Source organism: Acipenser ruthenus, chromosome 2 (genome assembly GCF_902713425.1).
Source record: "Acipenser ruthenus chromosome 2, fAciRut3.2 maternal haplotype, whole genome shotgun sequence".
NCBI classification, from domain to species: Eukaryota; Metazoa; Chordata; class Actinopteri; order Acipenseriformes; family Acipenseridae; genus Acipenser; species Acipenser ruthenus.
The window spans coordinates 15,156,952-15,290,875 of NC_081190.1; the positions used below are offsets into that span (position 1 = coordinate 15,156,952).

Here is a 133,924-nt window from a genome sequence, read left to right on the forward strand (position 1 = left end):
GGCTAGTCGCTGCACTTTCGATGTCCCGAAGCAGGAACACTTTCCTTTAAGGGTTTTAACTTCTCACAGAAACTGCCATTTGGGGCCCCCTGGCGAGCATGGCAGGGGCATCCGACACTGTGCCCCCCCCCCCCCCGAAATGACGCCCCATGGTGCAGACTATTTTGAATTATTTATAACAGAAAGCGAATACGTGTGTTTCTGACGAGATTCACAAATACTTTTTTTTTTATTCATCAGTCCCAAACAATTGTGTCATAAATTATATATTAAATAAACAGAACATAAAAATTACCACATTTGTTAATCAGATTATTCTGCCTTTAGTTTTATTGCAACTGTGGTGCCATTCAGTACAGCAAAAATTGTTAACCGGTACTTGCGCTGAAACCTCCAGACTGAAGGGGTACAGTTTAAAACAAGGTTGAAAACCACTGATACAGACCATCTGTTTTCTGTTTATAAATGACCAATCAAGGTCATGGAGCAAGAGATCCTCTTGGGGGGATTTTAATAGTGTTTTGAAAAGGGTAGAAGAGTATCTGCCAACATTTTTTTTTATTACAATGCAATGTTTTTTTTAAAAGATGAATATAAAATACATTTACTGGCATTTTTATATTTAAAATAACCTAACCCTAACTCAATGAAAAAGTTCACATTATTTAGAGCCAGAAATAAAACAAATTAAATGCTAATGCTTTATAGTTAGTACCCCTCTTTAAGCAATTATTATTACTGAAGTTAGGATACCAATATCTAAGCTTAGACTCCATGTACACTAGGACAGTTTGGGCTGGTCTACACTTACCAGAATGCATTGGGGTATGATTTGAAAAGTACTGTTCCAAACTGTCCTAGTGCACATGGACATGATACAATAACCCTACCAATACACAAACAGCTGTCTAGTAGTCAATCTCTTATTCTAACCTTCCAAACCATAGCAGCCAACAGCAAAGGCACCACAACTGATTACAAAAAATCCCATTCCCAGTACTTGTTTTGCAGCTTCATGTCTTCATGAGGATATTAACAGTTTGAACAATCCTATAATATCATCTTTAATCCATTATTGTGGTGTAGTTACATCTGTTCATAAGATCCAGTTCAGTTTTGACAGATGGGAGTTCAAACAAGCCTTCCTCTTTGACGTATTGCTATTGGCTTAGGACACACAATTTAGTGTTATCAACATAAATGTTATTTTTACAAAGACAAGTTCCAGAAACTTGATGAAAAACATTTTCTAGATAACATTTACACATTCTCAACCCCTGGACGACCCCTGGTGTCTGGAATTGTTCAAATGTCACTTCTCGTAAACGAGATGAATTTGCTTCATATTATTACAGTTGCCAATAAACTGAAGCGTGCCCTTTTACCAGAGTTACAGAACTTTGTGAAAATGAAATAATGCACAACGCGGTGCATGTGCTGTCAAGGGTTGACAAGCTTGTGCAATAAATGTCAGTGAGTGGCAGACTCCCTCTCCAGCCGTTTCAGAAGGTGCTGCCGTGACTCAGAGCCGTTTCAGAAGGTGCTGCCGTGACTCAGAGCCGTTTCAGAAGGTGCTGCCGTGACTCAGAGCCGTTTCAGAAGGTGCTGCCGTGACTCAGAGCCGTTTCAGAAGGTGCTGCCGTGACTCAGAGCAGTTTCAGAAGGTGCTGCAGTGACTCAGAGCCGTTTCAGAAGGTGTTGCAGTGACTCAGAGCCGTTTCAGAAGGTGTTGCAGTGACTCAGAGCCGTTTCAGAAGGTGCTGCCGTGACTCAGAGCCGTTTCAGAAGGTGCTGCCGTGACACAGAGCCGTTTCTTCACAATGAAGGTAAGATTGTTTTATTGTTCTCTGTTCTGGCCTCCAGCAAAATGTTCACAGGCTATCATCCAGGTCATATGTGAGATTACCTGATTTTATTCTGAAATGGATCCAGCTGTTGTCAGTCTGTTCAGAATTGAAGTTTTTTGCTCCAGTGTAAAATGTCTCCGTGTCTTTTTCACAAAACCAGAAAGAAATAACAATTGCATTATTTGGTGTATTTACCGTATTGTTTTATTAAAAGTGTAATACATTTAATAGTGTCTCTCTTGTCTCTCTTAGAAAAAACTAGGGCATTGTACAATGGAGCAAAATCTTCTGTGATGTGATTCAGAGCAACAGTTGGGATTTAATATTAAGACTTGCCTTTGGAAATGCTAAGAGCAGGGAGTAGCTGTTAAAGTTTTTTTACACATTATTTCATGAACTTTTGGTTAGAGTTGGATAATAAAAACAAGGTGCTTATCATGAATATTCTATAGAGCACGGAATATCAGATGTAAATAGTCAGATAAAACCAAATATTTTCAAAGTTCAAATACATATGAATATCAGTATCCTCGAACCTCAATATTGAAACCTGCCATTGTAGAACCAAATTAAACCAAGTCAGTGAAATACTGTATTAAAAAAATCAAAGCTTAAATACCAGCTGTGAATCCCATCACAGAAGATTTCTTCTTGTACAATGCCCGTTGAATGTCATGTAATACCAAGTATAATTTTTTTTTTAATACAAGTTAACTTGAGAACATAGCCATATATATCTTAGACAGATCTTCACATTAAGCTGTAGTCAAAGTTAACCTGACCCGTCCAGGGGATCAGAACATGTGTGGCACAAAAACGAATCAAACCCTCATCCTGCACAGCATGCATTATTATTATTATTATTATTATTATTATTATTAGTAGTAGTAGTAGTAGTAGTAGTTGTAGTAGTAGTAGTAGTCGTAGTAGTATTACTATATTTAGTACAGTTCTATCAGGTGTCAATTGCTAAGCAATCCAAAAGGGAAAACTTAAACAAATTCCAGGTTTACCTGTACCTTGCTTTCTGTGTTTGTCTTTTGCAGGTCATGGTGACATTAGTTCTGTATGGCCTGGCTGGACTTCTTCATCTTATTTATGAAGTTGGGTAAGTTCTTTTTTTTTTTTTTTTTTAAGGTACTTCAAAGATTTGGGATGCTGATTGGTTAGGTCTGTACAAGAATTCACAGCCATTGCTACAGTATGCCTGAGCTTACATTTACTCTATAGGAGACGCTATAGGAAATGTTTATTTAATTAAGATCTGGTAATGATGTGTCCTCCATGAGACTGTTGTATTAAAATGAATTTAAAAGGCTGCAGTCTTTTTTTTTTGTTAGCAGCTTACTTGTACATTTACAGAATTGTAGATATTGCGAGTGTTCTGCAGTGTGGTTACAGAGGACGACACATCCAGCTAGATTCAAATGTAATAGCAGGACTTACATGGGGTACACAGACTTTGGTGTATTTTGAAACACTAGCTTGTTTATTTACAGCTGTGTAAGTCCTGTGAATTGCCAGTGGACTTCATACAGTGACTGGTCAGAATGTGATGGTTGCACAAAGACTCAGGTAAGGTAACAAAGCTTAAGTATTGACAACAAATATTAGTAATTCAAGCAAAGGAACCCTGATGGGATTACTATCTCTAGTTGACCAATGTGCAATGCACAATAATAATAATAATATTAATAATAATAATAATAATAATAATAAATTGTTGTGATTAGAAACTGGAAAACAGTGCCTGTTGCTATTTTAGTCATAGAAGTCTTTAAAGTACATGTTTAAGCTTTTCTTCAGTTTGAATATTTGTAAAGCCAGATATTGCAACTAAACCTGCTGTGTGGAGCTTTATGATTGGTGGATGGAAGTTTAGAGGTTAAAGGAGATAACCCAAGTTGTTACCAAATGGGCTGTTTTGCAAGCCAATTCACACACATATACATACTAGGGATCGCTCACAAAGTCTGTCTCAATGTATCTTTCATTCGTTTGTTTGAAAGGCTTTGAGAGAAGTCTTGTTTATAAAAGCAGACAGCAATTACAGATAAGAAAAGATTCCAGATCCTCACATAAATGGGATGACCTGAGAGCATTTCCACAGGCCACGTGTACGTTTTGCTCACAAGCTCTCGAACTGAGCCCTTATTTATTTCTTTGTGCTATTGGAGAACCTCTTTAATAACAACCCCCAATTGATATCTCGGTTGCCACGGCAATGCCATTCTTGGCCCACTCCAGTAGCCACATTATAGAGATAACAATGTACGAACATGTTCAAAAGTTAAGGAAAGTTAGTCATATGCCTTAAAAATGTTTCCGAGTTTACCTTTCAACATACATTAGCCTTAGAGCGTTTTACTTGACACAGAAGTATTCATCTGTTTTGCTCTGTTACAAAGTATAAATCAGCTTTAAAGTTTTCAGAGCAAATTGTTTTTACAGTATTTTTGTATTTGATTTCATAGACACGCAGACGCACAGTGTTAAACTATGGTCAGTATGGAGGAAGCCCGTGTTCAGGTGAGCCAGTTGAGAGAAGGGCATGTGTGCCCACAAGAGGGTGTCCAATAGAAGATGGTTGTGGAGGCAGGTTCAGGTGTTCCTCAGGTGAGAAGGATTAAAGACACAATCTTTAAGGATTTCTTTAATAAATATAAATGTAACCTCCCTTACTGAATATATGTTAATAAACTTAATACATAAGAACCGTTTAAATATATTTGTGAGTTATTTTCTCTGAAAGGAGAGGAAAAAACACAATGAAGTTTGCAACAATTATACTGTAACTGCAAAAGTAAATCATGTCCGAGTAGTTGGTTTGGTAACTTTTTTTGGGGGGGGGGGGATGTGATGTTCTTTCTGAAAAATGTTTAGATTGCTGGTGAGAATTGCCCTTTCTTCCCTAATGATGATTGTAGCTCCTAGCAGCCAGACCAGTGGAGGTTACCGAAACCCCAGTTCCCCTTATACAAGAATGGATTCATAACCAAATTTACCAATACAACCACCAGATCACCCAGTTTAGTACCTTCCAATTACCAGGTCCCACTACCTGGAACCAATTAACCTTCCCACGCAGATACTTTATCCAGAACAGTAGGCCCCAAGTAGTGGTGACACAACGACAGAACCGCTATTAATGATTTTTATTTCGGTATACAATTTATTATTCTAATTAAAATTCAACACAGTAAAATGAAAATACAAGTTTCAAACATAAAATTCTTACAATACTAGCACAGGTCTATTAAATTAGCAGCACAGTCAGAAGTATAAACAAATAGTTCATGGCAAAGAAATAGTAAAGATTGCAAATGTGTTTCAGTGTAATGACAACATATAAGAAAACACTGAAAAATCAACCAAAACTAAATCACACAAAACGCAGTGCACTTCAGTTATCAAATCAAAGCAAAACAAAAGTGAAACACAGCACACAAACTATAACTTAATATACCAACCGTGAAAGAATTATCCAACGTGCTCAACAACTGTCAATGACTGAAACACGTGTACAATACCGTCCTAATACCTCGAACAGATCTTCAATTACTGTGGCTAAGCCAACTTTAACTATGCAGTTCAAAAGAGCGTAACAAGCTAGAGTTCATTTATACAATCAAACGCTACACGAAAACGGAAAGGAGGTAAAAAGCACTATCTTCTACTGGCCCATTTTACACAACAAAATACAGAACTTAATAACTGAATGAACTAATCCACGGAGCCAAGACTCAGTACGCACCAGACGATACCCAAATAATAACGTTTCTCCGAATTGTTATATCTCCACTCAAATCACACAGTATTGGTTATAGGTTCTGTACTCTGTCTCCGCTTTCTTACACAACGTGTACCCTTATGGAACAAACATATATTTTTAATATATGGTAGAAAAGCATGATCCTTATACTTTTCATATATAGAAATGGGCCCCTTTTTTATATATTTAAAATATATGGGATATATTTAAAATATATTTTAGTCTGTAAGCCATATATTTATTTTATATGGATTACAGACTAATGAAAATATGTGGTGCACCATATATTTCCAACATATAAAATAAATATATGGATTACAGACTAAAATATATTTAAAATATATCCCATATATTTTAAATATATATATATATATATAAAAGAGGCCAATTTCTATATAACGTTGTTAATTTGTCTCTGTGCTTGGCATGTCCATTTTATCCAGCACAGCACAGGGGCAGCTACTCAGTACTAATTGTATTGAACGCTTGCGAGGCGGGGGCGTGTCCCCAATCGACCACTCCTAGATTAATCTCATTTACTTGTAAGAGGGTATAAGTAAAGCAATCATGCAGTTTAGAACAGTACACAACTTTTAAATAACAGAGTGTGACAAAGTGGCTGAGTGGCAACAGATACAGGAGTGATGCAGTGCATGAAAGAAGCAGACAGATAATTGTAATCCGGTTTGGAAATGTTTCTATTGTATTTTCCAGGTCTGGCGACCAAACAATAATTCCCCGGCAATACACACCAATGTGTACAGCATGGGATAATAACACAGGAAAAGACCCAAATAATAAACAATATCTGCCCCACAATAATACAAACACGGTCACCAGTCCTGGGTGCGTGCAGTAGCGCTTGTGGGGGGCGATACAAGTTTATATTTATGACAATGGTGAAGTGTTGTCCGGTTTAGTGCTGGCCCTTGGCGACAGCTCCGGATCTGTGTTAGCCGTCTAGTAAATGCACAAGACAAGATAATTACAAGACAAACAAACAAAACACTCACGGTACTTTCTACGTGCAACAGTGTCTCTCACAGTCCTTCTTAGTTTATTTACGCAAACCAAAGCGAAGGAATAGATTGCTATTCTCCGTCCCCTTTTATGCTATCACACATGACCCCTTGGTAAACGAGTGCAGCTGTCTCTACAATCTGCAGCTGCTACGTCGTTTCCCTTCTGGGTCAATATGGTCCTGCAACGGAGTCTCGCCTTCTTCCAGACTGACCGACTTCCCGACCCTGGGAAAGAACTGTCAGGCTAGCCTGTCCAAAGAACTCTACTTTCGCTGCTTAGCGCCCTCAAAGGACGGGAGGGAGATTTACAACCAAGATTCATTATATTTCTGTTATTATATTCATTATAAGATTCGTTATATTTTCTACCCAAATGAGGGCTTCAATCATAAAATAACGTTTTTTTTTCTTTTCTTTATTTCATCTACCTTTGTTTAATTAATTGTTTTCGTACTCTAGAAAATTTAAACATGTGCAAGTTTCCTGAAACCTCTTTTGTTCTTGCAGGCCAATGCATCAGCCGGTCACTGGTGTGCAATGGGGACCAGGACTGTGAAGAAGATGGTTCTGATGAGCAAAGATGTGAGGAAATGAAGAAGTGTGACAAAGATCAAATCCCCCCCAAGGCTGAACTTTCTGGTGCAGGGTATGGCTATACATTCACCTTTGAACAATAAACAAAAATAATAAAATACAAGAAAATAAAACAACACAGTTGGTTAAATTTATCTTCCAAAATGCCATGGGTCAATATCAGTATAAAACTGTAACCTATTCCTGTTTGCAAATTCGGTTGCTCAAGTGGACTCAAAGTTACTGTCCAACGACAAGCCAGTTGCTAAAAAGATTATTCTCACTTAATGTGTATTTATTTATTTGTTTACTTAACCAGGAAATGTACCGATTGAGACTGGGTTCTCATTTACAAGGGGGTCCTTACTCCTTCCATAAGGCTAGCTTCATATTGCATCCCAAAAGCAAAACTGATGCATTTTCCACAATGGTATATTTGAATATATGGCCACAGGAGGACATAATAAATGAATCATTGATAGCTCACACCAGTCCTGGCTCTCTGCAGATTCATTTAGAAGAGAATATATTCTCTTCAGCTTGTTTCTCCTGCATGATATTTTTGTAATTTGTAATTCTGAACTGTCCCTTTTTCCATTTTTAGATTTGATATTCTAAAGGGTAAGGTCAGGAACAATGTCATTAACACAAAAAGCTTTGGTGGACAGTGCCGGATAGTGTTCAGTGGGGACCACAGATATTTCTACAGACTGACACAGAGTCTCCAGAAATACACATTCCAGGTGGGTTACTGTAGTCCACAAAGCCTCTTCAGTAAATGTATCCATTTAACACAATGAAATTGAAAGGTTACTAGCTTTTTCTCTAAAGGACCACAACTTAGCTGAATATAAAATTCCTTAGATTGCAATTTTCAGATGTGTCGTATGTTGTACCTGAATGGCTTAGCCAGCAACGTAGGGACTGCATTGTCTAACGAGACAACAGACATGCATCAGGGCCCAAAATCACTGAAAACTTTGACACAGTAGAAGACACACCTGCCTCACTGAGGCCAATCTCAAGTGTTTTGACCAGTGTATTTCCAGAGAGGCAAGAGATAATAATAGAGGGAAAATAAAGACATTAGTAGAAGTGACAAATAAGTAAAATGTGTTTTCTGGTGCAGGTAAAAATCAAGAATGATTTCAGCTACGAGTTTTACAACAGCACTTGGTCCTATAACAAGCACACATCAGACATCAAGAGGTCAAGCCATGATGGTAATTACGATCACACGAGTGATATTGCACTGAACAATGAGAAGGTAAGATGCACCACTTCCGAGTCTTTCTATTGTCAAGCCATTTTCCAAAGATGCCATTTTTGTGGTTTTAATTACGATAACCTCATGACACTGGTTCATTTGTGCATTTCAGAGCCATCAGTTGATGATTATCAGGAATGAGGTGGAGGTTGCGCAGTTCATAAACAGCCCACCAGAGTTCCTGACCCTCTCGGAAGTCTTTTGGAAGGACCTGTCTCTCCTCCCAGTTACTTACGAATACGGCGCCTACCGCAAACTCATCGAGAGCTATGGAACTCACTTCATAAAGGAGGGCTCTCTGGGTGGGCTGTATAAACTTGTGTTTTATATGGATTCTGAGAAGATGAATCAGAAAGGTAGACCGTCCATTTCATATAATATGTTACTGTAGCATTCTAGAGGGGGAGGAACTTTGCTAGAAAGAGAGAATAGAGACTGACATGGTCTGGAGCATTTTAACAAACTCCCACAAGCTTTCTTTGTTCGTACTATTTTATGGTGTTTGCAGTCATTCTAAGTGGCCTGGGATATTTTGCTCCAGTCTCATTTTGCTCTGAACCTGCCTTTGAGCTACTTTGAGATTGTCTGGAAAATCCTAAATGCCGGCAAAGCCTTCCCCATTCTATTCAAACCAGGTGGCATTGACTTTTTAACTCTGCCCACCCCTACCTGCTCTACAAATGAGGTCTGAATGTGCATTGAATGAAATGAGGAAGACCGTCAGTGCCTGTGAAAAAAAAATGTGAACAATGTTTTTTAAATATATATGTTATTAATGGTTTAATTACTAGCCGTTGCTTCCAGTTTTTTAACTGTTTTGGTGGAGGTTAATGTTGAGGTTCTGCAACAATGAATGGCAGCATAGATACTGGTTTCACTGGGGATTACAGTACCTTGTCATATACAGGTAAAGCTGTTTATTCCAAAAAGCTACGAACGCCCCCTGTACCACATTAAATCCCCAGAACAATCAGAGTCTGTACTGGCAATATAATTATCCTCAGAGTGTTTATACACTTTATTCCTATTTGTCTGGTGGACTAACTTACTGCTTACTCCATAAATCAGTGTTTTTGGCCACAGTTTAGACAGATGTTCTTGGCAAAAATAGTAATCTGGATAGTACAGATAATTCTCACTCACCACTCTGAGAATCTTAAGCAAAATGGTGCCCAGATCAACTAATCAAACCCAGGAAACAACTCTAGAGGTTCAGTTTTTATTTGTATCTGCATCAGTTCAGTTTTCCAAGCTCCTCCAGAATGACCCTTGGTTTACTGTGTGGAACTCTGAAGACAGTATGTGAATTGGTCAACAACTGTAGGTAGGCCCTTTCATTATTTTGCAATATGATGTAGAAGAAAATGTAAGAACCACAATATAAGTGACACCATAAAAATGTGAAACATCACTATCTGTATATCTGTGATGTACTTAGGGTAGTTTTCACCCAAACAACCGGATTTTCTTTTTTGTTTTTCAATAAAGGTATTTCCAACACAGATGCTGAGAAATGTACATCTTCTAGCTCTAATTTCATTTTTGTAAGTGTGAAACGCTCAGAATGCAACAAACTAATTGAAGCGCTCAAGACTTCTCAAGGTAAGCCGTAGTATAACAGCTGTAGTAATAGTAGTAACAGAAGGAGAATCATACAGTATGTTCGTAAAAAAAACACCCACTGATGTTTCTGAAATAAGTAAGCTGTGTTAAGCTGTTAGAACAGCTGGAGATATGTAAATGTAGACACGCTATTGATAAAGGGACATGACAGAAATGTAGTTGTTCAACCTTATTTTTAAGGGTCCACAAGTTTCTGGGGGGGAGTACTATGTAAATAGCACTGTTCTGGATCTGGTAATGACTAATTTAGCATATTTGTTAAGCTTTGAGTAAACCCATGTGTTTCAAACCCTGTATTTTCAATGAAAGGCACTGAAAACTAGCTTGCCTCTGAGCGAGTCATTGCACCCCTTGGATTCGCTACAGAATTCTAAAGACATGGGGCTAGACTCTCAAAACTTTTGACACCAATTGTCATAAATATTTCAGAATCGAAAAACACACTCACTTGATGACATCTGTATACAGTGCTGTCACTGGGCTTGATTACTTCTACGTGATTTAAAACAAGTTTCCTGAATTCTTTTGTGTATTTCTGTGCTGAAGGGATCTCCCGTGTGTTCATGTGGTCCTATTGAGGGTTCTAAAGATTAGACTTGTTCAGTTCATCTGGCTACTGACATACTGAAGAAATATCTGAAAGACATTTAGCATTGCAAGCTTCACTTTTCTTTTCTCTCAGAGCCATGTTATTTTCTAAATTACAAAACAAAAATAATAATTTAGGAACAGCTTGTTGTATCATGTCTCTTTTTTTTCTTTTCAGGATATGCGTCTCAAAGAATCTCTGGTAACTCATCTACTATTGGAGGGAGTGCTGCTTTTTCATCTGGGCTGAATTTCTTGGATCTGAACAATCCTGCTGGGAACAGTGAACGATATGCCAGCTGGGCTGGCTCTGTGAAAGACAATCCCAGTGTCATCAAGCAGAAGGTCAGACATCTTTACTATTAAGATCACTACCATACACTTTACTGACTGCCCCGAAAGAGCTGTGCTCCTTGGCAGAATGGTTATCATTTATTTCCTGTTGTCACACAGGCTCATCACACCATGAATAGTGGTGAATTATGTAAATTATGATACAAAGAATAATGTATACCTCAACAAGGCTGTAACTGAATCAGAAAGCACATGGGGTTTATTCATGTCACCAGAACCCAGAGAGGCACATTGTAGTATTGCTTGTTTTGAAAAGCTGATGTCAGAGAACTGTTTCCTGTCTTGTCAGCAAGTCTAATTTAATGTGTTAGGCAAACAAACTAATCATTTTGCATTGTGTTTCTTTTTTTCCCCCTGTAGCTGACACCTCTGCATGAGCTGGTGAAAGAGGTGGCATGTGCTTCAGTGAAGAGGTATAACCTGAAACAAGCGATTGAGCAGTATCTGAATGAGAATCACCCGTGTAACTGCAAGCCCTGTCAGAACAATGGCCTTCCTGTGATTAAAAACACCCAGTGCAACTGTGACTGTAAACCAGGCACCAGTGGACTTGCCTGTGAAAAAGGAACTCCTCTGGAAGAGCAGCCAGGTTGACTTACTAAGATTAATTTCTATTGGACCTCTGGTTTACTATATAAATAATAAATGCAGGAGATTAACAGAAGCCTCAAAGTGTTTGTTTTAGTAAACACCTGAAATTAAACCAAATTTAGGAAGAGATAAAAACAAATGTCCAACAATGGAGCTTATATGGTCGCTTTTGGGAGAATTTGTCAGTTCCAAGTAAGTGGGTGTCTATTCAATTACAATAAATTATGGAGGATCTACACACCACTGTTTAGATCATTTAAATATGACCTTCTATGTACTAGGCTTTTGAAAATCAAACATATAACTGTGCATGCGAGTCGTTGACCTATTTTGAACATTAAGCAGTATTTCATTGTTTAGATCAATTGAAAAGACGCTGCAGTCTTTTAAAGGAAATAAAGAAGCCTATTGTAAAGGAGAACTGATGTCTTTTAGGCGTGATTGATGGCAGCTGGAGTTGTTGGTCTTCCTGGAGCTTCTGTAGTAGAGGTCAAAGGTCCAGAGGTCGAAAGTGTGACAACCCCAGTCCCAGTGGGGGTGGAAAGTCCTGCATTGGGGAGCACACAGACTCCAAGCCCTGTGAGGATGAAGAAGTGGAGTATCTACGGTGAGGGCAAAAGAGAAAGTGATAAACAAAACATTAAGAAAACTAGCAATTAACAACATGACTAATTCATGTCTTCCTGTAAAGTATTCCTATTTAGAATAAAATCAAATCAAAGTATGACCTTATAAATTTGTCAAAACTTTGGTACATCACCCTACTGGAAATTTAAGAAGCTTGCTTAACTCAATTGGATCCCACTTTATTGTACTGGTTTCCTGCTGAAAACCCAGCTGATCTATCCAAATACAGCCCATTTACAACAGCTTGTCTCTTCATTATTTTCAGTGTAAAAGAGATCATATTAGATCACTGCAGTAAAACAGTTCTAACGATTCCCTTATTTTTTCCTTTTCAAGTGAAATTGAACCACATTGCTTTGACACAACTCTTGTACCCGTCAAGTCGTGCCAGTCTCCCCCTCCACTCATTAATGGATTTGTTCAGGTATGGGTAACAACACTAGAACCACATAACACAACAATATAATTCAAAGTGTCTTAAGCAGTGACAAAAAAATATATACTCCATATTTACTAAAAAATATCACTGTGGATGTGTTTTATGTGAATGATAATGCTAAACAGCAAAGGCAAAACGTACATTTGAAATTAATACCACTCCATTCAAAAGCCATCTTTGTTTCTGTTGATATGTTATAAAAACCTGTACTGTCACATGTATAGATTTGACTGAATGACTGCCCCTCACCACTGATACCTTTGAAGATATCCATTTGCCTCAAAGGTTTTTATTCTGGAGGTGAAAATTTAAAATATATCAATAAAGAAAGTTAAACAGTGGAGGTTTCATTTGGTTAATTCTGATTGTCTGGGGCCTGAAGATTTCAACTGCTGTTTTCCAAGCTGGGAGGTCTAGAATAAACAGCAGCTGAGACCTCACAATGTTTGGTCAGATCAGATCTTTAAAGGTAAGAGCCACCTCTTCTGTTTTTCTTTTAACCATAGGATCCCAAAGACCTTTACCCAGTCGGCAGTAAAATTGTGTATTCCTGCATAGAAGGATATTACGTTGTGGGGGATCCTGTAGCAAAGTGTGGAGAAGATCTTCATTGGCAGAGATATCCTCTTCATTGCCATAGTAAGTATCGCCGTCATCGTCATTAATTGAACATCAGTGTGAAATCAGACTCTTACCAGCTTACCATTACAGAGGTGCCAATGTTGGGTGAGCTCAAAGAGTGACGCTTTTGCTGAAGAATGTATGTCAGTGCTGAAGGTGCACAGTAAGATGACAAAACCAGGAGAACAACTATTAAACTAAGGAAGAGATAAGGAGAGCCATACTGGACGGCTTCCATACACATGTTGGACATACAGCAAACCCATTTTATAGCTTTTGTTTGTTTGTTGTTGTTGTGCAAAATGATCATGTTTGCCTGTGGTGCTTAAACACCGGGATACCTTCACAATTAAATACTGTTCTTTGTTCTTCACAGGCGTGGTCTGTGGGCCTCCGACTCTGCAATCTGATATCACTGGCACTCCCTGGAAAACAAGCTATGAGATAGGAGAAAAGATTACTTTGTCCTGCCCACCTGCAAAGAAATTGGAAGGGGCTTCAGAAATTATGTGTGACTCCAGTCTAAACTGGTCACCTAAGTTAACAGGCATACAATGCAAAACAGGCAAGAAATCAATTGAAAGAGAACACACTGAACTGCTGATAAAGTATTTTCATACAGTATTCAAGCAATAGAATCATAATTAGAGTGAATTACTGTGTAAGAAAGTCAGCCTCCAAGGTAATGCCCTTATAATTAGGGATTTAAAAAACATTAAACAGTGCTGTTTATTTCTATTTTAAACATTTCAATTCCGGTGCTTCCTGAATGTGGTTATGACAGATATTTACACAAACTGCGTGTCCAAAACATTCTGAACTCCTAGTTTGTGGCATGTTTAGGTTGTGAAGCAGTAGAACACACCTATACAATTAGAACATATCCAGAAGGACTCTTTTGTTAGCCTGTGTGTTGATGAGAGGCAAACCATTGTTTTGTTACACAGTAGTATCAGTCATAGTTCACACAGTATCCCATGACATTTGATTTATTTCAGTGTCAAGTGATAACCAGGAAGCACAAGGAGGCCAGTGCCAACCATGGCAAAAAAAACACAATTCAGAGTGTGTCTGCAAAATGCCCTACGAATGCAAGTAAGTTCTTGTAGAATTATATATATATATATAATATATACCGCTAATCCTATCTCTGTATTCTTAAAGGTTGCATAAAAACAAATAACCGATGAGACACACTGTATTCATGTTAAAGCATTTGCTCTCAAGGTTTATGGTGCATAAGCAGGCTTTACGGGCAGGCATGTTGTACTAAAGAAAGTACAAGGCTTTTAAAAGAAACAAAGTGAAAACATGAAAGTGTGAAAAAAGTGATGAAGCCCCTCTGTTACACAACTTTTCTTACTAAACGTATTTGTTAAAATTCTTAAATTAGCATTGAACGTGCCGAGTAAAAATTATAAACAAATATCTGTAATGAGTAGGAAGAATTTTCCAACTGCGAGCCTTATTGCTTGTTATATATTACTTATTTAGCCCTTCACACAAGCAACGGGTCGTCTGCACACTCCTAGTTTTAATTACTTGCAAAACTATTTTGCCAATAACATTGAGTTTAATGTGATAATTGTCAGGTGTTTTGTATAAGAAATAAATCTCTCTACTTTCATTACTACTTTACTGTATATAAGTCTATACAGTATACCGTGTTCTTAAAAATCTATCATCAGTACACTGATGTGTATAAAACAGATTAGACATTCTTCTGTATGTTACACAATTTTTCAAAATATGAGTCAATCTGTTTTCTGCTATCAACCACACTGACACTTCCTCTCCCCAGGTCCTCTCTGGATATCTGTGTCACAAATGCTAAGACCGGACGAACAGACGCCCTCACAGTTTGTAAGGTCTATGCCCTGGAGTGCCTGGGACGGTCATACACCCCCGCTGACGAGAGTACCTGCAAGCTTCCAGGCTTCCAACCCAAGCCCTGCCCTGCCTGTCAGCTGTGGGAGAAGTGTGATGGTATGTTATAACATGTACAGTAATCACGGCAAAAGGTCTATGGGCTATGTCTGGGAAGCGGATTTGCAAAATAATTATCTTGCATTATTATTTGAAACCAACGGATTAACTGCATTTTCTCTACAAATAACATATATAGCATTCTAGAAAATGTGTTGGACCACCAATGCTGGTTTGTGGTGCCTGGGTGACAGAGCAATTATTGCCTGTTTTAATCCACTAAGACACCTTACTAAGTACCTAGGTATACATGATTAGATAACTGCCCTCTCTTCATAAACAGGATATTAATAATATGTTCTTCCCTCAAAAATGCAGTGAAAACTGCCAAGACTGGTACAGCATTCAATCTGATACCTCTTCTCACTTTCAGAAGTTTGAATTAAAATACAGAACAGATTTTCTGTTCTTTATTAGAATTAATTGGATAACATTTTTGTCCCACTACTTATGTAAGAGAGCTAACTCATTCAAATATTTGCATATATTCAAAGACTGGTAGATTATCTACAATGGTGATTTATACTATTGTTTGCACTGTGTATTATTGGAATTTAGGTACTGAATTGTGGCATTGTGGTGAGAGATTAAAATCCCTATCCTCCCAATACTGTACATTATATATCTGTTCTCAGAGCAAACCAACATATGCGCATGCAGAGGAATTGAAGAATGCAAAGAGAGTGGCAGCAGTATCTGTGTCCTTGCTGGAGAGAACCATTTCAAACAGACAATGTCTGAATGTGAAGCAGGCGCGAGGAGATGCAGAGGAGAAAACATATCTGTTGTCAACATCAGACCATGTGAAGCACAAGAGTAAAGGGTGCCACTATTTACTATTGCCTCTGGTTAGAATGGATTTCCATGTAGTTCACTTAAGGGCCTTTTTCTTCATATTGCATTCCCTCTGATAATAGACCCACTTTTTTGGTTGTCATATACCATAGAATAACCTACACTGTAGATACAACTTTGTTGCAATTATATCTGTTGCTACAGAGAGCTATGTTAGAACCCAGTTTGTCCAGACTGATCCAGGACATTGTATTAAACCATTTTGTATTAGCATAAGATAGCCCTTTAAAGTCTTGCTTGTATAGAACTTGAACTTCTTATTTGCATATCTCCTCCCAAGTAGCAGGTGGAGTCTGAAGTTTTTCATATGATTGATAGCATGGCGAGAGTAGAATTGCCTTCATGTCAGAACTACTTATTGCTGAGCACTGACTGTGAATTCTGTCATAATAGCAGGGTACTTATATCTTACTCTGTGCCTGCAAATTTCTTTGACTCTGTGTCGTAAGAGTTGCATTAAGAATGTCTTGTACTAACTGAAAAGCACCTGAAATAATAATTAAAAATATATATATATTGGACTTTTCCTGTGAGTGTGTGTGTGAGTGTGTGTGTGTGTGTGTGTGTGTGTGTGTGAGTGTGTGTGTGAGTGTGTGTGTGTGTGAGTGTGTGTGTGTGTGAGTGTGTGTGTGTGTGTGTGTGTGTGTGTGAGTGTGTGTGTGTGAGTGTGTGTGTGTGTGTGTGTGTGTGTGTGGTGTTTATTCAACGATGAATATTACACCATATAATCCTTTATAATGTAGTTTATTGACTAGTGGACAATGTTGGAGGACTTGGACACTCCTTCGGTTTGGATACACGTTTATTAGCGTTCATTTCTGAGAGAAATTGTTAAGCAAACACTGTAAATGTATCCTTGTATGAAAAATGTCAACACAGCAAAGGTTGATATAAAAAGCATGTTATTTGGAAGCTATGAAATATTTGATAGTCTTTACATCATTTCTCAACCTCACAGTTTAGAGACACAAGAGGAAATTTGAAGTGCGACAGAAAACAGAAAATACTGATTAGAGGAGAAACCTCAAAATGGAGTGAGGTAACCAGTGGAGTACCACAGGGATCAGTATTAGGTCCTCTGCTATTCCTAATCTACATTAATGACTTAGATTCTGGTATAGTAAGCAAACTTGCTAAATTTGCAGATGACACATAAATAGGAGGAGTGGCAAACACTGTTTCACCAGCAAAGGTCATTCAAAATGATCTAGACAGCATTCAGAACTGGGCAGACACATGGCAAATGACATTTAATAGAGAAAAGTGTAAGGTACTGCACGCAGGCAATAAAAATGTGCATTATAAAATATCTTATGGGAGATACTGAAATTGAAGAAGGAATCTATGAAAATGACCTAGGAGTTTATGTTGAAATGTCTAGACAATGTGGGGAAGCTATAAAAAAGTCCAACAAGATGCTTGGATATATAGAGTGAGAAGTGTTGAATTTATATCAAGGGAAGTAATGTTAAAACTTTACAATGCATTAGTAAGACCTCATCTATACTATTGTGTTCAGTTCTGGTCACCTTGCTACAATAAGAATACTGCTGCTCTAGAAAGAGTGCAAAAAAGAGCGACCAGAATTATTCCAGGTTTAAAAGGCATGTCATATGCAGACAAGCTTAAATAACTGAATCTATTCAGTCTTGAACAAAGAAGACTACGCGGCGATCTGATTCAAACATTCAAAATCCTAAAAGGTATTGACAATGTCGACCCAAGTGACTTTTTCGACCTGAAAAAAGAAACAAGGAGTAGGGGTCACAAATGGAGATTAGATAAAGGGGCATTCAGAACATAAAATAGGAGGCACTTTTTTACACAGAGAATTGTGAGAGTCTGGAACCAACTCTCCGGTAATGTTGTTGAAGCTGTCACCCTGGGTTCCTTCAAGAAGCTGCTTGATGAGATTCTGGGATCAATAAGCTACTAACAACCAAACAGGCAAGATGGGCCAAATGGCCTCCTCTCGTTTGTAAACTTTCTTATGTTCTTATATGTAAGTATGACCAACCTCACTTTATCCCCTTAGCAGGGGATTTCATAAGATTAGTTTGGTTTACAGGTCTGATTGTATGTGATTCTGAAAACCGTAGACAAGAATAAAATACACGATGTATGATCAGGAAAAGATCAAAGATTTTTATTTTAAAATCTGAATGCAAAACAAAACTAGATAACAAAGCACAGTGAAAGTACCCTTCTGCGTTCAGGTATATTATGTTCCAAATACAATATTTTTATTTAAAAATGGTATTTAGTGTGATGACATTCTTTCGATTTGGTTATTAAGCCAATAACTGAATGTTACACCTCAGACCTATATAGAGTAAGTACAGTATAAGTAACCTACTGCTACTATGGCTGAAAAAGCATATTGAGATTAGAGATGGAGATCCAGTGAAGCACGATCCCTGGTATGGTAAAATAATTGCAGACCTTGCAACAAGACAGATCTTGTCCTGCTCCACACATATATCATCAGCATTTCCCATCATGCACAAGTCTCACTTCCAGTTTGGCACATTTCATTGCTCCCACGAAGCACAGATTCAATGACCGTTTATTTTTCGTTGTCCCTGTTTCAACACAGTAGAGTTTTCCGTCCTTGGGGCAGTTGTATGGCAACAGGCACTCACACTTTGAGTCTGGGGGGAAAAAATGGGTATGAGCATTTAAATTGCATGTATGCTGTGTAAAGCATGACAATTCAGTATCTATACAATGAACAGAAGAAATGTCTTATGATGGCGTATACACATTTTCAAACCAATGCAGCAAGACTCTCACCAGGAGTTACAAGCTTGCATAGAAGAAAACGTTCAGGCATCTATATATGAAAAGGTACGAAATCAGTATGCACACTACAAGCTTGCACACATCATGAAAAAAAAACAACCTTTAAAGAGAATAATTTAAAAAATAAAATAATCTTTCAATCCTCATAAAATTAAGAATCGTTACATGTGCATGTTTCCCATTCGTAGCAGGTGTCCAGCCCACAGGACTCGTGCTTCTCACTCTTATCAGCCAAGCCGGCCCTGAATTCAGCCCACTCGAGGGTGGCTCCATCTGGACAAGAACCTTCACTGAGGAACTGCAGCTTCTCTCCCAGACACCTTTCAGCGTGAATGGCACAGGAGGATTTCAGCAAAGAAAGACCCGTTTTTCCATCAAATATGCAGATATCTTCTACAAAGGAGCTAGAAAGAAAGAAATAATGTATGTAAAAAAAATGTAAAAAATAATGTGATATCTTGTAACAATTGTAAGTCGCCCTGGATAAGGGCTAAGAAATAAATAAATAAATAAATAAATAAATAAATAAATAATAATAATAATAGAAAGAGAAAACAGAAAACCAAAAAAAGGTCTGTGTTTATTCCTCTGTATTGCTACAAATGGTTTTACATTCTATCACATATAATAACTGTGATATAAGGTCTGCTATAATGCATTAACTCTTTGGGGGTCAAAGCTATTTTCTGTTGTTAGATTTGCAGGTACATGAATTGAATGCACACACACTAGGCTTCCATAAAAATAAAGTTAAATAGTCTGTGACTCGCTCTGTTTAGTATAGATAATAAAAACCACAGGAAAAGAGAAAAGCTTTTTAGAAAAACCCATTCTTTATTGTTTATAAAATTTCTTTTAGCATGACCAGCTCAAATCGCAAAGTGTACAATCAAACTTCAACATATAGAGAACATGGGAAAAAACTGAATAAATTGGATAACAAATAAAGGAATTATGGCCATATATACAAAAGGGACCAAAAGCAACCAAAAAAAAAATGAACAATTGAAAAATGTGCACCAAAAAAAAACACATTCAAATTATTCATTCCAGGGACCCTGGTCATGTGATGCAAGATGGAGCTATTCACTGTGGCTGAAATAATCGCTTTTACAAAGCTGCTGTCAGCCACAGCTCACACTTCTACAAGTCAGCTTTCTCTTCTTTTTCTCTCTCTAGGTCTTTCTCTCTTCAGCCCTTTCTCTCTTCACTCTGTTCTCCTTCTCTCAGTTGTGTGGGATCCAGCTCTCAGCTAAAAGGAGCTGGGATCCAGCTCTCAGCTCCTTTTATAGGAGAGCTGGAGGGAGGCGGTGCCCGTTCCAGCCAATCCAGAACGGACACCTCACCCTGCTGGAAGGTTCCATAATGACAGCTGTATGGAAATCCCCCCGCCCAGGTGCCTCAGTCTGGGGATCGGAACACTCTAGATGAAAGGGGGCGGGGCCCCAGCCTGGCCACGGGTAACCTTGCTGGATGGAAAGGTACAAGCTGAGTTCTCCCGTTCACTCCAGCGCGCTGACCACGCCTGGACCCACGGGGTGCGCTCTTCCGGGTTGTTAATAAGCAGTCAGTGCGCCGGCCCTGCCCATCTCCCCACCGTTACAATATATTTATCGGAAAATAGGTCCTTGTGCTTTCGATGTCGCCATTTCTCTTGTTTTGTAAGGATTTTGTCTGAAAATGTTTATTTACTGCACCGAGGTAGGTCTGTCTTACAGTAGAGCAGCAACACTGCAACACACTTGCATTCACGGCGCTCTCCTGACGTGGTCCAATACCAGAAATACACAAATAGGACCTCGCTTTGAAGCTTAGAGTCTCCTCTTTCAAATGGTGTCTCTTACAGTGCCTGAGTAAAAATATTTAAAGGGACAGGTCGCCGGAGGGATTTTTAATATTAGGCGTACCCTAAGATTGCGCAGAAAAATAAAAAAAAAAAAAAAATAAATAAATAAATACACTTACCTACAATCTTGTTCAGGTGACATGCATACACAGTTAGAACCATCTCGCTTTTCTCCCAATTTGCATTTGGCATCAGGAACAAATGTTTCTGCTGTAAAATGGAAGAAAAAATGTAGAATGCAATATATATATATATACACACACGTAGATAGATAGATAGATAGATAGATAGATAGATAGATAGTAAATATGGACTGGATAGGAGGTGTATAGTGGGAAACTTTGGCCCCCGAAGGAAAAACTAGTTACCAACAGGGGACTATAATGCCCGAAGCCGCAGGTAACTGTAGTTCTCCCCAAGGGGCTTTTAGTTTCCCACTATGAGCTGAGGTCTGCAGTCCATATTTGTATTATAAATCACTCAAGAAAGTCATGTTTTTGAAGTCCATAGCACATAGTTATTAAAGTTTATTTGGCATAGAACTGTTCATCTGACTTTCTCACTGCGGCATAGAATTCTCGGAGTCCATTGAGTTTGTGATGACTGTATTTATTTACATTGTCGAGTTGGATTTGTTTGATTTTAGGAAGTCAGAAAACACTGAAAGCAAAGTTTTTAGATGATTTTAGTGTTTTCAGCATCTTTGTTTTGTAGTATATTTTCTGTTGTCCGTCATTTTGCTTGGTTGTGTGTAGAGAAGGAGTTTGTAAAAAAACTGTTGACCGTAAGCAGCATCACAGGGGCAATAGTTGGTCATGTGATGAGGTTTTAATCAATCACGTGTCAGAATTTCTAAGGACTGATTCATATATATATACTGATGCACAAAAGAAATGCAACACTCAGGTCTAATGGATTTAATCAAATATTTTAAACAGAGATATCAAACAAAATCACAGAAAATGTGAACACAAATAAAGATCAAAGAATCATGATAAGTTTTTCAGTATGAAACGTGACACACTGTCAAAATGAAAACATTACAAAGTTAGTGTCGGGTATGACCTCCCTGAGCATTAACACAATCCTGGCAGCGTATCTTTCGCTGTTCTTGCATTAATTGAAATCATATCTTTTCGAATGGCTATTTATACAGATTCTTAATCAACTAATTTTGGCAATTTTAACTCAACTCAAACACCAAACACAGCGCACCTGGTGTTTTTTATGAAATCACATGACTTGAGCTCAGTATTTTGTTATCCCAAGGAACAATACAACTCAAACAATCAACAAACCTATCTGCTCACTATTTAAAATGTAAATAACATTATGTATGTGCCCAATGAGCTATTGATGTAAAACTGACTGTTACGTTTTAACTGTGCATCGGTATACACACTTTCGAATAAGTTGTCTTGTGATGTGTTATTAGTTATTTTGGTACAGTCTGTCCATCTCTGGGTTGATAAAGCAATGTCCAGAATGGTTGGGAGTAAAGTAAATTGATATCATATACTTTTCTTTTAAAAACGGATTGAACCTCAGTGTTGTGTGGTTGCAGTAGACTTGGTAACAGTAAAAATGTATCCAAATGAAAACAGCAATTTTTTAGAGAAGTAAATTTATATTACCTTTTTCGCAAGTTATTTGGCTATGAACCTCAGGCTCCCAGTCTAGATGCTGTGCACACCTGTAAGACCTGGTGCCACTGATCCGAAACCCTGGAGCACAGCTGAGGTAAATGCCTTCTCCAATGTTGTAGTCTTCTTTGAGTGGAGATATGGAAATTCCACTGGCAACTGCTGGTCTACTGCAAGACTTTTCTAAAGAAAAGAAAAGTCTTATCATTCAGAAAAGTCCAAATACTTGACCAGTGCATGCATAAGCATGAGAAAAAGTGTTGGAATGAGAAAAAAATTTGGTGTAATTACAACAGGTACTTGAATACTCTTTGAGTCAGGCTAGGCGTGTGTGCTGCTCTATGATGCTCATTGATGAGTGTTCACTGTTTGTATTTGTTTGTAAAGGCAGTGGCATGTTTGGGATATGTATATCTATGCCTGAGAGTTTGACTGAATAATGACAAATAATAAGGAAATAACACATCATAAAATAGTGCTGTATGTATTGGTTGAATTCACTCTTTGGCGTAGATGCAAAGTGACTTTAAAATATAACACATATGGGTATATTCATTCAAAGCACTCAAGTCAAAGAACTAAACAGTTCTCTCTAAAAGCAAAACCATGAAAATGTGTTAAGCAACCTTTGCTTGCAGGTTCTTGTGTCTATAACCTTTTCAATTTTTTTTTTACTTTGTTTGGTTTTTTGGTGAAAATGTTTTCTATTATAAGTTTGAGAAAAGTGAAATCACACAACACGATCGAGTTATATTCAAGGCCAGTAAAGTAAGCCAATCAAACAGACAATTGCAAACTCCATCAAACAAATCAAGCTGTTCTATATGTTAGCTTTGTTTTAGTGACATACTTAGGCACTCCACAGATTTCTGATCCCATGTTCCGTCAGGCAAGCATCTGAAGTATGGGTATCCTTCAACTTCATAGCCAGTGAAACAAAGCACTTCCACCTGTTCACCAAATCCATACAGCCTTTCCTTTGTCTGAAAGCAGAAAAAACAAGACTGAGCCTATCTGACAGTACAGTAGCAATTGCTCTACAACACTCAAAAGAGATTTATTTTTTTCAAATTCGCCCAACCTGCACCAGTTGTTATCTTGATCAACCAGGTAACAATTTATTGTATTTTGGGAATGCCCCTTAGTGGCTAATTCTCTATTTTCCCTCGGAAACTGTAATTTAAGACAATGCACCACTGAACTGAAGCATTTTGCAGCCAATACACTTTTAGAAATACTACTTTTATCATTTTGTGCAATGGATTTGCATGGGAACCACAAGGTCACAGGTTCGCTGACCTTCTTCGCTGAGCCAAACCGGGAGGAATGGTGAATTCATACACATCTTACCCTCAGGTAGCTGTTAGCTGGTGGTTTTGGTTGTGAACACCCAGGCTGGTCAGTTCCTGGTAACAGTTCTCCCTCACCCTCAATTTTAAATTCATCGTCATTTCTACACGCAGCTCCCCTAAGAAACAATGAACAGAGCTTGCTTGGGTGGAACGTGTGGAATCCAATGCCTGAGACCATGCATTACAGCTCAGTTAAACAGTCTTCCCTGATTATGATAACAGTTGGTGTTGAGACATTTAGTTTTTAAACATGTATTGATTGTTCGGTTGAGATTTACGTTATACTGGACTGTACAACTCCCTTTTCCACATCACATGCCTCTTGAATGCTTGCCATTGTAGCCCATTATTATTGTGTCTTACTGGTCCTGGAAAAGCGAGATGGTACAGTCTGCTTCTTCCTGCTGGTCTCCTGCACAAGCTTTGCCCCCGTTCATTGGAGAAGGGTTGTTGCACTCCCGTGTTCTTCTCCTCTTCATGGACGAATCACAGGCACTCCACGGGGCCCAGCAGCTCCAGTACCCATCCACTGCATCTGCAGCGATTAAAACAGAGATCAACGTCAACCACCAATATGACCAATATTTTAACCATACCTAATTACGACAGAAAACATGATTTGGTTTTCACAATCAGGACAACCCAGTCTCTGTTTACTTCTGTCTCTTACACTGTGACAAACTGCCAAAGCAATACAGTAGGAAGCCTCACAAGCACTTACACATTAACAAACAAACATCAACGCAAAACCACATTTAGAGTCTCTACCCCTGTCCCAAAGGTGCATTTCTGCAAACTCAGGTCCCAGATAATGTTTTCATTTCACCTGACGTGAGGTAATGGATCCCAAAAAGAGTGGATCAACAGAGACTGGTTGGCAGTGTGTTTTTAACAACAGCATTGCAAGTTATTAAAGTCGTTACTATGTCTTGGCATAAAGTGATTTTCCCAGGATGAAGAAGCTGAGGTGCTGTACTTGAAGTGTAGTCAGAAGCCCGTTTCTCGCAGTTGTCCCCATAGGTTCCACTCTGGCAGACACACATGCACTCTGTGCCAGACAGCACAGGCTTGCCATTGTTCGGGCAGGGATTGCATTTGCAGGAGTCGAAGACCTCCAGGTATTCCATCAACGCTCTTTCCAGGTTCTGCCTCCTCGTCATGGCACAGGGGAGGCCCCGCACCAGATTCAGAATGGGGGCAAGCTGGCAGAAAGAAAAACGTTCAGAGAGTTTACCCTTATTAGGCCGTGCCTGATTATGATAATATTTGGTATTTGTATACAGATGTAAATCCCCATGTTAACTTATCTGTCCATAGCTATAAAGTCATCAAGTTTAAAATGCACAATTTGGTATGTGAAACAGAAAGGATGTTTTCAAGGTTTGTCAAACAAGCATTAGATTTGGCATAGTTTATACTTAAAGGGTACATATGGACCTTTTTATTTTATTGTGTTACATGTTCCCATGTGTTGCTACAACTGTTTACGTAAGGTGTGTGTATTGTTTTAATTATTATTATTTTTTTTTTTACATTTTGACCACTTTTTTAAACTTTTAAATTGCATTCCCTGCCTCAAGATGGCTTCCCATGTACCCGCATGGACCTCTCAGAACTACATTTCCCATAATCCTCCTGCTCACATATGTAACTGAGATGGATTTACCAGTGAGCAGGAGGATGAACACAATAAAATAAAAAGGTCCTTATGTACCCTTTAAGCAATAATACCTGGCATGAAGGGCAGTGCCAGAGATTACAGACAATGTCTCAACACAATCTTGACCTGTTATTAGCACAAGCCTACTCGTATTATTGTTTATTTAAAATGTCATTGTTCATGATTCAACATCCCATACCACTATAATACCATTACATGAGGTATTATAATGTAACAATTGCACAACCTTTAATCCAAAAATTAACATTCTGGTAATTACCATAGTATACTGCAGCATGGTATAGCACATATTTATATAACAAACTAAATGGGCTACATTGTCAAAGCTATTTACTCCAAATAGTCATTTAGCTCATATATTCAAGAAGGTAATAGTTACCAAACAAATAATTACCAACACAGGCATTTTATTTAGGGACTACTTAAGGAGTCTGTTTCTTGTTTATCTTAGAATTGCCACTGGTGTGTTTAACTTTCTGAGAAAAAAAAAAAAAAAGCTTTGATAATCTAACCCAATGTGTACAACTGCCAATATTTGCATGGTAAATTCAAAAGGAGGATTTTATTGTTTCCCTAACCTTATAATTCACAATGGTTGGGTTGTCTTTTACTGACTCAATCCAGTCCTTATGAATGGTACTATTTGGAAGGACTTTGTTTTTTTCCCAAGCCAGCGCTGCAGCATACTCTGTCCTGCCGCCTTTTACCATTGAAATAGACTTCTGAGATGACTTTAGAAAAGAACCTGGGGATAGTAACACATGACAGCTGAGCAGCTTCAACACAGTTTGGTTCCTATTTTGCACCTTTATTATTGCAATGCATATTTGCAATTTGTGACTCTAAAGGTCCTTCAGAGCTTACTGTTCCCAGACTACCTGACTCCGTAACTCGCATGCACAGCATACTATAGGTCTAGGCCCAAATGTGCCTATATACAGTACCTGCAGCTATGGGCACAATTACACGCATCTACTCAAAAATATAGTTATTTCATTCAAACACTTTATAAGGTGAACTGGGAGCTCAACCAATGGGTCAGTCAATGTGTTTTGCTAGCTCCAACTACGTTGCTAATTTGTTTTTAAAGGGAAAATCTGCATTCAGAAGTAGTAACATCAATTAATAATATCCAAAACAGCTCAAGAGTTAATATACGGTATTACCTTTTTTGATGCAATGAATTTAAAAAACAACATTTGATTTAATCTCACCTTCATACTTTTCTGACATCTTGTTCCAGGTGCACGTTTTTTTTACAGTTTTTTTGGGGAATATGAAGTACACCTTTGTGGTTTCTTTCACTATACACCCACTGGCTTCGGAGTCTGTAACACCTGAATATTGGGACCAAGTGAAATTTCATAAATAACAAGTATATGTAATACAAACCCAGCCCCCTCCATGACTGCAAATTCAAAACTAGATCTATCAGTATGACATAAAAGTATCATGACGTATATATATATATGTCAACAATACCGGTATGTACAGAATACTATAGAATATGAAATGGCAATGAAGAGTGAAAATTGGATACTTGGTAAAGACCTAGATGTCTTTATTAAGAGAAGTGTTAGTATCATGGTAAAGTATAATAACATCAGTGATTTACAGTATGTGAAATAAATTCTTGTGTTCAAGATACTGGCAAAAATGTATAGTGTGAAGTGTAGCTTCACATTGGCATTTGACAATGCCATAGAATTCAGAGAGATTGTGTAGTGAGCTCCCAGCAGCTACCTTGATTGTGTTCCCACTCACCTGAATTCTTCAGCTCCTCTCTGTCATACTGGTAAAGGAGGTCATAGTGGCCACCTAATGTGCCAGATGTGAAGTAATGGGTCCCAAAGTCCTGAAATATCCTGCTGTATAAAGCGTAATTGTAGTCCAAGGGCAGACTGCTCAAGGCTCTCAAGAATGGGCCGGATAGGTGCAGGTTGGCCTGTTTCATTTCGAATGTTGACACTCCAACCACTTGATGAACTCTGAAGAATTTTGAATCCTGCAAAAAAAGAAACACATTGCCCCACAGTAATGATTCAACAAATGTGTTTTGTCTTTACTTACTCCAAATAATTTGAAAGGATGATTCATTTAGAAGTGGACGATGGCATGTCAGTAGCGTTTTATGCAATGTGGATTGTGGCAGGGAGGAAGCCCGGCAAGTGTAGATAGTGTGTGTGTGTGTGTGTGCATCCATGCGTGCGTGCGTGCATGCGTGTGTGTGCATCTGTGTGTGCGTGCGTGCATGCGTGCATGTGTGTGCATCTGTGCGTGCGTGCGTGTGTGCGTGCATGTGTATTTGTGTGTGCATCTGTGTGTGTGTGTGTGTGTGTTTGTGTGTGTGTGTGTGTTGTTTTGGTGCTGGGGTTAAAGAAAGATGAATGCACTTTGAATGTAAGTTTGGCAGGGATGGGGTTCAATCTATCCCTGCCAACAATCCCATCGGGAATGATTCAGAAATGATTCGGAAGTAGCCACATGTATATAAGGAAAGCTAAATCCTTTGTTTGGTGGAGGAGTTCAGGATGAGTTTGTGAGTTTGTCCTGCGTTTTGTAAGTTCAGTGAAGGTGAATGCCCAGCCTGAGGTATTGCTTGTGTCTGTGTTATTTTGTTTGAACCTTTTATTTTGGCCCTTGTGTCCTGTTTTTTTTTTGTTGTTGTTGTTGTTGTTGTTCTGTTTTGTTAATTAAAGTGTGCATCCTCGCTCAAAACTGCAGCTTTCTGTCTCTGGGTCTCTTTCCTGCTGGTAAACAGCCTCGGCCGTGACACTACCCTGCCACAGGATACATAAATATACAGTTTTTCCTCCTTTCAGGCTTATACAATGGAATGTATACAGCAAGAAAAGATTACAAGATCATAATGTTGTTCTAATGTTGCAACACACCTCTGAATTTGGTGATTTGAGCCCACCTGATAGACATATTACACATTACACATGGACACAATATATTAAAACACCTAATCACGGTCTGTCCCATGTTTATACATTTCACAAACACACACACACACGCACACGCACGCACACACACACACACAGTGCAATAGTATAGTAAATGTATCTATTCAGGACATTATGCAGAATAAAATTATATGTATATCACAGTATGATGTCAACATTTATCAGTATATGTGCACAAGCATTGCCATTTGTGCACAAGCATTGCCATTTGTGCACAAGCATTGGGGTTTTGTACGGTTTTTCACTCACCATTTGTTGCGAGGCTTTGACAGCTGTTTTGAAGGATGAAGAACCTTGTGAGCGTGTACGGGAACTACGGGCGTAAAAGATTGGAATCCATAAAAAATTGGAACTATGTGAGCTGAACTGACCGCTGGTAGAGCGTTCGTTAGCCAGCTCCACTGGTTCACTGTAGGTGGGCTCAGCTTCATTCTCATAATCTTCCACGTGCTCGATCTGCGCAGACAAACAAAGGCCTCATGCACAAATAAAACAGAGAGAGCGTGCTTCCTTTTTTCTTTTAGAACTGCGGTTGAATAACATAACTATTTTCTAATATGTATTGACTATTGTTCTTGTTGTTCAGATTCACTGCATTCCACGTTTTGTCTCAGTCATCACACCGTGGTAGCATTTTAAAGTTTAAAGCAATTGGTGGTCTCAGAAACATGTCACCCCATCTCCCCTGTCCCCAGTAAATGGAAGAAATATGACATTTGTTCAATGTGGTATTTCTTATTGATGTATCTCTGGTTGCACTTTACATTGTGTCTCTAATTACAGTGTATTTACTTGATAAATACATGTGTACTTACACATAATTTCAATGTTATTATGCATAGTTGCAATGTACTTAATGTGTAAATGTTTTTGCAAGATAAATGTTTGTACACAATTGTATCAGGGGGATCGGTTAATTGTTACACTGGTGTACCAGTTCTACTCTTAGAGACAGGACATTTTGAGGCCACACGGGTCCTTTAACTTGAGATTCAATAGTTTGTTTTGTTGTTGTTTTTTTTTTTACCTGAAAAACGACACTTTCTAGGTTCTCAGGTATCCTGTAAGTTTTCCTTTTGTCCTTGCTTTTTATTGTGTTGCAAACGCCTCCATAAAAATTGTTCTCAAGGACATCCCCTCGAATCTCTTCTGCCATGATATCAAATCTAAAGGAGAGACATTTAAGACAGGTTTATTTCACGATATTGGATTCTGGTAATAAATATAATTTTAAAAGTTATTCACTTTCATTGGGTTTCCAAATCGTGTGTTTGTTTAAATACAGTGCAGTTTGTTTAAATACACGTCATAAACAGTCCACAGCATGATTGATTCATTTAACAGGCTTTTTTTTACCAACATTCAGAGCAGGATAGGTGTAGTGAGCATTAAACTATTTTCACAAGGTCAATGAAGCACACTTGTTGAATATTTATTTGTTTTTTATTCTTTTATATTTTAATAAGTTTCAGTGAAATGCCGAATTGCATGTCAATAAAAGATAGCACACAAAATAAAGATGTGCCCTTTGATTTCTACACAAAGGGTGTCATGTTCAACCACAAACACACAACCCCACACAGGTACTACATGTAGAGTGAGTTTCACTAGTAAGTGTAAATGGTTCTTACCCACTGCCCATGAGCTGAACGCTGGGGATGCTGTCGTATCTGTGGTTACAAACCTTCTTTCCTCTCGCACAGTGTTTCTCATCCGACAGATCTCCGCAGTCATCATCACCATTACATTCCAATTTTCGTGGAATACATCGACCTGGAACCCAAAAGGAGATGCTACAGTTTGTTAAAAAATGACTGCCGTTCCCGCTATCATTTTTGTCTATAACATAATAATTTTTATACAGCAAAATTTGAAAGTCACTATAAAACATCTTTCTATTATCCTGGCAATACCAGAGTTTAATTCATACACAGTCAATATCAGAAAGACTTCATATTCAAAAGGAACAGAACAACATATAAACTAAAATGAAAATTAATTTAAAAACTCAAGGGGCTCCTGAGTGGCGCATCTGGTAAAGGCGCTCTGCGCGGAGTGCAGGATGCACCCTATAGCCTGGAGGTCGCCGGTTCGAGTCTAGGTCATTCCACTGCCGACTGTGGACAGGAGTTCCCAGGGGACGGCTCACAATTGGTCGAGCGTCGCCAGGGTGGGGAGGGCTTAGGTCGGCCAGGGTGTCCTTGGCTCACCGCGCACCAGTGACCCTTGTAGACTGGCCGGGTGCCTGCGGGCTTGTCTGTAAGCTGCCCAAAGCTGCGTTGTCCTCCGACACTGTAGCTCTGGGTTGGCTGCATGGCGGGCCTGCAGAATGAAAAGAAGCGATCGGCTGACAGCACACGTTTTAGAGGACAGTGTGTGTTTGTCTTCGCCGCTCCCGAGTCAGCGCGGGGGTGGTAGCAGTGAGCTGAGCTTAAACACAACAGGCCATTTCAAATTGGGTGAAAAACGGGGTCAAATCAATTGGTGACTTGTAACGCTAGGGTTTTACACTCCATTGAACTGCAATGAAACAGCAGAACACCAGGACGCGAACCTGCGAGCATGCGGTTAAAAGAAAAACTCCTTACCAGTCAACTAAAGAGCAAGCTCTCCAGTCAAGAGGGTGTACGTGTCTTATGCTGATGGCAGTGTTATAAACCCATCAGCTGCTAGCAGGGGGATCATTACAGGCTATTAAATTTTTTTAAAAAAAAATTAAAAAAAATGTCAAATTCTCTATTAAAATATTTGTTGGAACTAATGTATTTTCAGGCATAGAAAGATATTTAGTAAGCAACTTTAACCAGCCTGGCCAGCGACGCTACCCTTTCACATTACAAATGCATTAAGCAAAGTAAAATAGCATATAAGATCTTCAATGCGAGTTCGTGTTAGATTTGGACACGCTTTATAAAAGGAGTCCACCATGGCTCATCCAGTAGAAGGATCATGCATGCTAAGTTGCCAATCTTGGCCTTATAAAAGCTTCCCAAACTGTATTAAAAGCATTGTAAAGTGAACAGTGAAAGTATGGGGTAAGTATTATTAATCCCACAGAGGTATGGTAAAGCATATTAAACAAATGTCAAAGCATGATGAACTGTGGTAAATGCAGTGTATGACCTCATGAGTGTCTTTGCGCTCAAGTGAGTTGGGGAGGAAAACCTTGTGTCCCAACAGATGATTGGAGGACACTGCCACTGTACCTTACTTTATAATAGCTTTTTCTAGATAAGGCGGTTTCCACAGTTTTCTCATACCGTTGTCACAGGAGAACTTTTTACTGCAGTCCATCTCTTCTATTTTGCAAATTTTATCCGGGTAACAAACCCTCCACTCGGTCAGAGTGTCGCTGCAGGACTGGCCTCCAAACTGGCTGGGGCGCACCACTAACCTGGTTCGAAACTGGAACAAATGCGGGTGTTTTAACATTTCTACTATTCACACACAAATGGGAAAGTCAGTGTAGAAATAAACTGGAAAATACATTTAACATCTCAGACAAATTGAGAAATCTTTCAAAAAAACTTCACATTGGATATTTGATAATAGACACAATAGTATACCCTTAAAGAGGACACTGATTTCAATGTCTGATTGGACTGGAAACTAGATTTACTTTGCAGCAAAGGGTTACATTTGTAAAACCATACAGGTACTGTTTATTGGAGCCCTTTCTGTTATTCAAACCAGTCGAAATCGAATTTCCGAGCAGGCTTTATGTAACTAATTATAAAATAATACTTTTTTATTATTATTATTTTTTTACTTTGAAGGATGTAATTGTTGCTCTAATATTTTCATAGGTTGTTCCACTAGGTACTGTACTGTATTAGAACCAGAAAAAGTGGGGCAGAAATTAGCTGTATGACAATAACCAACGTGCTATTATCAGGAGTTCCTCCCCATGGACTCCCATTATATTCTGTGGTGATAATAAGGAGGGTGTTATTAATAGGCGTGATATTAGGCATGGGGTGGACTGTAACTCCACAGCATGTGCTACGTGCTTCAAACACTTTACTGTATAAATATCGGTAGCATTTTGTAGTATATTGAAATGAATCTTAGAAAAGTTTCATGCCGTTTTTTCCGTTTACCTGTTTATTAGCACAGGGACTGCACTCAGACCAGGGCCCGTAGTTTCCGAGCTCACAGTTTATTGGGCAGGCCTCCTGGTTGCAGGCTCTGCTCTCTGAAGTTTTGCACAGCCGGTTACAGTAGTTCTTGTGGTAATAATCGTCATAAACCATTTCCCTTGGGAGAAAACAGTACGATAGCTTAAACAAACCAGCTCATCGTTTTATCAAAAGATGTTCATTTGTATCATCCTTGTAAAGGGCTACCATGATAGAAATGGGTGTTAATCACACAGTTGCTTTTGACATGTTTATAATATGCATTACTATACAGCTCTGTTCTGTACCTTTTTGGTGAATCCTTTGCATGTTACACTTTATAAAGGGAGGCTTATGACTGGGGTCAAGGACACAGTACAACATGTCTGAGCTGCGTAGGCTGATTTAAAGAGGTTATAAGTCATTAAAGAAATGAGAAGTTTCTACCCTTGCCTTTTCTTAATCCATTGCTGTGGACCACAGTTGGCCCCTATCCATCCTTCAGCACCAACCAGTCCTCCAAAATTGACATCCCTACATTTTTAGTGCTGTACATGACAGTACTTTAATAATTTTCAACAGGACTACTGTATACATATACTTGAATTGAGTTGAATTGATAGTGATCTTATTTATTGAACTTGTAAATGTACCTCTTCAGCTCATCCACAATTAGTTTACCTTTACGGAAATATTCAAATAGTAAATACATTTTATAGTATAAGAATGTACTATATGTTTTTCAACAGTGCAGGATTACCATTTGTGGCTGTGTAAACTTATTGTATTTAAAATGTGATACCTTTTTACAGCATGCTAAAATAATCGTATATCCCTGTGACAGAGAGCGAATGAATCCTAATCAACAATCTCCCTCCTGACCCGTGAGGGCATTGTATAACCGGAGCAGAGTGCCCCGGAATGGATGGTTTGGCAGTTCATTCCAGGGTCAGACAGAAGCCGGCCATCCAGGAAGGGGGGGGGGGGGGGGGGGGACCACGATACCAGAAGTCAGCGCCTTAATGCGGTAGGTGATGTGTCAGTCACGGATTGGAGGAGATGTGATTGGCCGCGCCACCGGAGGGCGTGACGGACATATTTAGGGGAAGTGGCCCCGGTGATCTGTTTCTCCATTTTGGTTATGTTGTACTGTCTGTCTATTTAACTGTGTCTTGTTTGTCATTGTAGACGGCTAAAAATCCGGGAGCTGTCGTTGTCAAGCCAGCATTAAACCCGGACTGCACTGTACCACTGTAAAGCAGTCAATACACATTCACAACACCACTTGCACCCGGAGCACTCGCTGTTGGACTGGTGAACGTGTAGGTGTCTTAAAGTGGGTGTTTGTTATTATTATTTTAGGACTGAACCCCGTGGTTTTGCTGACTACACACATCGTTGTGTATAGTCAGTGTTATTATTTAAAAGCCTTAATAAAGCTTTGTTATTTACCCTTGGAGCTGTTGTTCTTGCATCACCTCTACACCTGTGCACTGCCAACCACTTTGCCATAATCCCCTTCGGTCACAATGTTTTAAATGTATTTATGTATTTACTTTAATGATAAAACTGTTTCTGGAACTCTATGAGGTACGAGAAATTGCCCTTCCAAGACTGAAAAAACGTATTTGCATTATATGTGCATTATAAAGTATACCACAGTACAATGCACACAAGAGATTGAAGGGGGTATGTTAAACATCTGATAATATTATATTCAAAAACTGAAATACAGGAACCTTTTCTGAAATTCAGAGGAAGGAACTTTAAAAAAAAAAAAACCTTTACTCCTTTAACAAAAGATTTCACTGTCGATATTAAGAAGATTAAAGGAGACGAAGGTTAACTGTTGCTCACCTTTGCCTGTTTTGAGTTCCATAGTTGCAGGTTTTGGAGCACCTGGTCCATGGTGTCCACGGGTACCGATCGCAATAGCAAGCTAGCCCTCCACCAATGACGAGATTCAGAACTAGCAGGAGGAGGAGAACACGCTGGTGTTCCATGGTAGCACACAAGATCTGAAACAGTCCCAGAGGACTGCAAAAGCGATCTATCTGCAAAATAAAACAACCACCATGCAGGCAAACATCTACTGTACATTACAAATATCAATCGTGTACAATACTGGGGAGTGGATTCCCTGAGTTCCCTTTACTATCTCGACTCGGCAAGTTCCTTCCAGTCCTGGAAGACGGTGGATCTCTCGTGTTTTTTTTGTTTTTTTCCTTTACTGTGAATAAAGTGCAGGCCTATTTTGTCTTTTACTCTACATCAGAGGAAGGCAACCCCAACAGCTCCATTCCCTGATCTTATTCAAAGCGTGTATTAAATTAAGCCAAATACCCCCCTGACCTGGTCAACTGGAATGGAAAGCTGCCCAGTTCCCTAACCCTGCTCTGTGGGGTTCTGCATACCTGTACCATCCCAAAAAACAGCTTTATTCACCATATATAAATTACCAAAAAAAACAGTAAAAAGGTCCTATGGTAAACACAATATTTTTACTAAATTTGCTACTGTAGAAGAATAAAAAGTTAGCATTTGTATTACTTTTATCTATAACATATCTATTATATATTTTCACTTGTTGCCTACTGAACTGCAAGCTTTAACAGCCAGCAAGGAGCCCGTATTTATTTATTTATTTATTTATTTATTTATTTTATAATAATGAATTGTGGACAACAGACTTATACAGTCAGAGGCAATATAGTGCATAGTGCCCAAACATTTTTAGGGTTTGTCTAAAAATCAACTGCATTCACACTGCTGCCTGCATTGTTTATGTGCAGAGGAAGATATTATCCTGCATACAGCACAATCACAATTGGCACGTTTATTTTTTTGTTTAGCATTCTCACTATTGCCCGTTTTTAATATGTAACAGAAATGAGCACACTGGAAATTAAACACAATTATTATTTTGTACCTTGCTGAAACAGACAAGCAATGATGTATATAATCGCAAGTACTTCAACCTTTTCAAAATTGTAGACCAGCACACAGGTCTGGGAAAGACTCCCAATTCTGCGGTCCCCTCCAGTTGTATAGAAAGGATTACTCAGCGCATCGTAATTAACTAATGTAATACACTAATTTGTATATCTATGCCTGTTTTCATTTATTTTCCTGTAGGAGACTGTGACATTGTTTATTACTGGTAGAGTATTAATATTATGCTTGTCTTTCTGTAAAGTTACTTTGTGCTGAAAGAGTTAAAGAGTTCATCAAAATTCTTCCGTTGTTTTTTTTTTTTGTTCAACAACATGTGTTACATTACAGACACGTTCAGTACAGTGCCATAATGATACGTAGTGTTCAGTATATGAAACTCCAATGTTTTACAATAAATAAGGCAACACGTGAAACTTGAATTTGCTTTTTTAGGTAAACACAAGCGTCTTTAAATACGTATAGTGAAAACGTTTCTTACAGTTTTACTAAATAGAAACACCACTGCTGTATAGTTATGTATAACACAAAATCATTCCTGTAGGTGTTTCAGTAACCTTAACAAAGAAACAGAAGAGAGTTTAAACAAAAGCTCGGACTCACCAAGGTATGCAACAGATCAGTTGGTATCAGAGATTCAACAACGTCTTGACAGCCTGTATCTGTACAATATTAAGTTAGGAGAGCTTCTTCAGATTGCAAGGGAAAGGAATCTAAATCCCACCCATTAAAGCAGGATAATAAATCAAAGCCACTGTCTTTAAACAAAAGTGTTCAGCCAGGGAAATGATGTGTAAGATCAGTACAATATCATTACATTGTACTGAAGTTGTAATTTGTAAATAACATAATTCATTTGGGATGGGGAATTGGGTGGGGGACAGTTCTGTGGTTAATTGTCTTCTTCTCATATTCAGACACAAACACTATTCATTGGAGGGATTTGGAACTGTTCAAACAAACACATAACTGAAGAACAACAAAAGGGAAATGATGGTATTTAATGGTTTTCAAGCTGGCCCTGCAAACTCTATCATTTACAGACAGCTGCAGTGTTTCTAATGCTGCTAAGAAGTTTAACTTTAATATAACTGTGTTTCAAGGTTTCTGTGACTAGGGCACACAAGACACAGCTTGTCACATTATGGAGCAAACTTCTACAGGCTTTATCTGTCATAATCTGGCTTGGGTCCAGAGTGGTGCTTTGCAACTTCAGGAACTCCTGGGAGCCTGAATGGACACGTTAAGCAGCATCAAAGAACCCACAGGGTCAAGGGATGAGCTGCTTGCAGGGACGTCCACTATCACCCCCCTTGAAAAGTCATTGAGAGGGTTTTGAGAACCCACAATACAAAAAAAAAACAACTCACATTTCATTCATATTCATATTCACTTGTGATGTCACAAAAACAGGCTTGTTTATGTTAACAAACCCTCAAGGTAAGGACCCTTGCATACAATTCAAAAACAAAAAACATTATAATAAATAGGCAGCAGGAAAACCATGCAGTTTACATTTGAAATGTTGCTGGGCTTTAACTGTGGCAACTTCACCATGTCATCCGAAATGCATTTCAAAATATCATGATGACATTCAATAAGTACATTGCAATGTATTGCACACATTTTCTTAGTTGTCTTTTGACATAGCTATTGAATACACAGCATAATAAAAGCACTGCTTTTGCTCCAAAATAAATGAATAAATAATGGCACCACTTTATAATATGGTGCCTTAAAAACCAGCTTGGTAGGGTATGAAATATGAGTGTTCATGTAACTACTGTATTCGTCTTGTTAAGATATACGCTGTATCATTTTCTGTTTCAGCTGTACAATCTGGAGGCTTTTTAAAGTCTCATAGTCATGTCTATCTCTCAGTACATCTAGTACACCAGAGTGTAACTACTAACCTGTTCCCTTGCAACACTGCCCCTGGTGGATGTAAGAAATAGCGCTTGTATGATTTGTGGTATTCTTAACGCTGCACACCAGACGCGATGCGATTTTTCTCAGTGACATGACCATACACACACCTGACGCTACACATGTGCGACGCGACATATTTGAAAACTGGCATATCTATAAAACTATTAAAAATTGCTACTGACAAAACTATGATCAAGACTGGTACATATTCGTCAACATGTAGAAATTATGAGTATCTTCTCTGGCGGTATTTCACCATATATGGCACTAAATCCTACATACCAGGCTCATCCAGTTTCTTTGAAATGGACTCCCATGTATTAGCTTTCATTTCTGTATCTTTAGAATTGTGATGATCTTTGTCATAAAGCTCTGGCTATTTTTTCAACGGCAAGTATTATTGTTTCCTCCGTCACTCTGGATACTGCCTCCCCCTGCTGGACCATGTGGAGTGAAGCTGTTCTCTGACTCCTTCATTCCCTGTCGCACGACAAATCGCCGAAAACAGGATTCAGTCCTATTTATTTCTCGTCACTCCAGTGTCGCCCTGGTGTAGCTCTCGCGCCTCCTGATGTGTTTGTGGTGTGAAAGATACTTATCAAATGTATAGGTTCTATTCATTTTGTCAAGGATGTAATAACTGAAACCGAAATTGACACAAAATTAATCTAGACAAAAATAATAATACATTAGTTATGATAACCAAGTTGCTTTTTAATATAGCGTATTTGAAAAACATGAAAAGTTCCAACAGGAATAAAAATGTATGTATTTTAGGGGAATTCATCTTTATTATTATTATTATTATTATTATTAGTATTATTATTATTAGTATTATTATTATTATTATTATTATTATTATTATTATTTTGCAGTTGACTATTTTAATATGAAATAAATTTGCAAATTTAGTTCGATGATAAAACTACCATCCCTTAAAAGTCTTTCTCATTGAAATGTGTCACAATCAATGCTAAAAGTAGATGGCAGACTTTATTGTCTGTATAAAGTCTTTCAGGGGACTGTTGTGTAGTTATATAAAGCTATGCTTTTTACAAACACATTCTTACTTTGTTTATCCTGGAGTGTAGCTCGGATTCAAGTCATCCATCAACGTTGGAATAAAGAGTTTGTGCCTCCATCTGGGAATTCCCAGAAATACAACAGCTGGGAAATGTTTTGTTCAATGACCTTGGCTTAAGATGCTTTTTTCTTTCAAATTCAATTTTTCCCACTTAGGCACGGGACAGCAGGGTAGTTGTGTTTCTGGTAAACAGTTGGCAATGAAAGTGAAATATGTGTGTTCATTTCAGGTCATTTTTTTAAAGCTGTTACAAAATACAAAATATATAAATATGCATTTATTATTGATATTTTACAGCTACGATTGGCACAAAAATCCCCAAATTACTTAAAATCTAAATATCTTTTTTATATTTATAGGGCTGTCGGATTATTATTATTATTATTATTATTATTATTATTATTATTATTATTATTTATTTATTTATTTATTTATTTATTTATTTATTAGCAGACGCCCTTATCCAGGGTGACTTACAATCGTAAGCAAATACATTTCAAGTGTTACAGTACAAGTAATACAATAAGAGCAAGATAAATACAATGACTTTGGTTCAAGTAAGTACAAGTGTGACAAAATACAATTCAATAATACAGATATAACTGTTTTGACATCCTTTGTTATCCATGTAACATGGCACTTTGAAACATTGGACTAGCTTTATAATTTAGTCCAAATTGAAAAACATACACAATAAACAACTCAGGTATTTAATAAGTGTTTTTCTTTTTTTTATTTCAGAATTGAATGCAAAAATTGTGCCGAGGACAATTTGAATTAAATAGCTTTAGGAGCCCCCTCTATAAATACCCAAGAGCATTGTGCAGGAGTTTCCAGGCAGTTCTTCAGTAGTCTGGAACTCAGAGCAGCACTTGCTGTGCCTTGTTTGCTTTGCCGAGATAGCATTTGCTTCAGTAGTTCTCTGTTTTGTATTTTATTTGATTTATTTTGCTATTTTTGTAAATAAAGGTGCTCTGATAGGCGCTTAACTGCAATATTCTGATTACTAAATGCTGTATTCCTGCCTCTAACTTGCCTTGACCGCAACACGACCGGTCCATTCCTGATCGAAAAGTCAATAACTCAATCAGCCAGCAGCCATCAGAGAGGGTTCCTGTACCTTCTGTGCACCAAACACACATGGACGCTACAAACCTCCTTGAGCAGGTAAATGATTGGTTAGATTTGGAGTCCTCAACCACACATCAATCAAGGAACAGGTAAAACATGTATGATTTTAACATATAGAAAAGTGCTTTTAAAATACAAGTGAGGTGAACAATGTTAAGAATTGTATGACATCAGTCAGCTTGAGAATTACTTGCAGTGTTGCTGTAGTGACTGAATTGTATGCTGTTACTTACCATACTTAGGGGCTGTACAAAACAAAGCCTGTACCGGGAACGAGGGCAGGTGGAGGGGGGCAGGTGTCATGGGCAGTGTACGCCTTCTGATTTTTAAATAGCTTGAAATATCCACATGCCTTCCTGCAAAAGTACTATAAGCACCATAGATGTATTTTTTGTCACAGTTCATGATTTTTGTTTTACTTTTGGTTGAGAAAAAAGGATCCTTTTATGTTAGCACATGGTTCCTTTCCAGCACACGACACAGTATAGAAGGCAATGGAATGTCAGCAAGCTCTGGTTCATTTTCTTAGTGTATATGGGGCAGCAGTGTGGAGTAGTGGTTAGGGCACTGGACTCTTGACCGGAGGGTTGTGGGTTCAATCCCCAGGGGGACACTGCTGTTGTATCCTTGAGCAAGGTACTTTACCTAGATTGCTCCAGTAAAAACCCAACTGTATAAATGGGCAATTGTATGTAAAAATAATGTGATAACTGTATAATGTGAAATAATGTATAATGTGATATCTTGTAACAATTGTAAGTCGCCCTGGATAAGGGCGTCTGCTAAGAAATGAATAATAATAATAATAATAATAATAATAATAATAATATATGTTTAAAACTATCAAATTCCATTCTGATGAAATGTGTTTAATAGTATCAGGGTATATCAGAGGCGATCATTTGAATGGCAAATGATACAGAAAGACAGCACCACTTACAATTACATGAAAATACAATTCATTGTTCAAGTGCAGAAAAAAGTCTGCCTGTCACACAAAACCACTCAGTTTCATTGCAGAACTGACTGGATTAGTTTAAGATGATGATGCTCTTGAGAGCCACAGAGAATAAAAAATGATTATTATCAAAATTGCTGCAATTGATGTTAATTTTGGATTCTCAAGACCAGTATGATAAAATGTTAGTCATTTACATGATTTACTATGAGGAAAACAGAAAATATAATTATAATAAAAATATACGATTTAACAATTTAACTCTGTTGTATAGACATTGTGGGAATAAAGAATGACTCCCAATTTATAGCAGCCAGAAAATGTTATTTTTAAAAATAGCAATACATGCTAATTGCCACAAGATGGCACCATGTAGTAGACTATACACAGCAGTACATTTATAGTGGGTAAATATCACAATTGCAATTGATTAACGTTGCACCATTTGATTGTATTTATATTTCTCAACGTGATCAAGGGTTGGAGGGACATGGAGATGGATTTACCCTCTTAATAGACGCTTTTAAAGCCACAAAAATGAGGCATTACGCGGTACAAAGGGGTCCATACCCCGGGGCACCTCGTAAAAATGAGTGCAACTGCATACGTTTTCTTTCTTTCTTTTTTAATGATATTTTTTTTATAAATTTTTAAAAACAACACATGTTTTTTTATGTAACCCAACCTCCCTGTCGCGATTTGCAGGTCCTCCTGTGTTGTGTTTGGCCATGTTGGTAAAAGCAGACTTTTGCTCCATTGGAAGAGAAAACAGGCATTGAGCGGGATAAGGTATAATTAGGGCGAGTGTTTTACCGTAATATTACGATTTAATCACATTATTCGAGTTTATGCACTACAGGGCACATGTGGGAGAGTTGAATTTGAACCACAAGTCAGATCAAACCAAAAATGAAAATAAATAAACGAAATACAAAAATAAATTTAAAAAATCATAAAGCCCACTTGTGAGAATGTAATCCTGTGAACAAAACGCAAAAATGGCCTTAGGGTATAAGCGTTTTCTGCACATAGGCGATAATACAATCTGTCACACAGACTTGATAGATAATGTCTGAACATAGAAGGAGATATACTTCCCGGGGTCATACAGGAGCCGAAAAAACAACAGGCTGAACTTCGGTTTAGGAATCCAGTCCAAAACAGCAGGGAACGCCCTCGTCTGTCAGTGACGTCATTTTAAAGCACACATACAATCAGTAATATGGCAGGTGCATTGAGCAGGAGGGGTTGCATAAAGATCCGAGGTCCTCAACTAAGAGAACTACTGGATTCAAAATGCAACATACTGTTCGATTGCGATGGGGTCATCTGGGAAGGAGAAAAAGCAATTCCCGGTGCTATAGAGGTGGTAAGCTTACTGAAAAACCAAGGGAAAAATGTATTCTTCGTTACCAACAATTGCACCAGGCCTAGGGACAGCTACATGCAGAAGTTTACGAGGTTGGGTTTTACTGACGTACAGAAGAGGGATATTTTTAGCTCTGCATACTGCTCTGCAGTTTACCTGAGGGATTTTGCCAACCTGCAAGGCAAGGTGTTCGTTATCGGGGGAGACGGGGTTTATAAGGAGCTCAGGGAAGCCGGGGTGCCCTTTGTGGAAAGTGAGCCGGAGACCCCTGGTATGACGATATCCGACTGCCCGCTCCATTCTGATGTCAAGGCGGTTCTGGTTGCATACGATGAAGATTTTAATTTTCTGAAGTTAGCTAAAGCATGCTGCTACTTGCGGGACTCAGAATGTCTGTTTATTGCTTCGGATCCAGACCCCTGGCACCCAGTTAGAGGAGGAAGAGTTACCCCTGGTAAGTTGAGAATGCATATCGACACTGTACATAACAATAATATCTTCTGAATTAGCGTTGCATCAGGTATTGTTTCAACGGTTTAATATCCCATATATATATATAATATATATTTCTCAAATATGGACAAGAGTACCATACTTCTATTTTTTACATTTACAAAAACAAATAGAAACAAAATAAACAAAAATACATTATAAAATAGTTTGTGTAATTACATTTCTTTAGGTCTTATTCACTTCTTATGGTCATACATGGACACATCTGCAGACTGGATCATTGGTCTGAAGCTGGTGCTGTTTTTAACAGCAGTCTTCTTAATCAGAATTCCATTCAGAATGTCTGTTTAGAAATTGATCCCGTCTAAGATCCGTCAAGTCAGTCAGTCACGTGTTATTGCATAAATTCCATCTAGGATATCCAGCATATTTCCAATACGTTTTGTTAAGGCGTCTCCCGAGCTCACTATGCTTTGTTTACTTACTTGGTTGAAGAACGCGTACACTCATTTCAGCACAGTATTATGAATTGATATTCATCTTTTGATACTTTTCACTGGTTTTGACACACTTCATTAAAGAAAATGCTCTTTCTCTGGGGTCGGGCATAGGATTTCTGGCGGTTCGGGGCTTTCAGCACCGATTTGTAAAACTATTTCTAAAGCCCCTCTTTGCCGCTTGCATTCTTCTTCCCGTGTCTTGTGTTTATGCTTGCTGCCCCCGAAAGAGACATTGTTTGCTGTATTCAAATCAAACTGACTGACCTGGAACTTACTTGTATTGCCCAGCAAATGTGAACAAGACAGTAAGTTCCAGGTCAGCCAGTTTGATTTTGCGTTAACACAAGTGAGATACATTGCGTCGGTTGAAATGTCAATGAGTGAAGTTCTTCCATTCTCTAGGCACGTGCCTAGTTTGCCATGCGTTAATCCGGCCCTGTGTATGTGCAAATTGTTTATATTTATGACCAAAACCTCAACTTTAAACACAGTGGCCGCAACTTCTTGATAAAAAAATCATGATCGGGTGCTCAGTGTTCGGTATTTGAGTTGTTAAAGTTGCCAAAATGAGTTGATTAAGAATTTAATAGCCATTCGAAAATACATGATTTTAATTAACGCAAGAACAGGGAAAGATACGACCATGCCCCGCTTGAGTAATGAAGATCCCCTAGTTGCTATCGGCATGATTGAAGGCGGCCTGTCTGTGAGAGAAGTTGCTCAGAGAATGAGATGATCTGATTCAACAATCAGCAGACTAGTCCAGAGAAACCAGGAAACCGGCTCTGTGAGGGACAGGCCACGTCCTGGATTGCAGAGGGTCACCACACCGACCCAGGACCGTTATGCTGACTGTTGTGTTGTGCAAGCCTTTGGTGCAGATTGAAGACAACCTTACTGCTCAGCAATACATTGATGAAGTCCTTGAGGCAACAGTTTTTCTGTTCCTGTAAGTCAATCCGGAAGTGTCGATTTTCCAGCAGGACAATGCAAGACCGCACAGTGCTAGGATTACAATTGCATGACTTCAAGAAAACAATGTTGAGGTCTTGCCATGACCAACTTTTTCTCCTGACCTGAGTCCAATAAAACATCTGTGGGACCAAATCGCCAGTGCCATCCACAGAAGACAACCACAACCAGCCATCCTTCACCAGCTGGCTGCAGCTGCACAGGAAGAGCTGCGGAACCCACAGCACTCTGTCCAGAGGCTGATCAGGTCTATGCGTCAACGCTGCCAGGATTGTGTTAATGCTCAGGGAGGTCATACCCATTACTAACTTTGCAATGTTTTCATTTTGACAGTGTGTCACATTTCATACTGAAAACTTTTCATGATTCTTATCACGATGCCTGAAGGTTTAAATAGAAAGGAATAGTAGATCTTTACAAACAGAGCATGTCTGTTTTGTTTACAGAGTTTCAGAAGCAAACAGGCTGAACCTTCAAGATGGTGGGCCCCATTTTCCACTGTCATGTGATGACTTGTTTTAATGTAGTAGGGTCAAAAGAAGATGCTACAAATGATAACATGTTATGTAATTAGACCTGTTTTGTATTTTCCGACAGCATACTCCCCATTTACTTTCTTATTGTGTGCTCCTTAAATGTATTTCCAACACATCTAGGAAAATCCAGACCTGTGAAAGTTAACATTATGCAGTCAAAACTGCATTTAGCAGATGTGCGCATCCTTATTTTTGTTTGTTCTTATTTTGTTTGCTTGTTCCTGTCAAATAATATACACACTGGGATGTTATACTTGCAGATGTGTTTTTTCTTTGCAGGTCTAGAATGTTATAATAAATGGGCCTCTTAGTATATTTTACAATACAAACAAAGGTCGCTATTGTTTTGTTTGGCACTCCATTAGGAAAGGTCACTGTGAGGCGGAGAGGGGAATCTGCTGGCTTCAGTACCTCTTTCACCTTTTTGTTCATACAGGTTCTGGAAGTCTCACTGCTGCCTTGGAAACTGCCACAAACAGAAAGGCCACTGTTATGGGGAAGCCGAGCAGGTTCATGTTTGAGTGCATCACCAGTCAGTGTGGTGCGGACGCCGCTCAGTCTCTCATGGTCGGCGACCGCCTGGAAACAGACATCCTGTTTGGGGCAAACTGTGGCCTTTCCACTGTGCTCACCCTGACCGGGGTGTCCACGATTGAGGAAGCCCAGGCTAACCTGGAAAGTGACAGTCCAGCGAAGCAGAATGCGGTACCAGATTATGTTGTGGACAGCATTGGTGACTTTTTACTTGCACTGAAAACCTAAACTAAATATTACACTTCACTATTCTACCATTCCAGCAACCAAATCTATAATACATGGAAACCCAGCCTTATACAACAGTTACATTATGTCACTTTCTCTCAACACTGTTTTTGTTTTTTTAACCTCAGTAATTCCTTTCACCCTCCTAATTGAGAGGTGTTCAGATAGGTTAGACCCTAAACCGGATGCTGTAGTGGTTCAGCATGCTGTACGTAAGTATCTAGCCACCAGCGTTGGTATTTAAAAAATGATTCCTTTTAATCTTAGAAATAGAAAAGTGCTAGTGGCAGATTAAGGGTTTGGGACCATCAGTTCAGTTAGGGCCGTGATTTCACACACGCCGGTAACAGTATCCAAGGAGCCATGTTGATTTATTGTACAGGAAAGCAGGTTAAATATTATAATGTATGACAATTTGTGACGCTTTACCCGATAGGTTGGATACAGTTATTTGAATTGAATTAAACCCTTGCTTGTAACCCTTAATTGCCTCCCGGTTCTGAAGTGAACTCCCTTAAGAGGATATTCTGCACAATCCTTCATGAAAAAGTAAACATTATCCGGCAAAACTGTCAGTTATTGTTGGACAGCTCTGGTTTAATTGAACCAATTTTAAACTGTTCAATAGTGATGCAACTTGATTTGGACATTCTTTAGGTTTTTGAGAGTATCAGAATCTAGAGATTCCATCTTTCTTTATGTACTTGCATGTTAACATCTATCTAGAGAACAGCTTGTCCAATTGGGATCAAACTGCCACACTTACATTTTTGCAAGTACACATGGCTGATGGAGGTAGGTCATGGTGAGCTATATTTTTTCATGATTCTGATAACTCTTAATTTCATATTTAAAACTATGATGAGGAATTAATGTTGCAATCATACTTTACTTCTTTATTTAGGTATTATTATTTGGCTCACAGAGGTAGTTACTCGTTGTAGGGATACCACCCAACATCTCCCTACAGCTAAAACCACCTTCCAAATGATCCTAAGGCCAAGCTGTTGTAGAATGTGCAAAAAAAAAAAGGAACGTGTTTGTGGGGAAACTGCAGCTTTGTTAATTTTATAGAAAAAATATTGTTACCATAACAGCAAAGAAGGGATTGGTTGCTGTATACAGACAAGCATGTGTATAGTGAAGGAAGCAACCATGCACACATCCTGTAGCACCTTCCTTTGTAATCGTCAGACACCTGGGACCATACCTGTCCGCATTGTGGAGTATATACCAGCACTCCATTATGCATTACATTTATATTCCATGTTAGACACCTGTCTCCTGGTTTTCTACAGAGGTCAGCTGTTCTGTTCTAATTCGGACACCTGTTCTAAAACCACTGCTACTGATGAATCGCTTCACAGGGACCCTGTCAGAAAGTGAACTTTATCAGTGAACTACAACTGTTATTTCAGACAGACAGAAGTAAATAAATGAATATGTTTTAAAACATTGTAATGTAACAGTGATAATGGCATTGCTGTGGCGAGTTCCTTGGTAACCTGCCACAGCAATATCATTATCGCTCTCTTTATTTTATAACAGATGTCATCTTGTGCAGTTTGGATGAGTGGACCGCAAAGATGAGCTTAAGCAGTTATACATATTGGAGATGACATCCTTGCACACAATGTATTATATAGTGCAAATCCTGAGTGTGTACCTACTTTACATTATCTCCAAATGTTTTTCATCAGAGGGCCTGGTTACATTCATTTCCTAGACCCTGTTAGTTGAGCTGTATTTGAGGTTTCAAAACGCTATTTTGAACATTTGTACTGTAAAAGGCTAAACATCTTGGTCAAGTAATATGTATTATTTTCGATTACCTCTACACAAATTGTAAGGCATTAATCCTAGATAAATTACAGGAATTCTCACAGCAGTATTCATTCTTTTAAACCCCTGAAACTTACAGATAATAGCAGGGAATGGTGTTGCTTTTACCCTGGCTGGGTGTCAAGACAAAAATAAATAAATACATTGCATATACAGAATGTGAAGAAGAAAATAAATATATATCTCTGAAAACAAACTTCATGTCTGATCCTAGACACAAAAAAATCAACTGCGTTTGTAACTAATCATTTTATTTTGTATGTTTTGCTTGTTGGGGGGGGGGGGATTATCTTTTGATATATGAAAAAAAATCCTGCTTTTTCATATTTTATACTGATTTTTATCATAAAACTCTTCTTACTGTAATTGGGTTGTAGAAGAGCTTTTGTGACATTACCTCAAATGTTTGTTTTTGAAGTGGTTTGGTAGTTTAATGAATGGAAGAGAATCTGTAGGTTTTAAAGATACATATATATTAAGATTTGATATTAGCAGTGCATCACAAAGCAACATTTGAAGAAATTATAGAGTGTGATATTGTGATACAGCCACCTGAAATTTATTTGAACCAATCTGTAAGACAGAAATGATGTCACCTTAAGATAAGCTATACTGTTGAAGTATTCTTTTTTAACTACATATTCTAAAACACCCTGTGTAGTGTGCTGTAAGATACAAGCTGATTGTCACCCGACTGATCCACTGGGGTGTATCGTACCGTACCCTATACAATATTCTATATGTATGTGACATCTTCAGACTTTTTGTTCAAAATTGCAAGCAAAAAAAAAATGTGTTCAAATTGCTTGATGCAAGTTTCTTCCACAGTTCCATGAACACTGCTTTGTGTTTTGTGGTCTAGTATTTCCTTTTATTAAAATTAAGAAAGTTGTTTTAATTAAAATAATAATAAATGGGCCTCACTGTACACCGTTGGGAAGGTTAACACTGCAGTATTAAAACCTTGAGTAAAAAACGAAATTCAGTTTGGATTAGAACAGCTTTTCCTGACACCTCAGTCTTGCCTCGAGTGTAAATGGAGTGGTGACTGTTCCGTGTTCATGTATTTCATGCCGTTCAGTTGTACTTAGACTCCTAGTTGCCAGGAAATGCCACACCTTTGAATGTGTTTAGTATGAAAGTCCTCACCAAGCACTGTACTGCCTGCTGCAACATTGTTTTTGTATCAATATTGCTGAACATTACAGATATTTATTTGTGATGTCATTTTGGCCTGTGATGTCATGTAGTGTTAATTTGCAAAGTATAATTGAATGTTTTGTATCTGGAAAAGCGGTCTGGTCTTTTTTTCTTTTTTCTTCAGTTCAGGCTGTGTGCAGGATGCTGGTATGGTTTGTTTGGATAAAACATAAAGAATTAGAAGCATGTGATAAGAAGCAAAAATTTTTTTTTTTTTTTTTTTTTTTGTGTCACGTAACTGATTCGATTGTTATGTAGCTAGCATCCGTGGGAGCTATTCTGTCCTATCTGTATGCTCCATCCACACAATGGAAGTCAGGTCTGGTCAACATGGCAGGACAGCAGAGCAGACAGACTTTCTTTTTTATTATAAGTCATCTATGGCAAATAAACTGTTAACTTATAGTAGAGGGCTGATAATAGGTGCTTGGTTGGCAGGTGTTTACTTATCCCAGAAAATGTACTGATTCCCACCAGCAAGTAATAACAATTTACATTTAAACTCCATACAGTCATCAGATTAAGAATCCTAATATGTCTGCCAAATTCAACAGATGGAAGGTGGGTGTGTCTGCTGTGCTGTGCAGCATAGACCTGCCTAAGAGAAATGCATTCCAGGCACACTGCATCAGCCAAGATAACCCAATCAATATATATAAGTATACTGGCAGACTTAGCAAGGCTTGCGAATAAAGCCTAGACCTCCCTGCTGAAGATCTCTTGATTATTTTGTGTTTGTTTTATTGTAATGATGTTCCGAGTTTTTACACTTTGAATGCAACACCATGGCTTGTGTGTTTTCATTTAGGGGGATACAAAAATTGAAATAAACAAGCTTGTCCATAAATAGTTTACAAAAACACCGGAGGTTTCATTCCACACTATAATACGTGCTACATAAACTGCGTGCAAATTCTGTGGAAGCTTTCTTCTGCTGATAGGCTATATGGAAAACCCAAACGTTCTAGAAAATCTGCGTCTACATTCTGCTGTGCTTGCAGGTTACGCCTGCATTTCAAAAGCACAGCAGTCTTTATATAAAAAGACGCAATTGCAAGAAGCCTGCATGCTTACCCTGACATTTTATTTTCAAACAAAAAAGCACTGTCTGTGTTAAGTTACTCTTAAATGCACAGGCCAAGTTTATAGGTTTTGTAAAGAGCAAAGGGATGATACATTTCAAGGTTTTATCGTGTACTGGGGACATTTTACGAAGCGTACGAATATTTGTGAATACAGTAGAATAGGTCTGGGATTCCATTTGCAGAATAACGATGAATCAATTTACCGAAAGTGTGTTCTGCAGTAAATACAGTATTGCTGCAGTTTGTGTCCAGTCCTGTGGTTAACCCTGTGTGTTCCAGAGCACCCCTTCAGATGTCTTATGACATTCCAGTTACGTTGTAAGAACCAGTGTTCTAGAACAGCTGACCGTTTAATTTAATGTATTTATTGCTACTGAGGAACAGGCCAAGAACAAGGAAACAATTACTTGAATTTCGGAAACCTTTTTTTGTTTGTTTGTTTGTTTTGTTTTTAAACCTGTGCCAATATGGGTTTTACCTTTTTAAATATATTAATAACAATGACAATAATAACAGTCCCAGCGCTGGAAGGTAATTTACATTTCGAACTGCTGTACCTGTATTCTGTTTATTCAATAAATATTGATGTTGACGGGTTTTTTTTTCTTTCTTTCTTCAACAGGACCAACTGTGATTAACGAAAAACTGGTAAGATGTCACTAACTAGATTTATTTACTTATCTAAATGTAGTGGTAACCGCAGATACATGTGACACATGACACTTTGCTAGTCGTTGAGAAATCCATAAGGACCCTGTGTTATGGCAAATGATTAAATCCCAATAAAAAAACGCACAAAAATATTGTTTTTACTGTGTTCACTAATATTCGCGCAACGAAATCGCCACGGGACTCGTTTAGGACTACAGTGGAGGGGGCGACATTTGCCAGGACACCTGCAGATACCATCCGGTGCCGGCGTAAAGGCACTTCGGATATTCTGTTGTTTATAGCAGTCAACAGGAGCTGCTGAAGCCCGGTAAAAACACCATAACACTGCTTTGTCAAAACGTAATAAAAAATAAAATAAAAAAACCCCACAATATTTGAGTAATTGCAGGAACAACCAATAACTTGTAACTTGTTTCTTTCAGTATTTGTACATATACGTTAGTGGTTTATAGCAGTACTGTTTGGGGGCAAAGGTGTGAAACTGAGATTAAATATGGAACAATTAGATGAGCTGCCAGTGTTTATGATGCTGATAATCACATTTTCCTATTTATTATTTTACATTTTAAGGCTGCCGGGTCACACCTTGTTGATGAGACAGGTGAGGAAGTGTTTATTGGTTTATTCATTTTCAATGTGTATATGTAAAAAAAAAAAAAAAAAAAAAAAAAACCTGCAACATGGTCACTTTTGAGTTAATAGAGTGCACCTTACATGATGACTGGTTCACCTTGCTAAATGAATCCAATTACTAAACTGTACACTGACATTTATGAATGCTACATCGCTCTGTTGCAAGTCAGTTTCAGTCACACCAGGCCATACAACAGATCTCACTATGATAAAGAGCTGATAGTACAGTAGGTGCTTGGTTGACAGGTGCTTCTGTATCCAAGACTGCAGTCATTTTGAAGAACAGACTTGCTGCAGACTTCTACCCTTAAATTCCTTGAAGGTGGTATAATCCAGAGCACTGAACCACTTTGCAGACTTGTCACAACAAACCAGTGTATTCATTTATTCTTTTAAAACATTTGAAAACAAGAAGTAACAAAAAATGTAATTCAACTGTATTTTTAAGTAAAATTATTATTTTTTAAAATCCTTTTTTCAAGGAAATGTAAAAGGAAGCATTAACAGCAAAGAGCCTGCTCCCATGGAGAAGCCAAACATTGAGGATAGAAGTTCTGAATATGTTGTCCAGTTCTTCAATGATGTCGATGGACACAAATCTCAAAGAAAGAATAAACAACTAACTAAGAGAGCAGCAAGAGTAGAATATTGGTTTATTAATTCAGTGGACCAGTACGATTAGATTGTTGTATTGAAAATTTGGGTATATTTTATATTTAAAAATAAACATGACATGTTACATTAATTACCTACTACTACATTTGGTTTATATATCAGGGAAAATGCTTAGGCCACTACATTTAACCTTTATTTCCATTATAGAAATAGCAGGATAACTAATACCTTGGTAATTAAATGTTTTATGACACTTTGCACTTGCATTTGGTCAAAGATGAACTTATGGGGGCTCCTGAGTGGCACATAGGGTAAAGGCGCTCCACATGGAGTGCAGGATGCGCCCTATAGCCTGGACATCGCTGGTTCGAGTCCAGACTATTCCATTGCTGACCATGGACTGGAGTTCCCAGAGGGCGGCGCACAATTGGTCGAGCGCTGCCCGGGGGCAGGACTTAGGTTGGCCAGGGTGTCCTCGGCTCAACGCGCACCAGCGACCCCTGTAGTCTGGCCGCGGGCTTGCCTGTAAGCTGCCCAGAGCTGTGTTGTCCTCCAACGCTGTAACTCCGTGGTGGCTGCATGGTGAGTCTGTAGCATGAAAAGTAGCAGTTGGCTCACGGCAAACAGTTCGGAGGACACGGTGTGTTCGGAGGACACGGTGTGTTCGTCTTCGCCGCTCCCGAATCAGCGCGAGGGTGGTAGCAGTGGGGAGAAAATTGGGAGAAAATAATTGGCGACTACTAAAAATTAAAAAAAATAATAATATGAACTTGTAATTGTGGATACTAGATACATATGTGTGATCTTGTTGATCATTTAACACTAAAACATCATTTTTGAAGTTAAATGAAGGAGACCTGACGGGTGAATCTGAACCTTCATTTTATTCAACACTGGTACTGCAATGCAATGCTTAGTAAAATATGCAGTAATATATGCATTTTGGTTTGGGAAGTACTTTATGTAACTAAATAATCCCCCAATAGTCTAAAGTTGTTGAAAAGGGAAAAAATACTTTCACTATATGCATAAAATCAAAACCATTAAACATATACAATTGTGGTGTTGTAATTACTTGTAAATCCAGAATTAGTGTTTACATAAATCCTTTACAGTTTACATTAATACAAAACAACCTACAAATGCTATGTAGGCATAACATTATTGTTTCTTTGCCAAGAATAAAGCATTCTTTATTTTGATGTTTATCTTTTGAAAACCAGCCCTCGCAAACAAAACAAAACAAAAAAACATTTAGCATCTCAGGAAAATGAGAGATTTCCAGCTATAAGGTGTCCATGCGTAGATGAATTCAGTTTCATTCTGGTCCTCCGCGCTGTAAAAAAAAAAACAAGAACAACAGTTATAAACAAGGGCTCTGTTCAGACTACACTATTGAAAATACACATTCACAGGGATTTTTAGAGCCAAATGAGGACACCTGACAGACTTCACAATTTTAATGGATTACCTTTCCGCTGCAGAAAGTTCAAGGTAAATATGTATTTGACATTTTTGGTAATGCCCTTTCAAGGGCACATGATGAACAAAGGGAAATTATAAACATGTAAATCTTAGAAAAAGCACTGTTGCAGGGCTTCTGGGAGTTAGAGTCCTTGTAAAAGGAAAGGAAGTCTAGGGCAGATAAATATACAAGAGTGCTGGGCATTTTTTTTTGTTCATCAATTGCTTGAGAAAATGTGATAAAAAATGAACACACATCTACCATTACGTATGATTCTTTCATACGTAATGGTTCTTTCATGATTCTTTCATATATAGATAACTTCAGTAATATTTAGCTGTAGAAGAGTCTGAAAAACTACTAAAACTGTTCATCTTATTTATCAAACTTGTAAATATATATATGTGTGTGTGTGTGTGTGATGCATCAGTAATTTCCCTTTTAAAACCTTTTGCTCTACAAGATTTCTATTTTTTATTTCTTAATTTTGGTCTTAAAACTTTCAAACTTCACAAAATATTGTATCTGCAACAACTTAAGCACTACCACTTAAAAGGGATATATAGGAATTAAAGGATCTATTCTGAAAAGCAATGTGCGGATGTAAATTTTGTTGTGTTGATCCTTGAAAAAATGCCCCTGGCAGAATAATAATACAAAATTGTTCCGTCAAAAAAAAAAAAGCAAAGAAATGGACTGAACCCCCACCTGGATATAACCCATTTCTTCTTCTGCCATCGTCCTCCTCCTGTATTTGTGAGGAAGGGCTCTCACTGAGCTTGCCGTGTCGGGGGGGCCTGGTAACCAGCTAAGTGATGCTGAGCTTGGAGGACCTGGCGGTCTGGATGCAGATCCTACTGCCGACTGTGCCATCTGGGTCCCGGTGGATTGTGGTGGCGAGGTCATTTTCATTGTTTTTAGTGCTTCCTGCACTGAAACAAAAACTACCACCTATTAGCACGTGCCTGAAAACCACCTCTCTTAGCTAACATGCACGTGAAAACTCTTATCAGGCCAAGTCATTGTGGCCACATAGCAGAGCAATAGGGGTCTAATCATAGCACATATCTGGGTCTGAATTCATTTGTATTTGTAAAAGTGTATTCATTCGGTCACTGTAGTTCTAGGTTTTATAGTGTCATCACACAAGCACTGCTGCTGTTGCACTACAGCTAGAAATCCAAAGCACATCGCTGTGGAGTGAATAATGAGTAAATAATACAAGGAGTAAATAATATATTGCTAGTGAATAATGCTTTCCTGAATTTAACATAACATCAGTCTTTTTTCATTATACCGACCTCTGCTGGTCAGCTGAACCAAAACACTTTATTTTGTCTTTCAGTACATTGAGTTTTTCTGTCCCTTTGTCGGTGCTTTTTTATATTTGAAAAAAAAAAAAAAACATTTAAATTACTTCAGAGTCTATCTATTAAAGTGTAATAACCAAGACAAAAAACGTAGCTCTTATTAGCATACATGTATATTCACATACAAAGGTTGTTTCAAGAACTCGTTCAAATATTTAGACTTACCATTAGGCCTCGGGCTGCCAAGTCTATCAGGGAATTTTATTAAAGGCGCATGAGATTTCACCGTCTAGAAGAATGGCAAAATATCGATAGCATTAGAGCATGCACAAAGTCAAAGGTTAAAAAGACGAGCTAAGCTTCAGGAATGTCCATACCCATTGTTATCACAATTGTAAAACTATAAACATATGTTAATGTTCGTCTCTGCTGTGTCCTTTTCGTTTTGTATAATAAACACACGTTTCTCGAATGTTTTTGTAAGGTTTCAACTACACTGCAGACATGATTTAGCACGTATATTTCTTTACTGACGATCCCATTGTCATCACCGAATACTAGGAAAATAAACATTTAGACTTATATTTACTTAGTCACCTACCGCTGCAATCTGACTAAATGTGTACAAAAATCAATTTAACCTTGCGTCATTTGCAATCGGTATTCCACAGGTCGATTTTCCAATTCTTACATTGGCATTGGAATCGACATGTGTACAACATCAATGACACCAGTGTCCTCGTCAGAACTGTGAATTAAAAAAATTACCAGATTTGAATGTTTCAACATTTCAAGTTGTACATTATTTACCTGTACTACCCTACTGGCAGCTGCCATTTTGCTCCCCATGTTGACCTTCGCAAGTTTGTGCTTCCGGGATCCAAAGCAAGCGAACTTTAAATGCAGTTTAGATTATTATCTGGAGATGGCGCTTCTTCCTTTGTTATCGTGACTTCCCAACCATGCTAAGGAAACAAGACAGGAGGACCATCAACTGGAAAATACTACTAATGAAAATGCTTTTCTGGCAATAATATTAGTTGAAAATTATGTTATGATAATGAGCGGGCGGTGCATTGTGATATCCCGCGTGGCAATGGCCTCAGCAGTGTTGTAAGTGTACATTTCGTAGTAATGTCATACCCCCGTTTAGAGTATTGTTACTATGGGATTTACAGTACAGTGGTCATAGCTGAACCACAAACGTACCCTAATCTCACACATTCAAAATAAATATGCTTATAAAATATCCTTATCTTCTGCAAACCTGTTCGACGCTTCGCCAGTGAAAACATTTCTTTTTTTGTGTGGCCAAGTGCGGCTAGATTATTATTTTGTATGAATAATGCAACACTTTTATTCGAAAAGGAAGAAACGATTTCTCTTCGAGCCACACAACACGTCGACAATACGTAACCCAACCAATCACAGCTGGCTGTAGCGTCAGAAACCGCAACAAAATAACTCCAATATGATTGGCCAGCTCCAAGAACTCTGGGTTAGATTAATACGGTCTATTTTTCAGGCGGTAGATTCCGTTTTTGTATATTGACCAATCAGAGGGCAAAGATCATTTGGACGTGAGATTGATTTATATATTAACCAATAGTGAGGCCAATCTTTTGTAAAGTGTCTTTTGGTATTTTTGTCTGCACCAATCATGGGTGTCGGTGGGCGAGCTTGCGAAGCAGTGTTTGTTGTTCAGGAACATTGAATGACGGCTGTCTTGACTGGAACAGGGAATGTGGAAGAGCAGTTAGAAGCGGTGATAGGGTGAGTTCAGAGGTGTTCCTCGAGTCGAGCTGACACATAATTCGTTATTTACTGTCACTGTTATTATTTATCTTTATTTTTATTTTTTAAATCCCACCTGTAATTTTGTCTGGATAACCATACAAAGGGTTTCATTCAAACGTTTCACACTCAAATATATTTCATTTTTTCAGATTTCTTTTTATATAAATACATATTTGATCAACAGGTTACTTGCTGATTTGTATCTAAGCTGCAATACTTTCAAGCCCTTGTCTTACGAGTCTTATCAGTCTGCTCCTTCCTTCACTCCATAAATATTATACGTGCCCAGTTTTTAATTTATGCCACCAGATTTATTTTTATTAGAGCAATTATTCATAAGCTCTGGATGCTCCCAAGCCTTCTTTTTTATTTTTGTTTCTTTACTATAGCCGTCTCTCTATAAAACTCAGTACAGTCTTACAACAACTGGATATATTTAAAACACACGTACATTTACTATCACTTTACGGTAAATGAACAACCAGCCCTATTATAACTTTTGTGTATTCACTTTTTGCTCAGGAAATGGTTTATGAAATAATGATAACTGAAAGAGACTTACCAATAGCCTGGAATCCCTGAAGATATTTAAAAGATGCAACATCGGTTCAGTGAAATGTGGTTTTATTCTTTCCCACAGATATACAGGAGCAATGGATGCCTTCCAGAACCTTCATGAAGCTTGTTCAAAGCTTGGACATCTGGCTTTAAACAGCTGTCAGTCACCAGTACCTGCCAATACAGACAATGAAGAATCACTTGCGCGTATTCTCAGGTTTGTTGTGCTGTATTGGATGCATTGGTTGTCGTCATAATGTGCACCTGTGAAATACAGTATTTTGTTTTATAAACTCATCCATCAGCGTTCTGCAACTCTTGATTTCCCATGGAGGTTGAATGTGTTGATTGACACAGCTTTAAAAAGTCTTCCTAGTAGTATTGCTTTTATTTCTTCCTTTGCAGGTTAAGAGAACAAGTGGCGGACCAGTGTTTGGAAATGAAAATCAGAATAAAGTCAGGTTAGTACTGTTTTAAAAATATCTGTATGCTATTTTATTTATAACTCTAGAAAACCATCTAAGAATTCTGTGGCAATTTAACTCTTTCAACACAGCAGACCAGTATACAGACTTGGGAAAGATCCACTCAAAACTGCCAACCGTTCTAGTTTAGAAAAGATAACTGCTCAAAACCGCAGACAGTAAACCGATCTAATCTACTAATGTTGTCAAACCCTTTAATATCACTTCAAAGGGAATCAGTAAAAAGGCCACCAATTGCTGTGGAACTGTGGAAATAAAGATTGCATTCATTACTAGAGTGTTCATTAATACGAAATGTATAAAGTATAGTCAAGTCTACTGTACATCTAACTGGCACTAGCCTGTCTTGCCTCGGTTGAGATATTATTTCAGTGTGTCACTCATGTTATGATTCATTTAACAGATCAAGGCAATTATAGCATCCCTGGAATCCTTGCAGAAGAAAACCCAGATATGTAAGTCTGTTTCCTTCTTGTAGTGGACTGGTCCCATTTATTTATTTATTATAAATGTATGTTTTATGAAGTTTTCAGCCATTAACTTGTATCCTAGAATCAAATGGAGAGTATACGCTACTACTGCACAGATCAATGGGATTATTATTATTTATTTATTTCTGTTGTGTATTAAATGTATTATACAATACAGTTTTAACCCTTGTCAAATAAATACATTAAATAATACATAGTAAAAATTCTGATGTGGAACAGCTGGGCTTTTCATAAAAGTGTTACGTTAACTATGTTTGTCTTTTATTCTGACAGAACGGAAATGACAAAAGATTTAGAAGATGTGAAACTCTCTATCCACAACAAAACATTGGCCCTACACAGGTAACTCCAGGGGTGTCTTGGTGAGGCTGGATGACCTTGACCTATGCGCATTGTGGATTAATACAAACTACTATCTGAATTCAAGTAACATTTCTGATGGTTATACCACTATACAGTATCACATAAAATATATAATATATTGTTCAACAGAATGCAGTTTACCCATGCCGTGTTGGAAAAGATGAAAGAAAATGACAAAGAAGCACAGTAAGTAATGTTTTACTCTAAAGTGGAATTAAGGATTGTTAGCATTTGTGTTTTCTAAAGTAAGCAGGGTGCAGCCAGTTTAACTTAAGCTAGTGTTGGGAAGGTAGCCAAAACCTGCCTAGAGTAGACCATTGTTTTAATACAAATTGTCACATGCAGCATTTAATGCATTACTTAGCAGCAATTGAATCAATTAAATTCAAAAGTAATTGGTCGAATGCTGTGGCTACAACTGGTAAACACTTATGGGTTGGTGCTCCTTAAGGGGTAAAATAAATTTAAATTAAAAAACAGTGTATTAATCCGAACTTTATTCTAACTGTAGGTTAATGAAGGCAACAGGGAAGCACACACTAAGCCTCTGTTCACGTATATTCAGATTAAAACAGGTAAGTGCTGTCTGTTAAAACAGACCTTTCTAACAGTAGCCTTCACTGTGACTTGTGACCTAAAATGGCTGCCGTACTGTGGTCAGTTGTTGTTTTATTTTTTGTTTCTGGATGAGCAAACACTGAGATATTGGCTTCATACTCGGTACACAGCTGCCTTGTGATTATGGCATCATACACGTCATCTGCTGCTATACAGAAAACAGTGCATGTAGTCTACAGTGTGTTGTAAGTTCATATACAATCTGTTTGCTACAAATGGTAAATAAAACTGCAGGAAATATGGGTATGCCAACGTTACCTAGGCATACAAGCTTGTCTTGCCTTCATGTCGCATGTTTTATTGTCTGAAAATTAAACTATATAGTTTATAGCACATGTGCACACAGCTGAGTCATATCAAAACAAATGACTGTATTTCTTATGACTACATAACAAGCATGTCCGGGTGTTCATTCCCCGCAATGGCTGTGCATTTAAAAATAGAGCAATTAGTAACTTGAAAACGTAGATTACTGTATATCAACTGTATGCACACAATTTGACATTGACAGTTTCTCTAGATATACAGTCTGTACAAATGTAGTGTGTCGTATTAACGGCGAGACAGTCAGACAGTGTGCCTCTATATACTCCCAGATTCTGATATTCTTAACTACAGTATGTGCTTAAGAATTTATTTTTCATCATAATGTAATGAGCGTTCCTCTAGTGACAAAGACAGTTTCCATACACCCTCCAGATTATGACATATTCAATAATGTCCTTTGCACGTTTCATCAGAATCTGACAAGGGGTTCTCCAGGTAAATGACAACATGTAAGTGTGACATGCAGACAGGCAGCCTCCATACACCCCCATATTATGATATACATGCTAAAGAAGATCATTGGGTAACTTAGTAGGGGGCAATAAATATTTAAAAAATAGAGTATACATTTGTCCATAAGATTCTCACATTTGGTTGAAACACAAACATTGCATTATCTGATTATTTATACTTCTGAAATCTGTGACTCAGGAGTCCAGTGAAATTGAAGACCAGGTACGAGAAGTTAGGAAAAGGAGATTAGGTAAGTGTTTATTGGACATAATTCACTTAAATCTATAGCTATTGCAAGAAAGAAAGGTTATTTATGATGCAAGGCCATTTAGGACTGTAGTTATAACTACATGGCTATAATTAAATGTTTAGAAACTGCATAGTTGATGGTATATAATATTCAAATGGCTGAGCTGGATTTGTGCTGCCTAATAAATGAATGGCTATCTGCTCTGATGAGGTAAAACAACCTTAAACATGGTATAAACACCAGTTTAGGACCAGTTTGAAGCAAAACCACAGGGCCAGGATGGAACTACTAGCCTAAACAGTGCATGCAGTACAATGAAGTGATCGTCTATTATATGAAAAATAATGAACTGCTGTAAAATATTTTACACTCAGCACTGAAGAAAGAAGCTCTTGGGAAATTGATGGAAATCCGAGCAGCAAAAAAGAGAAAGGAAGAGAAGATGCAAGCATTGCAGAGTGAGATGTTGAAGAAAGGTCAGGGGAGCATGGAGAAGCATCTCAAGATGGTTACTCTGGTGCAAAATGTACTTCAGGTACAGTCTTGTCACATCACTACAGAGACATGCACCGCATATGTTGTTTTCATGCATTGCTGTATTAGAGTTTCTTTTAAAAAGAGATTCTGATAAGCGCACAGCAAGCGCCGTACCTGACCAGCAGTACATCACATATTCTGCTGTTTTTGTTTTTCAGGGGATTATCATTGGCAGCCGAGTGAACTGGGCTGCAGACCCGAAATTAAAAGAAATCGCCCTGGGGCTCGAGAAGAATCCAGCCTTCGACTGAAATAACAGGAAGTACACTGAAGCTTAATACGAGACAGCACAGATCTTCAGTTCAACTGGAGAAGATGAGTGGATTACTCCCTATGCATTAGTAAATACTCTTTTTTTAAACATGATTTTTTTAGTTTTTTTAATAATGGTGGATTTTGTATTATTTGAAATGTATGCATTTAACAAACACCTGTTTTTAAGGTACAATGTCCTTTTCCTTTTAGTGTGTGTGTGTTTTTTTTAATGTAGAAACTGTATATCATTCTTTTAAGAACATTTTTTGACATTTTACATTTTTGTTACTTGGCGTTCAGTTTGATCAACTAAAACCCGGCCAGGATAAATCACAGCTGGATTTTGTTTACAGCACTGCAATCTCCCTGGAATTGCTAAAAAAATAAATGGTTGATGTGATCCAGTTGGATTCTAAGTGCTGTAAAATGCTCTAAGAAAATGTAGCTGTGACTTCTCCTGGCAGAGTATACAGTAAACTGATCAATTCAATCCCTTGGAGTAAAATAGCTTGTACAGGCCATGGTAACGTTCTCATCCACGCAGTAAAAAAATACTGTAAAATAAGTGTTCATTTTTAATTGTATTGTATTTTATTAGTATTATTCGTGTCAACTACTTGTGGCCAATTATTATTATTTCTTATAAACTGTTGCTGCATTGTTTAGTTGTGAACATGCTGATGTCTAGAAAATGTATTCTGTTCTGTCTTAATCTGTGAAATCAGTATATTTGCTGGCTTTTGATTGAAAACTTTAACAGACAGTACAAATATACACCAAACTTTTACTTAAATTAGAAAGAAAAGAGACAGTAATAAGACATTCTGTTGTAGGACATTAACATAAGTAAAGGATGTATTACAGTATAAAACTAAAACCTAGCAAGTATCTTAATTAACCATTGCTACAGTTTCTAATTTGTTTTACTGTTCATATTCTCTTTTTTTTAATGGGGTGGGAATTGCTGCACATGTGTCAAAAAAGATGTGTCTTTTTATTGTATGTGAAAAAAACAACATTATTTTCTGTAAATTATTTCTGTTGCATACATTCTGTTGGCTGCCTGCTCTAAAACATTTGTTATTAAAGCAGCTTGAAGTTTTGACACTTGGTTAGTGCTTTATTTGTCGTCTGTCAGATTAAACCAGGCTCTGTTTTTTTATTATTATTATTTCGTAACGCATCTCCTCTGAAGCAGATCTCCAGCATTAATGCGTAGGATTAGTGGAAACGTAAATACTTTATGAAACTCGCTCTGATTTGGAATTCTTAACCTTGTCATCATTAAAAAAAAATAAGAAGAATTTTAAGAATCAATGCCTTAATTATTCTAAATGTGAGTTTATTCTCAGTTGAATTCTTTTAGGTCTTAAAATACATTATTGTGTATATAAATATGTTCCTGCATTATCATAGTGAGAGATAAAATGTGTTTTCAAACAAGTGTCACCCTTGTGATGTCATTAGTCTGTGTGCACTCAGGATGTGCCCTGTAGATAAAGCACTGGACCACAATTGACATTGATATGTGTTCTGAAAGATGTATATTATACTCTGGCTTTTTAGTGAACCAGTGTTTCAGAAGGTTCAATGCTTCCCAAGACTTCAGGTTTTCCATCACTAATTTTGAACGATGTTGTACAGTAAACTTTATTTGCTTTATTAAACAGATTTTCCACCTGTAATCTGTTTAATAAAAGGGAAAGATTGGGCACCTTGAACCAAAGCAGTCAGTAACTCAACTACCAGGTTCATGGCTTTTACCCCAAGAGTATAAATGTGCCATGGTTCCAGTAGGGTGGTGCTGCACAAGATTCCCAACACAGTGAATAAGTGCAGGTAAGTGACAACAAGCTCACTGAAAATCAGCAGTACACCAATTCCCAGGACCCAGGTTCCAGGTAACAGGACGCCACCAATCGACAATAGAACACAAGGGCTGAGGTACTATTACCTGTAATGCATTCAGTGAAATTGTTGTGTTCTGGTAGGACATATTGTCTTCAGCTCAGTGAAAGTTAAAAACAAGGTCTAGGAAACAAAGAGCAGCAGCAAAATATGAAATGTGAGATTATGTTTACAACAGGTAATAATAAATACCCTTAATTGTAAATGTTGCCAAAGCAATCTGCTGTCAAAAGTAAATCCCTCCAGTCTGGATTCTCCTGCAGGGCCAGGTGTGATAACTGCAGGTCTGGAAGGGCTGATAGGAGGCTGCACTGCACAGGTTAAAAAATGGTAATATGGTTCTTAATTTGGACATACTGATTCTAAACAAATAGGTTGCCGAGGAGATTTCAAATAATTGCCTTTACATTCATTATGTAAGGTATTGTCAACTACAGTCTCCATATGCAAGTTGACATCTAATAAAATAAGCTTTGATTACCGACTTTTAGAGGAAAAGGCCTTTTGTGAATCCCTGTCTAGTCTAGTACTGAGGGGGAATGGGAGCATGGTGTGTACGGAGCCTGAGGCAGCGTTATTATTAGAAGTACGTGTGTACAGTTTAAATCCTGGCACAGGGAGTCACTGAACTGCAAGTCAGGGCAAATGATTGTTACATGCATCATTTTGCAGTTGAAGTGGGAACGAATGAAAACAATTAATTCTAAAATAAAAAAAGTTACATTGTCAATTTAAATAACTTAAGGATTAATGTAGGTAAAATAAAATATGCAGGTTTTTACCAGTGTCAAATAGGAGATTATTTTACTGAACTGAATATGAATTTTCTGTTCGTGTCTTAGAATATATTGCCATATAGAACTACTCTTAGTAGTACACTGGGAAGTTCCCATTGTTACTCATTCATGTTTGTGATCTTTTATATTAATTGTTCATATGTTTCATACCAATACATATTTTGAGTACAGAAAAAAAACACGATCTGTTGGAAAACGTGTACTAACTTTAACTGTTTATAAAGGGATTCAAATGTGTTTGTGTGTGCAAGAAAGTCTCGCGTGGTTTTAGTTCTGGGAAACTGCCGGAGCCCAAAGTAATTGATACCAGTTCAGAGGATTTCAGAAGAAAATATACTCGATCGTTGTATGTTTTACTTGTTTGGATGATCGAGTCTGTTTAAGAGGCAAGTTTAAATACTTCGTTGAGGAGAACAAAGTTGTTAAGTGTTGTAGACAGAGTTCAAGCTGGGAGGAAAAGAGTAGTAGCGTAGGTGAGTGATCGCCTTCGTTTTCGTTAGACAACAGGCATCAAGGTTTTAAAGTCTGAATGTAAAATAATTAACTTGATATTGGAATGCATTATTAAATTACAAAAACACTGCAAAATAACAAATCGTAACTGTATTGTCTAATGGAGTTTTTCATGTTAAAAAATACATCGGTTGACGTCGTGCATGTTGATTGTAACTTGTTAAAATTCCAGTTAAATACATTTTGTGGGTTGAATGTAACAATATTATGGCAAAACGCAGAATAAAGTTTTTAATAGCTAATTCATTGAGAATAATTTGACACTTTGAAATGCTGCTTGTTAGTTTTATTTTGAACTACACTATGTTTATTGCACAACGTGCAGTCATTTGTTTCTAGTTTATTTATGAATGTATTTATTTATTGAAGCGGGACACACATGCATAATGTAATGGCCCTTCCTCTCAGACCTTCAAACTCGGTGGAGCACTATGGCACGCCACTGCACGAAGCGGGGGGAAACTTTAGGACACGGAAAAAGTTCCCTCATTTCAGCAGAGACGACTCGAAAGAAAACATGGAAACGCCAGTGAAGAAAATAATATTTACCCCCCGGCCAGTGACACCCATGATATCACAGACGCAGGCAAATCTTTTGTGAGTAGAGTCTACCTGTACTTTGTGTTAAAATGATAATTAACAAAAACAAATCAAGTCCATACAGCTGAACCTGTGCGAAACAATGGCATGTAGTTTCCATATGGAATACATTTTTTTTTTTCAACTAATCTAAATCATCTAGTTTATTTTTAAGTTGTTCAGGTACTGAGAACTTCGTTTTATTTTTAAGGTCTAACTTGGAATACAGCAAGCTATCTGGGAAGTCTGTCAGCCCAAACCTTGCCATGTTGAGAATGACTTCAGGTATGGAATATGTTATTGCTGTTGACATTGTCAGGTGTTATGTGACAAGTGAAATCCCTACCGTTCACTTTTCACTTTTATTGGGGTTCAGTATCATGTTATTCAAGGATAACAGGCCACGCTTCGGTAAACAAATGTCAAAGCACACAGCGGGTGTAATTGTAGAAGACGCCCTGAGATGATCATATGCAAATATCTCTGACTTTATCCTAAATTCAGACAAGGTTACTGCTGCTGAACACTCTACAAGGTAGCAAGCACAGACTGCTTTGAGTGCCTGTCTTCAGGGAGCTGTAAACTGCTGTTCTTTCTAGTGGAGTCTCTCTTATTTGTATTGCTTTGAGGTGGTATGGGTTGAAAGAAACAATTGGAATGGGTCCATATCCGGTAGAGTTGAGGTGGTTCCGACGAGGACAGTCCTACAACCTCATTCATGAGTGCTGAACTCACTTGTAGTTCTTGTTTTTACAGTAATGTTTTGTTTTTTTTTGTAATTAACTTATACCGAACAGGTTCAAGTTTACAGGAAAAGCAAAGACTTCTGCAGGAGAAACACCAGAAGGCAAAAGAGACTCTGGACAAACTTGCTGTCGGAGGAGGGGTATGTGTGGTCAAAACCTGCATCACAATCTAACACCCTGCCCTGTACTGTGCAAATCATCACCTCATCCATCAATTGGCTGATATATATATATATATATATATATATATATATATATATATATATATATATATATATATATATATATATATATATATATATATATATATATATGTATATATAGCTATTTAGATTTTCAAACTGCAGACCACCAGAAATGTATTTATTTTGAAAAATGTACTGTAGGAAAAAAAAGTCCCAAGGCAATGCAGTGGCCTACACAGTATTATGGCATAGCAAAAAAAAATACTTTCAAAACCACTGTAATCAAAATACAGGACAAATGGCAGTTTTTGATTGACATGATCTGGTATGGATGACCGCTTCTCCTTTTGTAGGTGAGCCTTTGGCCAGAGATGAACAACATGAGGCTGACTGCAGACGAAGGGCTGGTCCTCTTTGTGTCGTGTGTGCTGATGACTTTTACAGTTTTCATCATTTTCAAATATCTACATGGTAATAATTTCCTGTTTCTGCTTGTTATGCTGTTTGTGAACTGAGTCAGCAAGAAAATTAAAAAGTGTCCAGCTCTCTTTCTTATGCCACAGTTAAGCTCTTGCTGTTTAAAGGAAAATGTAATTGTGAACAATTGTGTGTGATTTTGTATCCCAGCCTAAACAAAAGGGTTTGGTGTTTATATCTTAAATTTAACTCTGCTTGCATGCGTTCATTCCTCAGCCCTCTAAACAGCATGTGGTGGTAGGGAGTCAGCAGTTTTTAATGGAGAACTAGATTTCATTTAGTGAAATGTACAATAGTACATCAGGCTAACTTAGTTGTAAAGAACGCTTTGTGTTTTATATTATTAGTGCGCTTATATTTTTAAGGTCCATTGCTGCTGAGCTTACATCACTACACTGATAAAGTCAGGGCCTTTTCTGGAAACCATCCAATCCTAAGCAGGTCCGAATCGTCTGTCAACGAGTCTGTGATGAGATGGCACAAGGATTACTGGAAACTGCTGGTGAGAGATCTCGGGATTAGCATCATTGATTTATTTTTAATGTTAGGCTAGCAACCCATTTAATATACACATTTATTTTAAGTGATGAATGTACAATTTCAAAAGGAAATTTGTGATTGTAGAGTGTAATGCAAAAAATAAATAAGAGTCTCTTGTGGGTATACTACAAACTGCATTTGTCTAAAAGTTGTTTTAGTTAACTGCTGTTAGTCAGTATTAAAATGTTACAGAACACCCTGCAAAATTGACAAGAAACGCATAATCTTTACTGTGTTTTGTATTGTCCATATCTCATCGCAGTGTTACATTTTTAAACATCCTGCCGATGCTTTTTAATCACACATAAATCAACCGGGGTGTACGTTTCTCAACAATGACTTAAAACCTACTTTCATATACCACTATATGAAGACCGGATGCATGGATCCATAAAATATTGGCAGAAGTAACTATAGATAGTGTAAGGTAGAGAATGGTGACCGTTTTTAAGACTTTGATTTGTATTGAATCCCTGATTGTACGCAAGCTCAACCCAGTTCAAAGTTACACTTTAAAAACCTTGCCTAAAAGATGTCAGCAGGCATTGGAAATGTTTTTCAGACCCTGAGGAATAATAGAAACTAGTGAATTCTGTCTGAAGCCTAGCTTTTAGATTTGTTTATTCTATCTTTTCATAATGTTTTTGTAATCCGTTTCTGCTGTAACATCTTTTGGCAATGTTGTTCTCTTTATTCAGGATGACATCCAGAGGCAGTTTGAAACCCATCTCCACACAGCCCATGCCACTTATATCCTGTATTTGATTCTCTATGTCGTTGCTGTCGGGACGCTGCTGTACTATCTTGCTGATAACATGATTCAGAAAAGCAGGCTCACGCCACGAAGGATAAAAATTTGGTACTTTTAATTTCTCTAGACTTCCCAGGTTTCCTTTTAAATGTTGTATCCTGTGAAGAGATGACATTGTGTATATAGAACACTACGGCACGATCTGAACGTTACTTAATATTACACTGTTAGTTTTTCTGATTTGTCAATATGTTGTATAATCAGGGTTTCTGTTATTATTAAACAAATTGCATCTCTTTTTAGGATCTCAAGTGATCACTCTAGCTTAACATAATAACATCTATCTGAAATCCATACAATAGCTTTCTTTTAAATCCAGTGCTTTCTTTGAATTTGCAGGGTTTTGCTTCTGATTGCTACAGCATCCTGGACTGTACTGATGCTTCAGTTACTGGTTTATTCCCAAAACCTGGAGCACACTATTGAGGCTACAGTTCACAGGCTTCTAGAAGAGCTGGTACGATCTTCCTTTTAGTTTTGATATTTATTTCTCCAAAAACACCTCGGAGGATCGTTTTTTAAATGGCTTCATCAGTACTGGGAATGTTGTCAATGAACACAGATTAGCTGTTTCCTGCAATGTGCATTTTGTATTTTATGTAGCATTTGTTAGCACTGATTTTGCCATCTGCCCAATAAAGCAAAAACATGTTCTATGTTTACATACTGCATCAGGATTATGATAAACGGGTTTCCACCATGTTGTCTGTTGAAATGGTACATTTTCTAAAACAATACTGTTTCCACAGATAAAGGGTTACTTTTATTTAGGGTGCTGCTTTTAAGGCACTTCATTGAAACATCGGGCAGCTTACTAATTGAGCAACAGATTGCAGAGCAACTCTGTGCGGTAACTTTCAGTTCGTTTTCAAACAGCATTAAACATCTTTCCAAATTATGATTTCTTCTGAATGATTGGGTGTACTCCTCTGTGGTCAATATTTCCATATTAACAATTATAGGAAATGTGGTGTTGAGCAGCACCACAGTTGCGCTGTAATAGATTATGCCTAATGTGTTTCTGACTGCTATTCGTCTATTTTTAGGCTTATCTAGCAACACTGGACTTTCATCTCCAAACATATCACAATGTTGCCACCTACTGGAGATTTCGATGCCTTCCACCTACCACCCGGGGAACACTGTGCATCTTTGGAATTGTGCAAGTGAGAGATGTGTTCTTTTATTTACAGTATTACAGTGTGCCAGTGCTAACTGCACTCTGCACCCCTGTCCTGAGACTGATGCTAGCTCTGAAAGAGATGTATATTGTGCCTGAAAAAACCCAAGCAAGTTTAAAAAGGTAATGACGTAGCTAAACCGCTGTTTACCGTGAGCTGCGAATGTTAATGGAGAAAAGGCAACTGATTTCTGGAAGTGAAATACTTTTCATTCGTTATCGTAACATTTATTTTATTGCAGTACCAGGTCAAATGTTTGGAATACTGAAAGTGTTTTGAGCAGCCATGTAAGTGTAACTGTTGCCGTCTTTTTCAATTTAGAAATGTTCAATTCAGTTGTTGTACTTTTTAAACTGTCTAACTAATAATGTGAATAGGCCCATCAGTTTGTTTTTATTGTAACCTTTGACCTGCCTTTTTGTGTGTTATTTGAACACAGTTTGTATTTTTTATTCTTTGCGAGGGGATTCGAGAGATTCAATCTGGTCTTTTTTTTTTTTTTTATATACTTTATTTTTTGGTTCACTTTTAAGGGTCTTATTTTAGTGCTGTATTTTAAAATAGGTACCTAATGAACATTTCAATAGGATATGTGTCTTATTGCAATTCCTGTAAAACAAGAATCAATGTAACTTACTGCCATTTAATTCATGATCAGCACAAAAACAATGAATACAATCTGAAATGGATATACATGATAGTGCTTCATGTATACTCACATTGTTTGAATCAAGAGTTCTGCACCATGCACTAACAGTGCTTATGTGCATGTATGGTTTTTCTACGTGGAAAAAGCTGGATATAACATGAAGCTGCCGTGTATCATTGAATTAAACTACTTTACTGCAGCCTGATTACAGAGTGGTGCGGCATTGAAGCAAACCAAAGGTGCTACTAAATGGGGAACGGGTGAAGTTGAATACATCAAATGGGTTAATATGGTAGCAAGGGGTTTTGGCAAAACACAGCCTTTTCACAAAATTGAATGCAATGATGACCCTACTTTTGCTACAATTTTAGTTTTTTAATGTTAACACCTTAACAGAAAAGTTGCCTTTTGTCGCTGTTGACAACCATACTGACAACTGGTCCACTAATTATTTAATGTTTTTAAAACCATAAGGAAGTGTTACAGAGCAGTAGCAACTTGAATCACTGTCCTCAGTGTTTTGTTCACAGTGAAGCAAACAAGTCATGGAGGAAAACGGAGGATGCAAAGAGTATAAACAAACATTTGCTTGATAGCACTTTCAATGTTTTCGTTGTCAACCAAGGAAAAATCCGAGCTTAGTTTTTCTGTGCGAACGGGTGATTGGTGTGGGATGAAGATCCATGCTGTGTCCCACATCCTTCACTGTGGTGCGCTCCGGGTCTGAGCTGCGCAGTTTTGTAATCAGAGCCCTCATCTCTGTGTTGAGAGCTCGCAGCTCCTCGTTCTGCTGCCTCGTCTCGCCTCTCTGTCTCACCGCTGCGTCTCGCTCCTCTCTTACCAAGGCCAGGTCCTCTTCAAGGTCCTTTAATCTGCACAGGTATTTTTATTTGATCTTTTTATGTTAAAATCCTTCGTTAATGAAGCCATAAATAGTTACAGGTGTGAAGTTTTTCTGTGACTAAATGGATGTGGCAGGGCGAAAGGCCTAAAATGTAAATAGTATGGGGGGGAGATTTAGGTAATTGAGTGCTAATTGGGGAGTGGCCACATAATAAATAGAGCCATAAATCATTTGGTGAAGGTGTGCGAGTCTATTTTCTGTGTTCATCAGTGAAGGTGAATGCCCAGCCTGACCTCATTATTGTTTTGTTTTAACCCTTTTATTTTGACCCCTGTGCCTTGTTTATTTGTTCCTGTTTTGTTTGTTAATAAAAGTGCACACACACGCTTGAACTGCAGCTTTCTGTCTCTGTCTCATTCCTGACACTCCTGCTACAATGGGCAGCAATCACATTGTTACAAATTAATTGTACTGGTTGTAAAAACTGCATACATAAAATTGCTTTCAGTATTTCAATATCAAATGCAGACTTTCTTAATTTTCATTTCCAATTTCACAGAGCTTTCACCTCAGTAATGTCCCAAGTGGTTTTAATGTCTCTGAGCTTATGCTGGAAGTTCTGTATTGTATATGTACAAAACTGCCCAGTTTTTGTTCAATAATTGTTTTGAAGAACATACCATTAAAACAAATCAAATGCACATTTATGATAATGTGTGTATGTCTTTCATATAGGAAAACCTGAGCCCAACAAAATGATGGTGTTGCATATCAGGTAACATTTACTGGAATTATATTAGCTCTGTGTCCTTTAAGAGTGAAGTCACTGTGGGATACAATATTTGTATTTATTATTTTACATTTCCCTAACTGCAGGTGTACAAAATGATTGTGAGATGTATTGTTGTACCTCTTTGTATATTCATTTTTTAGATACTGAACTTTTCTTCTTAGCCTCACATTATCTTCTTTCACAGCTGAATCATCCTTAGGAAGTAGAAGCACTTCCTTCAAAACATTATTTCCGTCGCTCACTTTGCCTGAAGGAAAATAATGGAGTTTTAATAGGAAATGGGTTGTTTTAAAGTGTATTTGTGTGTTTCCATAAAACCTGCTGATTTATTACATAGAGTAGCAGACATTATCCCAGGCTTTATGCCAGTATATTCTTTACCTGGTGAAGACGACGCATCTTTATCTTTGGTAGCAGCCTGCAGTGTTTGAGCTAGGTACCAGAATCCCATTTCACCAAGCACCAAGCAAAATGAATCAAAGACTGGGAGCTCTGCATTCTTAACAACGTCAAGTAGTTTTACAACTTTGAGCTCTGGTGAGTCTTCTAGCTGTTGGAATGAAAAAAAAAATTACAATCAAACCTTTCTCCATACCTAGTACCAGATGCACATAGAATCATGTTGCATGCTTACAAACCAATAATCAGCCACTCAAACTGTCAGAATAATCAGGTGATGAGTAACAAGCTTATCCAACTGTTGTTTGTATATTCATAGACATTATAAATAGAGACTACATAGAAGATTGCAACATATGCCCACGGACAAGTGAGAGTTGACTGTACATGAATTTATATTCAATATGCTGATAAAAAAAAAAAAAGGTATCCAATAATAAATTACCAGGTCACTCTTGTAAACGAAGTAGCTAATAAAAAATAAATAATGCACTCATGAAAGTGCTTCATGAATAGCTTCAATGCTTTGCTGTTGGCAGAGGTTTCAATGAGAACACCAGTGAGAGTGTTCGCCACACCCAGATGTGTCTATTCTCTGAGAATTCTCAACTGACACTGACTGGAAAAAGAATAGTTCCAACACGTTTGTGATAAGAACAGCGTTTGGGTGCAGCCTTCGACTATTTTGAATGTTGGCTTCTGCCAAGCAGCCATGCCTTCTAACTGTCAGCATTGTATGCCTGCCGTTTCTATTCTGAGCTAGGTAGAAGGGCAATGCATTCTTTTGTTCTTCAGAGCTGGCAGATTACAAAACTAATGTATTTTGTTTGTCCAGCAATCTTCCTGTGCTGAAAGTTACTGTTCTGTGGAACTTGCTGTGTTTTGTAGACTTTGCAGATGGATTATCTGCTCCTAAATATTCTCTGATTATTTTCAATGTGCTTCTGACTTCACTGCTATCCAGTGTAGTGCTTATTAATTTACAATCTGCACATATACAGAGCATACTCCACAACACTCCATGGAATACAGTGATACCCCATGAATGAGGACAGCTGGATAACCAACAAGCCCCAGAAGGTGAAGAGAGGGCTCTTCATCATGTGCATGTAGTTTGCTGTTTATAACAAGTGCAAACCTAATTGGGGGAATTACTTTCCTTGCATCTCTGCATGTGTAGTAATGTGTTGTAAATTGGAACCGGTCAACAGATTTGTATGCATGCAAGATGAAACAATTAGATCTGGGGGAAATAAAAAAAGAAAAAAGGTCTTCCATGCTGAAGCATCAAATACACACAGTTATTTAATGCCAGATCAGTCAACACTAAGAAGTTACTAATAGTCCCTGAACATTAAACCACTGAACAGAAAGCAGTTTTATTGACTGTGCCAATATTAAACTCACAAGCATATTGCGTCAGTGTTTGCAGGAAACATACCGTAGGATTCAAGAGTCACTGAACATGGATACTTTTTAAATACTTTTAAATGTGTGTGTGTTGTTTTTTTTTTGTATAACTTTTTTCCCATTTTGAAACCACTGCAACAAACAAGGATTAAATATGCAAACTGTTTTTTAGCTGTGTATTTATAATAATCTGTGCAGGTTATCTAAGAGTCAAAGACAAGAAACCACCTGTCTGAAAGATTGCCACTTTGTGCTGGTACACAAAGACAATAGATCAATTAAAAAGAGAACATGTTAAGTGGTGTTTTTTGGGTAGCAAGAACTGTTCTAAAAGTAAGTTTGATTAGATGCACAGAGTTGGGTTTGGAATATTCCACCCTTTTAGAATTGTCACATCTTGATTATTATCATCCCATTTAAGGGAAACAGGCATGGTAAATACCTAAATGATCTGCTTTCATATAAAGTTAAATAAGTAATATTGCACTGTATTTTGTTTCCATAGTACTTGCGCTATATTTTAAAAACAGCTTTTTGGCCAAAACTACAGCCAATGTATGCTGTTACCATTCAGAGTAATCTGTCTGAATATGGTCAAATGTAAACTAAAGGTGGCTGTGAAAACCAACTACAATGCTTTTTACTGTGGAGACCCATGTGATCATTATCTCCTGCCCCCAGAAGGCCGCTTCATACCTCAATCTGTCCTATTTGTTCAGTGGTTAGCACTCCTTTCTCTTTTAGGCTCCTGTAGGAAAGTGGAGACACTGACAGATGCTTGACGATGACTGGGAAGTAGGATTGAAGGACATGGGTGTGAGGCTGCCTGGAAGCTATATTTGTTCTGCCTTTTATTGGAAGATAAACAACAGTGCAAAACAGTTAACATAACTGCTACTGTTAAACTATCACACAAAATAAAATCATCTAAATATACGTGATCACCGTGGGTCTCGGTTTCTGAACAGGAGGTATTGTTGTTCATGATTTAATGCATCCAAAACTTTAATCGCTCGCATAAATGTGTTTGTCTACTTCACTTAGGGGCCTATTCTCAAAGCATTTTACTCCAGTTGTTCAGTAAAATTACCAGGTGTTTGGAGTAAATCTGAGCCTTCAGCAAAGTACCATATTCATTTTAGTGTGATTTTTTCAAAGGAAAAAAAAATGTTAATTTTACAAAAACACAATTAAGTAACCAGTTAATGTAATTCAATGCTTTAGGGACTCAATTTGTTTATTTTACAGATTTATAACAGGAGTTAAAGACTTTTGAAAATATGCCTCATAGTTTGTTATAGTTTTACCACATTTTCACAGAGGTATGTTTGACTTAATTTTATTTAATACCAAGCTAAATAGCTTTCCATGAACTTTGATGCTGTTTTTTTTTTTTTTTTTTTTAATAGAAATCAGAGGTCGGTCTCTACCTGACGCCTCACATTTATAAAAATCTAGTAAACTTTTGAAAAAAGTAAATAGTTACATCAACACATGCAGTCAAAATGACATTGCTCAAAGTCAGTAAATACAAATGCTATGTATTTTCCATTTGAATACATTGTAAATAATTAGTGTCATTTGGCGCTCAGTTTGTATGGAAAGGATCAAACCACCTCACAAGTTCCAAGTGATATAAAAAAAAGTGTAACAAGCAAACCAATGAAAATGATCTGAAGTAAAAGCGAATGTACTTACAGGGAGGTGTCTGTTCAATGAAAGTAACTTTCTTTTTTGATGATCTCAACATTTCTGGATTTTTTTCAGAAGCTGTTGACCGCAGAAGCCTGTCCTTCTATATCATATTTTTTATATTATGAGATACCTACTAATCTGTGCTTATTGGGCATATTGTCTTCTATGTCAATTGCATATGTTTACTCTCTCTGTCCCGGTTACTTGTAGTTGCTAGGGGCACTGCACATGCTCAGTGCTGTGGAAGGAAAGCATATTTACAAACAAAGGAAGTGTGTTTGGAGTCCTTGAAACTGACCCAGCTCCAAAAAAATAAACAACCACACACACACACTTGAGCAGGCTCCTACTGTAGTACAACACATTGAATTACCTACATTCTATATAAGATTACCTTTAGGTCAAATTCTTGGTATCATTTTCTAGGTCAATAACCAGCGTATTGATGATTAGGATTTTGCATTACACACACTAAAATTAAAGGTATTTTTAAATTGGAAAAGCAGTAGCACTTTATAGAAACATGAATAACTTTGACAGGCAAATTAAATGCTATAACCTAGTTAGTTTAAAATGTGACCTACTACTTTAAACCTTCTATATTTGACACGTATGAATATGGCATGTATCCAAAACATAAAAGCAATATTCCTCATGTGACCAAACATAGCTATACAATACTGATCCTTAACTGGAATTCAACTGACATTACTAGGATAATTCAAATTCCAGTATATTAAATTAGAACCTGAATCATTTAGCTTGCTACAGTACAAGCTACATAGTTCAGTACCAAAATAAGTCTGTGTAACACTACCCAACACAAATAGGTAGTGTTACACAATGAAGTTTATGCTAGATTAGTTTAATCAACTGGAGGGGTTAAACAGCAAAGAGTGATATTGCACAACACAGGACTGGGCAGTTAACCATTAAAGTTACATTAACTGTACATTTATAAAAAATTAATGGGTTAAGTGCATGCAATAATTTAACATTGAGAGTGAGAAACACACAATAGTGTAGCTACTAAAACTTTATTAGAAAGCAGGATTAGTTAAAAAAAAGCAGCATTAGATTACATTAAGAACATTTACTACTGGAGAGGATAACAAGTACATTTAGTAGGCCTCCAGCTTGGACTGGTATAAATACAAGATGGAGATTTACTGCATTTGAAATGGCTTATTTTATTACAGTTGAAAATGAGACTTCTGGAACCGATATTTGAATACCATGGATTACTCTGGTTAAAATTGTAAAAAAAGCACACAGTGCCAATATAATTAAAGATAAACTGTCTCAAACATTAAGACAGTAGAGGTTTAGCTAGATCCTTGATTACTGCAGACTTCAGATGAGGAATCATGCTTATCTTCATTAGCTTCTGACTTGCATACTTGTTCCTCACAGCCTGGAAAAGAAAGAAAAGTTACCAAAGTCTAAAACTGCCAGTTACGCAATAAACCAATCCAAGTCAAAATTAGACCAAAAAGAAAAAAAAAAAAAAAAAAAAAAAAAGTGCCAAACGGATCACTGTAGCCAAGCAAATGTGTTGGGGCATTAGCACTGGAAATGAAACACATTGAGTGTTTTAAGCAGCATGCCAATACAGGTCAGGGTTTAACAAATTAGTGACCTGCAGAGGCACACAAGTTTAGAATACAAAAATCAAGCACGACATTTCATGCGAAAAACCTTACCATGTACTTTGTGAGTCCTTCGTTGACCTTCACAACATTTTTAGCCATGTGCTGCATCACAGGAATCAAACAGCTCTCTGTATAGTTCATGTAATGCTGCAGAGTGGGTGTCTGGGGGGGGGGGGGGGGGGGGAAGAGTTTCACAATTGTACAGGTTATAAAATGGACCAAAGTAGTGCAACGACCACTTATTGCCTTCAGGCAAAAAAAGTGGGGTGGGGGAAGAGATTAAATTGGTTTAGAAAATATATAATTAATCCCAACCCAAGTTCCTGATATCCATATTGTTATAGCAGTTATAAAAGCTACAGTCTTGAATGTACTTACCCATTCACCACAGTCTAGAACTTTCAATGTCAGTGCAAATGCTGCAGCAGCAATCTGGGATGGGGGATAGTGCACCATGTCATAGTCTGCCATTGTCAGCTCCATTAGATATTTAGCCAAGGTGTGCTGCTCTGCAGTTACCTATAAAAATAGTCAACCACAAAATGGGAGTTACCATTTGCCAAGTAAATACAATACTCTAATCAAAAAATGCACACCACATGGTATGAAGTAGACCACCAAGGGCTTAACTTTCCTCCAAGCAATTTAGGCAGACAGACCACTCACTTCTCCAATCTTGGAAGCTCTTCTCAGAAACTGCAGGGGAATTGGACGGCCAAAGCCAAAATGGAGCACCCTCAGGATCTTCATTTCCATCTCTCTGATCTGAGCCGTGGTGTAAGTGTGGTCGGTAACAAACGCAAAGTCTGCAATCTCTGGAGGATACATCTCTTCATATTTGGAGGCCAGCAACATAGCAGTCACGCCAACAAGCTGCAGCATCTTCTTGGGCACTGGATTAGCCTGAAAATGGACAATGACATGTTAAGAGTTTGAGAGTAAAGTTAAAAAGGATATGCTAAAAACAACCTATTTTGTTTCCCCTCCCACTACAAAAATGTGACACTAACCAAGTGCAATATTTCACTTAATTACCAAAAACCATTTGGTGACCAGCAAGGGACAGCCTTCTTTCCCCCTGCCACCCCCAAGTGTTACCTGAAGAAAGCGATCAATTATTCCAACAGTCATATACATGGTCTCCTGAAGCAGCTGGAATTTCATCTGGACTTGCACAAGCCAGTCAATCAGTATAGTCCGCATGTTTCCAGTAACTTCTTGTCCCTGCAGGTACTTCGGCCTAACTGCTTGTTCCACCTATGCCAGAGAAGAGTTGTGTTAAAACAAATGTCTTATACAAGTCAACCACTTTGTTATATATATAAAAAAAACTACACACATCATCCCATACATGTTACTGACCTCAACCTGTCTTAGGTAGTTGTAGATGTCCTTCACATATTCACTGCAGAGCATTGGGTTCTCAGCATCATCTGAATCAACATCCTTGATATTCAGCAGCACATCTGAAAAGGCCTGGCACAAGTCCTCCTCAGGTGCACAGCCTGATATCTCCATTGGGGTTGGGGATGGAGGCTGGACCTGAACGCAAGCCAAGTTAAAAGAAAAAAAAAAAAAAAAAAATCTAGCTCAATATACTGTAGAATCCATCACGTCTGTTACAGAATTCACTTTTAAATTCAATATTTAGGTCAATCAATGCACTTTCAATTGCTTATCTAACATTTTGGCAAGAATGCAAAGCAATTCAGTGAACCAGGAAGTTAAACATTTGACATTTACCATGTACCTTTACATTACTGCAGGCATTTTTACAACAACAAATGGTTTCCAACTACAAAACATGAGATTTACTTACCTTGGCGCACGCTTCACTGGTCTGCTTGGCTACAGTTCTCTTTGGCACCAGTGTTTCGGGGGCATTTTCAGACTTGCTGGTTTTTTTCTGAACCGCTTTGGTAGCGGCAGGTTTTACATCCTGAAAAATGAAAGCCTTTGAGTTAATAGAATTTCAGCAAGTTGCAACACATATGTGATTGTATAGGGTACGACACAAATCGACATCCAGCTTGCACCAGGTATGGTTGTATCACATCAAATGCTATCACGGTCTTTACAATTAGTTCTGACCTACACTCTTATTCAGCATAGATGCAGGATGCCTAGGCGGTAGGTTACCAGCCGTCCATTTATAAAACACGTCTACAACAATTACCTTCTTAAGAGCTGGTTTTGCCACAGGCCCTTTATTTCCCAGGTCTCCCAGCACAGCCCTCGGCCTCAATCCAGGCTTCGAGGCGACAGCTCCTTTTCCTGCCAGAGCGGTCCTGTTTTCAGCATTCAGCTGGGAATTCTGCGGGTAACACGTCAAAATCAAAACAGTAACACCTTATTTGGATACGATGATCTGCCCGTACCAAAAGCATCCAACACGCCAAACAGTACGACTGCAGAGACCGTTAATATGAAATGGGCGATTTTATTTTGCGCTTCGTTCAAACCACACTAAATTCCAACCCATGTTGTGCATTTAAAAGGATGATCACAGTACATACATTGAATAATCTAAACAAAAGAGGGTCGGGTAAGGAAATAATAAAAATAATACATCCCACACCCAAATTCTACTTCTAAAACAGCAGTAAAAACGCATATGCATGCACTTATACGAAAACACACTTACTCTGGTCAAACGAAGCGCCATTTCAAATTATAAAACGCAAATAAAAGCCAAACTCTTTGAAAATATCCTACTCGCTGTCTATTAAACACGCTTTAAGTCAGCCTCCGCTCTGCTGGTTTAAATGTCCCGCTGCTCGAATCTCATTCGCTCGTCTTCAAGACAAGAACAACTTTGATTGGGTAATGGCTTTGACGTAACCCGACTAAAACTCTCTTTTTCTTCCCTCCTTTTCCGGTTTTCGGCTTTTCTAAGCAGTATAATTGAGGTATGACACCTACTGGGCTGTTTAGATACATGTTGTTGCTTTCTTCATTTTTTGTTAACAAGCGTGTCTTTCACATACACTATTGATTCAAATTCACCCATACTCCATAGCTGTAATAACTACCTGTAAATCATGAATAGTGACAGAATTGATTATAGTTCTATAGTTCTGACATCAGAAATTCACAATTCACCGAGGGCGCTAGTTTATAACCTCCAACACTTTCGGCTTTCATTTGTTTTTCTTATTTTAATCAATGCATTATATATATATAAAAAAAAATAGTAATACAATAATGTGATGTCACAGAACCCTTTGATGGAATTGCGTTCTTAGTAATTCTGAAAACATACAGTGTCTCATCATCCATTATGCCATCCGGTACCCAGGTATTTATATGTAATAGTCTAACTACCCATTAAAATTTAGCATTTTACATATGTCATGCAGAAATACACCAGAGACACTAGCTTGATTTTCATAACCTTGGTACACAAAGATCTAGACCAGGGCTGTATTTAAATCTGTTGCTGTTTAGATCAATGGAATAAATTGCCTTTATAGCTTTTGAAAATGTAGTGAAGTATTTTATTTGGCTACTGTCACACCACAGGCCATCCAAATGATCCACACGCTGACATTAAAACCCACAGAGCTGCAATAATCATTGTACAACCTGCAAAATAAAACTTCTATCCAAGATCACGGCTTGTCATGATCAGCATATGATTGTATGTACATGCCATTTATTGATGGGTTTCTAATGCAAGTTGTAAATTATATAACTAAATTAATCAATGTTGTTTTCTTTTATCGATTTAAAATGTAATTTCAACAATTTAGATCAGATTAATCATTGTTCATATGGAGCAAATAGTCTGGACCATCATTCCTGTTGATGAAACATGGGACCTCTGCAGCAGCTCACAAATAATCACCACCCTGCAGCTCAGCAACAATTCTGAAAGTCAGCGACTGGACTATCGGGCGCTTCTTCACATTTCAAAATGCATTTTCAATTCAGCAGAATACACATTCCACCTGTATAGAAATGTTATTGTGTACACCACATTTTCCCCCAGAAACACACATTAATAAAAATAAATCCATGAAAAACACTTTCTTGGGAGTGGCTGATGGCATTATGTACAGATAAGACACAAATGTCAGAGTGTATTACAGCATTTAGCACAGCATGTGTTAACTGGATAAGAAAGCAGACTGCTTTGTGGCACAAGATTACAAAAGAGGGTCACCTGTGAGGCAAGACATTGACACCATAGTTAAACAATATTTTGGGGAAAGAAATGTCATGTAATTAAACACTGTCCCAAACAGAATGCCCATCAGGACAGTAAGTGTAAGACATACTACAGCAAAAGTAAGCAAGTTCTGTCCAAGCAAAACATCCCAGTTAATAGGGATCCCTACAGTAGATCTCAGCTGATCAAGTTTATTGTAGATAGGAGAGCCATTGAAGGGTAGTCAGATAGAGTTCAAGGCATACAACTATCGCGTTGGTCAGACAAAACATCTGGTTCTCAGATTGATTCTGCAACGGAACCAAACAAGAGGTTTAGATAAGTAACAATACTGCAGATTTAATTCAAAGTTTATTTATATATTAAAAACAATTTAAAAAGTACATCATTTACAAAGACAAGGTATATTACAATAACTTATATGGCCTTAATATTGCAATTAAAACAAAGTCCGTTTGACTTTTGCAGCAAGTGCTGTAGTTTCATGAATACCTTACCTATACTAAAAATCGTAATAGCCAAAATTTTATAAAATTAAATAAGAAACCAGTAAAATGAGCTAGAACTACTGGGTTTTTTTTGTTAAATATTTCTTCACAAGTGCAGATATAGTAAAATTTGTTTTAGTTTTAAAAACACGATTACAATAGCATAGGTTAAACAGTGTCGCAAGACAACAGTGGTTGAGCCAGATTCTTGATTACAGCAGACCGCAGCTGTGGAATTGTGCTGATCTTCATTAGCTTCTGGCCAGCATACTTGTTCTTAACAGCCTGGGGGAAAAAAAAAAAAAAAAAATTAATAAAAATAGTAGCAAAGAGAGGAAGCACACTGACAGGGGGTCTAGGATTACATTGCAGAATTAGAACTTTAGCATACAAAATATTTATTTTGAGAAAATGCAATAGGGCAGTGGCTGGGCGATAACCAGCGACAACATACCGACTAAACATCTTAACCACTGCACAAGAGCCAGGCTTTAACCTACTCACTGTCAGGGATCAGAATCTGTAGAGTAGAGACTATAGTTAAGCCCCACCCCAAAAACCCCTACCACACACCTACCATGTACTTGGTGAGTCCTTCATTGACCTTCACAACATTTTTAGCTATGTGCTGCATCACAGGAATCAGAGAACGCTCTGTGTAGTTCATGTAATGCTGCAGAGTGGGTGTCTGGGGAGGGGAGAAAGACTTCAGGCATAAAGTCTGTATCCAATATAAACTGGTAAAATAGTTATGCAAGCTAACCCCTGAATAGCAAAAGTGCCATGGTCTTCAGAGCTAGCCTACTGGGATCCTTTAAAAAAGCTAAAACAATTATTTTTACCAATCAGCTACTAGGTGAGCCCAAGTGGCCCCTCATTCCCTATTGGAGTCTTATGTTCTTACCCATTCACCAAAGTCAAGAACCTTCAAGGCAAGGGCAAATGCTGCTGCAGCTATCTGGGATGGGGGATAGTGCACCATGTCATAATCCACCATAGTCAGCTCCATCAGATATTTGGCCAAGGTGTGCTGCTCAGCATTTGCCTAAAAAGGAAAGGCTAACATTAGACAGATATTTGTCACATGCAATTACTGCACAATACAATTTCTTGACAGTAATGACAGTACAGCTTCAAGTAAAAGCTATCTAAACCCCCCCCCCCCCCAAAAAAAACAAAAAACAGACTAAACCGTCAGAATAGTCTACCTGTAAAACATATAGATCAGCACTGCATGAAGTTCAGGTGTGACATCTACCACCAAACAGAAGTAAACCAATCCGGCATATCTAAAGGAAGCTCTAGCTCCAATGGGCTCTGGAGGATTTCGGTAGCCACCAATATATGATCTCCACTCACCTCTCCAATCTTAGAAGCCCTCCGCAAAAACTGCAGAGCAATAGGACACCCAAAGCTAAACTGGAGCACCCTCAGTATCTTCATTTCAATAGCTCTGATCTGCACTGTACTGCAGGAGTGGTCAGTAATAAAAGCAAAGTCTGCAATCTCTGGAGGATACATCTCTTCATATTTGGAGGCAAGAAACATAGCAGTCACACCAACAAGCTGCAGCATCTTCTTGGGCACTGGATTAACCTTAAGAAAAAAAAATTTTAAAGAGGCCAACATTGACAGCATCTGTAGAACTCTTTTCCCCCTGGACACTTATCACTCTTCCTTAAATGGGCTTTACTTGCTCTTATCTGCCCCCTATTTTACTGCATTTAATCCCATACTTTAGAGTACTGTAATCTGTCAAGTGTTATTTAATCTGTAGTATTTTGTATTTAATTATATCCAGATGCAACTATTACCGACACTTATCTGCTCCATTATTGAATCTTATTTTGTCATACTTGTACTTGCTAGAACCAAAGTCATTGTATTTATCTTGCTCTTAATTGTATTTACTTGTACTGTGATTCTTGAAATTTGTTTACGACTGTAAATCACCCTGGATAAGGACTAAATATATATTACACAGGTTATTGAGGATATCCTGGGACATCTGTAGCAGGAAAAAGTACACACATCCTTCTCACCTGAAGGAAGCGATCAATTATTCCAACAGTCATATACATGGTCTCCTGAAGCAGTCTGAATTTCATCTGAACCTGCACTAGCCAGTCAATCAGTATAGCACGCATATTCCCAGTGACTTCCTGTCCCTCCAGGAACTTTGGCCTAACTGCTTGCACTACCTTTAGAATAGAGGAGAAAGCGTTACGTTTCAGCAATTGCAGAACCACCAGATTTCAACTCAGGACCACATGGAGAACCCCAAACTCCATACTGACCTCAAGCTGTCCTAGGTAGTTGTAGATGTCCTTCACATATTGACTGCAGAGCATTGGGTCCTCAGCATCATCGGAATCAACATCCTTGATATTCAGCAGCACATCTGAAAAGGCCTGGCACAAGTCATCTTCAGGTGCACAGCCTGATGTCTCCATTGGGGAAGAATGCTGGATCTGCAACTTAATGATCATGAGTAAAATGTTAAAAAAAAAAAAAAAACAACAACCCAAACAACCCACACCCCCCCCCCCTCACCTGTAAGCACTCTTTACTGGTCTGTTTGGTTGCAGTCCTCTTTGGCACCTGCACACCAGGGGCATTTTCAATCATGCTGGATTTCCTCAAAACCATTTTAGTGGTGACTGGTTTTAATACATGCTGAATTGAGGAGGTTTCCTAGAGTGTAAGAGTAATGTCAGGATTAAATTTTTTTTTTTTTTTTTTTTTTTGTTGCAGTTACCTTGCAAGCCCCTCAGACGTAGATTTACCTTCACCAGAGCTGGTGCTGTCACAACCCCGTTATTTTCCAGCTCTCCTAGCACAGCCCTGGGCCTCAGTCCAGGCTTAGAGGCCACAGCCAGAGCAGTCCTGTTTTCAGCATTTAGCTGGGAATTCTGAGAAAGAAAGCCCATTTAGTTAATTGCAGTCATATAAAAATGACTTGCACAGTACTTCGATTGTAGCCAACAAGGAGGAAACTTCCACATAAATGGCTACTCTTTATAAATATAATCAAATATAAAATTAAATTGTAAGTGCATTAAAAACAGCAATTTCCTAAACGGGAGAAAAAAAAAGTTAATATTGATTGGGTAAATTGGGATTACTGTACAGTCTGAAGAGGCTACTTTTGTCAGATTTCCTCCAAACATACCAAAAACCTATCTTTCCAGCAGTGACAAACTAAGCTTTCCAAGTAATCCAGAGTTTAGCTTCGTTTCCACGCTTAAGAGGAAAGCATTTGTACAACTGCCATCTACAGAAAGATATTTTCAGGCAGACAATTTCCAAGCATCTTTAACACCAGGCAGTAAAAAGACAAGTCAACACACACCAGTGTGTTAAATACACACTAATGTTACAGAAGTGCTAGTTTACAATGTAATTAAATAGATACACATATAAAAAAAAAAGAGCAAAATATACACAGGGACTGAAATATCAGTATTGTACCTCAAAAAAAGAACACTTACCCTGGTCAAACGAAGAGCCATACAAACGTATACAAGCTTGCCGGGAAACACAAAAATGTTTTCTCTAAACGCACATTGACGCACTCTGACAGCTGCGGGTTTAAATACCCTGATACTCGAATCTCATTTGCTCGTTGTTATTTGACGACACAATCACAGATTTCCTTTTCTAATCGTTTGTTACAGAATTGCAAAATTGCTCCTAAAAGGTAATTATTTTACATTTACAATGGAGTGGTGGTTTTGATTGATATTTATTTTGTGGCTGTTACTACCTGATTACAAAAAGCGAAGTAAGCGTCACTTAAACCTCGCAAATGCTTATTAAAACTACGTGATTAACGCACGAAGCGAAAACTTATGCAACTGTAATCCAAATAAAATTCTAACAATATTTTTTTGTACCCAAATTGTGCTTCTATTTTGTATTTATCAGAAAATATAATTTGTTACAGATTTGACTGTATCATCATCATCATCATCATCTTCATCTTCTTCTTCTTCTTCTTCTTCTTCTTCTTCTTCTTCTTCTTCTTCTTCTTCTTCTTCTTCTTCTCAGTAGTACACGTTTACAGTCCTATATATTCTATATTAGAACTCCCTGAGTTTATAGTTTTATTGTGTACAGCTGTAAGATTATAAGGTTTATTATGTACAGGTCGAGTGGGATTATTAACTGATTTCCCCACAGCACACAAACCGACAGTTTAATAAAAATGACGACCAGATTTCAAAATATTACTGATGAAGACAGAAACGTGTTCGTTGAAAATCAGGAAAATGCTGCCACAAGAAAAAAGGTTTGCATTCCTTATATAATCAGTAGCCGCCGTTTGCAGCCCTATAGTGTATAATTCGGAGTTTACCGGCTTATTCTGCACACTTTGGTGTAGTTTATTCCTCATATTAGTATTATCATTATCACACCATAGCTATAATGTTTATTTATGTGTATATTTGTGAGGGTGAGACCCTCACTGTAATATTGAATAGCCTGCTATTGTGATTGTTATTCTAAAGGCGACAGAGCCGTGAGTTTGTTATGTATTGTGCATGCTGTTGATCAAGTGTGTTTGATATATGACGGTGTATTGCTGTAATTAGATTAGGGCGCTTCCATTAATGAAGTTATCGTAGCTATACATGTGGAACAAGTGTTTTGTTATTGACGTTTTTCGGTAATCTTCCACTAGAAGGGATGTTATTTTTCAGTCTTTACTGATTATAGTTAACGACTAAAGAATAATAATGACAATGATAATAAGTAAGCATTATAATAGTTTAACGATCGTTTGTAAACAAAGACGGTATACGTGCAGGTTAAACAAATACATACACATGAGAAGAAACATGTTTAACGTAAAATATTTTAATGTTTTATTGTAAAAGTATGAATGTTAAATAATTTATTTTTGTATAAAATCATCCCAGGTGCAAATGTTGAATTGAATAATTAAGCCTGTTAGGAGTAGGCGGGGCTGGGGATTATATAATGCCGTGTCTTTCCTTGGAGCGAGAAAGAGAGGATTATTAGGTGCATCATGATCTTGTGTGTTGAATGTCAGTTTTCCATCCACGACAAATTCTAGCGAGCCAAAGGGAATTCCCCGTGACGTTTCGTGATGTCATAGCCTAATTTGCATGTGTCGCTACATTGTCAGGTTATTCGCAAGAAATATACTCGCTAGATGATTTTCCATACATTTTTTTACTCGCTCGCTAGTGTAGCATATTCGAGTTAAGCGCTAAAAAAAAAAAAAAAAAAAATTCAATGAACCTTGGCCAACCAGGCACCTTCGGCCCTGGCAGCAGTCTCAGCTCCTTTGCAGCCCCAATTGCAATCCCCCACCTCCCCCAGATCCTAGTTAGTGCAAGAGGACATGCTTTTTATAGCGGACTCTGGGGAGGGGGCCTCTTTCTCCTCTGACATGTAGGTAGGAGGGGAGCTCGAACCTCTTGCTGAGGAAGAACCTGGCTTCGAGGTAGCATCAGAAGCCAGTGCTCCCCCGTTGTCTAGCTCGGTATCGGTAGTTATGGGACACGCTGCAGCCTTCCTGCAGGTCCCCTGGACGCCAGCGGCAGAACCACCCTGGTCTGTTTTCCAGACTCAGTCGATAGCTCCTCGCTCTCAAAAGTTCCCGGCCTTCCCAGACTTCATGGAGGAGGTACGCTCCTCCTGGGATCGTCCGGCCTCAGGTCCTAGCGTGCTAAAACAGACCGCACCGCTTGCCTGTCTAGAAGGTGCGGAAAAGTTTGGCCTAGCGGGGTTCCCCCCAGTAGACGCCACCATCGCGGGCCTGGTTAAGGCCCTGTCGGTGAGTGGGTTGGCTAGAGACCCGGCGTGCCCGAACCTTCACTGCAAGGCGGCGTATGCAGCAGAGGCGCAGACAATTCGCCTGTCAAACACGGCAAGTGTGCTCACGGCCTATATGGCCGGTGTATTGCGTGAGGCCCTGCGCTTTTGTGCGCTTTCCTGCCTATACCACTGCTCCCGGCCTTTCTCGAAAAGGTCCAGTTACAGGAAGCATCAGTTCTCCTAGTGGTCCCCAAGTGGCCCAGGAGAATCTGAATTTCGACCCTGTGCCAGCTGTTACACGGCTAGCCCTGGGAGATCCCACTGCGCATGGATCTCAGTCAGGCGAGAGGCACTCTTTGGCACCCGGAACCGGGCAGGTTCCGGCTATGAGTCTGGCCCCTAAAAGGGGCCGCTGGTTAGCCCTATGGCTATCAGATGCAGTTGTGGGTATGTTGCAGAGCGCTAGGGCAGACTCCACTAGGTCTTTGTACACTTGTGGTGGTATTTCCAAGCTTAGTGTCTGGCTGGAAGCCATGACCCAGTATCTTGCCCTATGCCAGTCATCTTACAATTTCTGCAAGAACTGCTTGATGCTGGTAGGTCATCTTCCACTTTGAAGGTGTATTTAGTGGCTATCTCTGCATGCCATGACCCCGTAGATTTGGTGTCTCCGGGTGCACATTTCTTGGCTACCTGATTTTTCTAAAGGCGCTCAGCGATTATGCCCTCCCAGGAGGACTGTTCTCCCCGAAAGGAGCCTTAATATTATACTGGAGGCTCTCACGAAGGCCCAGTTTGATCCCATACACTCCATAGAGTTGAAGTACCTGTCTGTGAAGACAGCCTTCCTCGTGGCTATCACTTCCGCTAAGCAGGTCAGTGAGCTGCAGACGCTGTCTGTGTACAGCTCCTGAATGCATATTTGAGAGGATGGCAGCAGGGTGTCTGCGCACCAACCCTGCTTTCCTCCCCAAAGTGATCATAGCCTTCTATATTAGTCTGTGGAACTGAAGTCCTTCCAGCCACCTCCGTTTGCTTCAGCAGAGGATGAGATTGAATTTCCTCTGCCCAGTGCGGGCATTGAGATGCTACATGGATAGGACAAGAGCTCTGCATCAGTCTGACCAGCTCTTTGTCTATCACGGAACACGGACCCTAGGACAGTCCCTCTTAAAGCAGCATCTGTCACATTGGATTGTGGACAAAAACAAAGCTTCCCATGGGAGTATAGAACTGTATCAAACGATGTGGCAGTGAAAGACTCACAGAAAACAGCTGTGGACCAAATGTAACTAGAGTATCACAAAGCGTGCAACCAAGATCATTGTTATGACCAGAGGTTAAAACAACATGGCTGCGAAATACAGGTAATGAAACCAAATTGAAGAAACGATTTGACCTAGAGAATCAAAGAATAAACTTGTGTGCCAATGAGTACAAAGCCAATATCTGAAAGTCTTAACCACCCAGAAGTCCAAAGTCTCATAACCATCAGGGAAGGGGACTGATAGATAGGAACCCAGGTAGTTTCCAGAACACTGAAGTAAATATAAAGTCTGCATCTCAGTTAGTAATAAGATAATAGCAGTTGAAATAGCAGTAGCAGATTTACAAGAAAATCACCTCAGGGGTGTGCTTATTAAAATGATCACTGGGTGTTTCATATTGGACCAGAAATAGTGATCTTACTCAGGAACTTGGTATGCAGCTCATAAACCACAAGCTGATATTTACAACTTCAAGGGTTCCAAATATAAAAGATACATACCAGAGCCCCCCAATTTAAAACCTCTGTTCAGATTGTTCTATATGACAATTTTAATATACACCACATCCCAGAGAAAGCCCAAAGGCACCATTCTACTTGGAAGAGCCCAAAACCCCTTCTGTCCACCGATGTAGTCTAGCCAATCTTTGTGACCATAGAAAGGAGGAATTGTTTAGCTGTCCTTGGCTCATGTCACTTATGGTTAGTCCATTAAGTATGGATTACCTATTTGCACAACTTGTTAATTCTAGAAATGGGGGAAAAAAAAAAAATATATATATATTGATCAAACAAATTTGAAAAAAAACTTACCTAGGCTGTCTTCAGTTAGTAATTCCTAGTCATTTCTCAATATACACAAAGGCATGGGAGTATTAGTATTATGGATGAATGAGGAAAAGAATATAAACCACACATTGCAGTTAGTTTGCCTAGGGGAAGAATGTTTGTGCAAGAGTCGATGAAAAAGGCAGTTAACACCATTTAACTACAGGATTCAGTGGATGAAGGGAGACAATGTACAGAAAAAAAAAACTTTATTAAAATCTATAAAAGCCATGCATAATACAAAAATTTACAATAGCACATAGTGCCAAGACTATACAACAGAAATCTGTACACAGCCAATATTTAAGAGGACAGCGATTTAGCCAGATTCTTCAGTACTGCAGACTTTAGCTGGGGAATAGTGCTGATCTTCATTAGCTTCTGGCTTGCATACTTGTTCCGGACAGCCTACAAAAATAAAATAGTCAATTTAGTAGTGTTGAGCCACAACCAAGAGATAAACCTTTCCAAAACAGTTCACAAGATCTTTCTACCAATGACAAAACATTGCAGTATCACACCATTGTTATTACTCAATTACCAATGTAAACAAAGGAATCCTTACCATGTGTTTTGATAGTCCTTCATTGACCCTCACAACATTTTTAGCCATGTGCTGCATCACAGGAACCAAACAGCTTTCAGTGTAGTTCATGTGATGTTGAAGAGTAGGGGTCTAGTGAAAAGGCAAAAGAAAAGCCTTCAGGTCAACAGCAGTAAGTCAAAACCCCATTGACCCCTTGTGGCAATGTGGCCACGCCCTTGTGTGTAGTTTATATATGTTATGTGTTGTGTGTAAACGTTGGTGTATAGTCATTGGTACACGGGATATAAATGGGTCTGTGTTTCACGTGTGATTTAAATTGTATATTTGTATTTAGGCACGAGGATGGCACATCACGTGCAGAGTGTATAATGTGTGTCACGGGAGTACACTTAATTCACGTGCAGTTGTACCGAGACTCCAATTGATTGATTAGCAATAGAGTCTCAGTACAGCTGCATAAAAGCAGCACGTTTTCACTCACTCGGGGTTGGGTGTTCGGTGAGTGGAGAAGGAGGTAAAAAGAATAATAATAATAAAGAAAAGTGTCTCACTCACCGTGTTTCGTTTGTTTGTCCGTGCACTGTTTACTGGTTAGTCCGTTTTGTTTATATATTTATTTTGGCGCAAGTGCCGTGGTCCTGTGTTTGTGTGCTCTTATTTTGTTTATTAAAAGCTGAGCACAACCAAGTACTCAGCTTCACCAACCTCACTGTCTGTCTTGTGTGTTACTTCCTGTTTCTGGTCTGACGTCACCCACTGCAGCAGTCTTTGTGACACCCCTTTATACATAAATGTTACAAAGACTAGCCATCTACATGGGGGCAGCAGTGTGGAGTAGTGGTTAGGGCTCTGGACTCTTGACTGGAGGGTTGTGGGTTCAATTCCCGGTTGGGGACACTGCTGCTGTACCCTTGAGCAAGGTACTTTACCTAGATTGCTCCAGTAAAAACCCAACTGTATAAATGGGTAATTGTATGTAAAAAAAATAAAATAATGTGATATCTTGTAACAACTGTAAGTCGCCCTGGATAAGGGCGTCTGCTAAGAAATAAATAATAATAATAATACATGGTACCCATTAAGCCATCTACTAATGCAACATGGTGAAACAGACCACCAGGGTAAAGAAAGACTTGGTAGGTAATTTTGCATGGCATTACCAGAGACAAATGCACTGCCCATGTAGCAGTAGGCAGAAATGCCACAAATAGCTGCCAAGACTATAGCAAGACAATCAAGGTGTACAAGACTCCATACAGCAAGCTTTAATAAAGGCAGGATAAAGTAATAAAAAAAACTATAGCCTGGAGTGTACTTACCCATTCACCACAGTTAAGAATATTTAAGGTCAATGCAAGGGCAGCAGCTGCAATCTGGGACGGGGGATAGTGCACCATTTCATAATCCACCATGGTCAGCTCCATTAGATATTTAGCCAGGGTGTGCTGCTCTGCAGTTACCTATAGAAGAGAAAAGTGTACAACTAAATTAAAGCAAATTACAATCCAGTTTTTTGTAAACAAAGTATGTCTAATCAATTACCAAAGCCATGAGCACAGCAGTGGCTTTCAATTAAATGTCTGCACTACAGTTACTGTATTCAGGGCTTTTGATTAAATCTAGGAGTAGTGTGAATAAGTTAATCACTGGAACTGCTAGATTTAGGCAGTGGAAATACATTATGCACTGCTGAAATTAAGCACCTCTGTCTCCCCTTTGAAACTTTAACTAGGATAGCTTGGTGCATGTCAAGTGCCAAAGACTTGATACAGCAAAGGGGGGGGAATCCGATTAACAAGTGCAAACAATACACCACTCACTTCTCCAATTTTGGAAGCCCGCCTTAGAAACTGCAGGGGAATTGGACGGCCAAAGCCAAAGTGGAGCACCCTCAGGATCTTCATTTCCATCGCTCTGATCTGAGCCGTGGTGTAAGTGTGGTCGGTAACAAACGCAAAGTCTGCAATCTCTGGAGGATACATCTCTTCATATTTGGAGGCCAGCAACATAGCAGTCACGCCAACAAGCTGCAGCATCTTCTTGGGCACTGGATTAGCCTGAAATGCACAATGACAATGTGTTAAGTGTATTGGGAGTAAAAATGACAAATTAAAAGCAATTGTTTCCCCTCACACTATAGCCACTATGATAAATATGGGACACTCAGGCAATTAATGTGCAGACTTCAGGAGAATATCCAGTTTGTGGTCTAGGGAGTTTCATTTTTTTTTTATTGCACATCCAGTTTAATAAATTACCCCCCCCCCCCCAATATTTAATTTATTACCAAGCCACTAAATAACCCCTTCAATTGTTACCTGAAGGAAGCGATCAATAATTCCAACAGTCATATACATGGTCTCCTGAAGAAGCTTGAATTTCATCTGAACCTGCACTAGCCAGTCAATCAGTATAGCACGCATATTCCCAGTGACTTCCTGTCCCTGCAGGTACTTCGGCCTTACAGCCTGCTCCACCTGCAGTTTTGATAAAAGGAACTCGAATTAAAGCATTTTAATAGTCAAGCCAGACTAAACAGGTCCAGTTATTCAGGTCTGAACATTTAGCAAGACTTAATTCAATATACTGACCTCAACCTGTCTTAGGTAGTTGTAGATGTCTTTCACATATTCACTGCAGAGCATTGGGTTCTCAGCATCCTCTGCATCAACATCCTTGATATTCAGCAGCACATCTGAAAAGGCCTGGCACAAGTCCTCCTCAGGTGCACAGCCTGATGTCTCCATTGGGGTTGGGGAAGGAAGCAACTACAGGGTCCAGAGGAAAGACATTTTGTTCAGATGCGACAAAACTAAAGGAGTTTGTAGATATTCAATTTGCTGGAATTGTCTTTTCAGGTTTACATTCAGCAAATGTAGGTTTAAAATAAAGCAACTTCAGTTCTTTATAGCATCCAGCATGTCTAGTGCAGGAAGTGTAAAAGCTAATAGTAGTTTAGTAAACATTACAATCAATACTACTGTAGATTATCAAGAATTGAAAAGGATACAGGAACTCATTAAATTGTATCTGGATAAAGAAGTCTGCTAAATAGTGTAGCATTGTACAGGAACCAAGTTACAAAACCTATTAAAAAACCCACCTCTTCGGTAACCTGCTTGGCTGCAGTTCTCTTAGGCACTTTTGCTTCAAGGGCATTTTCAGACTTGCTGGCTTGTCGCTGAACTACTTTAGAAGTGATGGGTTTGATTTCCTACAACAAAATATAGAACGCTTATCCTTCTGCTGGGGTGTAAGGCAAAAGGGAAAACTTAAACGTAATAAAGAATTGTTTCTACAATAGTTAGTTGTACCTTTTTTTGAGTGGGTTTGGAGCCGGGCCCCTTATTGCCAATATCGCCAAGCGCAGCTCTGGGCCTCAATCCTGGTTTTGATGCGGCGACTCCCTTACCCGGTAGTACAGCCGTCCTGTTTTCGGCACTCAGCTGGGAACTCTAAGGATAAAAAAAACAGGTCGATGCAGTACTGCAACCTCGCTGTACTTTACAAGTGTGTAATCACCTGTGAAAAAAAGTAAACTAGCCGTTCACTAGCACAGTCGAACTATATAAACGTTAATGAAATCGTTTTCGGTGGAATAGTATATTTGAATTGCGATCTTCAATTTAAAACACAGGCTACCTACCAGTATGTGCCCTATTCTACGCAATAGTTCAAAAGTACGCAAAAGTGTTTCAAATTCAGGTCAGTTACATTTTACAACGTGAAAAAGAGAACTAAAAATATATTAGTTTTACTGAGTTACAACATTATCGCTTACAGTACACAGACCATACCATTTTTTAAATACAAAAATAAACTATTTCCTCCATAGAACACAACTAAGCTACAATATTCTTTTTCCGTATTTCCTTTTTTTTTTTTTTTTGAATAAAAACCAAAAGTTGAAAATTAAAATGATACTTACTCTGGTCATACGAAGAGCCATTTTCGACGATTAAAACAGACTTAAACGCATACAACCAAAAAAAACCCAGACTCAAACTCTTGTTATCCAACAGCACACTAACAACCACACAGATTTGTGTTTAAATCATCTGCCGCTCGCATTTCATTCGCTTGCGTCCTAGCATCAGAAGTTTTTGATTGGATGGAAAAGCCCTGCTTAGAATGCGTTTCCACGGAGACCATTGATCATGTGTTTTTCTGGCTTCTATTTTTTCTATCCCAGAATACTGCTTGCACGGAATTCGAATTCGAGTGGGGGAAGCTTAAAACTGAGTGTCTCAAAGTAAAACAGCAGATGAATTAGAGACGTTCGGTTACTGACGCCTTGCCAAAATACGTAGGCTACTACATATGATGTATATGTTTTGTTTGACTGAAGTGGAAAATTACATCCCCCTAAAATGTGTTAGACTATTGGAGACAAGGGTGCGTTCACGGAGATCATTGGCTAAATTGGTCAGGTTCTGCACAGAATGATTTCCGTGAACTCACTCAAAGAAACATGTGGGGTGGTGGGGGTGGGAAATGGGGTTTAGGGTTGGATACACAGGAAAGCATAACAGCTAGTAACATGACCACAACATGCATAAACTAATAACTCCTAGCACTTTGAAACATATTAATGGTATCTACTGCTATGCAATTTGCCTCATAAGTGAACATTTGGAAGTGAAATACTGTGCTTTCAAACAAGACTGTTCACAGTTTGAATTCAGTGATGAACTGATACATTTCACAGCCAAAACTACTGGATTCTCAAAGACATAATAATGTAAATATACGTACTGTACATGTAACGTTTGACACTAATTCTAAAACGACATGTAAGGTACATTTGCTCCTAATATGTTGCTGATTAGATGACAAGTTCAGTACCAAAAGTCAATTTACTATAGTCCATACCAGAGATCACACCATAGATTAATGATTTAGTACAAAACTATATTTTGAACTCCCAGGGGTCGATACATATCAATCAACGAGGCTTTACACTGCTGTAAGAAGACTGATAGCACATGTTAACCTCACATCCACTGGGTTCCCACAGTGCAAGGTGTTGCATCACCCTGTAGAATGAACTCATTTTGCTTTATAAAGTCTAATGAAACCTGCTGAATGATGTTACGTTAACATATTGAATTACATTCTGCTTTGTGGTTTTCCACATACTGAAAACTGAGAAAAATTGAAAAATGTGACATTTCAAAATCTAACATGAAATACTTTACTACAATTACGGCTTCCGGTAGACTATAATTTTGTAGTTGCTTTGATTACATGATGTTCTAGTTTTTTTTTTTTTTTTTTTTTGTAGTGTAGCTTGCAGGCCACATGCATTGTACGACCTCTTGCTGCAGTGCTGCAGACTGATAAGATGACTTTTAGGAGGAAGAAAGCCTACGTGCCTGACATTAGCTTTTAGATACCACTTACCCATTTATTGCCCAGCTTAGGTGAGGGGTTTGTTTCCTATCCCCAGATGCTGAAGAGGTTACTGTGCACGCTTTTCTATCTGCCAGGTTCGATTGCTCCAGTTAATTTAAAATACTGCTGTCGGGAATTGGATTCTAATTCAAACAAGCCTGGGACTCAATTGGATTGTTTTACCTTAGAGGGAATCAGAAGCATATGCAATAAACAGAGCAAATATGGTACAATCATTTTTTGAATTGCTTGCCACTTAGTCAGACAGTCAATTTAAATTTCATATTCAATGTCAGAGCCCAAGAAGCAAAATGGGATTTAAAAACAAAAAACGACTGCAGTTTTCCCACCCCAAATGCTATTTAATTATGTTGGTACCATTTTACAAGAAAAATCAACTGTGACGATATTGTCAATGTGGGTTTGTAAGAGAAACACTTTCTTAAACTTCCCCAGTGCCTAAGGAATGTTTGGTCTGCAGTCACAAACAGATTCAGGCTTTTGGTATTAAAAAACAACAAACATTTTTAACAATCACATCCACAGTGTTGAAGGGTGTAATGGAGTGCTGATAAATGTGTAAACTCATATGCTTTATGACATGTGCTACTTTTTGTACTAAAAAGTGCAGTCAAGGCATGCAACATTGAGACACAGCACATTGACTGTCAGTGTGAGTGTCTAACAGGTGCAAGAGTTGTTGGCTGTCCTGCCCATATTGCCTGTCATTTAGTTCTTGCGACATTCTAGACACCTCTCTGGGCTTATCAAAACTCAAGACAATCACTGTTGCTCTACAGTAGGTAATACAGAAATGACACCTGATCAAGCGCCTGTATGATGAATTATTCGGTGTGAACGTAGCAACTGAATGAAAGTAAGAGTTGGGCCACCATGATTCCAAGGACTGTATTTTTTTTTTTTTTTAATAAATGGCAGTGAAAATTAATGTAGTTTTTTCCTATTATACTATACTATGTTCAGAAATCGTATCCCTCCTTTTTTCAACATTTCAGGGATTCAGTTTTTCAGTTCATAGAGTACCCACCTTTCATGTACAAACACTGACATGTAACATGGACAATGTAATAATCACCCATGGGATTAATAAGGCCTGTTTTTGCCGCGGAAAACATTCCCATGACATGAAATTGTGCTTTTGATGATATATTTTAGTCCCATTCCTAATGCAGAACTATATAAATATTTAATCACTACATGTTTACTCTTTTACAACACATGTTGCAATACAACAACAACAAAAAATGACAACATGATAACATAATGAACTTTCCAGAACTGTAAAACATTCAGAATTCAACCTTACATAAAAGCACAGTGAAAATATTTAGCTGCTGATCAACAGCATCACACCGGTAAATCTTTGCTTCTATCATTTTTGGTTCAATTAACTAGCTGCTAACTGCTGTTAGCCCTTGTGACAGAGATCGAATGAGTCTTAGTGTTAGATCTCCCTCTCGACCTGTGAGGGCACGGTGCACGAGGAACAGAGTACCCTTAATGAAATGGCACGACAATTTATTCCGTAGGGTAGATGGAAGTCGGTCAGTTCGGAAAGGGGCGGAGCTATGGCACCCGAGCTCAGTGACCCAGACGGTAAGCGGCGTGGCATCCGAGGACTGGAGGAGCGGATGCGCTCGTTAACCTCGGGGTCATGGGCGAGGGTATAAATATAGGGGGCATGGCTTGAGTGATCTGTTCCTTTGTATATGGTTAAACAAACTAACCGAGAAGGAGCCCGTAGCGTGAAGAACTGTGAGTGTTTTCGTGTCTGTGTCTAACCTCTGTGTGTCTTGTGTATTGTCTAGCCACTGAAGGATACTGATCACGATCCGGAGCTGCAGCCGCAGGCCAGCGACAAAACCGGACTTCACCATTCACGCTTTGCACTGTCTGAACTGTCTTTGTTTTCACCACTAGCACTATAATCACGCACTGTCAAAACTGTGTCTGTGTTTTTGTGTTTTATGTGGGTGACGAAACGGGACTTTTTTGGGTTACGGGTCAAACCCGTTGGATTATAAAACGGAGTGATACACGCCGCTGTACCACTTCCTACAGTGTTATTATTTGCAGGTTTGCCTTAAGGCTCTGGACATTTTCTGAATAAAATAAACACCCTTGCACCTGTACCAAACGTTGTTTGTGTGATTACTCTGCACTGCACTCACCTGCACGTATTCACCACTCTGCCACAGCCCTACATCCTGCAGTCAGTCAATCTCACATTGTGCGGTTCAGCTCATTTGAACAACTTTGCCTTGTGATAGTCTACTTTTGGCCATATCATGTTGGTGTAATTATTACCACATGATTATCAGTCCCCTGAAAACTGCTGAATACCAGTAAATGTAGTTTACAATTTATTTGGGGTTCCTTTTGTCTAAGCACCACAACCAGAGAAGCTGCACTTTAGGAGCATCATAAACAAGGCAATTAAATGTTTACACAACTTTCAAATTCAAACAAAGGTATAGGTTACTAATGATCATTTTAATGATTATATTGATTTACACAGATTTCCATTTATGCAACCCATTTCAATCTAGATTGTTTAACTGTCAGATTAAATAATTACTCCAATCCCAAGTGTTCAGAGGAAAAATATTTCCAAATGTTTTTTTTTTCTTTTTTTAAATCCAAAAATACATCGCTATTATTATCCTGTACATCAATGTGCAAAACCGTTAAAAATCAAGAATGATGGATCTCAGAATCTCTATTTTTATCTTTAAAGCCTGTCCACAGCTGAAGTCCTGCAGTCATCGTGGATCTTTTGTGGCAGCTGTTCACATGATGTAAGTCCCATCCTTTAGGTATTTAATTGGCTCCATTTGCTTTGTCATGGCAAGAACATCTTGAAATCCTGTACTGAGGCCTGCCATGTGTTGAAAATATGCTTCCTTCTCTATCTGGACAGACAGGTTGTTTACTCCTGCATCTTTCAGCACTGCTGTTACCTAAACAAACAGCAAAAAAAATCAATTCAACAAAAATGTGTTAAACTGTTCTTGGTTCGCATAAAATAAATGGAACATTTTAAATGTAAAACCAAAAAGCAAACTTTAAAACAGATATTCATTACAGCCACTTTAGGTCAAGCCCCAAGACCGTTTACTGCCCGACGACAAAAATTGATCTTAAACCCTAGCATGGTGTGCAGATTAATCTTTATTGCTGCTAATGTACAAGCACTGGTTGAAGGAACAGAATTTGGCTTATTCAGCAGAGTGAAGATATCTTTACCATAGCTGCTGTTTGAAACTAGATGTGCACTGTATAATGTAACAACTGATTTCGGACTTCACCGTCCTTTGTACTCGCTTTTATATTCTTTTATTTGAGCACTGAATGTTTTTTTTAATAATTTCTTTTAAAAAAAACTCATTTTGCATTAAAACAATAACTCAAGCAGTCTTTATGTTAATTCTATATGATTGCCTAGCAACATAAAGTCTTGCTTGTAAAGATCTGCAACCGGATACTAAAAACAAGCAAACAAACACTGAGATTGAATTTCTGTACTGACAACATTGTCATTTTACTGAAAAAAAACTTAATACAATATTTATACAAAGGACAGGTCTGCCTGCCTCTATAGCCCTGTTCACTTGTAAAATGTGTTTCGGTTTAGACCATACCGACACAAGATCACAAGATCGATTCTGCTGCGATATATCGTTCCACATTTAAGCTAGTTTATATTGATACACTATATTCAATTACACCAAGATACTGAACTCCACTGATTCTCTATGGGGACCTCTGTCATGCTGCATACAAAGGGTTGTGGGATATAGAGAGCTCGGGAGAAGGCTTTCTATTTAGAGTCAATGGAGCGCTGTCAGATTGAGCTGCTTTGAGCTTATTTTAATGATGTTTAAAAATATAAAAAACTTGTGAAGTCTATTTTACTCTTGTCCAGGGTGTCTTGATGAAAAACATAACCTGTGGTAATGATGACACACCGTAATCTATACGAAAAACACACGTTTCTGAATGCAGTCCGAGATGGCGCATGCGCAGAAAACAGAGATGAGCGTTTCACACAGTACAGAGTAGCCAGGTGCAATTATAAAACTTGGTTATTGGTATTAGCCATCAGTGTCTATATGTTTTTAACCATTTATTTGAATTCCACTTCGATCATTTACTACTGTAACATCTGTAAATATTAATAAAACAGTACATTAATAAAGCAAGCATGACGGAAGTAAAGGCGGAGTTGAGAATCTTGGTAATATAGAATCTCTTTGGTGTACGAAACATGCTCTTGTCTGGGTTTCGTACTATATACCCATTGCCAATCAGGATGCAATGCGATTGCTTGCGAAATACTAAATAGACGTCCTTGAAGATAAGTTTCCTAATCTAAAGTGTACTTTGCAAAAATTCAATTTATTGAAGAGAGTATTTTACTTGAAATTGGTACAACAATCCCACCTGCTGGATTATTCTTTGCTCCACGACATCTGACATCAGCTGCAAATGAATGGTCCCTGCTATGACGCTGGCAGAATGTCTCCAGAAATGAGGGTCTCGGTAAGATATGACACCTTCAATTTTGTTAACCTAAAAAAGACCATAAAAAATAGCAGGCAAATACATATTTAATATGTCTACTGAGGTAAAAAAAATTACAAATATATTGTACATAATATATATAATAGAATAGAAATAACTTCTGACCTTTTCCAGTGCATTGTGGAGTTCTTTCTCGTGCTCTGGGGGGATTCTTAGGAGAAGCACCTCACACGCATCTTTCACCAGGGGGATAACGCTCAGAAATATCAGCACAGCAATGAAAAGGGAGCAGATGGGGTCAGCTATAAGCCATCCAAACTGACGAATGAGTATTGTGGATATGATCACACCAACACTGCCCAGTGTGTCAGCCAGGACATGGAGAAATACTCCTATGAGCAAAGACAACAGGCTTCAAATGTGCACAGTTCACAAAATTAACATACATGGACATTTTAAAGTGCATGGTGTTTTGGTTACAAGACATGCCTTATGCAGCTCTCAGAGATGTGGTTTCCTCATTGCACTCATATTGTGAAATTCTTCAGTACAGCAATAAAAAATTAAAATCTCAAGATACACATTTATACTCACAGTTTTGCTGTTATGTGCATTAAATATCTGATGTGCTAATTTGTTTTTTTAAGATCAATAAAACACAAAATGTTTCTGCCCATGCAGTTTTAATATTGATCTCCTTTTTAGTGCAGATCAATAAAGTCTGCTACCATAACATTTGATTGATTATTACACATAATACTGCAGATTTGTACTTATCCCCGATCATACAGTTTTTTTCCCAGTCTTTTCATTACCTCTCATGTTGGCATTCATGCCTCCCCCTGATGAGCCATGGGAATGTCCATGACCATGACTGTGGCTATGCCCATGCCCTCCGTGGCCATGCCCTCCATGGCTGTGGCCATGGTCACCATGCCCATGCCCATGATGGGAATGCCCATGGTCATGTGACTGACAGCCTCCCTTAGAAGGCCCGTGAGAGTGGGCATGACTAAAGGCACAGATACCAAACAGGTTCACAATCAATCCTCCAACAGATACGGGCTGTTAGGGAGGACAAACAGTTAACATATGTTATAGGACTAAAGCTTTCAAATACAGTGCATCAATTAGTAAGGTAAGTATGTTTTTTTTCGCACTTTCAGATATGAAATGATAAAATCTAGATCTACTAGCAATCAAATCACACACACATAGCCAGCTTTGTGTGTGGTCTTATAGAAAAATACAATCCTGTTGCAAAAGCAAGAGCTTTTCTGAACGGCCCACATGTGTTTTATATCCAACTACAAATAGTATAAAAAGAGGACATGTCATGAAAAACCATCATTTTATATTTTGTGAATATTAGCATTTTGTAAACAGTGTCTGTACATAGTATGCTTTACGCTAGAATTTAAGTGCGGTGCAGTATGTCACAATGAATAAAATCTGCTCTACCTTTTTATGAAATAGCATGAGTGGTATAAAAGCTACTAGAAGTGATATTTTTGTTAGATCCACTTACTGTTAGCATATCTGTATTTATATTGGGAGGGTCTATGACTCGTGTAATAGACTCAATGAATACAAAGAAAGCTATCACCATGAGGAAAAGGCCATTGATGAAACCTGAGAGAATCTCAACTCGGCCATACCTACAAAACGCAAAGACATTGAAACAAATACAAAATGAGAGCCTTGACATTACAAAATAGACCACACAGTACTATTCTACATCCAGTATATAAACACTTAAATTATGGACAAGCTTTTTATATTTCCCCAGGTTCTGTTACTCTCAGTAACTTCTGAAAAATAGTATCATAACTAATAATCAAAAATGGAAAGGTTACAAATAAAAAATTAGGTGTGACATATACATGACAAAGACAGACATCAACTTATATCCTCATATTCGGATACTGTCAATATTCTGTGATCATTAAAATTGGATAAATGGTTCACTAGATATATGTAAAGCCTGGAAGTGTAGCTTACTTTATGTATACATTATCACCAGGGATATGTATTGCCAGGGGCAGAACATAGCTTTAGTGGAGGCCACAACAGTAAGGGCAACCGTTTCTTCTTGCTGTAAAGCCCAAATATGAACTTTAGTTCTTACCCAAAGGAATAGATGCGGGTTGCTTTCCATCTGGTCATCAAGGCAGCAAAAAGTCCAAGAACTAAGGCAGAGCAATCAAACAGCATGTGGAATCCGTCCGAGATCAAGCCCAAGCTGTTTGTCCAAACGCCATAAAACAGCTCAACAAATGTGAAGGCCTGTATGTTCATAAAGAGAAAAGTTCAGTGGAATTTAGGCATGTGTAATACAAAAACACTAAGGACCTTATTCACGAAAATTAAATTTGTTTGGGTAAAATTAAACCATTTATTCACCTGTTTCTTGCATTAGGTAATTTGTTTAATTCACTTAAATATATTCTCTCCCATTCTGTTTTTACAGAATTTTATAAATATTACTTAATCATTTAAGTACAATGATATTCATTTGCAAATTTAAAAAAAGTCACACTACAATACAGTATTTTAAAAGACAGATAAACTCATCAGCTCTTGTATAGGCTACTAGCCTGTACAGCTGGTGGACGCAGGCATAGAGAAACTGACCCAATTCCCCCTGGCATTCTCTCAAAAAAGCAATAATGAATAAGAGAAAGCCATTCTTATTCTGACTACAAAAATGAAAAAAAAAAAAAAGTAAATACAAAAATGTGTAGAAATAGTTTTGTGAATACTGGTTTATGCACTAAAAGAGAATTCCCCCCACACCCCTACACCCCCCACTGCTGCTTACCAAGTTTAGACACAGAAAGTAGAAGATCTGCCTTGAGTCATACTCTTCTAAGATCTGTTTCAGAGAATCCTTAATGAACCTGGGCAATGATTGGGATGTGTGCTGCAAGGCATCTCCCATGAAATTATACAGCGGAGTACCTTCAGGTGAATATCCAACCAGAGTACCTTTCTGTCCTTTCTTAGAGGGTGAAGATAAGATATTGGCGGCTGCAAAACGAAGAGAGATAATATAAGGTCTACAACTTGAAAACATTTTAAACTTAAAATAAAAAAAAGCCTTCCCTAATGAACCAACATGCTTTACAGAGAGACAGACAGAGACAATAACATGCAGAGGTCAAATGACTAAGGACGTGAAACAGTAAGAGTTTCCTAAAGATAAGGCAATCAAACTGAGATCTTTCTACTTAGCAGCATATACCATGTTTTAAAATGAAAATACATGACCTTTGCAACCTATACAGTGAATGGCATGCAAAAGGTGAGGTTTATTAAATTGTTATGTTAGCTACAACCACTTTACAGTACTTATAGAAATGAAATGTGTCAAGGTAAGAGGCCCAAAAACTTTATACGGGGAAGTTGCATTCAACATGGCAGAACATGACTCTGGTCACACAACCATGGAAGAGGAAGACAACAAACTCTATACACAAATCTGCAGGATTCTGCCTTACTTACATAGGATGAAGAAAACCGCACTGACCACCACACCCCCTGAGAGCACATGCTCAGTGCTCTGCTGCTGGGCAGGTTTGCTCATGGCACGGAGCTGGTCGGTCAAGGGGTGAGTCCAGAAGTTGGCGAGGAGCAAGCCACTGAGGAATAGGAACAGGGAACCATATCGTGCACACTTAGCACCTTCCATCTTAGTGGTGCAAATTGACTCTACATAGAAATCCAGAACCATAACGGAGAAGACAATCATTCCGAAAGGCATGATAAGGGAAGACCAAGATTCCACTTTGCTCTAGAGGTAAAAAATAATATTATTAATGATAATAATAATAATAATAATAATAATAATAATAATAATAATAATAATAATAATATGTAAGTGAACATTATCGTGTTCTTTCTGAATATGGTCACATATCTTATAACTAAAACATTGTATAACAAGGATATTTTGTGCTGTTTTTCAATATTATCAATGTGTTTGTCATTTTTTGTGATGTTAAAATGTAACAACACAGTGTATAACCCCTGCAAATAACAGAATGTAATAGAAAAGAAAAATAGTCTGAATAGCATGAGAAAAAAATCGACGCTTCACAAGACTATTGCTCACTGCTTACCTCTCCTATAAGACACATACAGTAAGGATCTAGGAACAGCATATAATATATTATTAGAAGAAAACATTTTACATAGTGCATTCACCTGCTTACAAATCTCTCCTTTGAACAAGGGTTTATTTATGGAATTATCTGCAAATATGGTGTATAGAAATGAGTTGTAAAGGCCGACCTGACTTACCTCTGTGGTGGCAGACAAAACTATAACCCAGGGAAGCAGCACAGCAGCCGAGACAAGGTTAGAAAGGGCATAGAGGCGTTTAGATCCACCAATTTCAAGAGACAGCTTCCGGGAGGCTGTGTGGAAACCAACCTTGAAGCAGAGGGTGATCACCAGCAACACAACTCCACCCTGGGAAACAGAGAGTCCAGACAGGTAAACCAACATGCTAGCTGCACTAAAAAATATAACTGAAGAATATTGTCAGATACAGTGGACTAACACACTATCCTTTCACTTCTGAAGGCCTGAGGTTGAATCTGTAATTTGGTAGTCAGATCTTCCCCCAGTAGACAGTGAGGACAAACTTGAGACTACCAAAAACTCAATTCACAATACATACTGGGATTTTCGTCTCAAACACAGAGACTGTATTTGTGCTTCTGTTATATCTGCTCAAAGGGTAAAACAGAGGACTTCCCAGTAAGGCCAATGTAGTGTCGCATAGCAGATACAATTTAGATGAAGGGTTACTCTATATCAGGCAACATAACATCATACTATCATTTCACATTTAAAGAACAAACTATTTAAAAATGACAGAACTTTAATACTATGTTTTTACGTTCCATGATGTTATGGACTAGACCCTCACACACCTTGTGATCTGCTAGCCCGAGGAATGAGATTGCTGTGTACAGGGCATGGGTAAGAGCACTGTCATGATGTCCCTCAGCTGCACAGACAGATAGGTTAAGGAAACTGCAAGTATGCAAAAGTGTGCAAAATTAAGAATTATCAATGTTATGAAAAAGTGACCGTATGCACATGTAAAAAAGACAGACTGAGCTTCCTATACATATCCCAAGATATCAAACACTCCCTCCCTGTCACAGTTCTAAATTCAAAATTACTGTTATCAGGATCATGAAAAAGTAAATCAGTACAGAGCTTGCATGTTAAGTTCAAACCCCTTGCAGGTGCACACTGTAGAAAAGGATACGGTGATCAGCCATCTTTGCCATGAGGTCATCGTTATCAAAGAGTAGCAAGCAAATTACAGCAATAATAAACAATGCAGCTCCTCTTGTCTGAAAATAAAGGGAGAGGTCATCGATATCTCCAACAGAACTTCAACCAGAACACATTATGGCCCATTTAGAGCAGAGAAGTGACTCCCATAGACATTTTATAGTACATTTGGCTGTAATCAAATGCTTTTAAATCTCGGTCTGAAACAGTATAAAAGGTACACAATGCAACCTGTTACTAACAAAGGCTTCAAACAGAATAAAGCACTCATTCTTTTACTACTGGCAGATTACCTACCTTTGAAGCCTGGTTCAACACGTGTTAATTTGAAATACCTTTGATGGTCCTCCTCCAGAGCTGGTGAAGAGCACACTGAGCAATGAGATGATAACAATGTCACTGTGTTCAAACAGCAGCAGCGTTCTGCAAAGCAAGCCAAGCACAAACCAGAGATTCACATCAGGAGAGATTGTTTTCCCCTATTGTCTTAATGCAGTTACAGCTTGAAGCTATCTCCTCCAGGATGCATTGTTCCAATCTGTTTACTTTCACTAAAGAGCTTTAATTATGTATTCTGATAAAGAAAACACAATACTTTTATTAAGCTTACCATGCTAAAACTGTGTGGGGCTAATAGCTTTTACACCAATGCTAGGCAACCTGTACAATATTAATATGCACTTTATATTATTTGAACCATTGGGCTTCTGTAAGATAGATGTTGTTGTGTTTGTGATTTTGTCTTTGTATATTTTGAATAATAACAATACAAACTATTTATACCCTTGTCTGTGACCAAAAGTAAAACTTTGAAACATATATACATGTATAAGATACTTTTTATTTTACCTTAATGGTCCACAGAGAGTAAGGCCAAAAAAGCCCAGGAGTGAAATAACACAGCTAACAACTGCATGCTTTAAGATTTTGATCCACTGAAAAAGAAGAAAAAACAAAACTAGTTGTGGACTGCACAAACTAAAATGCTGTCCTTATAGTCATGCTACTTGAAAAAATAAAGGAATGTTTAGGTAGGCTTTATATCACTGTACTGAGAATCAAAAGCAGTGTTAAATGCATATCATAACATGATGTAATTCAATCTTGGTGAGCTATGCCTAAGATTCAGTCACCAGGTAACAGTGAAATTAATGACAGCAGTTCACCATGAGGTACAGCCACATTGTGTGTGATAAACGTACCTGCAAAGGATCATCATATTTGACTGTAATCATTTATTGGCTTTTTAGAACAAGGTATACTTTGGAATGCATCAAAACATTGATGAGATGCGGCAGGTTACAGCAAACACACTTATTTTTTTTATTATGGCCCAAAAGATTGGGCTGTCTGAAACGGAATTGTACCTGTCGTTTTGTGACAGCTTTTCCAGAGGAGAATGGTCTTTGAAACAAAACCAAAAATAATGCACATCTGAAAAAAAATAAATCATAACAATAAAGTAGTATTAATGTACACATTGGAAAATATTTAGTTGAAACTTTTAAAGAAGGAGAAAACAAATTATACACCCAGATATTCTGGAACAATTTCACTTTTTTTTGTGCAAACAGTGTCTTTTTTGTCTGCTGCCATTTTGGACCCGGTTTAAAACAAACTAGATGCCAACAACATCAATAAATATGATTCAGGCTCATATGTGAAGGGAATGCACTGTCACAATAAAGACATTTAGGCACCTGACACACTGTAGCTACATTTCAAAGTAACATGGTCTGCTGCAGTCCTAGAAGAGGAGTCTGTTTTCTCAGGAAGACTAAATTAATACTTTTCGGGGTAGGCGGGACAAATAAGCATTATTTTTTATATCTAAGTAAAATGTAAAAGAAACATCACTTACCCCAACTTAAGGATGAAAATAAATTGGACAATGTGAACAACTTTAAGAATATCATAGGATTCAAATATTCCTAGTGATTTTAACAACTTGGTGATGCACAGCAATATGATGTATTTGGTTATCCTATAAGACAAAAGAAAAAGCAAGTTTATGAATGCATATGTAATGTTTATGTTGTACTAACTAGATAAGGCTCAATTGCACTAGTTGGACTTGGATTTAACATCACTCACCAATGTACCCATGTACACTAGAGTTGTGATAACCTTGACCCAGCATGCCGTTCTGGGCTGCAGTCAGGCTTGGTAAACAAATAATTCGTTAAAAATGAAGGGATAGCAGATCTCTGATGGGGTCACACGGTTGGGTGTACATCTACAGTAACAATAGTAGTACTAGTTTAGTTTAAAAGCGTTTAATGAACGCTACAGTTGAGATAAAAACAGTCACTACTACAATACCAACCGTAAAGTGTATACGGTATAGTGAGGGTTTACACAGTAGTACAATGGTATGGGTTTGATAAAAAATACCGGTGGTACTATAAACTTACCTTGCATTTGGCACATCCACCGGTCCAAGTTGTCCACTTGAAATAACATTACTGCTGTATTTATCATCCATGACTAATTTCCTTTTATTGTTATTAAAAATCCTAACTAGAAAATTCTAAATACATGTCATTTCATATTGTGTACAGGTACAGTAGCCTTCCGTACACTACTATCTAGAGATGTTCCCACAATAAATCCTCTTCTTGTGACCATAAAATAGATATTAAAAGACCCTCGAATCACTGCTTTCGTGTTTACAAATTACTGTAAACATAAAGCTTTTCGGCTATCGACGAACCTGGAGGCCTCCAGCCAGGGGTTAGAGTAAATAACCAAACCGCTTCCTAGTGATTTTTCCCCAGACCGAATATGGAGATCTCGCGCTGGCAATCAGAGCCACGTCACGGGTTTTTTTAAATTATTTTTCTATTGTAAAATATTAAAGTATGAACAAAATCCTGGCTACATGGTAGACATACAATAAAATGTGTTCTCTAAATATGTACTAGAAAGAAAGATAATCTCTCAATTTCACTGCAATGTTTTCTTTTACTGATCCAGCCTAATTAAGAACGTCTTCTCTTGGTTTCTCTGGTTCACAGACAGCATCAGCCCAGAAAGGTCCCACAGCTCCCTCTGCTGTTGATGTAAAGCACAAAAGAGCTAACAGAAAATAGCACTGGGTTCTGAAATCCTTTTCTCTTGGTTAATTGCTGCCCCCTTACAAGACTTACATATAATAAATAACAACATCTCCCCCCTACAAAACAAAACATTTATCTGTAAATATTTTGTATTTGTATACACCGGTACTTCTATATTAACACCCCCACTGTAATGTCTAATGTTAATAAACCTCTATAATGTTGAGATACTGAACGGTTTATTGTGAGGGTCATGGATGTCAAACCGTTTTTATTGTACCTTTGTTATTCGTTCCTGTGACAGATTCGTTGCCCCTTTGCTTGTTTTTAGTGATGTTTTTTTTTTCTTCAATTATTTCTTTTATTGCAGGTAAGTATTCTGAATATTTTGGCTCACTTACAGAATTCTAGAATTCCAAAGAGATCTAACAAGTCTGGAAGCACATTCCATGTAACATTTATGGAATTATTTAATGAGCTACAGTTTAAGAAAACGGGGCTCCTCCTGAAAAATCACTTTTTAGCTGCAGTGTTGCACTGTTGCCTTGTCATTGCTGTGTTTTAGGTTACCTTTGGTTTTGTTTGTTCTTAGCTGATCTCTATAATCCTTTAGATACACACTGCAGAGGTTTGTCTCACTGTAGTAGTGATTAAATAAAGATACATTATCAAAAAGCATGGTGGGGTGCAGCAGCATATTGACTGTAAACAGAACTTCACAAAGTTATTGGAAAAGTCTAAGCAAAAAGGGGTCTTCACTAAGTATGCCACAGAGAATTGCTCATTTAACAGAGATGACTTCAGCAAGCATGCTGGCAGTTACTTAATAACCCTCCTGATAGATGACTTCATTCAGGACATTTCTATCTGCAAGGGTGTCCTCGTTTATTATAAAGGATTATGATGCAACAGGCCTGCTCCTAGTAGTCCTGACCAGCAGCTTTGAGTTAGAATCAATAGAGATATCATTAACAAAGATACATTAAGAAACATAATGCCCTCATTTTTCATGCATCCAGTTTATTAAAATCTGTTAAAGTGTGAAATATGTGGAACTGGTAACGACATTTTAATCTTTCACCAAGGTAACAATCGAAAGCTGATCGGCTCCACTCTTTAATTATGAAATCAGGATGATGGAGGATTGGAATGAAGCAGCAGTCATTGTCATGGCTTCTAATCTTCCTGATAACACTCTGCTGCTGTGGTTTCATTAGGAAAGAAATGAAATTTTAATTATAATACACTCTGGTCGTCTTCTTTATAGTCAAAGGTTTTGTATGGAGAAGAACTTCACTCTTAGGATTGGCTGCTATGACGGCATTATCTAGAATTGTTTAACATATTCTAAAATAATTTTATTTAAACTGTAAGTTAATACATTGTGTGTAGGGTGTCTATTGTTATTATAAGACTTGTACAGTTTGGGTGATTACATTTATTTCTTTATTTTTTAATTCTTTTTTTTTTTTTTTTTTTTTTTTTTACAGATTCTTAACAGTGATTGGTTGATTTGGATTACATATTCCCCTGGTTAACCATGATAAAACAAATTCATAACATGTGTTATAATCAAGATACAAGCATAGTAAACTGCATGATTACAGTACAATTTACAACAGTAACATTTTATATGGGCAAACTAAACTAAATATAATGAATTTCAAAAGGTTTAGGTTATAATTGTAGGTATCTGTGCTATCAAATGCAATCTGCAATCACTGAGAGCGGTTCTAGGTTCTGATGTTCCAATACTAAATCATTCTAATTTTCTTCTAGATGTCTCTTTACCTGTCTTTGAACTGCTATGAACCTGTCAGGAGGATTTAGCACAGAACACTCTTCATTTCTTTCAAACCCTTTGACAAAGTTCAGGGCAGAATGTTCCAGACAAGCTCACAGAAAGGTAAGGACAGAACCCAGAACCACTGAACATAATTGCAAACAGATAGAAATAGATACAAACATGCTGAAGAGTGAACCTGACCTTTAACTTAACAACTAAACAAAACATCATTTAGAGAAATTACATTATGGGAACGATAATACTACCTGGTAAACATTGTATGTAAATCTTCAATAAAGCCAGACTAGCCTATGATGTACCTAGCTTCCCTGTGCCTTACTATACACAGCAGTAAACTTTTACAAGAGAGAACGCAAATTCCATTCTTGGTCCATTGAGCAGGTTCATAATTGTTGTGGAATTAATGCCAAAGTTCATATTATTTAGTACAAACCCCAAAAAGTAAGGATAGCTCAACATAAGTAATTGTAGTTGTGACAGATATTTAGTTGTTTCTTTTTCTTCTTGACTGATCAGTTACTTCTGGAAAGTACATTATCACTACTATTTATCAAGATGGAAGCTGACTTGCATTGCCGAGGTGAAATATGAATATTCTCTTGAGGCACAGCTGAAATATTAAATAAACTGCACGTTCAAACACTTATATTTTCTTAGGTGTTCAGCCAACAATAATGAATGTTATTGTTATTTTTTCTAGATAGCACAACCAAATAAAGGCAAGTGGACAAACAAGGTTATTGTACCATTACATATTTAAATAAACATTCCCTTGTACATATATATAATATTTGCATTTCATAATGCAACCGTTTACTGTAATTTCTATTCATAATAAGAATATAGTTGTGCATTAAAGATGGTGTGTAGTGTAGCTCTTCTAACAATGCCCTTCTAACAATGGCAACGTTATGTATGGCTCACATATCTTACTGTTTGTATTATGAACAGGAAAACTGTCTTACGATTTCGGGCTTCCATGACTGTCTATAATTATTACTAAGAAACAAAGGGTGATTCCCAGTGCTGCACAATGCTCTAATTACATCCAGCGGAGGGCTATCCTAGTTTATAGTTGTACCTCATTCTATATTCTCTGTTCTTGCAATCTCTGCATTGATGAACTGGGTTGAGTTACTTCAGTGCACTTAATGCTGATGATCTGTTTTGAGGTAAGGCTGTTTCCATCCCGAGCTTGTCTCATACCAACTGTTTCTGAACTCTTTCTTTTTGGGCTATGAGAACCGCATATTCCAAATTGAACTGTAAAATATAAGAAAATTAAAAGATCTTCAACAGAAGAAAATAGGGAACCAATCAGAATATAGCTAATGTGAATCCCCACTACCATCTTTGCTTTGTGGCTTTCCTGTTTTCTATGAAGACACAGTTCCAATTCAATTGTAATCTTTAAAAGCGTATCTCTTTCACTCCGATATATATCTGCTGCTGTGTAAAACAGCACGGCTCAACCCCTGGCATTGCTGTTCCCATTTCATATGCTTCCAATAAATGAATCCTACGGATTTTAACTCAGGAGGTTTCCTGTCTGTCGACCTGCTGCTCGCTCACCTTACTACTTTCAGTTACAGGGGTTTTATTTATTTATTTTTTTAATTTCACATGACACAGCTTTTTGAAAGAAGATTTAGAATTCAATGCGGTTCGGAGCCCACATTTCAAAGAGTGAGACAGAGGACATTGTTAACTTGCAGGTTCACCACTGTATTTCCATTAAGACAGCTGTCGAGGTGTGTCCTCCCAGGAGCTGTCTAGGAGTGTGTTTTAAAAGAAGCAAGCCAGAAGCACATCATTGTTTGTTGCGCACCAGCTCATGCCTCTCTCTTTCATATAAAACACATTGCTGTGAGGGTTCACCTCAGAGGAGTAATGAATCGACATGGTGGGAGGACATGTACAAGACTGTGTCACGATGACAAAAGCAGAGCTTTCTTTTTTTTGAGGAACGTTACAATTACTGCTCTGAAAAAAAGGGGGAAAAAATGTTAGTTATTTTTGCATATTTTAATGAATGATTTCCAAGTTCCTTTTTTTCAAAATAGTTGTCATGAGTTGAACAGAAAATGATTGTGGTGAACTCACAAACTTTGTTCAATCACACAGACAGCTTGCTGGAAAAGGTATCGGAAGAAACATTAATTTTTATTGTTTGATAAATGAGAATCAAATATACCATTCACATACTGTTCATGGAGAGATTTGATTTGTTGCTGCTTGATCTTTTAATTTGTTATATTTTACTATAAAAGTCCCTTGTAAAAGGAATCTTGCAATGTACATTACTTTTGGTTTAAGTGATTTAAGATGTTTATACCTCCACCTGGTGGCTGCATTAGTACACTACAATGTGTATGCATGGACACATGGGGCAGAGTTGTCAAGGTCTGTGTGCTAAAATGCAATTTGCTCATCTTTTGTTCAAGTAAAATAAAACTTAATTGTTCTGTGTCAGACTACAGCAGGCAAAACGTGTGCGCTGATTGGCTAAAAGATCCTCGGCTATCTAATATTAAATGACAAGTGGAGGTTGAAACTTGCTGCTCCATGACATCAATATATTTTAGCATCTATTACTAAGGCACTAAAGAAACACTAATATCAAATATTGTAAAGTGGTCGCTGCCACTGTAAATTTAACTCACATTTAACACAATGTTGCTACTAACTGGCAAGTAATGCTTTTAAACATGGATACCACGTACTAATTTATATATAAAAAGAAATAATTAATATTTAGTAGAACGACACCATTTTAAACATCATGGTAAGTGCTAGTATGCACTGAACCGGTAGCGAAACAAGAAATCCAAACAGCTTGGCTCTTAACCTCTCTCTTTTTAGATTCCGTGCCGCACCCCGACCCTGAGATATTAACCCAAGGAACACAAACCAGGCAAGTAAAACTCAAGTTTCTTTATTACACCATTATTTACACACACACATCTTACAGTTGGATAGATAGCTACTGAGAAAGTGACACATGGAAACCTCTACAAATCAACTCTTAATGGCAGTATGCCATGTGTACGCAATTAATTATTTCCATGAATTGCAGGGTCACATGTACCATCATTGAAGCTTCCAGTTACAGGCAAGTATAATACATGTAAAACAAGAGACTAGTTATCAGCACATTATGTGCTATAGTACGCCTTATATAGGTAAACAAAACGACTAGTTAGAAGCAGCACAGTACTCAATCATATAGTATACCAAATACATGAAAACAAGGACGACTAGTAAGCAGCACAGTAATCAATTAGGCTCCCAAGGCCAGGACAGTCCCAAATGTTCACTCACGCTGCTCCGTGAAACCCAGAGACAGTCTCAAAGATCAGCCTGGGTCGAAACGGACCCACTTCACGTCAGCCACTGGTCCCCCAAGATTCGCAACCCCCCGTTAGAACCGAGGGGCTGGTATGCCGCTCATTGAATTTGTCCCTTTGTACAATCGTCTCGAAGTCTTTTCGGGTACCCCACAAAAACCTCCGCCCGGGTACCTGCGGAAACAATCGCCCAAGACGACAAAGAACGGGATTTTAAATATGCTGCCATGCACATGCATTCCCCATCATTAAAGAATCCATAGGATGCCGACTATTTCGTTAATACAATGTTTTCACTGGTCCCGGAACAAAACAGTTCTCCCGTTCCCAAAAAAAGTATACAGAAGACGTCCCTCTGGATTTAACTCAACCTTCTTTTATTCTATACTCTTATTTCCAATATATCCATAGGCCTCCTGTAAGGTGGTTAATTTAATCAGATAGATTACACTTCCCCATAAGCCATTTGTTTAAGTGGAACATGCATAACACTTAAGCATAGCAAAAACATATGTAACTGCAATAAGCTTTTAAGTTAAGCACTAACTGTTCAACAAATTGTATGTACCGTAAAAAAACTTCCAAAGAAACAAGTTATTCCCATATGTCGTGTATTTTCCCAGTTCTCCATTCACAGGTCCTTCTTTTCATCTCTGCCTGCTCCTGGCTGGTTCCAAAACCTTCTCTGCAGTTCCTCAGTCACCCAAACTCCTTCCTGTGGCTTCCCATGTTTCACTCCTCCAGTGTACCGAAGTAGCAGTTTTTATAGGGTAGGTAAGGCTGTTAATACCTGCTGAATTTCAGCTGTGGATGGTTTGTCAGTTAGTGGCCATTTTATCTGTTTAAGTCCCTGTGCTGTAATACAAACAAAACCAAAAGGGGTAAAAACCATAAAAACAAAACCAATCAAACACAATTCAAACAAGTGAAAACGAATAATAAGTGCAATGAACAATTAGTGACAATAATTAATGTAAAATTAATTGTTTAAAACGATATCCCCAAAACACTTTTGATGTATTATAGCTGCGATTACATGGAGTGGCAAGGGGACTCTGAAACTTTCCTCTTGTCATCTCCTTGAACACTCAATGCACCCTCAGTTATCACTGTACTCTTACCAATGTCGTCTGTTAGATACGCCTGTAAAGACTAGGATTTCTGCCGTGACATTAGTATTCTGTCTTCATCAAATCTTTTATTTACCTGGTTGCACCTCAAACAAACAAACGGTTCTATTTCAAACTTTCATGGCAGCCACACATACAATCTCCCCCACGGTTAACACATTACAGCTCACTGTATCAAATGAATTAGTGTAAAATACAAATCTCAGACTGTATCATCCTCCAGTAGCAAATCATCCTCACTACCCTGATTAAAGGTGGGTATCACAGCACAGGTCTGATAATCAGCACTTCTAAGCACTTTTCTTTGGAGAGTTTGTCTGTTTTGCACCAGACTCACTTTTAAATGGATGGCTTCCCAGAGTGGCCATTCATCCACTGTTGGGGCCGTTAATGAACTTGCGAACCTTATTTGTCCAGCAGACACACCATCCAATACCCTCCAGTCGAATAGCCATTTATCCAATGCGTTTGCAACTAAAATGCTGTCTGCCCAATTATCATGCAATCCATTTCACCCAGTCCAACAGGACTGTGGCTTCACTTTGAGCTACACAGCTGCAACAGATCAAGCTGTATCTTGACACATTTTAAAATGTAGTCTTTTGCTGAAAGGCAATAGATCATTGTGAAAATATTATCTACATTCATCCACCAATCAAGAAGCTCCAATAGAACTAGCTTTAAAAAAAAAGAAACGCAGAACAAGATTGAAAAGGAGACTTCATATTTCTTCGTTTTTTTTAATTAAAGGCACTGCTTGCCAGTTGCTAATCACCTGCATCTCTGGCTCTTAGCACCTTAAAGCCCTCTGATAAGGTATCTGTTGCTTAGAGAAAACTTGCCATTCATATGTTTCAATACTGTATTATCTTTGTAAAGTGTTTTGAGGCAGATTACTTACACATTATTATCAAAAGCAGTAAGCATTCCTGATAGATAAGACAAAGGCGCTGAATTTTATTGAAGACGTTATCTAGTAATGTCTGCAGCAAAAGATTATATGAACTCAAAAATATTTTATGTGTATGGAGATTTCTGTGGTGTGCTTTTGTGTAGTGATTTATTCTGGATTGCGTTTGTCTCCTTGAAACTGGAAAGCTGAGAGTTTCTAAAGCCGTGTCCCCACTGGGTTCATCTGAATGGTTTGTTCCAATTTAAATACAGTTCGGTTTGTTTGGAGATCTTGTGAATAATAAAGTTTGCTTGGCAAACTAACCGGACAGTGACAACCTTGGTTCATTTGGCAAACTTGCTTAATTGAAAGAATGTAATGTGAACAGCAATGGAACTCAGTTTGTTTTCTCACATGAAACAAACAAACAAAAAAAAGAAATAGTATGAACAGCTGAGCATGTGAAAAAGCAAAGTAAGTGCAGATGTAAAACAGACCATAGCTATATACAGTATACTACAGGTAATCTGGAATTGGTAATACAAAGCTACTATATATGCAACCAGAAAATGGTAGATGTCCTCATTTCACAAGTACTGATTGGTGAATACTGCAATCCCATTTTTTTGGAATATGTAGTTGCCACCTCCACCCCCAGCTATATCCTTGGCCAACAGATTTCAACAGCACTTCAGTTCACTCGACACAATAACATTTATCAACATTTCTGCAATAGTCTCGGGAGCTAAAAAGGAATTGATTCAACATTCTCAAATATGAATCATTAATTTTGAAATATATTTAATGGTATCAGATCATAAATATTAATAAACTAATTTAAGCTATTTGAAAACAATTTATTTCAAATGTTGAAGAACTTTCATTTTAGCACCCTGTACACAAGAACATGGATGCTGAAGTGAACTGAGATTATAATTGCAAAGTGAACACAACTCAATCCTGAACGCTGACCTGAACCCTTAAAAACAGCTTTACTTAACTATATACATCAGTTTCCAGATAAGTGTGAAAAACCAAACTGTGACTGTTTATAGCCATGCATACACCCTAAATCTCTCAGGGCTTCTACAGTGGAGAAGTGGCTTCACCGCTCAGAGCCTGAGTGGCTGAGGCGATGATTCTGATTCAATTCAGTTTCTTATCTTTCGCTCAGCACTTCCATTACATATCATATGTCTAAGAAAGGATGTGCACAGAGCTAAACGCCTCAACACTCTTCATTATATTGGGGTAATGGGATCATTTGATTCTCATGCTCTTGAAATTAAATTAGGACTCTTCATTGCCCCAGTGAACTCTATAGAAGCTGTTTTGTTTCCTAAAAAAAGTTTTAGGAAAACACAAATTCACACAATAAACAGAGTAAATGTGTTAATTGCATGTATTTATATTATTCTTAAATTCATTTTCCCAGCAGAAAGGTCATTAAATTGGGCCCTAAGGGGTTGATTTGATCAGCTTATACCCTTGCTAGATAGGCCACAGCTAAATGTTTTTAAAGAGCGTTTTACTGCACTGGGGTGAGTCCCCCTGGATTGTATTGACCACCACTCTACCGCTTCTTAATATCGGCTGATCCATCAGCTACATCCCATTGACAAAACGTTTTGGCTAATGCCTTCTTCAGTGACGAGCTGAAAGGTTTGCCTAGAATGGACCTCAGACCTACTGACATACAGTTTTGTATTGACTGGAGCTTAACACATGCACAACATTACAGCTGTGGCCATAAGTTTATGAATCACCTAGAATTTTAGGAATGAGACAGAAAAAAAATAAATAAATAAAAATAAAACTATGGACATAATTTCTATCTTTTATTTAACATTATGTAATCAAAGCAATTACAAAATGATATCACAAAATTCTACTGGAAGGAATAATAGTAGTATAGTATTCCATGTTGGATTTTGAAATGTTACATTTTTCAAATGTTGTCAGTTTTTCGTAAAGTATGTAAAAAATTACAAAGCGGTATGTAATTCAATATGTTAATGCAACATTATTCAGCAGGTTTATGAAGCAGAATGAGTTCATTCTACAGGTTGATGCAACACTTTTGGCCACGGTTGTAGGTGTATGTGCTCAATTCCGTCCCTGTCATCAATAACATGCTTTCATGCTCTGTAAAAACTGTAGCGTGGTTTCCTGCAGTGTAATTATTATTTGGTAGACGCCTTTATCCAAGGCGACTTACAGAGACTAGGGTATGTGAACTATGCATCAGCTGCAGAGTCACTTACAACAATGTCTCACCCGAAAGACAAGGAGGTTAAGTGACTTGCTCAGGGTCACACACAGTGAGTCAGTGATTAAGCTGGGATTTGAACTGGGGGCCTTCTGGTTACAAGCCTTTCTCTTTAACCACTGGACCACACAGTGAGATATATTGAAGCACGCTGTGTAATTGCTTACAGGCAGCTGTAATATACAATAAATAGCACCAGATGTGAATTACAAGTTTTTTGGTCACATCAAGGTAGGTTCTGATCGATATATTCATTTGGATGTAGGTGTAGTGAAGTGAGAATGATTGAGTGCAGATTTGAAAATGACCACTAGAGGGCAGCACACCACACTGTAGATCAGAGATGTACACTGAAAGACCAGGAGCGGCACGCTTGAGATCTTCAGACACAGACAACACAACGCAGCAGTAACAAAAACAAAAAACCCTCGCGATTGACAGGTACTTTCCATATAAACACATGCTGTATATATAGCATGGTTATTTTAACCTGCAATTAAGGCATATATCAGTGGTACTCAAATCTGGCCCTCGAGATCTATACCAGGCCTGGTCTTTAATCCAAGTAGGTCTAAAATTAGTTAATTGCCTCTTAACAGGTTCTATTAACTATTTTAGAATCTGGTTGGAGTATAAACCTGGACAGGACTTCATCTTGAGGGCCAGCATTGAGTACCACTGGCATATATAATGTTCTAAATGTGGCTAAATATATCAACTGTGTGGGGGGTTCCATGAAAATGTAACACTTGATACATCTGATAAATCATTAATCTCAGACTACTGGCAGGCTCTAGACCTTTTGATGACTAGATTTCTGCGTATTAGGATTGACCCATCACCAGAAAAAACTTGGACTTGCCATTAGTCATATATCACAGACCTTTTCATGGAACAGCTCAGGGGGGAATAACAAAATACATTATGAGGAATTAAGACAAAGTTGATAATATTAAAAATAGGTTGAATTGTAACATAGTTCATTGTGGGAGAACTAATGAGGTCTGATGGGATTAAGGCTGTGTTCACACTGAGCTGATCTGGGAGGTTGGTTCCACACGGTTTCCTACGGTTCCGTCAGTTTGGAGTGTTGTGTGAACAACAAAGTTTACTTGGCAAATGAACCAAACGGAGACCACTTAAAGAGGTGGTCTCAGTTCGTTTGACAAATTAACTGAGGTTGGTACGCTTGCTACACTTCAATGTCAACAACAGGGGAACTCTTTTTGTTTGCACGCAGGAAACAAACCATGCACTTTGACCTTTGTAGCTAGAGGAAGAAGAGAAGTTTCCTGGTTATTTTTGTGTAGCATCTGGTATTGCTGCAGAAATTAAAAGTATAAAGTCGGGTCCAAAAATGTCAAGGGGAGCAATATGGAAAGTGAAAACAGAGGCACTTTTAGAAATTTTGTTTGAGAACAAAATCCATTCTGCTGATCATTACTCGCTTCAAAAGCAGTACAAAAAATTGTAAATAATTGAAAAACATTCTGACAAAAGGCAGATCAATACCCCAATCACTCCGATATTAAAAATATACCAAGATGCATCTGACATCTGGTCCACTAATCATAACAAAATTCAATGGGAACACAAATAAACTTGGAAATGAACCAAAAAAACAAATCCATTTCACACCCTAATGCTTCCAGGTAAATGTCAACAGTAAGCACATTGATTCATTATTTTAAACCAAAGGAACTCCAATGAGACTGTTTGTAACAAACCCAATGTGAACACGACTCTGGATGTGGAAATTGTATTCTATATTAGGACAGTTAACAGGATATTGTTTGGGGAGGGGGGGGGGGGGGTAAACAGTTGAACATAAAGCTCTATTGAGATGGAGCATGTAAGCCAGTGACGCCTGTGCTAAATAATGCTGAATAATGACTGAGGCACAATGTGGATCTGTGGCCTTGACCGAGGTCATACATGAAGTCAATGTAGCGCTGCAGAACGGCTGCGAGTGAAAGCACAAAGCTGCTATGAGTGCACCAGGTGAATGCTTTGTTTGGAATTTGCTTCCTGGATTTGACGTTTAAGCAGAGATCGAGTTAAGTCATGAATCTGGTTTTAAAATCGCACTTCGTCCTCTGCTATCTGATGGATACGCACACACCTACAGATCAATAATCATTTACATATGGTGATGGTAAGAGGGATACAATTGTTTCGACTTATTTTAAAAGATGGACCATAAACGTATAGGAAATTAAGGATCAATTAACATTTAGTTGGGGGGAAAAAGCATTTTCCTGATATTGATATTTTATATTGATATTTAAAAAAAAAATGGTTATTAACACTGTTTCTTCAGATAAATTTACCAAACTAGAAATAGACAGACAGACAGTGAATTTTGGATTTTTTAAGTGATTTGGTATTTATTTTGTGCCGATAACAATATGGAGTAAAAAGATTTGATAACCCGGCCATTAGTTTCTTATTGTACTTAAAATCTATGATTGCTCTTTTTTAAGGTCATGGATGAATATATAAACTTTGAGTGCACATACAGGGTAGGCAAACATGTGCCTAACATTGTAGCAAATTGTCATTCTTGTTCTTGCAAACATGTCTCAGCACGCCTGAGAGCTGAGCGGTGAACACTTTCTGAGATTACAGGTGTTAAAACTTGTCCTTTGGCATGTCTACAACTTAATAAAAACAAAACCAAATGACAGCGTGGCTTGACTTTTGGTCAACCCGGTGTATTTATCTTTCTGTGTATGCTTCAATTAAAGGGTGTCATTCCTTCCACTTTACAATCCCAGTCAACAGTGAAATAGAATCTGTGAAAACAACAAGACGTTTAACCATACGGGTCATAACAACACAGACTACAAAACTAATCCAAGTGCTCTACAAACTGACTGCATTGTTACGTCATAAACTGGACAAGCATCATTTCCTATATTTCTGAACAATTACAAATAATAAAATATATTTATTCTTTTTTACATTGGCAGTATAATAGTGTATTTTTTGTATGTGTTTACTCACATATCACAACTTTTAAACTGCACTTTTGGGGGTTACAGATATCCTACATATCCTCAAGGTAATCCATTACACCTAATATACTTGTAATCTCTCTTGACCAACTAAAAGTATAACCCAAACCCAATGTGTTAAACTTTGGGTGAGAGCTGAACTCCAAAATTAAAGACATTGCTTCACATTTTACTATACAAAAGGCATTTTTTTGCCAGGGCAGAAACTAGCATGTTCATTTTGATGGTGTTTGAAGGTCCATGTAAGGATTGTAATGTAAAGATGACGTAGTCTCTCTCACCTTGGCCGGTAACTTTGATGTCATGTGTACATGAGTCATCTCAGTAGTTAAGCAAATAAAAGCTTGAGATAGACTCCAGATTTTTTTTTTTTTTTTTCTGGAAAGCCCCAAACTTTCCCTTTCTAAGAAGTTTCAATATCGAGTCTCCAGTCACCACAAAGGTGAAGAATGCCCTGTGATTTCTGTTGCTATATTGTGTATAAATCCCCAGTAACCCCACACTAGCCATGTACAGTACACTGTCATTTGGGTCTTCCCCAGTCTCACGTGGGAGAACAATGCTGAACTTTGAATGGTGAACACTGGATTTTACAAGTATGTTACATGTAGCACTGTCTCTATATATTCACTTTCACAGTTTTTGAAAAATCTTTCAAACAATTTAAGATCCGTAATTCTATACATTACTGTTCCCAGAAAGGATAACTCTAAATAAAATAATTACATTTTTACATGTCTTGGGGAACTGATATACCTAAACCAGTGTTAAAGGATACATTGTGGTAAATACACTAATAAAGGCCTAGTGAATATTCTGTCATGCTATTTATAAGTCATGTAGGGTTAGGGATGTATAATGGTCAATAGAAATATACTGCAGCAAGGTATCAAAAGATACTACAATGCAATAAAGCTACAGTTTTGAAGAGGAAACTATTACTGTGTAAAACTAGGCATAGTGAAACTGTTTTTTTTTGTGGTAACTGTATTTAGTTTTTGAAGCCACAGTAATTCCTGTCAGTCAGACAGATGTAGTTAGAATTTTCTCAAATTGGTAAAAAAAATATTTAGAAATTATGAAAGCCATTTAGAGATAAGGACAAACTTCATGAAAAAAAAGACTAAATATTATCATTACTACTAGTACTACCACATCATAACTACTCAACTATTTATTTATTTTCTTAGCTGACGCCCTTACCCAGGGTGACTTACAATTGTTACAAGATATCACATTATTTTTTACATACAATTACCCATTTATACAGTTGGGTTTTTACTGGAGCAATCTAGGTAAAGTACCTTGCTCAAGAGTACAGCAGCAGTGTCCCCACCGGGGATTGAACCCACGACCCTCCGCTCAAGAGTCCAGAGCCCTAACCACTACTCCACACTGCTACCCTATCTTCAAACAAAGTAAAATCAAAGTCAAATAAAACTACGATATCTGAAATGCGCCTGCTCCATGTGACGTTTCAGTGCCACAGCATGACAGTGGAACTGTATGTGTAGAGGGTCCTGAGAAGGTAAATATGGATGAAAGGCAGAAGTGAGTGGGGACTGGGTAACTGTTAAAGTACAAAGAGGAGGACGACACAGAGCACTCAACATAGAGAGGAGATTGATCTAGTTAATAGATTCCAAGCACTGAGCAATGACGACCTAGTGTGGATGAAAACAGGGGTGAGGTGCTGTTAGTAGGTGATTCAATTATACGCTGTGTCGACAGTGATTTTAGCCGTAAAGATCCCGTAAATAGGGTTGTTACCTGCCTCCCTGGAGCAAAAGTAAAGGACATTGAATCAAGACTGCATAGATAATTAAATCACAAAAAAGAGTCTGTGGACATTGTACATGATGGTACAAATGACATGAGGAGCAGAGCATCTGAGATTCTGAAAGAGAATTTTAAATCCTTAACAAGACAGCTGAAAAAGTTAGGATGCAGAATTATTCTCTCAAGTCTACTACCTGTTGTTTGTGGTGGGGATGCAGTATTCACTAAAATTAAGGCCTTAAATACTTGGCTGGCTGGCTAGTTGTTGTGTGCAAGAAGTGCTGGGATTTATAAACAACTGGGACTGCTTTTGGAAAAGAAATAGATATTATAGGAAAGATGGACTGCACCTAAATAGGTCAGGGGCAAGCAGGCTAGCTGATAACATCAACCACCACCTAGCAAGGAATTTAAACTAGGAACTGGGGAGAGGAGGGAATCTAAAGAGGCATGTAAAATTCAGGTTAAAGTATCCTGCCATTCCACTGAGTAAACACAGAGGTGTGTGCTACAGTAGCCTTCGTCAAATTCCTATTACCCCTGCTCAATCACATGCTCTGACTCGGGCTTTCCATTAGTATCAATTCTTCTTGATCTAAGTGCTGCCTTTGATACTGTAGACCATTCCATCCTACTGAATCGTCTTTTGTTTCAGTTTGTCTCTATTGCGGAGGTTAAATTGACATTATCGGAAGTTGTCTGTGGTGTTCCACAGGGTTCCATTCTAGCTCCGTTGCTGTTTTCATCATGCTACCGTTAGGTGACATTATCCACAGACACAGAGTGAACTTCCATTGCTGTGCTGATGATACCCAGCTATATTTGTCCCTAAAGCCAGGAATTTTTAACTTACAAGGCCCTGAATGGATTAGCACCTAGTTATTTGCAGGAGTTACTGACCCTGTATCTTCCAAACTGCAAGCCCTTCCAAATGCAGGGCTGCTGGTTATTCCTAGGGTCAACAAAAGCAACATGGGAGGTAGGGCTTTTCCTTGTAGAGCTCCTAAATTATGGAACGCTCTGCCTTCGTTTGTCAGGGAAGCTGGGACCGTTACAGTTTTCAAGTCAAGACTAAAAATACACTTTTGTAAAATGAGTTTCTTATCTTAGTGGGTTTTAATGTCACTTTAAAATTGCTGCTTTTGTATTATTATGTGTATACTGTTATTTAAATGGTCTGACTGTGGCAATTGTATGTGTGACATGCTATACAAATGTATAGTGTTTTTTTTTTTCTCCCTGCTATGTACTGTACAGTGCTTTACGATACTTTTGTATAAAAAGTGTTATATAAATTAGATAAATACAAAAATAAATAATGGCTATTTGAGCTTTAATGAATGTTATGAACTGCTGTAAAACAATGGTTATAATCTTAAAAATGTCAGTGCGTGACAAAGGACAATGTTTAGAACTCACATCCTAGTCCTGTATTTAATGCAATATGCCTGGAGTTAATGTATTTGCTTTGTAATATGCCTGTATTTAATGTATTTGCACTGTTTTTTACTGCTTGTATTTAATGTATTATGCATTGTTCCTCACTATCTTGTAAAGCGCTTTGTGATGGTGGTCCACTATGAAAGACGCTACATAAAATAAAGATTGATTGATTGATTGATATCATGGTAAGGGTAGGAACATAACACTAAAATTTCTATTTGTAAATAAGATAGGGTTGTCAACTATCCGTTTTGGACTGGACATCCGGTTTTAAGGGAATTTGTACCATGTCTGGTCTGAACCACAGTAAAGGTCTGGTTCTTGCAGGTCTTTGTTTCTCACTGTTCATTTCTGTTTGGGTATTTCCCTTCTTACTGCACTACTAACCAATCAGAGCCCGCTCCATCCTTGTCTCTCTGTTGACATTCCTCTCTGAATGCTCCACTGGGGAAACATGTATTTTTTATTGGTCTGTTAAGTTTGAGAACTGCACTAAAAGATATTCAGCTTTATTTTGCATTTCACTCCTTTGCAGGATTTTTTTGTTCCAGAGTACTTGTTGATGTTGATTGTTATAAATATTTCATCTTTTTTTCACATTTTACTGGTTGCAAATCCCTGTAATCATTTCTAGCAGTGTGTGTTTGAGTGTGTGTGTGCAGATGTACCTGCTCAAAGAGAGACAGATTGAGAAGGAGAGTGAGGCAGAAAGAAAAAGAGAGAGACAGATTGCAGGTTATAAAAGACTAGGTAAGTAATATGAGAAGATATGGAAGTGTAAGTTCACTGACATATAAGAGAAAGGCATGCCAGGCTGTGTAAAATGTTTCAGTAGATCCACCGAGCGTATATCGTATTCCTTCGAACTTAAGACAAACTTTGATAATATAAAAAGGACGACTCCTTCAGTTCCGAGGATGATGACGAGGACAGATTCCTTGTTGTTACAGGCATGTTCATTTACAAATATACAATGTGCCTAATAAACAAGTTTGTAGCATTTACTTGCAAACAATTGAGTATTCATTTGTATAAATAGGTATTATATGCGTAAATGAGGTTGCATCTTTGTAAATGCATCTTTATTTGATGTTTAATTATTTCCTCAAATTGAGGGTGGAAAATTTGGGCTGCGTCTTAAATTCGAGGAATATAGTATTTTATTTTTTTCAAGCTTGAAATGTTGCATGAGGTCCCTTAGCCAGCTTGCTTCCAGTGAAATAGAATCAGGCGTCCAGCCAGCAGGACAGATAAGGTCAGCGAGAGACTATAGCTTTGTCAGAGGGATGTCACTGGGTGTTACATGAAATAATGCAATCAGAGGGCTGAGAGAGAGTCTCAAAGACAGATGTCCAGAAGTGGGCCATGCAGGATAGGACCAGAACACATGGGTGAGGGCGGCAGGAGCCTGATTGCACCTGTCACAAGCTGGATCCAATTCTGGGTACATCCTGGCCAACATGACCTTCGAGAAGTGACTGTGCTGTAAAACTTTGAATTGTATCAGTCCATGGCAGGCACAGACAGATGAGGAGTATACTCGACTGAGAGCAGATTCCCAATCACAAGCATTATACATCCATCAAATAGGGTAAATAACAAAGATGCATGTAGCGGGGAACAAATGTTCACTGGCGGGAACAAATATTCATTCCCCTGGGGGTACAAATACTCAGGGGAACTACTATTCGTTTATACCAACAAAATAAATATTAAAAAAATACATACATATATATTTTGTTTACGACTGTAAGTCGCCCTGGATATATATATAGCTTTAATCTACATCTACCTTAGATCTACCTAATGTTTAGGTCTACCTAATGTTAATAATGCCTGTATTTTCACCCTTGTCTGAGTCACTTCACAATGACGGTTTAGAATGACAGTTCAGAATGACTATGCTTCTGGTTAAGAACAAAGCGTGTGATGACAACCAAACTGGTTCTGATCTAAGCTCACGGTGTCTGTGAAAGTTAGCTTAGGGAAACTCCTGAGTGAGAAAAATAGATGCATCTGCTTTTATTGTGGTGCATCTGCTTCTACCTTACTGAAAATAATAAAGACGCTAATACCAGGACTGCAGCCAAAAATGTAAACATACAAGGTTTGGTATAGATTAAAGTTGCTAGAAGCAGTTCATAATCCCAAAAAAGTACCTAAAGTTATTTCAAGTGATCTGGGAGGCTGTGTGGTCCAGTGGTTAAAGAAAAGGGCTTGTAACCAGGAGGTCCTCGGTTCAAATCCCACCTCAGCCACTGACTCATTGTGTGACCCTGAGCAAGTCACTTCACCTCCTTGGGCTCCGTCTTTCGGGTGAGACGTAGTTGTAAGTGACTCTGCAGCTGATGCATAGTTCACACACCCTAGTCTCTGTAAGTCGCCTTGGATAAAGGCGTCTGCTAAATAAACAAATAATACTAATAATAAGATAGGAAACAGCACAGCACCTATACATCCTTACAGGTATCATAATAACTTATATGGATGTGATACTGTCTCTTTAATAGTTATTAGAACTTACAGACCTTGGTGCCACTCCACCTCTACCATGGTCTATTAAAATACACAGAACAGCAATCTTTATCTTTGTGTTTCAATGATTATTTAAAGCAAATGCATCTAGGAACCTAAGCCCTGTCCTCATGGACACACTTCGGTAGTACTAAACTATAGCAATAGTACAAATAGTACATATTGGCTGATTGTCATAGCTGTCAGCTGATGCGTCTCACACCATCCTGTGTGTCTGAAATTCAAGTTCTGAAAGAACCAGACTCATTGATTTTGAAGCATTGGATGAAACTAGGCACGCCCGGGCTAGCCCTGAAATTCAGTGAAAACTGCTGAAAAAACGGCTTTCGCCTAGTCATCTTTTTCAAGTTCTGGGCCAATCTAGATGCGCCCGATTGGATGTGGGCGAGTGCCGAAAAAAAGTGGTAACTTCGGGATTCGCCTAGAAGCCCTTGGCGAAACTAGATTGGCCCGGGCAAAACTAAACTCGTCAGACCACCGGGTTTCGCCGTTAATATACTGTATATACTGTATTGTATATCCAGTTTAATTTTTTTCTATGGTTTTCAGTGGGTGGAGTTCTATTGACACAGAAGTGTATAGTTCTTTATTTCTCCATATCACTTTAATTCAGGAGCTATACATTCTAAAGTGGAGACATTATTGTTGACAGTCGTGTTTTTGTACTATTGTCCTTTTCATTGAGTGCACGCTCTTTCTGGATGCCTCCATGTGAGGGTTTAAGTGATTGTAAAAATAAAGCAGATTATACATGCTATTGATAGATTAAATAAAATATCATTGGAAGGTATAATCTGTTTATATTGATACCTCACGTCATCATGTGATTTTGACTTTTTGAAAAGGAGCTTATAGCTGCTAAGTACAGCAGGTATTGTTGTTGGTCTTTAAAATACTTAAAACTGCACTATGCGCTCTAGGCACGTCCCACAAGAGATAACACCAATTCCTAAAAGACATTCAGATATTATTATTATTATTATTATTATTATTATTATTATTATTATTATTATTATTATTATTGGTAGTAGTAGTAGTAGTAGTAGTAGTAGTAGTAGTAGTTGTTGTTGTTGTTGTTGTAGTAGTAAATAACTAAGTAAAAAGCCCAACAACAGAAAGCAGGCTGCTTGTGCCCAGCAGAATATATGAACTTGATTGAACTTTATTTATTGTGATTTTATTTTGTTATTTTCTGAGAATCAATATGGCTGCAGTTAATTAAGCAAAGCAGTGGTTAAGGCAGGGAAACTCACTTTTAACCTTAGATCGAATCACCTAAACATCAAGCATATTTTAGGCACTTCCAATACCAGAACACATCAGTCAAATAGCAAGTATCTTGTTGGTCTTTCGATAAACAATACGTTCAATGATTGGATCCTCCCCAGCCCTCACCTGCTTTTTGGCTTGGTTTAACAGGAGAAGGCAGCTATCCTGCTCCCCTGCCCATGGCTTCCCTATGGTCAGCCTCTCCACAGGGTGTATATAGAATATTTATATATAGTTCAACACTGTTTACAGTATTTGAAAGTGGGAGTATACAGGGGGTTGCTGTCTTTAGAAACCTTAAGACTACTCATGAGTGAGAAAACAAAATGAAAATGAAGGAAAAGTAAATTATAGAAGATGAGCCCTCTAAATTCATAAACCGAAAGCTCACTGAACAAAGGAAAATATAAATATACAGTACATCTAGGAACTTGAGTCGCTGCTGGGAAACCCAATGCTAGGATTTTTTTTAAGTATGCAGTTTTGAAGGCCGCTGTTTGGAATTCCCCATCCCAAGGAGATTCATTCTCAGAGGAGGGAGATGCATTAAGAATGAAGTAGAGTGACACATTGTGTTATGACCCATGTATCTGTACTTCAGACTGCTTTGTGGCATTGGAATTCCTTCATGTGAATTCACTGTTTTGTTTTATAACAGTTTCTATTCATAAGCTTGTGATGACGATGATTCTTTGTATTGCAACACAGCAAAATACCATTGAAATGACATTACAAACTATCTAAACCGCAACTATTTATCACTTTTTTTCTAACCATAAATGTATATTTAGATTTTGTATTATTAATAACCGTAATAACTGTAACTAGAATAAATGGAGTGACTGTTTCACTATGGTGCCATTAGTAAAGAAAGGACTACATTATCATAACTTTACTGTCATTAGCATGATTTCTTAGTAATGCTTTATTTGAATTGGACACTATGTAGCATTCATAACCAGTGTAGGGAAGTAATGCATTTCATGAAATGCATTATTGTAATCTGATTACAATTCTCAGTAACTTGCAACTGCAATGGTTCCTTTTTCAGAGAGGTAACTGAATGTGGTAACGCATTACATTTTATGTGAAAATATATATTGTTTTACAATTAGTTTCATTTTAACACTCCTCTTATGTTTCGGGCCTATTTGACCCAACACTGGTTTCCATTGACCTTAAATCATACTTTTTTCCCCCTATAATATTTTATGACTTTTCCTAGGTTGGGGTCATGAACTTATAAGCAGAAAATAAGAACGTGTGTGTGTGTGTGTGTGTGTGTGTGTGTGTGTGTTTTTAACTGGTCTTGTATACAAACATAATGCCCCAGGTCAGTATGACCAGAGGTATTTATCCACGTAGCTTTGTATGCATGGTCTTTTATAACATGGGCAGCATCTCCACATATGAATCAAGGTAGGCTGTCAAATACCAATGTCATCAAAATGATTCCTGGACCTGCTAGATATGCTGTTACTTGCATTCATGGGTTACTTTTGTTAGCTCAGTATGCAGATCCAAAGGAGAGGCAACTGCTAGTCTATGGACTACAGAAACTGGTAGGGCTATATTTCCTCTCATCAAAACTTACACTACAAATTAAGAGTTTGGGGTCATCTTTGATCCTGATCTATCATTTGAGACTCATATTAGGGAAGTTACTAAAGTATATTTTTACCATTTTATTATTATTTATTTCTTAGAAGACACCCTTATCCAGGGCGACTTACAGTTGTTACGAGATTAACATTATTTTTACATACAATTACATTATTTTTTTACACATTATTTTTTACATGCAATTACCCATTTATACAGTTGGGTTTTTACAGGAGCAATCTAGGTAAAGTACCTTGCTCAAGGGTACAGCAGCAGTGTCCCCCACCAGGGATTGAACCCACGACCCTCCGGTCAAGAGTCCTAACCACTAATCCACACTGCTATTTTGTGTATTTGACAAATATAGCCAAACGTAGACCAATTATTTCCGTATCTGATGCCAAGTGACTAATGCATGCCTTTGTTTCATCTAGAATTGATTATTGTAATCTTCTGGTATCCGAAAACGTGGGGTATGCCGCTTGCAGCTTGTTCAGAATACTGCTGCTAGAATTTTAACTAAAACCAAGAAAAGTAAACATATTACCTCTGTTTTAGCCTCTTTACACTGGCTTCCTGTGCAGTATAGAATTGATTTTAAGATTTTGCTGTTAATTTACAAGGCCCTGAATGGATTAGCACCTAGTTATTTGCAAGAGTTACTGACCCCATATCTTCCAAACTGCACTCTGAGATCACAGGATGCGGGGCTTCTGGTTATTCCTAGGGTCAACAAAAGCAATATGGGAGGTAGGGCTTTTTCTTGTAGAGCTCCTAAATTATGGAATGCTCTGCCTTCATTTGTCAGGGAAGCTGGGACCGTTACAGTTTTCAATTCAAGACTAAAAATGCACTTTTATAAAATTAGTTTCTTATCTTAGTGGGTTTTAATGCAACTTTAAAATTGTTGCTTTTGTATTATTACGTGTATACTGTTATTTAAATGGTCTGACTGTGGCAGTTGTATGTGTGACATGCTATAGAAATGCATTGTGGTTTGTTATTTTTTTCTGTGCTTTGCAATGCTTTTGTATAAAAAGTCCTATCTAAATGCAATAAATAAATAAATAAATAAATATTTCCAGCCACTATGTCACTGGAACCATCACTGCTAGAGTGATTCGTTTTGAGAATCGTGATAGAACCAACCGATGTGAAAGAGACAAATTAGCTGCTATCAGGGAAATGTGGGGTAAATGGGTAAAAATGTTGCCCGCTTTACAACCCAGGACCAAATGTTACAGTGGATGAACGTCTTGTCCCCTTCAGAGGACGCTGGTCTGACTTGGTGCTGAGCTACTCAAAAGAAAGTTGACCATGCTTGGAACAGTGAGAAAGACAAGCCTGAACTTCCAAACAAGATTGTAAAAATGCAGAACCGAATTGTGCGCTTTTCAAAATGTGCTTTTACAGGAAGCACAGCAGTTGTTTCATACTGTCTGAAAACAAAGATAAAATGTTATTGTTATGAGCGTGATGCACAATGATGCAACAAGGGGAGTTGACAACCTGGATTAACTGACAGCAGCTATCAACAGATGGTATAATCTGTTTATATTGATACCTCACATCATCATGTGATTTTGACTTTGTTTCTGAAAAGGAGCTTATAGCTGCTTGTGGCAATGTGCCCCGCCCCTGTGTACATGTGTGTGTTAAGTGTTGTATGTTGCGTGTGTTAATGTTGGTGTATAGTCATTGGTACACGGGATATAAACGGGTCTGTGTTTCACGTGTATTTAAAAAGTGTAGATTTGTATTTAGGCACGAGGAGAGCACAAATCACTTCACGTGCTGGTTAAATGTAATATGTGAGCACGGGGTTGCACAGAATTAATTCACGTGCTGGGATTCAAGTGAATAATTAATTAGTAATTGAATCCCAGCACAACAGTATATATAGATGCACGTTTCATTCAGTCAGGGTTGGGTGTTCGAGAGTGGAGAACGGGTGAGGAGAAGGAGGAAAGTAGTAAAGGAAAGTAAAGTGAAATCTATAAGTGTTTGTACTCACCGTGTTTGTTTGTCTCTCCGTGCACCGTTTGTTAAGTGTTTAGTACGTTTTGTTTGTCTATTTATTTTGGCCTCAAGTGCCGTGTCCTGTTTTTTGTTTCAAACCTTTTATTTTCTGTTCTGTTTATTAAATGCTGAGCGAAAGCATTCGCTCAGCTCCACCAAACCACAAGTCTCTGTCTGTTTATTTCCTGCTTCTGGTCTGACGCCACCCACTCCGGCCGTCTTTGTGACACGTGGTGTCCTGCGTGGGATCTACAGCGCCTCCAGGACTCAGGCCAGAGTGGGAACCGCAGTTTTTTTTTTTGGAAAAAAAAAATAATAAAAAAAAACAAAAGGAAAAGAAATGGGGAGAAGAGGCTGGAGAGGAGCACAGGAGAGCAAAGGGAGAAAGGCGGAAGCAGGGCTGTGGTGTTTCGACTGTGGCCAAACTAGCCACACCACCATACCCTGCTCCGTCCACAGGACCCTTCAGGCAATGGCCCAAAGACTGGGATGGGGGGAGTGGTGCCCTGGCTGTGGGGCATATGGGCACACGTTGGCCCTATGCCCCATGCAGGATGAAGAAGAGGAGCCCTTGTTGCCACGTCCTATGCCTGAAGGGGAGGAGCCTGAGCGTCCACAGCCCAAGTGGGAGGAGCCTGAGCGTCCACAGCCCAAGCGGGAGGAGCCCGAACGTCCTACGCCTGAGTGGGAGGAGCCCGAACGTCCTACGCCTGAGTGGGAGGAGCCCGAACGTCCTACGCCTGAGTGGGGGGAGCCCGAACGTCCACAGCCCAAGAGGGGGGAGTCGGTGCGTCCACAGCCCAAAAGGGAGGAGTCGGTGCGTCCACAGCCCAAAGAGAGGAAAGTCGGGGCTTCCATAACCCTAGGAACCAAGCTGCCAGCAGAGGGAGAATGCCTGCTGGTCCCACCTCCACCAGCAGAGGAAAAATGCCTGCTGTCCCCATCTCCACCAGCAGAGGAAGAATGCCTGCTGGTTTCCCCTTCCCCTTCTTGCACCAGTCCCCTGCAAGAGAGGCAGAGCAGCACCAGTCCCCTGCAAAAGGGGGAGACTACACGCTGCTCCCACCTCCGTCGCCAGGAGACTACACGCTGCTCCCACCTTCACCGGCAGGAGCAGAGCAGCAGGAGCTGCCTCTGCCTCCGCCACCTCCACCGCTTCCTCCACTAGGAGCAGAGCAGCAGGAGCTGCCTCTGCCTCCACCACCGCCAGGAGCAGAGGAGCAGGAGCTGCCTCTGCCTCCACCACCACTAGGAGCAGAGCAGCAGGAGCTGCCTCTGCCTCCACCACCGCCAGGAGCAGAGGAGCAGGAGCTGCCTCTGCCTCCACCACCACCAGGAGCAGAGGAGCAGGAGCTGCCTCTGCCTCCACCACCGCCAGGAGCAGAGGAGCAGGAGCTGCCTCTGCCTCCGCCATGTCCACCAGCAGAGGGTGAATGCCTGCTGGGTCCCTGTCCACCAGCAGAGGGTGAATGCCTGCTGGTATCACTTCTCCCACCAGCAGAGGATGAATGCCTGCTGGTATCACTTCCCCCACCAGCAGAGGATGAATACCTGCTGGTATCACTTCCCCCACCAGCAGAGGATGAATACCTGCTGGTATTACTTCCCCCACCAGCAGAGGAGGAATGCCTGCTGGTAACACTTCCCCAACCAGCAGAGGAGGAATGCCTGCTGGTATCACTTCCCCCACCGTCACGAGGAGAGGAGCAGGAGCTACCTCTCCCTTCACGAGAAAAACCAGGATTAGATGCTGGCGGTCCTCAGCAGCCCTTGCATAGGCTGCTGAGGAAAGCATGGGGAACAACCGCCCGGCCGCAGTGGCCGAGAAGAGGGCTAAAACCCGCACCCCAGCGTGTCCTGACTCCCTGCCTCGCTTCGCCCGAGGATGCCCGCCTCGCTTCGCCTGGGGTTGCCAGCCGCTCCGCATCGCCTGGGGTTGCCAGCCACTCTGCATCGCCTGGGGCTGCCTGTTCCGCATCGCCTGGGGCTGCCTTTTGCTCCACACAGGGTGCAGGGTGCGAGGGAGAAGTGGAGCTCCCGCTGCCGTCTCTATGGCCAGGGGCTCCCCTCCCAAGTTCGCCTCCCGAGGGTCCGCTGCTGCTGCCGTCGCCTCCCGAGGGTCCGCTGCTGCTGCCGTCGCCTCCCGAGGGTCCGCTGCTGCTGCCGTCGCCTCCCAAGGGTCCGCTGCTGCTGCCGTCGCCTCCCGAGAGTTCGCTGCTGCTGCCGTCGCCTCCCGAGGGTCCGCTGCTGCTGCCGTCGCCTGGGGTCGCCAGGGATCCTGCTTCGCCTGGGGTCGTCGAGGGTCCTGCGTCGCCTGGGGTCGCCAGGGCCTCTGCTTTGCCTCGGGTCGCTACACTGTGGCCGGAGCTCCATGAAGGGGAGCTGCTGGCTATGAAGAAAGGGGGGGAGGTCAGGAGACCAGCTCCCCCAGCCGCATTTCCGTGGCAGGAAACACGGTGGCCGGAGCCCCACGGAGGGGAGCTGGCGGCCACAAAGAAGTTGGGGGAGGTCAAGAGACCAGCTCCCCCAGCCGCACTTTCGCTGCTGGAGATCGGGGGAGAGGTCAGGAGACCACTTTCCCCAGCAGCAGTTTCGCTGCAGGAGTGGACCAGCATGCTGTCAGCCGTGCCACTACCGGCAGGGGTGCTGACAGCATTGCCAGCCATGGGCCCACTGAAGCCTCCCTTTCCAGCCCGAGACTTTGTCCTGGACTGCTGGATTTTTAAGGGGGGAGGTGGCCGTTGAGGCCATGTGTGCTGCGCACAAGGGGGGGTATGTGGCAATGTGCCCCGCCCCTGTGTACATGTGTGTGTTAAGTGTTGTATGTTGCGTGTGTTAATGTTGGTGTATAGTCATTGGTACACGGGATATAAACGGGTCTGTGTTTCACGTGTATTTAAAAAGTGTAGATTTGTATTTAGGCACGAGGAGAGCACAAATCACTTCACGTGCTGGTTAAATGTAATATGTGAGCACGGGGTTGCACAGAATTAATTCACGTGCTGGGATTCAAGTGAATAATTAATTAGTAATTGAATCCCAGCACAACAGTATATATAGATGCACGTTTCATTCAGTCAGGGTTGGGTGTTCGAGAGTGGAGAACGGGTGAGGAGAAGGAGGAAAGTAGTAAAGGAAAGTAAAGTGAAATCTATAAGTGTTTGTACTCACCGTGTTTGTTTGTCTCTCCGTGCACCGTTTGTTAAGTGTTTAGTACGTTTTGTTTGTCTATTTATTTTGGCCTCAAGTGCTGTGTCCTGTTTTTTGTTTCAAACCTTTTATTTTCTGTTCTGTTTATTAAATGCTGAGCGAAAGCATTCGCTCAGCTCCACCAAACCACAAGTCTCTGTCTGTTTATTTCCTGCTTCTGGTCTGACGCCACCCACTCCGGCCGTCTTTGTGACACTGCTACATTCAGATTTGATATGTTATTATTATTATTATTATTATTATTATTATTATTATTATTATTATTATTATTATTATTCCCTCTAGGTGCATTTGGCAAGATGGCTTGGGGAAACCAATGCCAGGATATTTTAAAAATGATGCAGTTTTGATGACAAGATAATATTTAAAAATGTTTGGACTACAACTCCTCCAAAGGGGAAGTTGACAAACTGGATAAACTGACAGCAACTTTCATCTGCCAATGTATGACTGCCTGCTGGCCACTGGTCTTCTTTTACAATGCTGTATAGTTAGTGTGATGGCATACAATGCTTTTGTCCTTTGACTGATATCAATGCAATGTGGAATGCTGGCAAGCTGTATGGACACACAATTTTCTTGGAGATGTTGGGCAAGGCACTTGTGACACCCTTCATTCAAAGAAGACCAGGAATGCCTAGAGCACCGGCAGTAATGGCTCTTATCCAGAATGTTCAGGCAGAGAGTCGTGCATCTCTGTCTGCAGCAACTGGCATTTGCAATTTTGCAAAAAAACGTGTAAGATATCACGTGCAATGTGATCTCACAGTCCTGACATTTCATTTACAAAGGAAGCTGACAGTACAAACCATTCATCCTGGATAGGAATGTGCTTTATTTAACTCATCA

At 38.5% G+C, this 133,924-nt stretch overlaps 11 protein-coding genes and 1 long non-coding RNA gene across 21 annotated transcripts; 4 read left to right on the forward strand and 8 right to left on the reverse strand.

Moving 5' to 3' along the window:
- Positions 1-1,397: 1,397 nt before the first annotated feature.
- Positions 1,398-16,686, forward strand: LOC131697960 (complement component C7-like). Its single transcript, XM_058990117.1, has 18 exons — positions 1,398-1,826; positions 2,894-2,955; positions 3,347-3,422; positions 4,322-4,463; positions 7,149-7,287; positions 7,819-7,957; positions 8,344-8,481; positions 8,594-8,837; positions 9,970-10,083; positions 10,871-11,037; positions 11,407-11,635; positions 12,073-12,244; positions 12,601-12,688; positions 13,210-13,342; positions 13,701-13,889; positions 14,323-14,419; positions 15,126-15,310; positions 15,946-16,686. Exons 1-18 carry the CDS (start codon positions 1,821-1,823, stop codon positions 16,128-16,130), a joined length of 2,505 nt encoding a protein of 834 aa, XP_058846100.1. The 5' UTR covers positions 1,398-1,820; the 3' UTR covers positions 16,131-16,686.
- Positions 16,687-18,283: 1,597 nt separating this feature from the next.
- On the reverse strand, positions 18,284-36,239 carry LOC117963294 (complement component C6-like). 3 transcript variants are annotated; one of them, XM_059006628.1, is made up of 18 exons: positions 36,132-36,239; positions 34,434-34,630; positions 32,559-32,715; positions 31,719-31,863; positions 30,090-30,231; positions 29,486-29,624; positions 28,708-28,914; positions 27,254-27,494; positions 26,704-26,826; positions 26,068-26,234; positions 24,785-25,010; positions 24,172-24,343; positions 23,807-23,924; positions 23,307-23,439; positions 22,448-22,639; positions 20,933-21,020; positions 19,133-19,371; positions 18,284-18,816 (listed from the first exon to the last, which is right to left on the reverse strand). In XM_059006628.1, exons 2-18 carry the CDS (start codon positions 34,577-34,579, stop codon positions 18,650-18,652), a joined length of 2,802 nt encoding a protein of 933 aa, XP_058862611.1. In that variant the 5' UTR covers positions 34,580-34,630; positions 36,132-36,239; the 3' UTR covers positions 18,284-18,649. The 3 variants fall into 3 exon arrangements, with proteins under 3 accessions (XP_058862611.1, XP_034758633.2, XP_034758641.2); XM_034902742.2 differs by having other exon boundaries at positions 20,933-21,023; XM_034902750.2 differs by having other exon boundaries at positions 20,933-21,023; positions 34,434-34,626; positions 36,132-36,210.
- A 5,505-nt stretch (positions 36,240-41,744) lies between these two features.
- LOC117404012 (chronophin) lies at positions 41,745-51,399 on the forward strand. Of its 3 annotated transcripts, XM_059006763.1 has the most exons (5): positions 41,745-42,453; positions 44,897-45,193; positions 49,972-49,997; positions 50,592-50,622; positions 51,137-51,399. In XM_059006763.1, exons 1-5 carry the CDS (start codon positions 41,853-41,855, stop codon positions 51,334-51,336), a joined length of 1,155 nt encoding a protein of 384 aa, XP_058862746.1. In that variant the 5' UTR covers positions 41,745-41,852; the 3' UTR covers positions 51,337-51,399. The 3 variants fall into 3 exon arrangements, with proteins under 3 accessions (XP_058862746.1, XP_058862754.1, XP_058862752.1); XM_059006771.1 differs by lacking the exon at positions 44,897-45,193; XM_059006769.1 differs by lacking the exons at positions 49,972-49,997; positions 50,592-50,622; positions 51,137-51,399 and having other exon boundaries at positions 41,746-42,453; positions 44,897-49,946.
- Positions 51,400-52,134: 735 nt separating this feature from the next.
- Positions 52,135-54,994, reverse strand: LOC117404020 (alpha-ketoglutarate dehydrogenase component 4). Of its 2 annotated transcripts, none has more exons than XM_034006634.3 (4): positions 54,855-54,994; positions 54,270-54,333; positions 53,443-53,666; positions 52,135-52,605 (listed from the first exon to the last, which is right to left on the reverse strand). In XM_034006634.3, exons 1-4 carry the CDS (start codon positions 54,891-54,893, stop codon positions 52,588-52,590), a joined length of 345 nt encoding a protein of 114 aa, XP_033862525.3. In that variant the 5' UTR covers positions 54,894-54,994; the 3' UTR covers positions 52,135-52,587. The 2 variants fall into 2 exon arrangements, with proteins under 2 accessions (XP_033862525.3, XP_034758627.2); XM_034902736.2 differs by having other exon boundaries at positions 53,443-53,678.
- Positions 54,995-55,046: 52 nt separating this feature from the next.
- LOC117404015 (centromere protein H) lies at positions 55,047-61,283 on the forward strand. 2 transcript variants are annotated; one of them, XM_034006626.3, is made up of 10 exons: positions 55,047-55,157; positions 56,482-56,616; positions 56,805-56,860; positions 57,288-57,339; positions 57,649-57,717; positions 57,868-57,924; positions 58,250-58,313; positions 59,335-59,386; positions 59,761-59,921; positions 60,082-61,283. In XM_034006626.3, the coding sequence occupies exons 1-10, from the start codon at positions 55,099-55,101 to the stop codon at positions 60,172-60,174; spliced, it is 798 nt and encodes a 265-aa protein (XP_033862517.2). In that variant the 5' UTR covers positions 55,047-55,098; the 3' UTR covers positions 60,175-61,283. The 2 variants fall into 2 exon arrangements, with proteins under 2 accessions (XP_033862517.2, XP_033862516.2); XM_034006625.3 differs by lacking the exon at positions 55,047-55,157 and adding an exon at positions 55,639-55,817.
- Positions 61,284-63,156: 1,873 nt separating this feature from the next.
- Positions 63,157-69,805, forward strand: LOC117973851 (uncharacterized). Of its 3 annotated transcripts, none has more exons than XM_034927212.2 (9): positions 63,157-63,356; positions 63,766-63,993; positions 64,187-64,260; positions 64,773-64,861; positions 65,260-65,377; positions 65,749-65,885; positions 66,622-66,782; positions 67,074-67,191; positions 67,781-69,805. In XM_034927212.2, the coding sequence occupies exons 2-9, from the start codon at positions 63,776-63,778 to the stop codon at positions 68,039-68,041; spliced, it is 1,176 nt and encodes a 391-aa protein (XP_034783103.2). In that variant the 5' UTR covers positions 63,157-63,356; positions 63,766-63,775; the 3' UTR covers positions 68,042-69,805. The 3 variants fall into 3 exon arrangements, with proteins under 3 accessions (XP_034783103.2, XP_058862740.1, XP_058862742.1); XM_059006757.1 differs by having other exon boundaries at positions 63,157-63,269; XM_059006759.1 differs by having other exon boundaries at positions 63,158-63,356; positions 63,805-63,993.
- Positions 68,399-74,636, reverse strand: LOC117973695 (uncharacterized). The gene is made up of 5 exons (XM_034926773.2): positions 73,709-74,636; positions 72,707-72,858; positions 70,583-70,751; positions 70,319-70,448; positions 68,399-69,436 (listed from the first exon to the last, which is right to left on the reverse strand). Exons 1-5 carry the CDS (start codon positions 73,758-73,760, stop codon positions 69,181-69,183), a joined length of 759 nt encoding a protein of 252 aa, XP_034782664.2. The 5' UTR covers positions 73,761-74,636; the 3' UTR covers positions 68,399-69,180.
- Positions 74,637-74,726: 90 nt separating this feature from the next.
- LOC117966120 (G2/mitotic-specific cyclin-B1-like) lies at positions 74,727-83,566 on the reverse strand. 2 transcript variants are annotated; one of them, XM_059006745.1, is made up of 9 exons: positions 83,508-83,566; positions 77,534-77,671; positions 77,177-77,296; positions 76,720-76,899; positions 76,456-76,614; positions 76,024-76,260; positions 75,736-75,876; positions 75,409-75,519; positions 74,727-75,119 (listed from the first exon to the last, which is right to left on the reverse strand). In XM_059006745.1, exons 1-9 carry the CDS (start codon positions 83,526-83,528, stop codon positions 75,015-75,017), a joined length of 1,212 nt encoding a protein of 403 aa, XP_058862728.1. In that variant the 5' UTR covers positions 83,529-83,566; the 3' UTR covers positions 74,727-75,014. The 2 variants fall into 2 exon arrangements, with proteins under 2 accessions (XP_058862728.1, XP_034767450.2); XM_034911559.2 differs by lacking the exon at positions 83,508-83,566 and adding an exon at positions 78,002-78,133.
- On the reverse strand, positions 79,867-83,620 carry LOC117404013 (G2/mitotic-specific cyclin-B1-like). The gene is made up of 9 exons (XM_034006621.3): positions 83,508-83,620; positions 82,803-82,928; positions 82,570-82,710; positions 82,314-82,487; positions 82,059-82,217; positions 81,376-81,612; positions 80,921-81,061; positions 80,594-80,704; positions 79,867-80,301 (listed from the first exon to the last, which is right to left on the reverse strand). Exons 1-9 carry the CDS (start codon positions 83,526-83,528, stop codon positions 80,185-80,187), a joined length of 1,227 nt encoding a protein of 408 aa, XP_033862512.3. The 5' UTR covers positions 83,529-83,620; the 3' UTR covers positions 79,867-80,184.
- A 4,470-nt stretch (positions 83,621-88,090) lies between these two features.
- Positions 88,091-92,503, reverse strand: LOC117404010 (G2/mitotic-specific cyclin-B1-like). Its single transcript, XM_034006617.3, has 9 exons — positions 92,374-92,503; positions 91,760-91,900; positions 91,549-91,659; positions 91,037-91,213; positions 90,764-90,922; positions 90,266-90,502; positions 89,765-89,905; positions 88,464-88,574; positions 88,091-88,306 (listed from the first exon to the last, which is right to left on the reverse strand). Exons 1-9 carry the CDS (start codon positions 92,392-92,394, stop codon positions 88,202-88,204), a joined length of 1,203 nt encoding a protein of 400 aa, XP_033862508.2. The 5' UTR covers positions 92,395-92,503; the 3' UTR covers positions 88,091-88,201.
- Positions 92,504-96,210: 3,707 nt separating this feature from the next.
- On the reverse strand, positions 96,211-106,796 carry LOC117404000 (proton-coupled zinc antiporter SLC30A5). The gene is made up of 16 exons (XM_034006589.3): positions 106,112-106,796; positions 105,559-105,681; positions 105,065-105,131; positions 104,547-104,632; positions 104,033-104,120; positions 103,669-103,756; positions 103,325-103,401; positions 102,687-102,857; positions 101,889-102,177; positions 101,206-101,414; positions 100,513-100,670; positions 99,913-100,042; positions 99,200-99,449; positions 98,550-98,776; positions 98,304-98,432; positions 96,211-96,820 (listed from the first exon to the last, which is right to left on the reverse strand). Exons 1-16 carry the CDS (start codon positions 106,180-106,182, stop codon positions 96,650-96,652), a joined length of 2,334 nt encoding a protein of 777 aa, XP_033862480.2. The 5' UTR covers positions 106,183-106,796; the 3' UTR covers positions 96,211-96,649.
- A 4,686-nt stretch (positions 106,797-111,482) lies between these two features.
- Positions 111,483-112,742, reverse strand: LOC131705008 (uncharacterized). Its single transcript, XR_009310118.1, has 2 exons — positions 112,479-112,742; positions 111,483-112,084 (listed from the first exon to the last, which is right to left on the reverse strand). It is a non-coding gene; the product is annotated as an uncharacterized LOC131705008 (long non-coding RNA).
- Positions 112,743-133,924: the final 21,182 nt, after the last annotated feature.

What these genes read in the sequence shown, in the direction of transcription:
- LOC117404000 (XM_034006589.3), bottom strand. Translation starts at nt 106,182, where the DNA reads ATGGATGATAAATACAGCAGTAATGTTATTTCAAGTGGACAACTTGGA. An exon ending in ACTCTCTGTGGACCATTAAG is followed by an intron (nt 104,121 to 104,546) that starts GTAAAATAAAAA and finishes CTTGCTTTGCAG; the next exon opens with AACGCTGCTGCTGTTTGAAC. An exon ending in TGCGGTTTTCTTCATCCTAT is followed by an intron (nt 101,415 to 101,888) that starts GTAAGTAAGGCA and finishes TTCGTTTTGCAG; the next exon opens with CCGCCAATATCTTATCTTCA.
- LOC117973695 (XM_034926773.2), bottom strand. Translation starts at nt 73,760, where the DNA reads ATGTTGAGATCATCAAAAAAGAAAGTTACTTTCATTGAACAGACACCT. An exon ending in AACAAATAGGACAGATTGAG is followed by an intron (nt 70,752 to 72,706) that starts GTATGAAGCGGC and finishes TCATTCCAACAG; the next exon opens with CTAGAAGACTCACCAGAGCT. An exon ending in AAAAATGAATATACAAAGAG is followed by an intron (nt 69,437 to 70,318) that starts GTACAACAATAC and finishes ATACCTGTGCAG; the next exon opens with ATTAAAGGACCTTGAAGAGG.
- LOC117973851 (XM_034927212.2), top strand. Translation starts at nt 63,776, where the DNA reads ATGCATAATGTAATGGCCCTTCCTCTCAGACCTTCAAACTCGGTGGAG. An exon ending in CATTTTCAAATATCTACATG is followed by an intron (nt 65,378 to 65,748) that starts GTAATAATTTCC and finishes TATATTTTTAAG; the next exon opens with GTCCATTGCTGCTGAGCTTA. An exon ending in ACAGGCTTCTAGAAGAGCTG is followed by an intron (nt 67,192 to 67,780) that starts GTACGATCTTCC and finishes GTCTATTTTTAG; the next exon opens with GCTTATCTAGCAACACTGGA.
- LOC117404015 (XM_034006626.3), top strand. Translation starts at nt 55,099, where the DNA reads ATGATAATGAGCGGGCGGTGCATTGTGATATCCCGCGTGGCAATGGCC. An exon ending in TCACTTGCGCGTATTCTCAG is followed by an intron (nt 56,617 to 56,804) that starts GTTTGTTGTGCT and finishes CTTCCTTTGCAG; the next exon opens with GTTAAGAGAACAAGTGGCGG. An exon ending in GTATATTCAGATTAAAACAG is followed by an intron (nt 58,314 to 59,334) that starts GTAAGTGCTGTC and finishes TCTGTGACTCAG; the next exon opens with GAGTCCAGTGAAATTGAAGA.
- LOC117404013 (XM_034006621.3), bottom strand. Translation starts at nt 83,528, where the DNA reads ATGGCTCTTCGTTTGACCAGG. An exon ending in CCAGTAAAGAGTGCTTACAG is followed by an intron (nt 82,488 to 82,569) that starts GTGAGGGGGGGG and finishes ATTAAGTTGCAG; the next exon opens with ATCCAGCATTCTTCCCCAAT. An exon ending in TTCTTGACTTTGGTGAATGG is followed by an intron (nt 80,705 to 80,920) that starts GTAAGAACATAA and finishes TCCCCTCCCCAG; the next exon opens with ACACCCACTCTGCAGCATTA.
- LOC131697960 (XM_058990117.1), top strand. An exon ending in TCCAGAAATACACATTCCAG is followed by an intron (nt 7,958 to 8,343) that starts GTGGGTTACTGT and finishes TTTCTGGTGCAG; the next exon opens with GTAAAAATCAAGAATGATTT. An exon ending in TTGCACTGAACAATGAGAAG is followed by an intron (nt 8,482 to 8,593) that starts GTAAGATGCACC and finishes TGTGCATTTCAG; the next exon opens with AGCCATCAGTTGATGATTAT.
- LOC117404012 (XM_059006763.1), top strand. Translation starts at nt 41,853, where the DNA reads ATGGCAGGTGCATTGAGCAGGAGGGGTTGCATAAAGATCCGAGGTCCT. An exon ending in AGGAGGAAGAGTTACCCCTG is followed by an intron (nt 42,454 to 44,896) that starts GTAAGTTGAGAA and finishes TTGTTCATACAG; the next exon opens with GTTCTGGAAGTCTCACTGCT. An exon ending in TTATGTTGTGGACAGCATTG is followed by an intron (nt 45,194 to 49,971) that starts GTGACTTTTTAC and finishes TTTCTTCAACAG; the next exon opens with GACCAACTGTGATTAACGAA.
- LOC117963294 (XM_034902742.2), bottom strand. Translation starts at nt 34,579, where the DNA reads ATGGAACACCAGCGTGTTCTCCTCCTCCTGCTAGTTCTGAATCTCGTC. An exon ending in CAACCATTGTGAATTATAAG is followed by an intron (nt 25,011 to 26,067) that starts GTTAGGGAAACA and finishes TCTTTCTGCCAG; the next exon opens with CTTGCCCCCATTCTGAATCT. An exon ending in GAAATCTGTGGAGTGCCTAA is followed by an intron (nt 22,640 to 23,306) that starts GTATGTCACTAA and finishes TCTTTTCTTTAG; the next exon opens with AAAAGTCTTGCAGTAGACCA.
- LOC117404010 (XM_034006617.3), bottom strand. Translation starts at nt 92,394, where the DNA reads ATGGCTCTTCGTATGACCAGA. An exon ending in TGGCTCTTCGTATGACCAGA is followed by an intron (nt 91,901 to 92,373) that starts GTAAGTATCATT and finishes TTTTATCCTTAG; the next exon opens with AGTTCCCAGCTGAGTGCCGA. An exon ending in CCAAACCCACTCAAAAAAAG is followed by an intron (nt 91,660 to 91,759) that starts GTACAACTAACT and finishes ATTTTGTTGTAG; the next exon opens with GAAATCAAACCCATCACTTC.
- LOC117966120 (XM_059006745.1), bottom strand. Translation starts at nt 83,528, where the DNA reads ATGGCTCTTCGTTTGACCAGG. An exon ending in CCAGTGAAGCGTGCGCCAAG is followed by an intron (nt 76,900 to 77,176) that starts GTAAGTAAATCT and finishes GCTTGCGTTCAG; the next exon opens with GTCCAGCCTCCATCCCCAAC. An exon ending in ACTACCTAAGACAGGTTGAG is followed by an intron (nt 76,615 to 76,719) that starts GTCAGTAACATG and finishes TCTCTGGCATAG; the next exon opens with GTGGAACAAGCAGTTAGGCC.
- LOC117404020 (XM_034902736.2), bottom strand. Translation starts at nt 54,893, where the DNA reads ATGGGGAGCAAAATGGCAGCTGCCAGTAGGGTAGTACAG. An exon ending in CTGCCAGTAGGGTAGTACAG is followed by an intron (nt 54,334 to 54,854) that starts GTAAATAATGTA and finishes CCATTCTTCTAG; the next exon opens with ACGGTGAAATCTCATGCGCC. An exon ending in TGGCAGCCCGAGGCCTAATG is followed by an intron (nt 53,679 to 54,269) that starts GTAAGTCTAAAT and finishes AATAGGTGGTAG; the next exon opens with TTTTTGTTTCAGTGCAGGAA.